Source organism: Giraffa tippelskirchi, chromosome 4 (genome assembly GCF_054371585.1).
Source record: "Giraffa tippelskirchi isolate mGirTip1 chromosome 4, T2T-mGirTip1v1.2.pri, whole genome shotgun sequence".
In the NCBI taxonomy this organism is placed as follows: Eukaryota; Metazoa; Chordata; class Mammalia; order Artiodactyla; family Giraffidae; genus Giraffa; species Giraffa tippelskirchi.
This window is the reverse complement of record NC_137278.1, coordinates 26654607-26797960: the sequence shown is the minus strand read 5'-3', so window position 1 is coordinate 26797960 and position 143354 is coordinate 26654607. Positions and strand designations below refer to the sequence as shown.

Genomic DNA, 143354 nt, shown 5'->3' with positions numbered 1-143354 from the left:
CCACCAGCAATCCAGGAGACACCGGTTCAATTCCTGGGGGAGGAAGATCTCCTGGAGAAGAAAATGGCAACCCACTCCAGTATTCTTGCCTGGGAAATCCCATGGACAGAAGAGCCTGGTGGGCTACATTACAGTTCATGGGGTTGCAAGAATTGGACTTGACTTGGCAACTAAACCACCACCATTGTAGCTAATATTCACTGACGGCTGACCCTGCTGCTGCTGCTGCTGCTAAGTTGCGTCAGTTGTGTCCGACTCTGTGCGACCCCATAGACGGCAGCCCACCAGGCTCCTCCGTCCCTGGGATTCTCCAGGCAAGAACACTGGAATTGGTTGCCATTTCCTTCTCCAATGATGGCTAACCCTAAGCCCTGTTGAAAGGCTTAATGTGAATAAAGTTGTGAAATCCTCACGATATTCCACTAGAAAAGTATTATTATCTTCTCCATTTCATAGTCGAGGGCAGGGTTGGGTCTCCTGGGTCACGGACCAGTACCAGTCTGTGGACTGTTAGGAACAGGGACTCACAGCAGGAGGTGAGTGGCGCACAAGTCAGCGAGTGAAGCTTCATCTCACAAGACTGCCTGAGCTTCGCCTCCTGTCAGACCAGCAGTGGCATTAGAGTCTCATAGGAGCACAAACCCTACTGTGAACTGCAAGTTCAAGGGATCTAGGTTGCACGCTCCTTATGAGAATCTAAAGCCTGATGATCTGAGGTGGAGCTGAGAAGGTGATGCTAGCACTAAGTGACTGCAAATACAGGTTACCATTAGCAAAGAGGTTTGACTGCACAGAGACCATAATAAATCAGATGCTTGCAGACTCATATCAAAACCCTATTAGGGAGTGGCAAGTGACAATTAAGCTGCATCTGGTGGCAGGCTTGACAGTGGAAAGTGAGTTGCTGTACTTCAGTTGTACAGCTACATGTGGTTGGCAGGCTTTAAGTAAGAATCCGACACTTATTTTAGTCCATGTGTGGCTCACCCATTATTTTACTTACCACTTCCATCCATGACTCTTTCCAGCACTGTGTACTTGTCTCAGTTACAGTTTTGGTAAGCCCATAAGCTAACCCTAGCCAAAATGAGTAAAATACAAACATTGCTGGAGAGGTTCTTTGAAAAGGGGGAAAGACCCAATGATGAGACAGCAGAAGAGTATAAGACTGTCAACAACAAAAAAAAAACCCTGCAGTTTAAATGAAAATATCAAGAGTCCTACTTAAATTACGGCTTCTTTGCAACAGGTGATTCACATTCTCCAAGCCCACTTTATACAACATGTGGTGACTGGCTAGCCAATAAAGCCATGAAATCTTCACAACTGCTTTGCCACATGAAGACCAAACATGCTGTATTAGAAGACAAGCCTTTGGAGACTTTCAGAAGAAAAAGGAAAAAAAAAAAGGTGAACATGAAGAACAGAAGCAATTATTGAAGGCCACCACGGTAAAGAATCTACCTGCAATGCAGGAGACCAGGGTTCAAAATCTGGGTTGGGAAGATCCTCTGGAGAAGGGAATGGCAATCCTGTCCAGTATTCTTGCCTGGAGAATCCCATGGACAGAGGAGGGTGGCAGGCTACAGTCAGTGGGGTTGCAAAGAGTTGAACACGACTGAGCAACTGATGCACGCACACACACACACACACACACACCACTTCATCAGATGTGTCTGTATGGAGAGCATCATTCTTAGTGGCGAACCATATGGCTAAAACTAAGAAGCCCTTTACTATTGGTGAAAAGCTAATCCTGCCTGCTTCTAAGGACGTTTGTTGTGAACTTCTGGGAGAGACTGCAGTTCAAAAGGTGACACGTGCTCCTCTTTCGGCTAGCACCAGAGCTTCCCTGGTGGCTTGGATGGTAAAGAATCTGCCTGCAGTGCAGGAGAGCTGGGTTTGATCCCTGGGTGGGGAAGATCCCCTGGAGAAGGGAATGGCAATCTACTCCAGTATTCTTGCCTGGAGAATCCCAGGAACAAAGGAGCCTGGCAAGCTACAGTCCATGGGGTTGCAGAGAGTCGGGCATGACTGAGCGTGGACACATAGCTAGATGAACTGATGAAATAGCAGAGGACATTGAGGCACAGTTGTTGGGATTAACGAGTCATCGTGGTATGGAATCCAGGTTAATGAGTCTACAGGTGTTGATAAGCAGGCAACAATACTTGTTTTTGTGCAACATATTTTTCAAGAGAATGTGCATGAAGACATGTTATGTGGGCTTTTATTGCCACCCAACCCTACAGCTGCAGAACTATTCAAGTCTTTGACTGATTACCTATCAGGAAAACTGCACTGGTCATTTTGTGTTGGAGCAGATGGAGCACTGGCCATGACTGGATGGCTTTCTGGATTCACTACATGCTTCAAAGAGGTCACTTCTGAATGTGAGTGTACACACTGTGTCATCCACAGAGAAATGCTGGGTAGCCGGAAAATGTCACCTGAACTTAACAACTTTTTGCAGGATATGGTTAACATTATCAACCACATTAAAGTAAATGCCCTTGGGCTTCCCTGGTGGCTCAGTGGTAAAGAATCTGCATGCCAATGCAGGAGACATAGGTTCGATCCCTGGTCTGGAAGGATACCACATGCCATGGAGTGACTAAGCCTGTGTACCACAACTTTTGAGCCTGTGCTCTAGAGCCTGGGAATCACAACTACAGAAGCCAGCATGCCCTAGAGTCTGTGCTCCACAACAAGAGAAGCCACTATGATGAGAAGCCAGAGCACCAAAACTAGAGTAGCCCAGGCTTGCTGCAACTAGAGAAAAGCCTGCGCAGCAACAAAGACCCAGCACAGCCAAAAGTAAATAAATAAAATAAATAAAAAAGTACATACCCTTAACTCATGTCTTTTTATGCAGCTTTGTGAAGAGATGGACGCAGAGTACACACGTCTTCTCTGATACAGAGAAGTGAGAGAGCTTTCTAAAGGTAGATCACTGGCCAGAGTTTTTGAGTGACAAAGGATAATCCAGAGATTTCTGTTAGAAAAACAGTCACCACTGGCAGCACATTTCAGTGACACAGAATGGGTTGCAAAAGTTGCTCCCTTGTGTGACATATTCACCCTGCTCAAGAAACTCATTCTGTCACTTCAGGGAGGAGCGACAACTGTGTTCAAACTGGCAGATAAAGTGGCTGCATTCAAAGCCAAGTTGGAATTATGGGGGTGATGAGTGAGCACTGGGATTTTTAACATGTTTCAAACATTAGCAGAGATTTTTGGAAGACACTGAGCCAGGGCCTTCTTTCTCCCAGCTGGTGTATGATCACCTATCACAGCATTCCAAAGAATTGGAGCTTTACTTTTCGGCCACAACAGACCCCTGAACTGGGAAGGAATGTGTCTGTGACCCATTTGTGAATGTCAGGTGAATCGACTTTGTGCTAGAAGAGGATCAACTTTGTAAAACTGCAAATGACAGTGGCCTTAAAAGTATGTTTGAGGCAATTTCAAATCTCCAGACATTCTGGATTCAAGTCAAGGTGGAATATCCTGAGACTGCCACAAAAACGCTGAAAACTTGCTTTCATTTCCAATAGTCTGTTTTTCTGAACCTGGAGAAGGGCATGGCAACCCACTCCAGTATTCTTGCCTGGAGAATTCCAGGGACAGAGGAACCTAGTGGGCTACAGTCCATAGAGTCACACAGAGTTGGACATGACTGAAATGACTTAGTATGCAGGCATGCATCTTTCTGAGCCCGGGTTATCTGCAGTGACAGCAACCAAAACAAGATTATGGAGTAGACAGGACTTGAGCAACACACTTTGGGTGTCACTGTCTCCCATTATCCCCAGATGGGGGCATCTAGTTGCAGGAAAAGAAACTCAGGGCTCCCACTGATGCTGCATTATGGTGAGTTGTACAGTTATGTCATTATATATCACAATGTAACAATAATAGAAGTAAAGTGCACAATAAATATGCACTTGAATCATCCCCAAACCACCCCCTCACCTCTGCCCTATTGGTCTGTGAAAATATTTCCTTCACAAAACCAGTCCCTGGTGCCAAAAAGGTTGAGGACCACTGGTTTTAAGGATGAAATGATTAAAAACAAAGTGATTAAATCCATGCATAGAACACAGTTAGGGTTATGGAATTTTTTTTTTTTTTTGGAGCATGTGTAAGTATTATTAGTCTACTCCCAAGTAAGTGGAGAACTGTCATAATTCATTCTGAGTTAAATTGCTACCGCTGCATTCCATTCTTCACTGTAGCTTGGCTTAACTATTATGGCCTCCCAGAGTTTGAGAGTATTATCCAAGCTAGGATAATTGTCTGCATACAATTCTTTCAGTGTTGCATATGTAAACAAGGCTCTGCTCTTCTAGAATTTATATTTTAGTGAGGGAAATAAATAATCAGTTCAGTTCAGTCGCTCAGTCGTGTCTGACTCTTTGCGACCCCATGAATCGCAACACGCCAGGCCTCCCCGTTCATCACCAACTCCCGGAGTTTACCCAAACCCACGTCCATCGAGTTGGTGATGCCATCCAACCATCTCATCCTCTGTCGTTCCCTTCTCCTCCTGCCCTCAATCCTTCCCAGCTTTAGGGTCTTTTCCAGTGAGTCAACGTTTTACATCAGGTGGCCAAAGTATTGGAGTTTCAGCTTCAACATCAGTCCTTCCAATGAACAACCAGGGCTGATCTCCTTTAGGATGGACTGGTTGGATCTCCTTGCAGTCCAAGGGACCCTCAAGAGTCTTCTCCAACACCACAGTTCAAAAGCATCAATTCCTTGGCGCTCAGCTTTCTTCACTGTCCAACTCTCACATCCATACATGACCACTGGAAAAACCATAGCCTTGACTAGACGGACCTTTGTTGGCAAAATAATGTCTCTGCTTTTAAATATGCTATCTAGGTTGGTCATAACCTTCCTTCCAAGGAGTAAGCGTCTTTTAATTTCACGGTTGCAATCACCATCAGCAGTGATTTTGGAGCCCAAAAAAATAAAGTCTGACACTGTTTCCACTGTTTCCCCATCTATTTCCCATGAAGTGATGGGACCAGATGCCATGATCTTAGTTTTCTGAACGTTGAGCTTTAAGCCAACTTTTTCACTCTCCTCTTTCACTCTCATCAAGAGGCTCTTTAGTTCTTCTTCACTTTCTGCCATAAGGGTGGTGTCATCTGCATATCTGAGGTTATTGATATTTCTCCCGGCAATCTCGATTCCAGCTTGTGTTTCTTCCAGCACAGCGTTTCTCATGATGTACTCTGCATAGAAGTTAAATAAGCAGGGTGACAATATACAGCCTTGACATACTCCTTTTCCTATTTGTCACCAGTCTGTTGTTCCATGTTCAGTTCTAACTGTTGCTTCCTGACCTGCATACAGGTTTCTCAAGAGACAGGTCAGATGGTCTGATATTCCCATCTCTTTCAGAATTTTCCACAGTTTACTGTGATCCACACAGTCAAAGGCTTTGGCATAGTCAATAAAGCAGAGATAGATGTTTTTCTGGAACTCTCTTGCTTTTTCAATGATCCAGCAGATGTTGGCAATTTGATCTCTGGTTCCTCTGCCTTTTCTAAAACCAGCTTGAACATCTGGAAGTTCACGGTTCATGTATTGCTGAAGCTTGGCTTGGAGAATTTTGAGCATTACTTTACTAGAGTGTGAGATGAGTGCAATTGTGCGGTAGTTTGAGCATTCTTTCGCATTGCCTTTCTTTAGGATTGGAATGAAAACTGACCTTTTCCAGTCCTGTGGCCACTGCTGAGTTTTCCAGATTTGCTGGCATATCGAGTGCAGCACTTTCACAGCATCATCTTTGAGGATTTGAAATAGCTCAACTGGAATTCCATCACCTCTACTAGCTTTGTTCGTAGTGATGCTTTCTAAGGCCATGAATCAAGGCAAATTGGAAGTGGTCAAACAGGAGATGGCAAGAGTGAATGTCGACATTCTAGGAATCAGCGAACTAAGATGGACTAGAATGGGTGAATTTAACTCAGATGACCATTATATTTACTACTGTGGGCAGGAATCCCTTAGAAGAAATGGAGTAGCCATCATGGTCAACAAAAGAGTCGGAAATGCAGTACTTGGATGCAATCTCAAAAATGACAGAATGATCTCTGTTCGTTTCCAAGGCAAACCATTCAATATGACGGTAATCCAAGTCTATGCCCCCAACCAGTAACGCTGAAGAAGCTGAACTTGAACGGTTCTATGAAGACCTACAAGACCTTTTAGAACTAACACCCAAAAAAGATGTCTTTTTCATTATCGGGGACTGGAATGCAAAAGCAGGAAGTCAGGAAACACCTGGCGTAACAGGCAAATTTGGCCTTGGAGTCCAGAATGAAGCAGGGCAAAGGCTAATAGAGTTTTGCCAAGAGAACGCGCTGGTCATAGCAAACACCCTCTTCCAACAACACAAGAGAAGACTCTACACATGGACATCACCAGATAGTCAACACCGAAATCAGACTGATTATATTCTTTGCAGCCAAAGATGGAGAAGCTCTATACAGTCAGCAAAAACAAGACCGGGAGCAGACTGTGGCTCAGATCATGAACTCCTTATTGCCAAATTCAGACTTAAATTGAAGAAAGGGGGTAAAACCACTAGACCATTCAGGTATGACCTAAATCAAATCCTTATGAGTATACAGTGGAAGTGACAAATAGATTTAAGGGACTAGATCTGATAGACAGAGTGCCTGATGAACTATGGACAGAGGTTCGTGACATTGTACAGGGGACAGGGATCAAGACCATCCCCATGGAAAAGAAATGCAAAAAAGCAAAATGGCTGTCTGAGGAGGCCTTACAAATAGCTGGGAAAAGAACAGAAGCGAAAAGCAAAGGAGAAAAGGAAAGATATTCCCATCTGAATGCAGAATTCCAAAGAATAGCAAGGAGAGATAAGAAAGCCTTCCTCAGTGATCAATGCCAAGAAATAGAGGAAAACAACAGAATGGGAAAGACTAGAGATCTCTTCAAGAAAATTAGAGATAACAGGGGAACATTTCATGCAAAGATGGGCTCGATAAAGGACAGAAATGGTATGGACCTAACAGAAGCAGAAGATATTAAGAAGAGGTGGCAAGAATACACAGAAGAAGTGTACCAAAAAGATCTTCATGATCCAGATAATCACGATGGTGTGCTCACTCACCTAGAGCCAGACATCCTGGAATGTGAAGTCAAGTGAGCCTTAGAAAGCATCACTACGAACAAAATAATCAACAAATCAATAAATAATTTCAGGCAGTGTTCATTGAAACCTTGCCAATGTAATAAACTTTACACTAAATTCACTGTGGTTTTTGGCTAAGAAAGACAGAGGGGAATGCATTTCTGTTTCCTAAAAGGAAGTGTACTTTCCAAAGAACAAAACATCTTTTCATAAAAAGATAAAAGTCATAAGTCTTATACAGATACAAAATGAACAGTGTAAAAAATTTTATTTACTCATTAATGACAAGACCAGTGAAATCTTATAGAGTTGGTTTAAAGGACAACATAAAGTACCCATTTATATTATTCAAATCAGGATAGGGGAATGAATTTACAAATTCTGCAAAATGGCGTTTTCCAAGGAAGGGGATTCAATATGAAGTTTAAAGGACAAGAGTATTTCCTCTTGCTGTCAGTTAACTACATTTAGAGTTGAACAGATGTTGCTTGAAAAAAATACGCACAACCTAAAAGCTGAGAATTATCTTTTATTTGTTGGACTTAACTGAGGATTTAAGTCCAGGAGACATTCTCTCAGATAGCTCTGAAGGTCTTTTCCAAAGATGCAAACGGAGGAGCCAAGATACACAGAAGTTTTTTTGGGGAAAAAAAAAATCACAGATAGCAGAACACCAAAAGATTACTGCTAGTTAAAGATAGATTAGCTAGTCCAGGCCAATGAATTTAAGTGTTTTTCCATGTATGGGAAGACACAAGAGTCTGGACTTATTAAAACTACTCCCTTGCATCTAGGCCCAGTAGCCTATTTTTCTCCATCCTGAATCCTGCATCACTGGTTGTAGCTGCAAAGGCCACAACTGGTTTGAGGGCCACACTTGACCGCCACAATAGCCTCTGTTTACTTAAATGACAGGTTATGCTCTCTGGTCACACTTGACTGCACAAAAATGGAGCGCTCCCTTAGATTCAGAATACCTGGAAAGGTGAGCCAGACTATGACTCGTTTTTCATGGAAGATACCCAGGAACCTCAGTCCACTTCATTATGTTTCACAATTTCTCTTTATAAAAGTCACTCTATCTGTAAACACCCAGCAGCTAAACAGTTCTGCCTTATGTTTTCCTCAATTCTTTTCTTCTCTGGCAGAGTAGCATGGTATTTTTTGCTCCCAACAAAGAAGTGTCAGAGTGAAACAGAGGGGAAGGTTAACATTTGATCCCTCAGAAGTCTGCAATTTACGCAGCCAGGAGGGCCCCGGAGCAGGGGGTTAGCCCCGCCCCCTTCTCCACGGGCACCGCCCCTGGCCAGCCCCATAATTGAGCTATGACGCAAAGGTCACGTGAGCAGCCGCGGTCCCGTGATGCGTTCGAGCAGTACGTGGCACATTCACTCAGACAAGTCCTCCGTGCCCGGTTTCTGCCACCTACTCCATCTAGGCTTTCTTTTTCCCCATTAAATGCCTCTCACCTCCCCGCGGGGAAGGTGACTACCAGGCTCCCTCTCCAACCCGAACTACCCTAGGCCCAGGAGCCAGCCCTCGCCGTCTAGTAAGAGGAGGGGAATCCGTTAGCGCCGAGGCGAGTTGCGGCTCTGATTGGGTGTGAGATGCTGTCAATCTCCAGGCTTTTCCAATCAAAGCCCGCTTCCGCCTAGCTTCCCCCTCTTCCATTGGCCTGAGTGCGGGGAAGGCGGAGGAAAAGGGTAAACCGAGCTCTCGCGGGAACAGCGCTCTGCCCTGAGTGCGCAGGTGCGAAGGCACTTGGCTTGGGGGCCCGGGCAGGGGGCGGGCTTGAAGACGCGTCGTTTGGTTTGGCCTCAGTGACTGAGCTCTCCGTCTTCAACCACTGGGCGGAAGGCGTTTGTTAGGGGCTCGGCCAAGAAAGAGGCCCTCGAGGTTCCCGATGGTGTCCATGACTTTCAAGCGGAGCCGCAGCGACCGGTTCTACAGCACCCGGTGCTGCGGCTGTTGCCATGTCCGCACCGGGACGATCATCCTGGGGACCTGGTACATGGTAAGGGCGGGCGAGGAGTGAGGGAAGGGGCCATGGTGGGGGGAGGATACGCCGGAGCGGGAAGCGGGAGAGAGCTCATATTCGAACGGGAGGACCCACTGGGAGGGGATGGGACGGGAAGGCCTCGGTGACCTTCTTTTTAGTGGCCTCTTTGGAGGGGGGAGACTTGTGTCTGGGAATCTGGAGTGGGGGTGGGAGGGAACAGGGAAACTTTTTTCTGGCGAGAATTAGAGGAGGAAAGTGGGGGTTGGGGAAGGCATAGGCGTTGCGGCCTGGGGTGGAGGGGGGCTGCTCTCGCTCGACTTTGGTGTGGTCAGTGCTGGAAATGACCAGGCTGCGGGAGCTTTTTGCGTGCTTCCGTGGTCAGAAGGAACTTCCCTCCGTCCCCCCACCGCACCCTCCGTCAGTGCTTCCTGGATTTCTTTTTTACCCCCCTAAGGAAAGAATTAGGAGAGCACCTTCAGAGATGCAGCCTGGTTTTAAACATTATTGTCTTACCTGAAGGGAAGGCAAGAGATCCAGTTTAACACAGTTGTCCCTTTTTTCTGGAGCTTATTTGTTACAGTGTGTTTGGGATGTAGGCAGATAGGTCTCTGTTGTGAGTCTGGAAATTCGCTTGGAGTTAATACTTTTGGCCAGGATTTACTTACTATCTGCCTTTTTCCTAATGCAGTAGGTTTTCTCCTGCCTGCTCGTGAGACGCTTTTCACCACAGACCCATTCAGGGTTTTTAGACCTTTGTCTAGAACCTGCTGTGTTTTGGTAACGTGCTAACGTTCCCGGGGGACGGGGGGGCGGGGGGATGGACAGGATTTGTGTAATTCTGTGTCATAACCAGGTTGACAGTATTACTGATTGGTGGTTCACTAGTAATGCCTTTGTGATTTCTTAGCACCATCTCCACTACTGTCCATTTTCACTGAAGCTCATTTGTGATTTGTAAATACGTGATTCCGTTTAGGTAGTCTGGGGTTATGATGACTTCCCAGAAGTTTTCGCAAACTTCTCATATTGTCGGCTTGGTCATCCTTGCCTATGACTTTGTGATTTTTAAAATTTTTATTTGTTTTTGTTTTGAGAGGTTGTGGCATTAGTGATAATGCAGTTTCTGATAACTCTTTCAACTGCAAAAAAGGAAGAGCTTTATTATAGATTTTTTTTTTTTGCCTTTCTCTGTTCTCATTTCTTCCCAACCCAGAGGTTCCATCGAAATTATTACTGTTTGGTAAACACCAGATGAGAATCATCTTCAGTTAGGTGCCCACACACAGGGGACCTGAACTCCACTTTATTCCTTATTTACATTTTTTTTTTTTTTACCGTCTTGCTTCATTAATGTACATTAAAAACAAAACTTGAATGGGTTGTTCAAGCTTATTTGCTTGTTTCTAAGCTTATTTTAATATTTCCTCTATTTTTATCTTCAGAAACATATTGCCATAATTATATCACTTTTCCCCACAAAGACCCTCACCCTTTTTGTATTTTAACTGATTTGCAATACTGGACATGCATTATATTTCTAATTTTGTTCTTCATTTTTTTAAGGACTGGGTCTTATGTTTCTTTTGTTTGTCCTTAGCTCTGCGTTCCCTAAATGAATAATTCAAATCTTTAGGGTCCTCAAGCCTCTTATTCAACCCTGTTTCCCTCATCCCTGGAAGATGACCTTCCCTTTTACTTAATTGAGAAAGAGTCCAGCAACCTGGGACTCTTCCATGCAAACTTAATCTTCCTGTTTCTTCTCAGATCCTTCCCTCCGTTCACAGAACAAAGGATTTCTAACTCTTTTTCGAAAAGAAAAGAAGCACCATTTTAGTTTTAGCCATCTGAATGTAATTGGCTGTGTTTCTTTCCAAGGCAGATTTTTTTTTTTTTGATGCTGTGGACTCAGTTCATAAAAAAGAAAGGAATAGCAAGCAAAAGTGGGAGTTATAAACCATGAAACTCAAAATACAGAGAAAAGAATTTTAGTAAGGGCATTTATTCTCTCAAAATAGGGAACAGGGAGTTTTACATCTATTTCGCACTGGAAGGACTTGATCTGAAAACATTTTGCATAGAGCTCCGTTTTTCCATGCTTTAGTTTCAAGAAAAGATGCGATAAACTATTCTTTCTTTGCATGGATTTTTCTAGTTCATGGAATATAATATGCTGCTTACATCAGTTCATCTGCTTTAAGAGATCTGTTGCTCATCTACAGTGCAAATTGGCTGTGGTGCACATACGAAAAGAAGTTACAGGGACGTGTGTTATTAATTTTTTGTCTTCCTGTCAGCTGCCACACAGAGGCTCTCAAGTGATTTCTTGTCTTGACCGTGGCATCTGCCCTTAAGATACCGATGGCATTGCAGTGAAGTTTGGAGCAAAGATCTGAAAGCGCAGTGTCAAGGAACGAGAAGCTAATCAGTAATAACAGATTCAAATTAGGTTAAGGATTGGAAAAGGCCATTGGTTTTGTTGATTATAGTATTGCTGGTGACGTTCAAAACTGTGGCTTTGGGATCCTGGCAACGTAAAGACATAATTTCTGCCTAGTTGGGGAGACAACATTTAAAAACCAAGACCACCAAGACACAAAGAGGACTTGTCCAAACAGAGTGCTTTTTTTTTTTGCCAGAAGCTTCCTTACTAAGAGAAATGATATGGGAGTGGGTGAAGTCCAAGTACCTTGTCAGGATACTCTTCCTGTATGGGAGAATATTTATGATTCTCTTTCAGGTTGCCCCGTGCTGTTTGGAACCTGGAGGTGCAGACCTCCCTCCTGTTGGTTGCAGATGCTGTAGCAATAACTTTCTATTGGCTACAGTGTCACTGCTTTCTAGCATCTGCTTCTGCTGATGTCATGTTAGGTGATTGCACACTGTGTACCAAAGGGTTAATTATATGATAGCAAATAGTGCAGAAGACACTGAGAAGCCAGAGGCAGTTACTATATGTACCAGCCCTGAAGTGCTAGCCTTTGGCATTTAGATTTGAAGAAGCATGTCTGGCTTAATACCTAGTTTAAATAATAGGGAGTTTCAGAATGAGTTCCAGTTTAAACTCTTAACGTTCATAAATTGTTTTTTCTATCATTTAGTGAAAAATTTGAAGCCAGCTGATTTTTAAACAACATTTTCTTAGGTTGGAAAAGGCCATTGGTTTTGTTGATTATAGTATTGTTGGTGATGTTCAAAAGTGTGGCTTTGGGATCCTGGCAATCTAAGGAGATACAAGTTCAGATGCTTATTGAATGGTTGAAAAGGAGCTTTAAAGTCTATAGCAGCAGTGTCCTCCTTCGTGGTTGATGGTGTACTACAAGAAGGCCTTTAGAGCACTGGTTAAAATTGTAGTATTGGAAAGGTGTAATAATATATGGCTAATTTTTTATGAGTGTCTTCACCATAAAGAGTCTAAAAATGAGCTGGCTAGGGAAGAAGTGAAGACATGCTCCTCAAGCTGTATTCCTTCCCAGTCTTCACTCCTGACTCCTTTAAATTAGTATGGCTTATTTATATTTCAGAGTTAGTATGTTTCCTCAAGCACTTTTTAAAAACTTCATTGCCAAAATCTCAAATATACAAAGATAGTGAAATAGTATAAAAGTCTCTCATTTACTTATCATACAACTTCAACTACTAACAGCCATTTTGCCAATTCTAGTTAGTTTGTAATAGTTCAGTTGTTTTCTTGGTGAAGCTTCCTTGCTTCCCAGCCAGAAGAAGCTGGTTTCCTCACTGTTTATCTAGAGGTATTACTGCATACCTCTTGTGTGTACTTACGAAAAATACTAATTACACATTTGAATTTTTCTCCCTACAACAGGATATCCTCTTTGAGGGAGAAAAATGCTATGCCTTTCTCTATAAAATGTGTGTTTAATAGCAACTAATAAGGGTGTTTGAAGTATTCATTAGACTATTGTTAAATGAATTGTCTCCTCCAAAAATAGTGGGACTATCTCATTTGTAACCGCACAAAAGGGTAAACAACTGTATGCGTACATTTAACTACATATACATTTAACAGCATTTTTAAAGACAGTCAGTTTTGGTCTTTATCTGATGACAGCTGTCTGCTAACTTGCCTGAGACCCTTATCAAGATGCCCTAAGACATTGTTCTAATTATAGTCTGAGCAGAAGTTGGGTTGTGGCAGAATATGCTATGAGAAAACTAAAGAATAAGGATTAAAAAAAAATAAACGAAAACTAGTCCTTAGGAATCTTCTAGGATGGGTGTGGCTATGAAATGAGAAGCAAAGAGGAATTACTCTCCTGAGGCTGAGTGCTTCTAAGGATCTGATCCTGTTCCTTTGAAACAAATGAAATGTGACACATCTGTTCTTTGTTATTGTTTGTTTACTTATATAAAGTGTGCAAAAGGCTTATAACGCAAACCATATTGTTTATCCCAGTAAATGCAGTACCCCTTCTGCATGGATGTGTCCATTGCCCAGGCTGTTGACGTATGTGCATATTTGCTGTATTCTGTACCTCTCCGTGTGACTAGATTTAGAAGTCAATCATTATTTTAATTACATTTTTGCTAATTTTCTTTCCTGAATGCAGTAAAAGGGAAAAATGAATCAGGAATAAGTATGCTGGAGTTGTTTGTATGTAGTTGCTCTCTTCAGATTTTATATTACAAGATCACAAAGTTAATCTTATGTGTGTTTTGAAAAATGCTGCATGGAACTTAGAAATACCGATGGTAATCAAAAGTAAATAGAATGGAGTCTGTGAGCATAGGATAGGTGCTCAGGGGCGAAGATAAGATCACAGGATGAGTTTTCCAGAGGAGTGCTTTAAAATGTTACGTTGAGGTGCTAATGAAATATAATTAATCAGTGAAGAGTTGAAAAATCGTTTGAGCTTGTAATGAAATAGTGCTGAAAATTTTCATTTCTTGCTTCTTTTGATTAGACCTGTGATTTGATTTGTTTAATATTCAGGAGAATGACTCACAGTGAAAAGAAACTTGAAGTGTCACTAATACTAGAAGATACTAGTGGGTGAGTCTGTGACTTACCCATGAAAGAGAAGAAAAGATTTTTATAAATCCTACATGTAATGCAAATATTTAAGGAAGGAAAAATAAACTCCTAAATATTTTTGATGTGTCATTTCCTTCATTTAGTAATTGAGTTTGCATGTTATTCTTCACATAAATATTTTTCTTTCCCGTACAGAGCTTTTAAACTATGAGAGTATTGTGCTTAGTAAAGAAGGGTTTGCTGAATTGATTTTGAACTGATTTCCATGCACAGAATATACAGTAGAGATATCTGTTCAGTAGTTAATTCACCTAATTGTATTACCTTATAAACCACCTACCCTGTCCAAAACCCACTGCAATAAAAATGGGCAGTTAAAAAATCAGCCATCAACTGGGGAGTCACCTTGCAAATATGATTGTCTCTTGTAAGATCTTTCAAGTATCGAAGGATGAAATATCTTGCTTTTCAGCAGTGCAAGGAAAAGGCATGTACCTGAATGTATTTAGAGAGTAACAAACATCTTGTAGCCTTAGATAATGGTTTATTTTGGAAAGATCTCAAAACAAGAGTTGCTTAGGAATGGTGATCCTGTAGTAGTAAAAAGGAGGATGTTTTTAAAAGAACCAGATTGGTATCCTAGCTGTGTCCTGTTATCACCTCAGTGAACTTAACACATGGTATTTCGCTTTGCTGAACCTTAGTTTAACCGTCAGCAAATGGGCATAAGTCATACTTACTTCACAAGGTTGTTGTGAAGAATAAAGTCAAATAATATATAAATTTACTTGATTTATAGTGTATCTTCAGAAATACCAATTGATTCCGAATTAGGTATTGTGACGTTTATCTTATTTAAAAAACTTGGGCTGCTTGTTTCGAGAATGTGAAATGCCTTCAGCTGATAAACTTATTGATCATTCAGAGTGGACAGGAGAGAGCTCATGATAGAGATTGTTGAAAACACTATTGATAAAGAAGCTCAGATGTCCCTTGAAAGTACCCCATGTTCACAAAGGGAAGGAAGGCAGATGCTGTGGACTTCAGATAGGGAAGCCTACTCCAGTTCTTAAATCATTAACAGTGTTGTTTTGAGCATTGAAAGGAAGTGGTGCCTCTTGGGATAACTGTGCAATTCACTAACAACTAGAGGCATAAAGAATTTCCTTTTTGAGTTGGAGTTACACCCTGGTAGACTAGGAAAATTCACCATATACCAGTGATGGGATTTCAGCAGGATATTTGTCTCTAGATGTTACTTTGGACCAGATAAAGACTTGATTCGAAAGCTGCTGACCAATGGGAAGAGAAGAGCCTCTATCTGGCAGCTTGTCCTCAGCCCTGTTCTCTTTCTAGTGACTAAGGTGGAGAATCTCATTACATGATAATCATATTTTCAAATGCAGGAAGCTTAGAGAGCATAAATCTATCCATAGGGTGTCAGAATTCAGATGGAGAAAATATTGATAGGCAAGAATGTTATAAGATGAAATTTGATTGCAGATAAAGTATAAAGGCTTATGCTTGGGCCTCTGAATCCAACTCTACAGGTAGATATAGGTGGTAGCTTAGCAGGATCAAGTGTGAAAAAGAATTGGGAGTTTTAGGGAGTCACTCGTGTGATGTTCAAAAGACTTATGCAGCCAGTGCGTAAAAGAACCAGACTTTATTTCAGACGTGTTGATTGAAATTTGTTAGTTAGGATGTGGGAACTGAGATCCTGATGTGCTGTGATCAGATCGATCTTCTCTCATTTTACTAGTTTGTTGAGCAAAGTTGGCTTAAAACTCAACATTCAGAAAACTAAGACCATGGCATCCAGTCCCATCACTTCATGGCAAATAGATGGGGAAACAGTGAGAGGCTTTATTTTGGGGGGCTCCAAAATCACTGCAGATGGTGATTGCAGCCATGAAATTAAAAGACGCTTGCTCCTTGAAAGAAAAGCCATGACCAACCTAGTAGATAGCATATTAAAAAGCAGGGACATTACTTTGCTGATAAACCTCCGTCTAGTCAAAGCTATGGTTTTTGCAGTAGTCATATATGGATGTAAGAGTTGGAATATAAAGAAAGCTGAGCACCAAAGAATTGATGCTTTTGAACTGTGGTGTTGGAGAAAACTCTTGAGAGTCCCTTGGACTGCAGGGAGATCCAACCAGTCCATCCTAAAGGAAGTCAGTCCTGAGTGTTCATTGGAAGGACTGATGGTGAAGCTGAAACTCCAATACTTGGCCACCTGATGTGAAGAACTGACTCATTGGAAAAGACCTGATGCTGGGAAAGATTGAAGACGAGAGGGGAAGGGGACGACAGAGGACAGGATGGTTGGATGGCATCACTGACTCAATGGATGTGAGTTTGAGCAAGCTCTGGGATTTCGTGACGGACAGGGAAGCCTGGCGTGCTGCTGTCCATGGGGTTGCAAAGAGTCGGACACGACTGAGCGGCTGAACTGAACTGAACTGAACTGAGGTGTTAGAGGAGCACTTATTCAGAAAGGGTAACAAATTATCTCAAACCATAGAATTAAGACCAGCAGGTGCAAGTTAAGTGATGTAGTCAAAGTCTTTTGTAAGCGTTTGAGTATAGCTTAAGGGGAAATAATTCTTACCACTGTACAGGAGATACTGTGGAGAGGCCTTAGACTTACCTGATGGATCATTACATACCTAGACATGGAAATTACATTTATCTGATCAGCTTCAAATCCAGAAATTCTGGGAGAGGAATATGAATAAATATGTGACTCAAATGAGCAATTTGTGATCTCTCATTTTTCATTGTTGTGCCTTTTTATTCTGTTTTATTAATATAGGATCAGTCCAACATCTTTTCTCTGAAATGATTAAGTTTATACTTTATGAAATATTTAAAGTATTCTTAAAGTAGTATTGTGTATTTTATCTCACAGGTAGTCCCCATTTTATGTCTTTGTTACTTCAGGGAAGGTGATAGTTAAATAGAGGATGTCTGAAGACTGTGTTGGGGACTGCTTCTGGATTAATAATATAGTTGATAAAATGTTATCTTTCATAGGTGGTCAACCTGTTGATGGCAATTCTGCTGACTGTGGAGGTAACACACCCAAACTCAATGCCAGCTGTCAACATTCAGTATGAAGTCATTGGCAATTACTATTCGTCTGAGAGAATGGCTGGTATGTTTTTAGTTGAAACTTTTGCCTGCTAATCTCACACACACACACACACACACACACACACACTTGTTAGGTAGAGGAGGATTGATTGTTATTATACTTGCTGAGGCACAAAATGCTGGTATGTTTTTAGTTGAAACTTTTGCCTGCTAATCTCACACACACACACACACACACACACACACACACACACACACACACACACACACACACACACACACACACACACACACACACACACACACACACACTTGTTAGGTAGAGGAGGATTGATTGTTATTATACTTGCTGAGGCACAAAATGCATTTGTAGGCTTTTCAGAAATACTCAGAATTAGATCTAGTGGACTGCTAGGAGATTTCTGAGAAATGTGCATTGTCTGCATTGAAATACTGTGGAAAGAGGACAGAGGAGGGGAGAAGAAATTAGAAAAAGACTGAGTCTTTGAGGGTCAGCTGGTAAGTGTAGTAGAGGATGGGAGGTTTGCTCATGGAGCGCAGTCCTACAGTAAAACATAGAACACAAATTGCTTGAATGTTTGGTGGTATCTTTTGCTCAGGGTCTCAGTTCTTAATATATTTTTATTGTTTAGATGAAGATTTGACATTGGACTTAAAAAATAGAGTATTTTTGGAACATTCATGGAAATTACTTTTTAAAAATTATTTATTCCCAATAGTATTTTTATTATTTATCTTTTCTCTAAAATGCAAGTTTAATTTTATGTTAAAAATCATGTTAAAATTTAATATTTGAATAGAAAATTATGCTTCAGACTTTTTAGTGTGAACAGTTTCTTCAGAAAAATGTTCCCAGTTCACATGTGTTTTGTATTTATAATATTATAGGATCTTAATTATCATATTTTTAGGTTAACTTTCGTCATAAAACTCTGCACATTTTTACATTATGATCCTCTCTGATCCATTAATGAAGTGGTTTTTTTTTAAAAAAAAAAATTGGTTATTAATTCAAATGATTATTGTCCTCAGGCCTAACCTATTTCTTAGAGCAGGTACAGTTTTGTGGCCATCAATAATACATTATAGTATGATGACACTAACAGTTGTTCATATTGTGTTTTTAAAGTGTTTTTGTTTTGTTTTTACATGGGTGTCCTAGTTTTACTTTCAAACATATATAATCTTTTAATTTTGTTGTCAAATTGATACAGAAATACCAAGAATATATGGAAACATTCCCACTGGCATTTGATTTTTTTTTTCTGAATAAATCTGTTTTTAATTAAAAACCAGAATAGAACAATAAATGAAACTTAGGTTCCAATAATGATATTTTTTTGGCATTTATAAACTTTAGGCTGTAAAATTTTACTGAATCTGCTAATGTCAGCATTTTCCTTGGTCATGTATGTTGCTCTTAAAATTGAGGTGTAGAAAGATTTATGGTTACTGAGATTCTCGTAGGTCTGTGCAACTGGCTCTTTAGTCACAAGTTTATTGTGTGTTGCATAACTGTTGTTGCTGCTGCAGAGAAAATCACATTATTCATTATATTTTTGTTGATCATATTCTACTGAAACCCTCAGTTGAGTGCAGTCGCTCAGTCATGTCCGACTCTTTGCAACCCCATGGACTGCAGCACGCCAGGCTTCTCTGTCCATCATCAACTCCCGGAGTTTACTCAAACTCATGTCCATCGAGTTGGTGATGGCATCCAACCATCTCATCCTCTGTCGTCCCCTTTTCCTCCCGCCTTCAATCTTTCCCAACATCAGGGTCTTTCAGATGAGTCAGTTCTTTGTATCAGGTGGCCAAAGTATTGGAGTTTCAGCTTCAGCATGTCCTTCCAATGAATGTAAGCAAATATAAAAATACATAGTTCTTGGTAATACAGTAGTTAGTATTTCTTTGGAAGATAAAATTTGACCTTCTCACAGACCCAGTGTTGCAAAGGTAAGTTAATTTCTGATCACTGGCCTGCTAACCAATTTTTTTAAAAATGAGGTTTGTGATTAATTATTTTTAATCAGCCAACAGGCTATAACACTCAGTTTGTACGAAATACTTCTGCAGCATATGCAAGCTGTTTTTCAAATAGGAATTTATCGTTACTTACACTCACCTGGGAGATGGGTAAACACTTGGGACCTCCCAGAGAAGGTTCTGAATATGGTGCAAATTTGAGGTTCTTCTCTGGGCATTGAGCCCCTCATGTTTTGCTTGCTTTATTGATTCACACCTACTGGAGTATCCCTTGTTCCAGTCATTAAATGTGTTTTGTACCCACCACCCCATCTCTCCTCTGTTTTGCTATTTGTTGCTCCAGTGGAAGACCTTGAGCTTCACTTTAATTATTTCAGTACTTTAAGAAGTCTAAATCAACTCGTAGTCTTCCAGTAACGGATTTTTGAAAGCTAATTGTTTGAATAACACATTTTGCTTTCAAGTTTGTTTATATCTGAATTCTTCCCTTTGAGTGCCATTGTGTGCTGCAGCAGGGAAGTTCTTTAAGTCTTTAATGTTTAGTTGTCCTATATCCTCTAGGAAAATTTAGAGAGAGCTCTTCTTAGTTCAGTGCCAGATACTGATGCTCTTTGTATTGCCAAGTGACACAGTGATACATAACACTTACCCACTAGTGTGAACACTGAGCAGGTAGTCTAATCATTCGTCGTTATTAGTGCCTTTCAGGTTCTTGATATCTAGCCAGAGCCAGAGAATCAACTTTAGACTCTTAAAGTGCTAAGAAGCTCATCAGGTTAAGTGTGGGTGCTTTTTGGTTTGTTTTGTTTGAGATTTACATGAGCACTTCGTGAAAAAGTTTAGTGGACATGGACTAATGTGAGAAAGGCAGCAACCCAAGGAAGGATTGAGGAACAAAGAAGAAAATAGACCTGGATGTAGCAGAGAAGCCACAGTGAAGGGATGTGGAGCAGGGAGTTTGGGTGTTGAGGTGGGAAAGGGGGATCGAGGGAGAACTTTGACTTTCAGGTGATTTATCTTAGGCAAGAGGGGGCATCTGTACAGCTCCGTGTTTAAGCATATACCAGCCTTTTGCTCCAGTTGAACCCTGCTTATCTCACAAGACTCAACTTGTGTTATTTCATTTATATTTTTTCCCTGATGCTAAAGGCAAAACAAATTGTTTTTTGTTTGTGTTGTAGCACTTGCCACATTGCATTATAATTATGTTTGCCCATATTCAAAACTTAGACTCTGGGCAGAGATCTGTCTTTGGCAGAGTACCAGGTTCATGGGCTGTCCTAAATCAGTGGCCATGAGTCGTAGCAATTTAACAAATAAGAAAGAGCAAAGGCGTGAATTTCTTAAGCTTCATTACTTAATAACGTTTTGTCATTGAGTCTTATGCTTTTTGTTATATAAGTAGCTTAATTAGATTTTTGCTTCTGTTTTCATAGATAATGCCTGTGTTCTTTTTGCCGTCTCTGTTCTTATGTTTATAATCAGTTCAATGCTGGTATATGGAGCAATTTCTGTAAGTATTCTATACTTTTCTTTTAGAGTTTTGACTTTTACTGCATGGTACGTAGTCATTTTGTATATGTGATGTGATGTTGTTATTTTTTCCTTCAGTATCAAGTGGGTTGGCTGATTCCGTTCTTCTGTTACCGGCTTTTTGACTTTGTTCTCAGCTGCCTGGTTGCTATCAGTTCTCTGACTTATTTGCCAAGAATCAAAGAATATCTGGATCAGTTAGTAAGTGTGTATGCTAATAAAACTTTTTAAATTTTTTTCATTTGTTGAAAATCAAAGCCAGCTTTTGGGTACTATTTTTATTTAATATACTGTTTTTTTTAAGTGTTTTAAAGTAGTTATCATTACTGCTGTTACCATATTGAAACCAAAAAGATGAAAATAGAATATCTTCTTACATACCATGTGGATAATTAAATATTAAAAATCCCTAAAGATGGATATCATAGAACTTCAGGAGTGGTTCAACTTTTGAGAGTATGAAAAGTAAATAAATAATTGGACTGTGTTGGGCACTCTGGAGTTGTACTCATTGGCACTCATTGGTACTGTCAGAGACAGTACCTTCTGTCTTTGCAAGCATCTGTAGCAAATATGTGAGTGCCTTCACTCTATTCTAGGCAAACGGTTGGTGTATGGTGTATAAACATAACATCCTTCTCTTCAAGGAGCAAACCAGGTATTTGGGGAGTCAAGACATGAAGATCCTATTTGTAATAATAAACTAGGGCTGTCCCATGACAGCAGGAAGTGAGCAGAGGTTAATGCCATGGGATGGAGGGTCAGGGAACACTGTGACCTGAAATAAGGTCTGGTAGATGGAGGTGTAGGGTCCAGATAAATGAAAATTTATTTCAAAAATGCGTCTTTTAAACTAAAATAAATAAATTCATTTAATAAAAAAAAATGCGTCTTTTAGGTATTTTATTGAAACCTACTTTAGAGAGCCCATCTTGCATACTGCAAACTTATTGTTCATTCATTCAAAAAAAATTTGATTGCTTCCTATGTGCAAGGCACTCTGCTTGAGGGCTCTTAAACTCCTTTCTGCTCTGCCTATTTGTCCCTGCCTTTTTTTTTATAGCCTGATTTTCCCTATAAAGATGACCTCCTGGCATTGGACTCCAGCTGCCTCCTGTTCATTGTTCTTGTGTTCTTTGCCTTGTTCATCATTTTTAAGGTGAGTTGCTGACTAAGTATTTGGTGGGGAAGGGGGCGCATTTGGACTGTGAGAGTGTCCATCCAGACCTTCTTGTTGCGTGTCTCCTCACAGCTCTCCTTACTGTAATGTGGTAGAGATAGCTCCCAGGGAATGTCTTCTCTCCTTTTCAGGCAGTGGTTGGAGATAACCAGGATTCTTCCTGTTTAGGAACATCATTATGTTTTTGGACATGGTTCACGGTTGGGAAAATCTCTTAAAATTCCGAAAGTTCAGAAGTAGAATTCCTTCTGCAGCATAGTGGTTGTCACACGTGAATTGGAATCCCAGACTCGGGTTTCTGTGTAAAACACTGGTGATAAAAGCTTGTGACATCTAAGTGAGGCCACACAGGGAAGCTCCTGGCCTGTACTTGGTCCAAGTGGATGCCGGTTCCCTTCTCTGTGGAGGAAATGTGGGGAGAGCATTATAAGACTCCTTAATTTTAGAGCAGGTAAATTTAAATTAAAATTAAACTTATAAGTTAAAAATAAGTTAGTTGCTCAGTTGTGTCTGACTCTATTCAACCCTATGGACTATAGCCCGCCAGCCTCCTCTGTCCGTGGAATTTTCCAGACAAGAATACTGGAGTGGGTTGCCATTTCCTTCTCCAGGGGATCGTCCCAACCCAGGGATCGAACCTGCATCTCTTATATCTCCTGCACTGGCAGGCTGGTTCTATACCAGTAGAGCCACCTGGGAAGCTCTAAAAGGAAAAAAAAGGCAATCACCGCCAGTGGCTTCACGGTGCAGCCACATTAAAACTGTATAATTTTACATATAGTTGAGTTTTGAGTATATGTAAATTTTGTTTCTATTCTTTTAGGCTTATCTGATTAACTGTGTTTGGAACTGTTATAAATACATCAACAACAGAAATATGCCAGAGATTGCTGTGTACCCAGCCTTTGAGGCACCTCCACAGGTGAAGGATCTTTTATGATATTAAAGCTTCACTAGCCATTATTGAGAATTCCCAAAAGAAGAGTCTGAACCTTGACTTTCTCTTCAATGCCGTAACTATGGTTTAGAGCACGAATAGCTTAAAGCTACAAGTTTCAGCATTTCCCAGTTGGAATCCCGGGTATGTGGGCTGGAGACACCCTGCACTGCTCATCTCATTCCACCCTGCCAATGATAATCAGTCTACAAGTGTTGCATTTTGAGAGGGAGACCAGTCAGCAGACAGCAGTCTGAGTGATGCCAGGCTCTTGGCTTCTGGAACTTTTGAGGATAGGGTACCATCAGCTGAAGCTTGTGGTGTTTTCCAAAAATATCCATAGGCTCCAAAGGGGAAGCTGACTTTCCTGTAGGGAGAAGAATGCAGTAGGTTCCGTGAGTCTTTTGGAAGGCCTCCTTCTCAGACCCTCTAGTTGCTGCTGTACTGTCTTCCAGGCTTCCAGCTGTAGAGTATATATGGCGCATGTAGTGTCAGCCTGTCACGTTGGAGTCACTTAGCTTAAAAATGCCGCTCTTTACCTAGGTATGCCCTTCACCTTAGAGCAGGCGATACAAGTGCTTGATGCTTTGACTATAGATTCTGATAAAAGACAGCCTCGTATTGGAGGGTTCCTGTAGCAGGGTTCTGCCGGCCCTTTGCTGAGATCCTCCATTCCTGAGGTGGCTTGGCCTGGCTGCTTTATCAGTCACAGTGGAGCGAGGGGAGGGCAGTACATACTGCCTATCAGGGTGTCCTGGTGGCCTCAGGGTCTGCACAGAAGCAAAATTGTCTCTGCCTCTCTTACCTTCCTCTTCCCTTAGCCTCTCTAGTGATCTTGGATCAGACATCTCCCCTGCATATGAAGTCCAGGTTATTAGTTATCTCTACTCCCAAGAACTGTGGTTGACCCTTGGACACCATGGCTTTTAACTAGAGAGTCTACTAATACGTAGACGTTTCTCAGTAGTAAATACTACAGTACTACTCAGTCTGCGTTCAGTCCATAGATGTGGAACCACAGATATGGAGGGCTGACTGTGTGCAGTGTTGGCACCCCTAATGCTCTCATTGCTCAAGGGTCAGGTGTCCTGAAGAGTCAGGTGTACTTAGCTAACAGTTTCTTTAGCTCTCCTCTGTGGGTTGGTATACCCCTATTTAAGGTATTAAATCTGAAAACTGAATTATTAAGATAGAAATTTAAAAGAGAATTAAGTCCAATATAATTTTTTCTTGTCTCTCTTCAGTATGTTTTGCCAACCTATGAAATGGCAGTGAAGATGCCTGAGAAAGAACCACCACCTCCTTACATACCTGCCTGAAGAAATTCTGCCTTTGTCAATAAACCCTATACCAGCCTTTTGTCTTGTTCATTTTGCAGAATGCTGCAACACAGGGCTCATCATACTTGTTTGATACAAAGTACATTTTCCTTTGTTTAAGCATTTATTTTCAAACACTAACAAGCTTTTTGGATACGTATTAAAAGTCAGATTTTGTTGTTGTTGTTAAGTATATTACATTTTAGTAGTTTTTGAAGACAATCTAGGTTAAGCAAGAGCAAAGTGCCATTTGCCTTTGATTGGGGGTGGGTGGGAAGGGTGTATTCTCTACACATATTCTTTTTTAACTTTGCACTTTCTTTATATAATAGTTTGCATTTTGGTTATTTGCTGCCCTGGATACTTTTGGGAAGAATGAATTAAATATTCAGGGTGAATGAGTTCCATTTAAGATCTGAAGTTTTCAGCTATGAAAATAGGAAAAATATATAACATTTTAACCTGACTGTGGAAGATGATGGTTGCATGTTTCTAATTTGTATGTGTTTCCATCTTTGAGATAAGATGCTTTAATAAATCTCTTAAATATTTATTGTTGTTGTTTTTAATCTATTACCCTTTTTTTGTTGAAATCCAACATTTTCCATTATAAGCAACTCAGACTGCAACAGATTTTTGGTACTTGGAGAACAGCCATAGCCAAGCTTGGTGGACCCAGCCTGGCATTGTTTTTCTCCTTGGAATGGGAATGGTGGACCATTATGGCCTGTGATCACTACTTCATTCAAGGCACATTTGTCTTCTGAGAAAGGACAGGCCTTAGACTTTTTGTAGAGAACAGTCATAATATTAATCCTAATTATTGCCCCCAGGAAGGGGAAAACTATTATGGGGTCATTTTCCAGTAGAGGGAAATCTGTTGTTACCTAACAGGTTAAATATCCTAGTAAATATGCCAAAACTGTTTTCCTTTAAAAGTTAATTTTTTTCCCCCTCTGCTAGTTCTAGAGAAGAATTTTAGTAGATTACTTAGTATGTTTGACTCTAAAATTCAGATAGAGATAACTGAAAGATAAATGTTTAGCCCTGTTTTTTAAAATAGGAAGCAACTTTGGGACTTCCTTGCTAGTCCAGAGCATAAGACTCTTGAGCTCCCCAGTACAGGGTATCCAGGTTTGATCCATGGGAATCAAGGTACTGGGAAACTAGGTCCTGCATGTCACAGTGAAGATCTGAGAGCTGCAACTAAAAAAGCCAAAGTATAAAGAGTAAAAAAAAAAAAAAACCACTTTCATTGTGAGTAGTTCATACATTTTCACCATTTTGACCCCTAAGTTTGACACTCCCTTCTCATTCCCATAAGAATGTCTCATGAGATACTGATGCCCTCCTAACTGACAAGAGTTTTATTATCCTAACTTCAGTTTTTGTTTTTTATCATTGAGCATTATCAACTACCCAACCTTCAAAGTCTGTCTTCTGTTTGGCCTTCAAAATATTTTATTAAGGTTTTCTATCTTTTTAAAATCTCTTCAGTTTCCCTCTCTAGCTCTCTACACCTACATCTGCGTTCCTCCATGCCACTATTGTGGTTTTTGGCCATCTTGCTTCACTTTTCAGTTTATCACTGTGAATATAGCTGCAAAAGCTCTGTAAAGTTGCAAGTGTTTCCAAGGTCTGTGAACTCAGGAGTCCTGTGAGATCCTTGTTCCAAAGATTGAGCTCACCAGAATATACATTCTCTGTGCATTGTAAGCACATTTGCTGTAATGGAAAGAGCATGGACTGGAGCATACCAGGATCCTCTGCTCATGGAATTCTCTAGGCGCTCCACTGGAGAGGATAGTCATTCCTTCCTCCAGGGAATTGAACCCAACCCAGGGATTGAACCCTGGTCTTACACACTGCAGGCAGATTCTTTACCATATGAAAGAAGGTAAAGAAGCCCAGGGAAGCCCATAGAAGATTTACGTGGACAATTCTGTGAATTGGCCATTCTCTGATCATCTGACAAACCAACTTTCCAGTGAACTGGCTTTGGAGAATGACTGGTTGAGTTGGCCTGCCTCCTTTCCTCGAGTACTTAACCTCCATTACAGCTCATGTTAAGTGTATCTGAGTCTCTGTTGGAGAACAACTTGGAAATAAGATCTTTTTTTTGTTCCATCTATAGCACTTAGTTCAATGACCTACACAAACCGGAGGTGTAGGGGGTAGGGTGCAGCGGGATGTGAACTGAATGAAACAATTTGTCTCCACAAAATTTTCACTGGTAATAGATTATTTTTAGTATACATTTCAGTTCAGTTGCTCAGTTGTGTCTGACTCTTTGTGACCCCATGGACTGCAGCACGCCAGGCCTCCCTGTCCATCACCAACTCCCAGTGTTTACTCAAACTCATCTCCATTGAGTCGGTGATGCCATCCAGCCATCTCATCTGTCATCCCCTTCTCCTCCCACCTTCAATCTTTGCCAGCATCAGGGTCTTTTCAAATGAGTCAGTTCTTCGAATCAGGTGGCCAGAGTATTGGGGTTTCAGCTTCAGCATCAGTCCTTCCAGTGAATATTCAGGACTGATTTCCTTCAGGATGGACTGGTTGGATCTCCTTGCAGTCCAAGGGACTCTCAAGAGTCTTCTCCAACACCAGAGTTGAAAAGCATCAGTTCTTCGGTGCTCCGCTTTCTTTATAGTCCAACTCTCACATCCATACATGACTACTGGAAAAACCATAACCTTGACTAGATAGACCTTTGTTGGCAAAGTAATGTCTCTGCTTTTTAATATGCTGTTTAGGTTGGTCATAACTTTTCTTCCAGGGAGCAAGCATCCTTTAACTAAATGGCTATAAATTTGGTATCATCTAAATGTGGGCCACACCACACTTACATTTAATTAATTTTTTAAAAGATTATTTCTTTTGGTCTGTGCTGGGTCTTTGTTGTTGCTCACAGGCTTTCTCTTGTTTCGGCAAGCTGGGACTACTCTTCATTGTGGTGCTCAAGTTTCTTATTGCAGTGGCTTCTCTTGCAGAGCACCAGCTCTAGGGCTTTCGTAGTTGCAGCCCACAGGCCTAGCAGTTGTGGCTTGCAGGCTCTAGAGCTTGGAGCTCAGTAGATGGGGCACATGGGCTTAGCTGTTCCAAGGCATGTGGGATCTTCTCTGACCAGGGATTGAACCCCTGCCCCCTGCATTGCAAGGCAGATTCTTAACCACTGAACCACCAAGGAAGCCCCCATGCCTACATTTAAAGCGTCTTAAAAATGAGACCGAGAAACTTCCCATTGATAAACTGTACACTTTATTCCTTCTGTTTGATGGTGTACCAATCGCCCTGTTTTCCAATCTGTGAGTAATTTGTTTGGTCATCATGGAACTTTGTTTGTTCTAAGTCTAATCGTTCCAATGTTCCTTGTAGGCAAACGCTAAGTGTGCCGTTTTCAGGTCTCCTTTTGCTGAGAGGACTATGTTATAAATAAGCCCAAGGGTTGACTGAAAGAAAAAGTTGTAATTTTGCTTTTCTGAGGTTGCTTTGTTTTTTTTTCAGTAAAGTCATGACTTTTAAGTATGAGAAAATAATTTAAGAGCAAGAGAATGTTGCCACCTAACATGGAATAAGAACACGTGAGAGGCAGAATGGTGGAATGAGCACAGGATCTGGAGTCAAAAGGTTGAAATTCAATTCCTCGTTTCACCAAGCTATTAACTCTCTCATCTTGGGAAATTTAACTGGGATCTGAGCTTCAGTTTCTGCATCTGTCAAATCAAGAAAATGCAAATTCCTAGCCTACAGACTTCTTGGAGTTGTTCTTAGGATCAAGTGAGGTAACAGACATGGAAAGGTTGGCAGTTATAAAGCACTGTGCAAATATTATCATGAGGGGCTGTGTTGAGCAAGGAATGGGTAAAGGAAGGCCTGAAGAGGAAGAAGTATTTGATCTGGAAACCAGAAAAAGAGTAACTGTTTTCTGGTCTGTTAGAAAGGAGTTTTGTATCTGTCATCATTCAGTTAGGTAGCTCAAAATCCAAACAAGGCATCAGAAAGCTGATTTATATTCCTGGCCCTCCCATCATTTGAATGAAATTAGTAAATAACTCTGCAAACAAGTGACTGCCCAGATTCCTTCTTCCTCTGACCTTCTATGACTATGTTGTTTTTTGTTGTTGTTGTTAAACAGTTAATTATCTTTTAAAGAGAAAAATAACTTTAAAACTTCCATATATACCCATTTAGGTATCATTTCTAGTGCTCTTCATTCGTTCATAGGTACACGTTTCCATCTGTTATCATTCTTCAGCCAGAGGACATGTGTTACTTTTTTCTGTTTTTTTTTTCCCCAGCACGGTTCTGCTGCTGCTGAATTCTTTTGGCTTTTGCATGTCTGAAAATGTCTTTAATTTACTTTTGTTTTCAAAAGCTATTTTGCCAGGGTATGGAATTCTAGGATGTCAGGTTTTTTTTTTCACTTGGGACTTTAAAGATGTGGCTGCACTGTCTTTCTGGACACATAGTTTCCACTGAGAAAATTGCTGTCTTCCTTAATTTTGTTCTTCTGTATAGAAGGTAATTAGAAGTTTTTCTCTATCACTGATTTTGAGCAATTTGTTTATGATGTTCCTTGATTGTACTTTTTTTTACATTATGTACATTTTTTATGTTGTGTGTGTTTTTTTTAAACTTTTGATTTTGTATTGGGGTATAGCTAGTCAGCAATGTTGTGGTAGTTTCAGGTGGACAGTGAAGGGACTCAGCCATACATATACATGGATATACATGTATCCATTCTCCCCCAAACCCCACTCCCATCCAAGCTGGCACATAACATTGAGCAGAATTCCATGTGCTATACAATAGGTCTTTGTTGGTTATCCGTTTTAAATATAGCAGTGTGTACATGACCTTTCCAAAATCCCTAACTATCCCTTGTTGTGTGTGTTTCTTGTGGTTAGGGTTCATTGACCTTGGATCTGTGGCTTTATAGGTTTCATCCAGTTTGGAAATTTTTTCAGCCATTATTTCTTCAAATATTTCTTCTTGTCTTCCCCTCTCTCTCCTTTGAGGATCATATCTGGTTGGAAAGATAAGAATAGACTTCCTATAATGATGTGATTTGTGATAATCCTTGAGAATTAGACAGATCTGAACCGGTGAAGATGTGGGGTAGATGACTTGATAACTTAATACAAAAAGCTCAAGAGGGGGAAGTGGACACCAAACCTTCATGTCTGTGTGGTTGGAAGGATCACAGTATCACTAGCAGAAATGAGGAGAATAAAGGAGAGGAAGTTCATTAAGCAGGAAAGGATAAGTTCACTCTTGGAAATGCTTGAGCTTGGGGTACTTTTGTGATCTGTGACTAGAGAGTACCACAGGCAGGGTAATTGATGGAGTTCTACTTCCCAGGAGCAGGATTAGGACAAGAGACCCAGATTTTGGAACTTCCCTGGTGGCTCAGATGGTAAAGAATCTGCCTGCAATTGGGAGACCTGGGTTGGGAAGATCCCCTGCAGGAGGGCATAGCTACTCATTCCAGTATTCTTGCCTGGAGAATCCCCATGGACAGAAGAGCCTTGTGGGCTACAGACCATGGGGTTGCAAGGAGTTGGACACGACTGAATGACTAAGCACAGCACCAGAGGAGTGGTAGCTGAAACCACATCAGATGAAATTCCTGACATAGACGGTACACAACCAAAGAAGCCCTGGTCAGTCAGTCTTTCCACCCCAGCAGTTTATTCTAGGGAAAGAACAATAAATCATCACAGATCTGTCATCTGGCTCTTCCATCTCTCCTTTTTCCCCTTTATCTCAAGACCAGCATATTCCAGATTGAGGCTGCCCCTTAAGTCTGAGTGCCGACTTGAGTCTGAGTCTGAGTCTAGTCACAGTAGATCTATGAAAGACACATAACAGAGCACGAAGTAAATTTTTGTTGCTAGAAGACCCTGAGGTTTTGGAGTCGTTTGTTACCAGAGCATAACCGAGCTAGAGCGGAGTGATAAAGAAGCAGTCTCTTAGAACTGTAAAAACAAGAGAGCAGTAGTAAAGTGAGTTTTTAAAGGAAGCTACCCATAATTTACTCCCTAACTTGGCCAAATAGGTTTACTCTCTACATATGCCTACCTGCAAATGTGCTAAAACAGACCATTACAGTTCATGTTGCTTCTCCCCCTGCATTTCTTCAGAGAAGGAGCCTGTGGTGGAGGAACACCAACTCCCCCGCTAGAGGAGGCCAGAGGAAGGGCCTGTCTGCAGAGCCCTTGCCCAGCACAGAGCCGCTCTTGTCAGGCAGTGGAGTGAAATGGAGCGAAGCCATTTCCTCAGCATCCTTTGACTCTTGGAAAAAGTAATGCCAGGTTATTTCTTCTCCAACAAATAATCTATCATGCCTATTTACTATCCTGCCAAGGTAGGGCTAAATATCAGCCCTGTTCGTGAACTTTTATTAATATTTCCTGAAATTCTGGTCCCACTGTAGACTGTAAACCTGCACATAGTGAGGGAGAATGTACAGCAATTCAGCAGTGAGCAATGCGGGCATCAGCTCTGTGCTCCCAGAGCCTACAGTGGGGCGGGGTAAAGAAATAAATGCACTATATATACATATATCAGAGAAGGCAATGGCAACCCACTCCAGTACTCTTGCCTGGAAAATCCCATGGACGGAGGAGCCTGGAAGGCTGCAGTCCATGGGGTCACGAAGAGTCAGACACGACGGAGCGACTTCACTTTCACTTTTCACTCATGCATTGGAGAAGGAAATGGCAACCCACTCCAGTGTTCTTGCCTGGAGAATCCCAGGGACGGAACAGCCTGGTGGGCTGCTGTCTATGGGGTCGCACAGGGTCGGACACGACTGAAGCGGCTTAACAGCAACAGCAGCAGCATATACATATATATATATATATATACAGTACACTTTATATATATGTGAAACACACAGATATTGATACTGTATATATGTATATATACATGAAACACAGGTATTGATACCATAATAAATTGGAAAGGAAGAAAGAGTAGGAAAGAATCTAATTAAAACAGAGTTTTTCAAACTGCTGACTGGGAAACAGTGAATCATGAACTCTGTTTAGATGTTTATGATCAGATCTTTTTTTAAAAAAATGAAACAGAGCTGAATGGACATGAATAAAGCAGACTAATTAAAGTGTGTCACATGTGGTAAGGGTAAATACTGTTTCAGGAAACTACTATTTCTGTTGTACATAACCCTACTAGGTATTTATATCGCTCTCAGTTTATGATATAAAATGTAGCTGTTACAGTGGATAGTTGGGCTTCCCTGGTGGCTCAGTTGATAAAGAATCCTCCTGCAATGCAGGACAGGGGTTCGATCCTTGGGTCAGGAAGATCCCCTGGAGAAGGAAATGGCAACCCACAGTCCATGGGGTCGCAAGAGTGAGACACAATGTGGTGACTAAACCACCACCAACACAGTGGATAGTGGTAAAAATAAGTTTGAAAAAACTAAGATATAGGGCTGTCCCAGTGCCAAGGCCACAAGGTGGGAACAAGCTTGGCGTCCTCCAGGACAAGGGGAAAGCCTAGTGTGGTTGATGCATGGAGAGAAGAGGACAGTTTCAGATGCTGTCAGTGTGGTAGAGGAGGTGGCCACTCAAAGTAGTTTGGAGTTTACTGGAAGTGAAGTTGCAAGGTTTAAGAAGTGATCTTAAGGTTACTATGTGGAGTGTAGATATTAAAAGGCAATAGTCTGAAAGTAGGAAGACCACAAGGATCTGTTGGGACTCACGTTCATTGTCGTGTTTTAGCATCCAGCTCAGCAGTGACCCGCTTTTGGAAGCCTTCCTGGTTTCTTCAGGCAGAGCCAGTCGTTCCTTGACCTCAGTATATTTCCTTAGACAGGTACACCATTGATGCTTCTTTCTCTACCCATGGGCTACGAGTTCCTGGAGGGTCCCCTGGGTGGCCTCCAGCCCTGTGCTGCCATCACCATCACCCCTGGGGGAGGAAGTGGGATGGAGGGAGAGCCTTTGAAGCCTGTGGTACAGGCTGTCCTTCCAGCTCACAGAGGGCTCTCTGGGGAACCTATGTTTGACTTTCTATTCCTAGTACTATAAGTTCAAATGTTTAGGATGTTTGAAGTTAGGATGAAAGTATTTCTATTCACGCTACTAGAATCTGTGAGTTTTTTTTTTTTAATTAGGAGAGCCCACAGCAAAACTTGGGGTCCCTGGCTAGGGAAAAAAAATGTAGTTGTGAGGAGGGAGGGGAAACTCTGCGGTGGGCAAACCTGGATGGAGCTGGACCGTAAAGCCTGGGCCTCCTGAACTGGGATCCTGGGGGTCAGGAGGGCGAGTTGGGGGTCGACCAGGCCCCAGGTGTACGGCCAGGCAGAAATTTCGAGAGGGGCAGAACCCGGCCAGGAGGCAGCGGGCCGAGCCCACCCAGACGAGACCGGAGCGGCGGCGGGCCGGGGTCGGGCACCGCGCCGCTGGCCGACGGGCCCCAGACATTCCAGGTCCGCCGCGGGAATGCACTGGACCAGGCGGTCCGCTGCCCTGGACCAGGCGGCTAACTGCTCTGGACGGGTTCGCGGGCGGGGCCTACGGCCGAGGGGCGGGACCCCAGGCTGCAGGGGCGGGGCCCACGGACGCGGGACCTTTAAATTGGCCGCCCGGGCGCCGGGCACCCGCCCGACACTGACACATCCACCGAGCGACGACACGCCGACGGACACGGGCAGCAGCGCGGAGCCCACCATGCCGCGCCACCTCCCGGGACTGCTTCTCCTGTTCTGGCCGCTGCTGCTGCTGCCGCCGCCCCCCGCTGCCCCCAGCCCCATGGCCCGCCCGGGCTTACGCAGGTTGGGGACCCGCGGCCCAGGGGGCAGCCCCGGACGCCGCCCCGCTCCGGCTGCCCCCGCCAGCGTGCCCTACTCTGGGGCCGGCCAGCCCGGCGGGGCCCGCGGCGCAGGTACATGGTCTGGGAGGGAACGGGAGAGGGATCCCAGACCGAGAGGGACAGGAGAGGGTCCCAGGGAAGGACACCCGCCTGGAGCGAGGGAGATCCTGGACCAGGGCCCGGCCGGCTGGATGGGTGGGCAGGCGAATCTGGAGTCAAATAAGGAAGAGCCTTGGTCACCCACCAAGTATTCCTTTCACCCCATCACCCCAGCCCAAGCCAGACGTGGTGCAGGAGAAAGATCCCCTCCCCTGCGGGACAAATCCTATAGGGAAACTGAGGTCCAGAGAAGGGAAAGGAGATGCTCAAGGTCCCTCATAGCCAGGGCTAGACTTCCCTTCTGAAGCTCAGACTCGAGCAACTGCCCCCTGAGACTTGGGCAGAGAGGATGGGGCAGCTGTGGGTACAGCTGGGGGCGCCTCACAGCTCTTTGTCCCAGACCCCACTTCTTGTTCAGATCAGTAAATCTTCCCTGAAATTCTGCTTTCAGTTCTCTGGCTGATTGTGCCCCAACCCCAACCTGTGCTCTCTTACATGCTCAAACACCCAGGATACTTTGGGTCTTTGGCGAACAATCGCAATTCACTTTTGGGTCAGTAGTTGGTTCCTGGGGCGGAGGAAACCTAGAGAGGAGAGTTGGAAGGTGATCCAACACAGCCCCTGACAGCACATACAGGGGAGCTGAGCCTCGTCAAGATGAGAGAATCCAGCAAATCAGGGTCAGAGCTAGGAATAAAGCTCGGGGCTTGGATATCCCAAGTGTGGGTCTTTCCACTGCTTCAGGCTACCAAGCTCTTAATATGGATTTTTATCTTTATTACCAAAAAGTCCAGCATCAGAGTTGTTAAAGTCTGGCTTTAAAGAGAGGTGGCATCAAACCATTTTCTGGATGTCCAGTCTCATCTGGCCAGTGATGATGCTTCATGCCCCTGGTTGATTTGTGTTGTCCACCCCTAATGCACCTTTTGAGTAATGTTGAGGAAAAACACAAAGGATTCTTTCCTGCATCAGCTCCAATGGGCTGGATTTGCTATGGCAAGAGCATTGTCATCGAGACAGGGAGTGCCAGGGTTCACAATGGTTAAATACAGCCCTACCAGTGGGTTGCTTCAGGTCAAGAATGAGGATAGGGAAGAAGTCTCTCCCAGAGGTTATTTTACCTCTGGTCCTGATCCACATTCCTTGGGGAAGGGACTAGAAAGAGAAGGAAGGATCTCTCATGGAGTGGTCAGTGTTCCCCTGAGCAGCACTGATCCTTTATTACTTGAAATCAAAACCAATATTAAATGATACTTCTTTAATAAGCACCACATTCCACTCTTTTTCAAATTCTCTTTTTGCCTCCAGAAATTGCTAGGCTTTGCTTTGTTATTTCTAGAGGAGTTCTCAGAAATTCACAGTTATTGTGAGTAAGGAAACATTTTCGGAAATTCAGATTCTCATTTTCTTGATTTCTAAGAATCAAAGAGCGTTATCTAGAAAAGGGGACTGAGATTCAAAAACTATGAATGTAAAGGGGGTCTGAATCAGGAAGTAAGCAGATGCTCACAGAACGTCCTGCCATGCCCCCTGTATTTTCTATTCCTGCTGTAATAAATTACCATGAATATAGTGGCTTAAAACAGCACACATTTACTGTCTAAGAGTTCTGTAGATCAGAAGTCTGACACTAGTCTCTCTGAACTGACCTTAAGGTATCAGCAGGGCTGCTTTCCTTTTGGAAAGATCTTAGAGGAGAATACATTTCTTTGCCTTTTCACCATATAGAGGTGACCCTCATTCCTTGGCTCATGACATTTTCCCTCCATTTTCAAAGCCACCAAAGGCAGGATGAGTCCTCACATGTCATCTCCCAGATCTCCTCTTCTGCCTCCCTATTCCACTTTTAGGAGCCTTTGTAATTATATTGGATCCACCAGGATAACCGCCCCATCTCAAATCTTCAACTTAATCACGCTTGCAGAGTCTTATTTACCTTGTAAATAAACATACTTACAGGTTCTGGGAATTAGGTCATGGACATCTGTGAGGGGAGGGCATTATCTTATCCTGCCTGCTACACCCCTGTAACCTCCCATAGATGATTCCCTGTGAAAAATCAAGTGAAGAAGGAAAGGAATCCTGCACGTTTACTTGCAAGAACATAACCTCAACATGAGTAAGGACACCATTGGGGTGTTAGAGACAACGCTGTCAGATACAGGGTTCATATCATATGTAGTTTTCCTTTTATTCAAATTATGCAAATATAGCCAGATCCATCTCCTGGAAAGATTTTCTTCTTTGCTCTCAATGCATGGTAATCAGGGATGAAATGAAATTCTGGAGTTATTATTTTTTTTTAAAGGATTAACTCCTTTTGACTTAGCTAAATATATGATGTATAACATATTCAGCCTGATGGCTCAAAGTCACCAAGTAAGATGTTTACTAGGTACTTGAGATAATGTTAATTTTGGTGGCAGAAAATGTTGCCTCAGAGAGGCAATCATGCAATGGGCTGGGAGTCTGGAAACCTGGAGTCCAATCTATATTCTACCACTTTCTAGCTCTACACCTCCCTGAGTCTCAGGTACCTCACCTGTACAAGGGTAGAAAAGCAACTCTAACTTGCATCTCTAACTTCACAAGGTTGTTGGGTTGAAATCCTGTGATATCTAAAGTGTTATTGAAAGTAGGATTTATTTATTGTCTTAATTAATACCTCTAGGAATCAGGCTAAAAGCAAGAGGATACTTACCAGTTTTTTTTTTTTTTTTTGAACTATACAGAGGCATAATTCCTATTGCAGGCAGGGCTTTTTCTGTCATCAACTGCTTAGCTAGGAATTTAATTTTGAATAAATAAATACCTACACCTTTCCCCCTTACACACTGAGTAAATTGCTCTCTTAGAGTTTCATCAGTTTCCAGGCAGCCTCCTATTAGGAAAGGAAAGAACCCTGAGTGACATTTCATGCCAAAGGATCTCATTTTGATTCAGGGCTTGGGTGTGTGTGTGGGGTGTGTGTGTGTGTGTGTGTGTGTGTGTGTGTGTGTGTTTTGGGAAAGAAGGAGGAATGATTTCTCTCTTGGATTTGATTTGAGTGACTAGGAGAGGGAGGAGTATAGAATGAGATTAGAGGGGGAAAGGATAAGAAAGATGTGCTGAAAACAAAACTGTATTGTGTCTCTACAATGTGCCAGGTCCTTTTGTGTGGGAACGATACATGCTCCTTGAGGGCAGGTAATCTGGCTTATTATTATTATTATTTTTGTAGCCCCTTGGCTTAATACACGGTGAAAGTGAAATTGCTCAGTCGTGTCCGATTCTTTGCACCCCATGGCTCCTCAGTCCATGGAATTTTCCAAGCAAGAGTACTGGAGTGGGTTGCCATTTGCTTCTCCAGGGGATCTTTCCAACCCAGGGGTCAAACCCAGGTCTCCCTCATTGCAGGCAGATGCTTTACCATAAAAAAAAATATTTGGAGAATGAAAAAACGAGAGAGGTGACTAAGAGAATTTGGTGGGGGCTGTAGGATAGATACCAGGTCAAAATCTCTGCTTCTTGAAACAAGACATGCTGACGAAGATGGACCTCAACGTGGACCAGATGAAGTGGTCACCCTTCTTTCCACTTTTCGAGGTTTAAACTCAGGGCTGTTTGGACCTCAGAGTTCACTAAACATGAGTGAATGACCAGATGGAGGGAGAATTTAGGGCTGCTCTGGAGCAGGTTTCTCCACCTTGAAAGTGGAGAAAAAGAAGGAAGTCACCAGGAGAGCACCGGCGTGCCTCGCCTCACACTCTGCCATTGTCTGAGGGGCTGTGAGGCTTGAGCAGGCAGTGGAGGGGGCACTGAGGCTGCCCTGAGTTCAGTTCAGACAGGGTTCAGGGATGGCCAAGGTGCCCAAGAGAGGCCTGGAGTCCATTCATTCCTGGGCATCAAGAGGAACCTTTGAAAAAAACTTTAAGCAGAAGGATGAAAACTTTCCAAGTGAAAAGTTCAGGACATTCAAATAGGGGAGCTCTTTGAGGAAATGTCAGACCTCTATGTGAATTCTCACTGGGGAATCCTGAAAGGCCTCAGTGCTTTCAGTGTCCAAAGGGAGGGTGGTCTTGAGGAAGACAGCAGAGAGTGGGGTATCTGGGCCCAAGGATGCTGGTCACAGCATTCCCCTTCTGACTGTGGTCCGCTCACCGATTAGCCATGTACTGTTGCCCATGCCCTTCTTTGCAGGTGTTTGCAAGAGCAGGCCCTTAGACTTGGTGTTTATCATCGATAGTTCTCGTAGTGTACGGCCCCTGGAGTTCACCAAAGTGAAAACCTTTGTCTCGAAAATAATCGACACTCTGGACATCGGGCCGGCAGACACGCGGGTGGCAGTGGTGAACTACGCCAGCACCGTGAAGATCGAGTTCCATCTCCAGACCCACTCGGATAAGCAGTCCCTGAAACGAGCGGTGGCGCGGATCACGCCCTTGTCTACGGGCACCATGTCAGGCCTGGCCATCCAGACGGCGATGGACGAAGCCTTCACAGTGGAGGCAGGAGCTCGAGGGCCTACTTCCAACATCCCCAAGGTGGCCATCATCGTGACCGACGGGCGGCCCCAGGACCAGGTGAATGAGGTGGCCGCGCGGGCCCGGGCGTCTGGTATTGAGCTGTACGCCGTGGGCGTGGACCGGGCAGACATGGAGTCCCTCAAGATGATGGCCAGCGAACCCCTGGACGAGCACGTTTTCTACGTGGAGACCTATGGGGTCATTGAGAAACTTTCCTCTAGATTCCAGGAGACCTTTTGTGGTAAGTCTTTGCTTCTAGTTAGAAAAGATGTTATAGTTAGACAGCATGTGTTCGAAGAAAAAGAGATTTATTCTTTTTTTTTTTTTTTTGGTGGAAATTTTATGGAAAACTTAAATATAAGCAACGTTTTTTTGGTATGTGATTTTTTTTTTTCTAAACTTAAGCATACTTTGTTGGCTTAGGAATATAGAGCTGCCTTATATATAAGTTGGTTTGCTCATAAAATCTTCCTGTTTGCATTAGAAATGTGAAGTTCTGGAAACATCCAGGGTAAATGATCCTGCTGTTCCCTGATGGGGTCAGAAAAAAATACAAACAAAAAACCAGACACCTCTCTTCTCCCCTCTGCCCACCGCATTTTTTCCAGATATTTTCTTTAGTTTTACCATCTCTAGATTTAACAGAACTCTGCTTGTTTTTTTCTCAGAAGACAGGGACTGCATCTGTCCCTGGAAGGATTGGCTGGCTTCTTGTCCAGCATAACTGTCCATCAGAGTGTATACTTAGCAAATACTCTAGTTTTCAGATTCAGCTCATTCTCTGATTATTCCTTTGGAGGGACAGGATTAAGAACCAGGGAGACTAGGATTTCAGCTCACTTTTGAGATAGCAAGATGTAGGCTATTTTTTGGTTCTTTGTTTTAATGTTTTAAGTTTTTAATTATTCTGCTACTGTCCTCCCTCTTCTTTCTTCCTGCTGATTTAATTAGAATTTTTAGCATGAATCAGCCAAACCCATGAATATGAATCCATTCAAGGCTCAGGTTTATCTTTAGTCACTGATAAGAATTATGAATTTGTGGGACTCAAACGTTTTAATTTTTACTTTTAAATTTATTTATTATTATTTTTTTAAATTTCATCTTCCTTTGTTTCTTTCTATCTATATTCATTTTTTAAAATCATTTGGAGATAATCTTTCAAAACTCTGTAGAATTATCCAAGCAGGTGTGGACAAATTTCTAGTTCAGGTGAATTTTGAAGTGTAGATAACTTTTGCTGTATAATTTATTCTGCATTTGTTTTCTCAATATGTGTTTATCGATCACTGATGATACAAAGATAAAGGTAATCCCTGCCTACCATCAAGCAAAAGTCTAGGGCTGGAGCTGAGACAAGCAAGTGAATCAATAATTACAGTTGTCAATTTCAAGGAGACTTTATACATAAATGAAAGTGAAACTCAGTAATCAACAGTTTGTCAGGAAATGGGAGATGAAGTCTGGGTCTGGAGCAAATTCCGATCTCATCTCAGCCAGAGCTGGCAGGGGGCCTCTTGTGTTTCCTGCCTTAGGACACTGGGTCTTCTCAAGCTGTCCTTGGCTTTGGTGGCATCAACTCGGCAGTCATCGGTTCCCAAAAGAAAATAGCTTTCTTTCTCCCAGGAAACCCCCCCTGTATTTGTGGGTGAGAACTTTTCCATGAAGATGCTGTTCTGTGGCAAGGTTGGGCCTCAAAGCTAGCACCTGGGGTTGGGCTTGAAGGACATAAAGTAACAAGTGGTGAGTGGCCACCTTTTCATCCTGGTACAAGAGACCTGCTTGTTCTGGGGGGAAAATGTCCTGTCTTTGGAAAAAAGACTGAGGGGCAGCTGTTGTAGTCAACCGACTGGAAAGATTATTCCATGAAAAGGCCCTTCTTGGAAAAATATTAGCCTTGTCCTGTTGCCAGAACTGTGGGGGCTGGGTGAACTGCCACAGGGGTGCCAGCCTCCTCCAACATGCCTCCTTGGTTTCTCAGAAATGACCAAATTCATGATTCTTTTATCAAAACATGTCGCTTGGGAAAAAAGTCTGACATAAAAATGGCTCCAGGAGCAAAAAGATGAGGATGCCATTTAGCTAATGTGTTGTGTTCTTCTTTTTCTTTTACCGATTCGTGTATAGCAGATGGGGCTTCCCTGGTGGCACAGATGGTAAAGAATCTGCCTGCAATGCAGGAAACCTGGGTTTGATCCCTGGGTTGGGAAGATCCCCTAGAGAGGAGAATGGCCACCAACTCCAATATTCTTGCCTGGAGAATCCCATGGACAGAGAAACCTGGAGGGCTATAGTCCATGGGGTCGCAAAGAGTCAGACACAACTGAGTGACTAACACTGTCACTTTCTTTTTCACTTTTCATACAACATATGAGTTTAGACTCCTTGAAGATATGAGAGTCACGTGCAGATACATTTGGGCTCAGGAACCCGTACCATATATTTAAAAGGCAGTTACCTGCATTGCCCTCCACCATTTGCATGTTCAAACGTGTATTGCTGCCCAAAGAGTGAGTGGGTGCAATTCCTGGGGATGAATTCTGTTTAGACTCACACTATAAAACCCCTGGAAACTGGCTTCTGGTTGCAGTGGAACAACTAGCTTGTAGAACTTCAGGAAGTACAATATTGTTTTCTTCTTGCTGTTGGAGAGCAAAAGTCTTTTTCTCTGTCCAGGTGGATACATTGGATAAAACACTGAATTGCCTGATTCATGTAACTGTTTGGTTTCAGCTCCAAATTCAAAAATCCCTTTCTCCTTTGAGAAACTCAACCACAAGATCTATAATTTTAAATTAGTAACATTCCTAGTTACTAATTTAAACATTACTAAGAGTGGGGCAGAAATAATCCAGGGGCAGAAAACAAATCGTAAATTTTTAGAGTGAACTAAAGATAGAATTGGAGAGGAATGTGCAGAGTGATTTTTTTTTTTGACAAGAGAGGAAGAATCTGAAATGCTTCTTATGTATTGACACTGACTGTTGTAAATTTCCTTTGCACAGCTCTAGACCTGTGTGCACTGGGCACACATCAGTGCCAGCACGTGTGTATCAGTGACGGGGAAGGCAGGCACCACTGTGAATGCAGCCAAGGATATTTCTTGAATGCTGATAAGAAGACGTGTTCAGGTGAGACCTGCTTAAGGGACAATGGCTGACAGGAACATATTTGGGGACTCACTCCTCAAGACTTTGGACTGGCCTTATGCTTTTCTCCTAACTGCCTTGTGGCAGATTTACTGTTATCAACAACTTTCCTTGAAAAGGAACATCAGGAGGAAAGTGAGGTAGTACCTAAAACAGCCTATTACAGTAGTTATGGCTTGTTTTAGAGAGAAAGGTTAGTAGGGAGAAGGACAAAACTCTTGGTCTTTTGAGGTTTTGGAATTTTTCCTGGATTTTATTTAATTAAATACAAGCCACTTTTACCTTTCTGTAACCCTAGGTGCTCATGGAATCTAGAAATGGAAGAAAACTTAGGGAGGTTCTCACTTGTCTGCTGTATGAATATTCATATACTGTCAATGAAGAGAACAAATTAGGTCCATTTTGTTAGATCCTAGAAAATAGTTGTTGAGAGGGAGAAAACGAGATAATTTAACTCAACCTGATCATTTTATAGAAAATGAAATTGAGATCCGTCCCCGCTGCCCCAAGAAGGGAGAAGACTTACCCTTGTCATAGGTCTGTTAGTGAAAGAACCAAGATCAGGAAGCGAGTTCCAACCCTCCCATCCAGTAGGCATCCTCTTGTGTCAGACTGACCCATTTCATTAGCATTGTGTGTGTGTGTATATGTGTGTGTGTGTGCGTGGATGTGTGTGGTATGGCCCATAGTTATTTGCTTACCATGTTTTCCATGTGTTGACGTTTGTCCTGGTCGTCTTTTGATAGCTATTGATAAGTGTGCTCTTAACACTCATGGCTGTGAACACATCTGTGTGAACGACAGAACTGGCTCTTATCATTGTGAGTGCTACGAAGGTTACACCTTAAATGAAGACAGGAAAACGTGTTCAGGTAAGTGGGGGCAGGGGCTTTACTATTGCCTCTCTGTCTACCTACCTCCCCAAGCCAGTGTTGGGGGGCAGTCATCTCAACAGGGAACTTGATATCTTTTTGTCTGTTGCCATCTTTGGCTTTTCCCATTTCTTATGAGGAAAGTTGAAAATGGCAGTATGTAGTCTCGTGACCTACCTGTGTGAGTGTGTTGTTCATTTCCTTCTCTGTCCCCAGCCCTAATTGTCCTCTCCAGATGCTGAAGACAATTTAGTTAAAATCAAATAACAGCCCACCAGATACTTGTTATTTAAAAAAAGAAAAGCAGTAACTCCACAGTGGAGAGACCTGGCAGACACCACTTCCACTAAGTCATCAGAGTTGATGTCACCGGCAGTGACACAGTGATGTCATGCTTCTCCTGTCATCACATGACACACAGTGATGTCATACTTCTTCCATAATCATGTTCTCGGGGCACAACAGTACTTCTGTAGTTTTCTTGCTAAAAATTTAAGATCATGAGGAAACCTCAGACAAACCCAAACTGAGAGACATTCCAAAATGAGAGACATTCCATGAACTAATTTTTCAGTAATTTTCAAAAGTGTCACAGTCATGAAAGGCAAAGAAAGACTGAGGAAATGTCCCAGATTGGAGGCAACTAAGGAGATATGATAGCTTAAAGCAATGTGTGAGCCTGGATTGGATCCTGGGCCACAAAAAGGGCATTTGTGGTAGAAACACTGGCAGACTTTGAATAAGGTCTTTGGTTAGTTAAGGGCATTGTATCAATGGTTAGTTTCCTGGTTTTGGTCGTTACATTGTGCTTATATAGGATGTTTACATTTGGGGAAATGGGATGAAGTGTAGGACTTTTCAAAATGAAAAGTTCAAAAAGATAAACAATAGTTTAAAAATATGTCAGTAGAGAGAGAAGTGCACAAAAGTGCAGTTTGGGTCTTGAGTTCTGATGCTGTTCTGAGTCAGTTGATCTCCTTTGGACTCGGTTTCCTCATTTATTACAGGAGAGGACTGAGCTACAGTTTCTTCAGACGCGGATTCTGTGTCTTTCTGAATCTAGTATAATTAGTTCCACAACGGTTGGAATCCCTCTGATTCAGCGTAAATACAGCAAATCTAAAAGGAACGCTTTAGAAAGTACTTATGAGATACTTAGATTATAAAAGCTCAGTATAGGGGACTTCCCTGGCAGTCCAGTGGTTAAGACCCCATGCTTCCAATGCAGTGGCTGTGGGTTCAATCCTTGGTCAGGAAACTAAGATCCCATATGCCACATGGTGAGGCCAAACAAACAAACCAAAAAAAAAAAAAAAACCCAACAATATAAACTCAGCATAGATTATGAAAAGGAGTAGGGGAAAATAGAAGACTAAGTATTGTGTGTAAAGGAGTTTGTTTTACTCAATTAATTTCTAGTAAGAGCACATATTACTGATGGCTTTGAGTGGTTTCTAGTAAGTTCTCCTTTTTTACATTGCTAGCTGCAAATAGGATTTCTACATATGGGTAATAAAAGACCTCTCCACATTTAATTTCCTTTCTTCTGGACTTTGCTTGGCAGCTCAAGATCAGTGTGCTTTGGGCACGCATGGCTGTCAGCACATTTGTGTGAATGACAGAGCTGGGTCCCACCACTGTGAGTGCTACAAGGGCTACACTCTGAATGAAGATAAAAAAACGTGTTCAGGTAAGGTCCGCTCAGTAAATTCTTTCATACAGGGCCCTTTCTACTGCAGTGAAACCAACTTTCAGTTCACCATGAGAGAGATTCTTAAAGGTAAGGTAAGCAGTTGGACTTCAGACCTTCTACCATGTTTACAGACTAAGGCACACACTGTTAGGGGGGCAATGAGCTCACTAGGTTTTGCAAACATAGCTCACTTCAGAAAATTACTGGGTAATGGGCAGGGAGTGGGGGATATAAGAAAAGCTAATTGGATGTACAGTCCAGGAAAATTTTATATCTCTGAAAAGCAAATAGGAAACTTTGGAGGAAGTCAGTGGGACAGTAACTATTTGGTGTGATAGGCTGAATTGATCTTTTTCCAATTAAAACTAGGCCTGGAACTTTTCTGTAGTGTTTGACTTAAAGCTGGATCATTTTTAGTAAAGGAGACTTTGTAAATGACTGAATTAGACCCACACAGGTCTTCCAGTAAGTTTGAAGCAAGTCCTTCCCTGACAATTTCTAGATGATCAATCTTGGGTGAATCTGAGGCTTATGACTTGGCGAGGGAGCTCGTGCCAGAACTGCTAATCCTCATTAATTTGATTTAAACTCACTGGCAGAACAGAGTGGCATTTATAATGTAAAAGCAGTCCTCTGAGAAATTCCTAGCTCTCAAGGTGGTGTTTATTTTTGGCATATTCAGTATTTTTTTTTTTTTTTTTTTTAGATTTTGTGTATACTCTCCTCTTCCTTGAGGAGGTGTAATATGTGACCTTTTCAAGAGAGATTAGAGGAAGTGGCACATCACCAATTCGCCCTTAAAAAAAGTGAGATCAATAAAACAGTACTGAGCCCCTATTTTGTTCCCAGGACTGTGCTTAGCCTTGTGGGCATGTAAGGAAGCATCAACTTCTGCCTCTGAGTTATGACAGGCTGGGTGCAAACTGAAAAACTGTCATTTTTTTTTTTTTTAAACATTAGAGGACAATTGCTTTACAATGTTGTGTTAGTTTCTGCTGTACAACAACGTGAATCAGCCATAAGGATACATATATCACCTCCCTCTTGAGCCTCCCTCCCACTCACCTCCATCCCACTCCTTTAAGTCATCACAGAGCACTGATCTGGGCTCCCTGTGTTATATAGCAGCTCCCCACTAGCTATCTGTTTTACACATGGTGGTGTATATATGCAAACGCTACTGTTTTGATTACTCCTGAACCCAGTACCTTAAGAAAGCAGCGACTGGTAGCGAGAGTCCATAACTAGGGAGAGGCTGGGGGTGGCCAGAGGGCTGGGAGTGGAGGAGTGGAGGGGGCATGGGCAAGGGGAGGGGCTTGTGTCAATTTGTTGAGGTGGGTGGGACTAAGTCCCCCCTCCCCCCGGTGGAGAGGATTCAAGGCTGCTCTTCTCAAACCATTGGTATCCCTGTTGATACTCTAAGTGGGTCCTTTAAACTGAAGACCTGCGGAAAGGAAACAAAGTGCATTTACATGTAAACTAACAGACATTATGGAATAAAATCAACCACTTTATTAAAAAGAAGAAATCAAAGGAGATTTTCAGTTCAGACAGACTTCAGTTAAGGCAGCACTTCCAGGTAACAGTTCACCTGCATTCTTCCGTGTCTGCTGGGTGCCACGCGCTGTTCCAGGTGTTTTAGCAACAGTCACACGTATACTGCTCACAGCAAATTGACTCATAGCCACTGAGTAACTTGCCGGTGGTCACTTGGCTAGTGAGTAGCAGAGCCGGGATTTGAACCCCGGCACTTGATCTGGTGGTTCGTATGTTCTCAAACACTGAGCTACACTGTCTCACGGTGCAAAGCACATGACAGCAAAAGGAGATAGAAAAAGAAAGATGCGATGGTGGGAAATCAGTATTTATAGATCTTACAGCAATAATGGATGCCATGCTAAAACTGGGGTACACAACGTGGGGCAGATCCCCTCTACTGGCCTGCCTTCCCCTCGCTGGGCAGTGGGAAAGCTAGTAAATTAACCGTGGGGCCCCAGATCAGGGGCCGGGGGCTGGAGGCATGTCCCCTTGTTATCTCTGGAGTCGCTGCTAAGCTGGGCTGAGGGGAAAAAGAAACGCTCTGCTAGTTGGCATTTTGCTGGAAACATCTGAACTGTAGTAGTGAAGGGAATATCAGTGTGAAGGTTGGAAAGACGTTGTGGTTAGATTATCTAGGGCCTTGTGTGCCATGGAAAGCTCTTTTATAGGCAGTAGTGAGCTACAGATGAAGGTGAAAGAGGAGAGTGAAAAAGCTGGCTTAAAATTTGACATTCAAAAAATCTTAGATCATGGCATCTGGACCCATCACTTCATGGTAAATAGGTGGGGAAACAATAGAAACAGTGATAAAATAAGCAGACTTGAAGAAAATCAACCCCGAATATACATTGGAAGGATTGATGCCGAGGCTGAAGCTCCAATACTTTGGCCACCTGATGCAAAGAACTGACTCATTGGAAAAGACCCTGATGCTGGGAAAGACTCAAGGCTGGAGGAGAAGGGGACGACAGAGGATGAGATGGTTGGATGGCATCACTGATTCAATGGACGTGAGTTTGAGCAAGCTTTGGGAGATGGTGAAGAACAGGAAAGCCTGGCATGCTGCAGTCCATGGAGTTGCAAAGAGTCGGACACAGCTGAGTGACTGAACAACAATAGTGAGCCATGGAAAGTTTGGAAGCATGGAATGACACTTAAGAGGACATTTTCTACTGCTACTGCTAAGTCGCTTCAGTCGTGTCCGACTCTGTGCGACCCCATAGATGGCAGCCCACCAGGCTCCGCCATCCCTGGGATTCTCTAGGCAAGAATACTGGAGTGGGTTGCCATTTCCTTCTCCAGTTCATGAAAGGGAAAAGTGAAAGTGAAGTCACTCAGTCGTGTCCGACTCTTAGCGACCCCATGGACCGTAGCCTACCAGGCTCCTCTGTCCATGGGATTTTCCAAGCAAGAGTACTGGAGTGGGGTGCCATTGCCTTCTCCGAAGAGGACATTTAGAGGGAAACAAATAGTTTGACTCCTGTAATGGCTGAGAAGGACCTGTGTCCCCCAGGAAGTCTTTGCTCCTTGTAATGTATTTGTGACAGATAAAAAATACATTCTTATCCAACCATACACATCATCAGCACCATCATCATCATTATTATTTTTCTCTCTCTGTGTGCATGAGCTCATAGGCCATTATTTTCTGTACCACTTTAAGCATCAAAGACAGGCCCTCGGTCAATACAGTCTTTTTTGTGCAGCATCAAAGTTAACTCCATGTGTGAGTAGGTCCCTAATAATTTATTTTTGGTAATGGTGAAGATGAGCCATATATAGCTGGAGAGCTTGGAGGTGTTGTGGAAAGGCCAGAGGTAAGTTCTGGAATAGAATTAAGATGCAGTGCAGCCCTCCAGGACTGTGGACAGCGAAAAAAAGAGAGGCAGAACCCAAAATATTTGCAAGAAATAGCAAGGAATGGGCTGTGGGGGAGGGATCAGGAAGAGGCTCCCTCCTTCTGAAACATGGGAGACTCTGATGACTGAAGGATTCTTATGTCCCTACGTTGGGACCAAACCAAAGCTTCTTTCTCCCAGAAGTCTGTGTCGTTTCCGATTGTAATTTGTGAATATTCTCTCTCTTGCCCCAATCCTGGCCAGTTCTTAACCAGTGTGCCCTGGGCTCTCACGGTTGCCAGCACATCTGTGTGTATGATGGCAATGCCTCTTACCACTGCGACTGTGACACTGGCTACACCTTGAATGAAGACAAGAAGACATGTTCAGGTAAAGATGGTCCCTTTAAGCCGCATCCGTGCACTTGGACAGGAGTGAGCTTTCCTGTCTCCAAGTCTGAAGTACAGTTTTGAGTCTTGCCTCTTGGTCGGAATCCTCCAGTGGTTTCCAGATGTCTTCAGGATGGAATGTTTCTACTTTTCCACCAGGCATCCTTCCCGCCATTGGTTTTTAAAGGAATCTCCACCCTGTTCTCCTTACTGAACATTTTCATTTCCTAATGAAGACACACTATCGCAAGGAGATGGTCTTTATCTCTGCATTCTTGGCTTCTCCCTACATCGTGTTAAAACATTTTAACTTTGTATCATGGAGAATTTCTGATCATCACAAAAGCATTGAGAACAGTAGAACGCTTATATAACCATCACCTAGCTTTGACAATTGTAAACCTTTCCTCAACATCTGTTTCTTCTTTGACACATCCCACAGTATTTCCTCCTCTTTGTGTATGCTCTTACATCCTCTTATCTCCTAGAAAATGCACGTAGCTTAAGTCTTAAAAATGAAAGTATTGAATCGTTGGTTTCCCGATTTCCTATGATTTCTGACTCGCTGTAACGTTCTGTGTACTGTCACTGCCTCCAGCCATTGAAGAAGTGCGAAGACTCATCTCCACAGAAGATGCTTGTGCATGTGAAGCCACGCTGGCATTCCAGGATAAGGTCAGCTCATATCTGCAGAGACTGAACTCAAAACATATCCTTTTTGGAAGGATTTCTGCTTCTGCTTGAAGCCAACCTAGGTCTTACAATGGACATTTGAGGACATTTCACAGGATAAGGGCCTTATTCATTAAGTTTTAAGATGAACAGTAGAAATACACAGCCTTAATTTTTTAAGAGTTCTTTTTAAATATTTTAGGAGACTGTTATACCCATTTTTATTTGCAGGTGAAAGCGGTGTAGTCATCTTTCTAGTGCTTTTCCACAGCAGTATAAGCTCCTAATTGAGCTCTATTTAACCAGGGCTATCATCCTGATTCCTTAATAGGACTTTCTTACTCAGAATCTGTACATGTACAAGACAAGTCAGCTGATGAATGGAGTGTGATAACTCAGATGATACACAGTTGTGCATTTTGTTTAGCCAGGTTGTCAAAGAGCAGGTTTCAAAATGTAACATGGTACCACCTCAGAAACTTTCAAAAGCAGTTCTTTAGCCAAAGGAGTAATTCAGGAAGAGTACTTTTTCTTAGTCCAGCTGAAGTTAACAACACTGTTCCCAGGGATCTTCGAGGAGTATTAAAACTGTGATACTTACCGAAAGAGTGTGTGCTTGCTGCTCAAAAGTCAGTAAACAGGCCAGGTTGGTGGAAAGTCTGCTTTATTTCAGATGCAGGCAACTGGGGGTGGTCAGGGGGTGAGAGTTTTTATAGACGGGGGGTGGAGGACTACATGCAGAAACAGAACAGTCATCTCTAACAGTCATCTTCAGATCAGTCCTCAGTGGTTTGACCAGCATCATCTTGGTTGATTTAGGTACACTTAATCTTCTCTTCCGAGGTCCATCTGTTCTCTTTTCTTTGCGGCCAGTTCTCTGAATTGTGGCAGCTTCTGTCTTGCCTACAGTCTGGTCATCAGGTAGTTAACTTCTTCCACCTAGTGTTTTAGTATCGATGAGTCAGTTCACAGGATATGGCTCAAGGGTATTATCTATAGCCCTTGAGAAAGAACTGAAGGTCCCTGACTATGCTTAATGACTGTATTATTTAGTCTTTGACTGTCTTCGTTTCCAAATTTCTCACTTCTCTGATTAAGCTTATTCTTTGACTAAAGTTTTCCACAGACAAAAGGCAGGCAGAGAACATGGTAAGGGGGCAAGGACCATAGGGTTCAGCTCTGTTTCAGTAGGGCTACCTCGGAGCTTGCAGAGACATTCAAGGGATATGAGGGGACACAGAACATTTTAAAGGAATCTGTTTCCAAATCCTTCACTTCCTTAAATTGATCTGCTTACAGTGCAACTTGGGGTCAGCTGGCAGTCTCTTTTCCCATCTCTCACTTCAGTGCCACCAATCTCCTAACTTTACACAAGAAAGGGATATCTCTTGCTTACCTTGAATTTTAATAAGGTGAATTTCTTGGAAAGGTAAAATCTCCAGAAAGCCAAATAAAAGGACAATTCAAGTTTTTTTTTTAAAAAGTTATTTATTTTTGGCCATGCTGGGTCTTTGTTGCTGTGCACAGGCTCTCTCTAGTTGCATTGAGAGGGGGCTGTTCTTCTTTGTCGCGCACGGGCATCTCATTGCGGTGTCATCTCTTGTTGGGGAGCCTGGGCTTTAGGGTGCACAGGCTTCAGTAGTTGTGGCTGGGAGGATCTAGAGTGCGGGCTCAGTAGTTACGGTGGGCAGGCTTAGATGCTCTGTAGTATGTGGAATCTTCCCAGACTGGGGATCAAAACCCATGTCCCCTGCATTGGTGGTGGATTCTCAACCACTGTACCAGCAGGGAAGTCCCTCAACAGTTTTTTAAATTAAGGTTTCATAAGCACATCTCTCCCCATTCATTCCATTAAGAAATACCTTTCTAATTAAAATTTACCTTTTATTTTTAAATGATTTTATCTCAAAATTTGTAATTTACTTGTTGTTTGGATCAACTGTGTGCCCATCATAGTTGTAATGATAACTCAACCAAGGTGATTAAAAAAAATTAGAGCCTATGGTCAAAGAAAATTAATTTAAAGGTAATCTAGATGTAAACGTGTATGTGCTTGTTGTCTGTATAAAGTTTACGTCAGAAAGTGTAATAGAGTGATCAAAAACAGATTTTCAAGATTCAAGTAGAATAAAATTCTGTGGAAGCAGCAGAAAGGAAATACAGATTTAAGGAGATATTTTATTTTAGAAGAACAATAGTAGTAATAGTTCAGTATGTTATTAATATTACATAGGATACATTTAAAAGACTGGTTTAAATTTTAAAGCATCAATATTTATAATACAGCAAAATCGCATACTTTGTTACATAAAAGTTATGAAAACTTTCATATAATTTAAATATGCACAAGGTATTACTTGTCAAAATTATTTTAGGGGCCATATGAACAAAAATGCTTGAAGACCACCACTTTATATTCTGCTCTCTAAAGAACAGAATATCTAAGTTTTAGACAGATTAGATTTTTGGTGAGAAAATTTCACTCTTTTTGTTCCAATGAGAACTTACATTTTTCTTTTACCTTGTATTGAAGTGTCTGAAAGTGTGTTTACCTTTCCTAATGTCTAAAAATATATGGTTTTGGCCTTAACGACTAGTCACTCGATGACATTTTGGAGAAGTTGCAAGCAAATGAATATGGACAAGTACATCGTTAAACTTCTCAAATGTTTTACCTGGAAATAATGAGCATTTGGTGTAGTAAATACTTCGGCATACTCGAATGTTCCTGCTAGTAATCTGCCATTACAGATGCTTGAATGCTACTAGATCTTCTGGTGAACCAGTATCATTTTTCTAAGGAAATAAATGTCCCTGATTAAGTGCAAATTTTAGTGTCTCTAAGCTACGACTGTGAAATAGTTGGTAGAAAATAGAAGGCAAGGTTTCATAATTTTTTTACTTCTTTACTAATTGAGCTATTTAATTTTTAAATGTTTGTATTAGTAAGATAACCATACTTAAAATGCAAACTTTTGATCTATTTTTTTTTTCTTGATATAGTATAAACCAGTCTTGTCACTTTAGAGTGTAACTTGTAGAGGGTATTTACACATAAAAGTTCATATAGTTAAATTGAGATGAATATAATTTGGACCTATATCACTAACACTTTTTGTTTTTTCTCATTTTTGCCAGTGTATTGTTGAAGCTGTGATCAGGGGATTGTAATACATATATCTAAATATAGTTAACACAGATTAAGTGAGCTGTTACATACCATTTTAAATTCACTCTGATGTTAGAAAGAGACACACAACTACAGACTTTAGTTGTGAGTTAAGTGTTAAACTATTTACCAAGAACAAAAAATTCTAAATTTACTTGTTTTACTTTAGAATCCAATCAATAAAATTATATATTTATAAATATGCCTATAGCAACATAACCTAATGTTTTTTTAAATGTTAATGATAAGCCTGTTTTTTCCACTGATAAAATGTTTTTTTCAGCTTTAAAGCTTATAACTTTTAGAAGAAAATAGTTCTTTAAATTATAGACATTTCATTCTTTTTTGGTTTATGTTGTGTTTACTATAATAAAAACATCAATATCTATATATTATTGTCATGATTTTTTTGACTTATATCAACTTTGTCTGTTCATGTATTTTCTTAAATTAAGCTGAATTACAATTATTTTGAAAATGAAACATTTTCTTGTCAATGAAACAATGTCAGTCACAACAGTGTTATGACTCATCCTATAATTTAATCTCATGCTCTCAAAGTTAAAAACTTAAGTTCACGTTAAATAGAAAGGTTTTGATCAAGAATATTGTGGGAGAGGGAATAAAACACAATTACATAAATTCAGATTAAATAATGATGAAGGTACATTAAAATAAACACCTGAAAAGAAACCCAGAAACAATAAAAAAAAAAACCAAAAAAATAAAACTGTCAAGGGAAGAAATGAAAAACGAACACATCAAAGGCAATAAATATATGAAACATATGTTATTTCTCAACATTTTTGAAAGGACCTGACATACAGCAAGTGCTATCTTCCAAACTTATTTGAGTGCACAATCAGTTATATTAATATATCACAAAGAAATGGTATTATGGGGGAATAAATGAGAGCTTATGTACAAGAACTATGGAAAGGTATTTAGAGACAAATTTTTAAGGATGTGACCATCAGTAGCTTCAACTAAACATGCCTTAAACATAACCAGTTGATTAGAATCCCCCCAGCTTAGAAAACTGATTTTTTTTTCCTGAGTCCAGTATAGGAAGCCTGAGATCAGGTGCCAGAAAACATATAGGGATGTAATCTGGTGCTGAAAAAGATACACATACATTTGAAAACAAATATGTATTATCTGAATGTATTAAGTTTAGTAAGGATTTCTCAGGGAGACCTATTTTGTGCATTTGGCTAGGCACAATTGGCCAAAAGGAACATCACAGGATATATAAAAATGGCCTTGGAAGCAGACAGGAATGTTGGGATGAAAAAAGCATATTGGCTCGCTTAAAGTGTGCGTACCGAAGTAAAACAATTTAAGGCTGAAGGAAGATCTGATTTTAGCTCCAGTTTAGATCTGACAGGAAAGGCACTAGGATTTATTGTCAATTTCCCAGTATGCTGAGTGAGACAACAGACTCAGGTCAAAGGATTTGAACATTATTTGCTGGGGATGGGGAAAGAATTCAGGTGGGGAAATTAGATAAATTGGAAGGACTGATGCTGAAGCTGAAGCTCCAATACTTTGGCCACCTGATGTGAAGAACTGACTCACTGGAAAAGACCCTGATACTGGGAAAGATAGAAGGTGGGAGAAGGGGACGACAGAGGATGAGATGGTTGGATGGCATCACTGACTTGATGGACATGAGTTTGAGTAAGCTCCGGGAGTTGGTGATGGACAGGGAAGCCTGGTGTGCTGCATTCCATGGGGTCGCAGAGAATACTGGAGCAGGTTGCCACTTGCTACTCCAGGGTATCTTCCCAATGGAGGGATTGAACTGAGTCTCTTGCATCTCCTTCACTGGCAGGCGAATTCTTTAGCACTGGGCTACCTGGAAGCCCCAAAGTATAAAGTACACACTCCTGCTGCTGCTGCTGCTAAGTCGCTTCAGTCGTGTCCGACTCTGTGCGACCCCAGAGATGGGAGCCTACCAGGCTCCTCCATCTCTGGGATTCTCCAGGCAAGAGTACTGGAGTGGGTTGCCACTGCCTTCTCCGAAAGTACATACTAGATTATACAAATCAACAGTGGTTTCCGCATATATGTTAAAAGGTAAAACCAGAGATAAAAAATTGATTGAGATTAAATAATTCCATGGCAGTTTCTGCCCTATGTCTAAAATTGTGGTGGTTCTGTAACTCTTTCAAATGTTCAGAAAGGACAAGAATTGAAGAAAGAAATAGGGTAGAAAAAGAATACAGAACAGTTGACCCTTAGCAAGAAAATACCAACACCTCAATTACTTAAAAATGGGAGGCTATGACTCAATGGCGATTGTATGCTGTAATAACCAAAGCTCACACAATTTTTTTTTTTAATTGAAGTATAGCAATTCACAGTGTTCTGTTAGTTTCAAGTGTACACATGTTATTTATAAGTACCTTTAGGCTGCAATTACGGCTTAAATGCGCTTCCCTGGTGGCTCAGACGGTGAAGAATTCGCCTGCAACGCGGGAGACCTGGGTTTGATCCCTGGGTTGGGAAGATCCCCTGGAGAACGGAAAAGTTACCCACTCCAGTATTATTACCTGGAGAATTCCATGGACAGAGGAGCCTGGCAGGCTACAGTCCATGGGGTCGCAAACCGCTTAAATGAATTGTTTAAAAGTTCTAAAACAAACAGAATTAACAAAATCTCTCCTACCCTGAAATTGCTCCAGGGGTCTCCAATCCCCAAAGGCACGAAGGAAGGTTTGCAAGGTCTGAAAAATGTGTCTGTACCTTCGTCTGACCAACGGGCGACAGCCTACCAAATCCTGTAAAGTACTTTTCCTTTTCACAATGTTGGGACTTTGGGGCTTACACAACACCCCATCCTTACGACCTCATTTGAATGGGCGCCCTTACTGAGCTGGTACTGAAACCTCGGTCGAGTTCCACCGCGACCGTCCGAGGTCATGGCCGGTCCTGGAGCCCGTCCGGACCGAGGACAGATGAGGCTACGAGGCAGGGAACTGACAGTCGCGGCGCCGGCCGGGTCCCTGGGCAGGAAAGCCCAAAAGCAAATCCACCAGGTCCAACTCCGGTTTGGACCCGCGACAACAGCTCTACCAGCGACCCCGACGTCCGCGCAGGCGTACGACGCCCAGCGGTGCGAGGGCGACGCCGGAAGTGTCCCTTCGGCGCCCCGGATGCGACCGGGAGGCGGCGGTTGCCAGGGCGACGAGAGCTTCCAAGAGCCGCTGGTACTCGCGATCTGCAGCTTAGAAGAAGTTTCCCGTGGCGGGCTTTGACTGCTGGGGTCGTCCTCTCGGGGTTTCCAGGATGTTCTTTTACTTGAGCAAGAAAGTGAGTTTCCCAGGGTTCGCCCTCGCTCCTCCTCAGGTTTCTCAACCTGCAGGCGATTCCGGCATTCTGCCCGAGAGGCTACGCGTAGTGATCCAGGCTCCGCCATCCCTTCTTCCACCTTCCTGCGCGGTCCAGCCTCGGACTTCCTCTTGCCGGTCCCTGAGCCCACACAGTCCTTAGCAGAGCCAGCTGCTCTCTCGCAAGATCGTTCCCATTTCTGCCCCTGGTTAGGTCCTTATTTGGGGGGGGGGGGTGCTCAGGGCAGATCACTGTGTGCGTCCCTATCTTTCTCTACTTCACCTGTTGCTCATCAGATTATTTAAACTCTTTGGATGATCACGGGCCGCTGGGCAGGAGAAAAGTAATAAAAAGGTAGCCAAAGTGTGTGTGGAAAGGGAATAAGTATTGGAGGTAGAGATTTATACCTCCGTTACCTCCCCTGCCTTTTAAAAATCCATCAGGTCACCCTCGGTTTTTTTTTTTTTTTTTTGCAGTCACTGCCCTTCTTCTGTGGGCAGTTCTTTGTCTCTTTCCCAAATGGGCCCCAGGCAGTTCAAGGGACTATGCTCATTTTCATAACGGTTCACATTTCTGCAAGACCGTTTCTTCTGCAGCCTTCATCTCCCGTAGACTCACTACCAATCCCTTCGTGAAAAGTTGTGAGTGGCTATGGTTGCTTTTCAGGTTGCCATGCCCAATAACGTGAAGCTGAAATGTGTATCTTGGAACAAGGACCAAGGATTCATAGCATGTGGTGGTGACGATGGATTACTGAAAGTTTTGAAATTGGAGACACAGACAGGTAACTGAATGCAAGCCCAGATGTTTGAACATAAGGGAAAATCATTTGTTCTGAGAGATTTGCTTATGGTATTTGTCAGTATGCAATTCTAATTCTTTCAAAAAGAAAAAAATCTCCAGCATTTTGGGGTGTTCTAGAATATTTTTGTAAGAAGTTCAGAAAATATCGAATGTAAACCACAAGTGGCTTTTGCTGAAATTATCGATGGCAAATGAAAATGAATGAAGAATGAAAACTAAGTTATTATATTGTCTTGTGCTATGTGTGTTGATTGTGCTGTATTATTAGGAGTCTAATAAAAATGACCTGAGTCACCTTTTCAGTAAGGTCACAAAAATCTCACATTTTGGCAGCTTATTTACAGGCCTGTGTTGTCCTTTCTGCTTTTCAGATATGTTAATAATTATGCACCTAGTTCTCAAGAATAGAAGATGAGATTTAAAAAAATGTTTTATTAAGAATCTCTTGTGTTTTACAGCTTGATTTCTCTTTTTCTAGTTCTGTGGAATCATAGCACACAGTTTCACATTTCTTTATTATCTAGTGTTGCTCTAGGTTGGAGAGCTAGACAATCCCTGATCTATATAGGAGATCTGGATAAGGAGATTGGAATTGGAACCTCGGCTCTGCCATAAGACTTCTGAATATATTTCAGCAAGTTTCTGAATATCTTTGATTTTAGTCCAGTCTTTTGTAAAATGAAGGGTTGAACTAAGTTACAGTTTGGATTTCTTACCAGCATTGCTTCTCAAGCTTTATCAGGTATAGGAATCATCTGCAGAGGTTGTTAAAATGGATTTCTGGACTTATCCCCAGAGTAGAACTGGAATGGGGTCTGAGAATTTGCATTTGTAGTGATACTGGTATTGCTGGTTCTCAGACCACACTTTGAGTAACACTGTTTTACAGCTTTGAAGTGATAGTTGTAAATATTATTGAGCACTTTCTATGTCTTGGGTGTTTAACCTTCACTGTCTAATTTGACCTCACAGTAATCTTGAGAAGTAGGTATTTCAGATGAGACAACTGAGGTGCTGATCAATGAATAACCTGCCCAAGGTCACACGGGAAATAAGTGACACAGCTGAGATTTTAATAAAAGGAATAGAAAAGAATTTTACTTCAGCCAAATGGAGAACTGTAGCTCGGGAGGCAGCCTCTCAGATGATTCGGAGAAACTCTTCCAAAGAAGATGGTTTTTAGCATGGTTTTATCTCTTGTCTGAACAAAGAATATCAAACATAACAGGAAGGGTGCATTCTTTTGAGGAATTTATTTGCTTCCTATGCAGTGAGTCAGTGTGGCTTTGGCTTCTGGGAAGGGAGCCTCATCATTGAAGGAGTACTAGCATTGATATCCCAGGAAGGGCGACATGGATCTCTGTCTTTAGAATGGACATTCTTTACTTCTGGACAATGCACACTTTTCTTTGATGGTTAAAGAAGATATATAAGATATGTTTGATAGCCTAAAAAGCAGACTGTTCTAGTTAGCTTGAAGTTTAAGTTAAATAATATATAAACCATTTTGACTTTCCCATACCGCAATATGTGAAAATTTCTTCCGTCAGAACTTAGTTTGTCTCAATTTCAAGCCTCATTTTTAACCACTACATGGAGGGCTCATGGACAGCCTAAGCAAAGAGAGAATAGTTGTTTTGATGTGCTAGATTAATTATATGAAATAAAAAGCAGATTTGGAAGATAGAGACTTATGTACCAATTTGAGTTTGTCTTCTGTTGCCTAGTAATTTAATCTCACAATGCTTTAGTTTTCTTAACTGTCTTAAAGGAAAATAACTTTTGTCTCTGTTACATTTCTCAATTACTTATAAGTATATGCATATATGTGCATGTATATATACATATTTTTATTTTGCCTAAAATATGTAGGAAGTTTTAGTTACATTAATAAATAGGTTTATTATGCTTAATATTGAAGGCTTGTCAAGAAACAATTACTTCTTTTCCTTTTATACACTTCTGATGAAATGTGGTTAGAATATTCTTTGAAATTTGTGAGCAAGATGAAAAACAGATTCTTGAATGGCTTGGAATATGGAGTTAATTATTTGTTTTAAAATTTCATAATGAGTGTAAATCATGTTGAAAGAGAGAAATATGGCTGGATGAGTCTTAAAAGGTCAGTCTAAAAAAAAAAGTCAGTCTATTGTATCACAACTATTATTATTAAATACGATAGTAATGAAGTTACTATTACTCTAGTAATCATCACCAGATATTGATTGCTGAGTACATTTGAAGCACTGTGATATGCTAAAGATGTGGCTTTGTAAGTGCCATTTTGGTGCTTAGCTACAGAATAGCTAAATTATTATCATTCTTCCATATAGTATAACAGTCCTCTACATCAGTAAAATACCTACTATAGCATTATTTTAATGGCTGTTTAGTATTCCATTTTGTTGATATATGTAATGATTTATATATCCAGTTCTAGTGTTGGATATTTAGATGTATCCACATAAGTTGTTTCCAACAATATCTTCGTATCTAAAGATATTTGCTAAAGATGTTTCTTTGCATGAACCTTTTATTACTTTCTAGTATACAGTTCTAGAGGTGGAATTTACTGGATCAAAGGTCATGTAGGTTTATAAAGGTCCTTCATATGTTTAGCCAGTTTACCTTCTAGAAAGCTGTCCTTGCTTTGCATTCCCTGTAGTGGTATTCCCAGTTTTCATTCTCTTGCTTCAGAAGGAAAGGAACTATTAGAACTGAGAGAACCAGTGTTTGCCCCCAGCTTTTTACCTCAGGTTAAGATGGGGAGGTGGGTAGTCTTCTGTCACAGGCCACCTCCTCGCACCTTCTCAGGGCCCTTATTCCTTTTTTATTCTCTCTCTCTCTCCTTTGAGTATCAGTCTGCTTTCTCCCTCTTTTCTCTCCCTTGCCAGCCACTTTCATGTTACAAATCTAATGGGCAGTTTTTTTTTTTGGTCCTTATGCACATTTGACTGGTTCTTGAACTGTTGTTTTTTTCAAGACAAAGAGAGAATTGCAATGTTTTAAATTATTGTTATATTTATACATATTGCTATCCCCTCCTTTATTTTCTTATAAGTTCTTAGTCTCTTTTAGCAGATTCTCCTCTAACTGTTGGAATTCCTGAGAACTTGCTTCTGGGCTCTTTTCATTTCACAGTCTCTTTAGACTTATTCTTTCATTCCCATGGCTTTAAATGCCCTCTGTGGAATGACGATTCCTAAATATATCTCTCCAGCCCAGTCCTGATTTATCAGACTTGGACATCTCCTCAAGAATCTTTCACAGGCATCTCATACTGAACTCTTGACCTTCTCCTATATATCTTCTCTCACTTGTCTCCTTTTCAGTAAATATCTTAAATTTCACCCATTTGCTCAAGCTAGAAGCCCACTTCTTCCCGCCTTTAACATCACCTTCATCAACAACCTTATGCTTCTGTCTCCAGAGTATCGAATCCATCCTTTCCTTTTGTCCCCTTCTGCCTCTCTAGTCCCAGCCACTATCATCTCTCACCTCAACTGGTTGAGAATCAGCTTCATGGTTGCTTGCCTCTTTCTCATGTGATCTTAAAAAAAACAACAACAAAAAGAACCAGGTCATGTCATTTCCTTTCTAACAATCTTTAAAGGGACGCCAGCCTGGGCCAGGGTTGCTTGTGGTGGAATATGAGGAGAAGGGCCCTGACTGGAGATGGCATCTCTTGCTTTTCCTGCCACTGCTGCAGAGGGCGCAGTCTACTCATCTTCATGAGAGGATATATTGCTGGAAAGCAGGCATTTGGGTCAGAGAAGAAGTGTTCCAAGACCATCCAAACCACCTGTGTAGCCATCTGCACAGCCCTTCAGGAACTGCAGGCAGTGGGAGTATCAGCTTTCTGACGTGCCCATGCAGTGAGATTGACACTCAAAGCTTCCTGCCTTTGTTCTAGGGATGTTCATAATCCAGACCAACTCCATACCTAAATAATGTTCTGCGAACCCAGGCTCCAGAAACAACAGGTCAGGGGCCCATAGCTGTACCCATGGATGTGTACATAGTCACTTGTAGCCAGTAATGCAGAGAAGCCAGGTAGCCAAGCAATCCTGCCCGCGAGTCTGTAGAGCCTATAGCAGCTTCTTCTTGGAATCCCACCATCTCTTCAAGCGTTGCAAAGATGTCTTCCTCACATTTTGATCCTGCTTGTCAAACTCACTGTGCAACACATAACACAAATTTCTCTTGCAATTGGGCTGCTGACCACTTTTATGAATGCAAAATGCAAAAACTGATGTTTATGAACGTCAGCCAGGTTTTCCCAAGATGAAAGTGCTCAGAGACTTAGTGTGCTTGGTTCCTCGTGTCCTGAGCAGGGTCTTCTGTTTTCCTCTGTTCTCTCTCTCATTCTCAGTGACTTTATTACCATTAACCTTTGTAAATCCTTTGGATTTTTTGAGCTTGTGGGAGATACTTTGGATGGTTGGAATTGCTGATTTCATCCCGAAACTTCCCTTCATGGGTTTCAAATGCCTCCTTTTATTGGTGCCTCCTTTCATCATGCTTTTCAAATCCAAGGGTTATTGATGCTTTGAGAAGAATTCTGTCAGTATTACCAGATGCTTGTTCCCATGCCAGTTTGGTTTGCTTATTGGCTGTGGGGAGTTTAGTAATGTAACTCAGTGGAGTCTTGAAATCTTGGTGGCTTTACTTGACCTCACTGAAAACTTTTGAGTTTATTTCTTTTGGATATCTGAGCTTTCAGATAGATTTTGCAAATATCTTCTGCATAATAAAGTTCTGGAGTTACTGCTAGCAAAAGACAATATTCAGATGTGGAAGCTATTTATTCATCGTGTAAAGGAGAATTTAAAAAACTTATTCTCGTGTGTCAAAATATGTTTTGTGAAGAGTCTACACTTCATGGTTTAACAAATAGAAAACATGCGCACTATGCAGAATTTTGAATTCAGACCATGTAAGCCAATGGAAGGATGAAACTGCTTCATCAAACTTTCAAATATGTTGGGTCCTGCAAACCCTTAGAATCATGTATCACTAATTTTACTTGATTATAGTGACTGTGACTATAGGCGTTAGAATGGATTTTCAGTTCCAAAAGTTAAGTAATATGTTTTTATGAAACGTTTTTAGAACTAGAATAAGGCTTAAGTGTGTAGTACATTTTTAAAGAGATTCAATGAGTGAGAGAACCCACTGTTAAAAAAACAAGGTTCAACCTGATGTGTACATTAACAACATTTATTCTATCCTAATTGTTTGAGAGATGATTGTGAAGTTATATATGTGTATTCTTGTTCATGTTACCAAGGCAGTAACTGGATAGTTAGAACCAATGGTTTTAAAGGAACTCAGATATTTTTTCCCTCTGAGATTGTTTTCAGAATAAAGAATATATTTCATAGTAATTTTAAGATACATGTTATCTGAAAGGAGAATTTTCTTCAGCATCAACTTATAAAAACTCCCACTCTCACAAATTCTTAAGATTTTCGTAAATTAGTATTTTTAAATGAATGTTTCAAATGGTATATTTTACATGTGACTATCAGATTTTCTGGGAGAAGGAAATGGCAACCCACTCCAGTACTCTTGCCTGGAAAATTCCATGGATGGAGGAACCTGATTGGCTATAGTCCATGGGGTTGCCAAGATTCAGACACGACTGAGTGACTTTACTTTCTTTCTTTGTATAGTTTCTTTTGGAGGAGGAAATGGCAACCCACTCCAGTGTTCTTGCTTAGAGAATCCCATGTACGGAGGGGCCTGGTGGGCTACAGTCTATGGGGTTGCAAAGAGTCGGACACGACTAAGCAACCAACACACACACACACACATCAGATTTTCTAAGTGAAGATTAATTTACTGAGAAGACATTTTATATTACTATATTCTTCTCTGTAGTATGATTAGTAATTCAAGAGAAAAAGTCACTTCAAATAATAAACAGCCTTTAAAGGCTTACATTGCACATTGGATAACAAAAACTTTTCATTGCTTCTTGCAAAGACTTCAGATTTTTTCCTGTGCCTATCACTGCTGCCTCATCTTATGCCATTCTTCCCTTATTCAACCATATAGGCCTTCTTTTAGTTTGCTAAAGGCTCTAAAATTCTACCCAGGGGCTATTGCATTTGCTGCATCCTAGCCTGAAATACTTTCCCCCTTTCCATAACTGGCTTGGCTTTTTCCAGTTTATCCCTTGGTCTCAGTTTAGATACCATTTCTTCAGATCTCCTTCCCTGGTTCTCCCTCCCTCCAATCTAAATTAACTCCCCTTCTGTTTCCTGTCTTTTTATTATGCTTTCATTTTTCCCAGTTTATAATTTTATATATGATGATGGTTTAGTTGCTAAGTCGTGTCTGACTCTTGCGAACCCATGGACTGTAGCCTGCCAGGCTCCTCTGTCCATGGAATTCTCAAGGCAAGAATACAGAAGTGGGTTGCCATTTCCTTCTCCAGGGGATCTTCCTGACCCAGGAATCGAACCCTGGTTTCCTGCATTGTAGGCAGATTCTTTACCAACTGAGCTACAAAGGAGGCCTGATTTTATATATATGCATATGTATTTATGTGGGTGTGTGAGTGTCTATTTAATATCTGTCCCCTCAGTAGACTATAAGCTCTTTAGGGGGAAAGCCCTTTTTTTCATCATTTTGTATTCAGAACCTTCCACAGTGCATAGCAGAGTGTAGACATTCAACAAATGTTTGTTGAATGAATGAATGAATGAATATAAGATTCTGCAAAATCCAATAAAAACTAGTTTCCCAAATCTTTGCTTTTTTGATCTCTCATGTTTTAAATCTAAAATCATAAATACTTCTTTTTTATTGTCTTTTGGGAAGGAATAAGTAGCAATAATAATTACTAATTATATTTAATATGCTAAATAAACAGTGTTCTTTTATACTTTTTGCTTTATTTCACCAGAATAATATCTTGCAAGGGGGTACGTGTTTGTCCATGTTTTCACTATGAGAAAAATGGGTCAGAATAAGGCATTCTTTAAAAAATTATTCTAAAATTATCTAGGAATAGGAACTCCTTTTTTAAAAAAGAAAGAAATGTCAAAATCTTATAATCTGTCACTTTTATATATTTGCCATAGTATGTTTTGTTTTTGTGTTTTCAGATGATACAAAATTGAGGGGTCTTGCAGCCCCTAGTAACCTTTCTATGAATCAGACTCTCGAAGGTCACAGTGGTGAGTCATGTAAATTTTAAAATCGTATTTGAATAGTATTATTTTTAGGTATTTAGAACGACTTGTGTGTGTATGCTTAGTCACTCAGCCGTGTCTGACTCTTTACAGCCCCATGGATTGGAGCCTGTCAGGTTCCTCTGTCCATGTGATTTTTCAGGCAGGAATACTAGGGTGGTGCCATTTTCTTCACCAGGGAATCTTCCCAACGTTGGGATCCAACCAGAGTCTCCTGGAGCCAAGGGGTCCAATCCACATTGCAGGTGGTTTCTGTACCTGCTGAGCCATCGGGGAAGCCTTAGAAATGACTTGTGTGTGTGTGCTAAGTTGCTTCAGTCACGTCTGACTCTACAACCCCATGGACGGTAGCCCACCAGGCTCCTCTGTCCATGGGATTCTCCAGGCAAGAATACTGGAGTGGGTTGCCATGCCCTTCTAAGAAATGACTTACTTAATGCAAAAATATCATTGTTTAAATGATGGTCTTATTTAATCATTTCTGCTTAGCCATAATTATGCAAAAATGTCATTGTTTTAAACGATGGTCTTATTTAAAGTAATAATTTCTGTTTAGCCATAATTTACATGGCCTAGAGTCATTCAACAACTTTCACATGATTAAATAGCAACTTCAATAGGTATGAAAAAAGTAGCTATTATTTCATATATTAAAAATACTATCTGTCTATGGATAGGATATCATCGTTTTTAAGAGTCGGTTTTATGGTCCCAGATTAATGTAGTCTGAAGAGACATGACACCTGAATGTACTGGATGATGCTAGACTGGATCTTGAAATGAGAAAAACAACTATCTATCAAAGACATTATTTGGACACTGGATAAAACTTAAATGTGGACTGTGGGTTGGAGATAATAGTGTATGTGTTAAAATTTCTAATTTGTAAAACGGTTTTGAAAGAGAATGCCCTTGTTCTTAGGAAATATACAATAAAGTATTGAGGGATTAAAAAACAAAAAAAACCATATTTGTTCATATAACCCAGAGGTTTAAGATATGCTCAAGAGTGTGTTACTAATAGAACAGAAAACAAGGTGTGGCGCAGGGGGAGAGAGCCAGAGAGGTATCTTTGACAAATACCACCCCCTCAAAAGGAAAAGACAGGTACTTAGTATGATGTCCTTGGGGCATAATAGTCCTTGGGAGTCAGGTAAATTGGGTAAACCTTACTTACATTTGTTTCTGTCATCAGATCTATGGCAGCTCTTATATCTGTTCCTAATTGGTCCCTTAGCTGGCATAAAATAGGGATAAACATGAAAATTAGTATTAGGCATTGTTGTAGAAACAAGTGATAATGGTAACCGTGTTCCATGAACATTTTTGAGTAACATTAGACTGGTTAGTTGCCCAGAAACAGTATTAATTTTAACATACTCTGAGTATTTATTATAAAAATATAAATTTGAAAAATATATATATACAAATTTGAAATTAATTGTAGCTTTTTTTGGTTTTTTAGTTTCTAAACTGTTTTTATAAATTTTTAGGTTCTGTTCAAGTTGTAACATGGAATGAACAATATCAGAAGTTGACTACCAGTGACCAAAATGGGCTTATCATTGTTTGGATGTTATATAAAGGTATATTAGACAGCTTATTTAATCTTCCACAGATTGGAGTTTGGATTACAGTAGTTGAATGGAGAAATAACATCTTTGAAATAGATCCTTTTTAACCAGCAGTAGGAGTTCACAGGGGTGATATTTCCAGATTTATGGATTCCTACTTTTCCCTTTAACCTTATTTCTTCTAAACTGTGACTGTACATTAAGAAAGTGAATTATGTGACTGTTGGTTATCTTCAAACTGAGCCTAGACTCTTGGCAGAATAGTTTCTGCTTGAGATAGCTCTTTTTTCAAGTTTCCAATAAGAATTCATTTCTCTGTGGTCAGTGGCTGGAGTTAGTTTAGTAGATAAAAACACATTTATGAAGAAGTCAAAAGCAATAATTCATTTCCTTTAATGAGTCAGTTAGCTTCCTTTTCCTTCATGGATATAGATTTTTATCTCAGCTCTGACTGCTGGGTCACCATTTGTGCCTTTTGCCCAGAGTTGAAAGAGTCAGAGAAAGATTAATTTAGGTGTATTACTGTTACCAGAAAAATAACTCATAATACATGTTCTCTTGAGGCCTGTAGGCATCATCTTTGAATGAAAAGGGTACCTTAGCTCATGTGTGTGGTTTTAAAAATGCTTAGGGTATATACCTTTAAAAAATTCTTAATTAAAATGTGCTGTAGTACACAAACTCATCTATTTATTTTTAAAGTTTATGTCTGTGTATGTATACGTAGGGAGTAGAATGTGAAAGTACACGAGATTAGAGTAGGCTTCTCTGAGCCTCACTCAGTCTTGATGGGTAATACCCTGTTCTGACTAGTTTTTCCATGTTACTTAACTACTTGCTTGGCTTTAGGCCAGAATTGTATGTATGGGAATGTAATAAAGCCTTTTACAGAACAAAAAGAAAACAAAATAGCCTTGTGATATGCCTTACACCTTGAGACAAGTCACATCTCACTTCAACCCCATGTAAATAAATACAAGAACGTTTTTGTCACTCAGGTTTAGTGATGTGATATCACTAATGTGATGTGAATTTAAAATTTTTTTCAGTCTTCTAGTTTTTACATAATATGCTTATATTTAACATGCCTACAATTAATCATTGGAGAGTTTAGGCGTATTTATGAAGTAATTGTGGTTATTCTGTTTTTTCCTTGGTTATTATCTGAGGTGCACTCAAGTGGGAAAAATCAGTCTTTGAGAAAAATCATTCATTTTGGCCCTTTGGAAGCAAATGAAGTTTTATTTTTTAATTGATAGAAAAAAAGAAAGAGAAGAAGGATAGGCATTTATTGTGTTTTCTGTGCTAATCTTTGAAGCATGAATTATTAGTCAAGGCATGAGTTATATTTTTCATCTTGTTCTGTTGGATTTGAAGATTTTGTAGTTTAATGTCTTAGGTTGTGGAAAACTTTGCAGTTATTTGTCCCATAGTCTATTTTACGGAAAGTTTTCAACTCTGACATACCATTTATCAGATGTGACAGTTTTTACTTGCCATTTGTTTTCCTTTGTGAGTACAGGCTCTTGGTATGAGGAGATGATCAACAACAGAAATAAATCCGTGGTTCGAAGCATGAGCTGGAATGCTGACGGACAGAAGATCTGCATCGTATACGAGGATGGGGCTGTAATAGTTGGTTCAGTGGATGGTAATGCATTTTGCACCTGGAGCTAAGGTCAAGATTTAGCTGAAGTTTTGATATTTAGAGGTTTAAAAGTTATTATATGTTAGCATTCTGACGGAAAAATAAATACGAAAAGAGAAAATAGTTGCTGTACAATTTGATGACATTTAAGAATCACTGATTTTAAGTCTTGTTGTTCGGTCAGTAAGTCGTGTCTGACTCTTTTGCGACCCCATGGACTGTAGCTCACCAGGCTCCTTTGTCCATGGCATTTCCTAGACAAGAATATTGGAGTGGGTTGCCATTTCCTTCTCCAGGGGATCTTCCTGGCCCAGGGACTGAACCTGTGTCTCCTGCACTGGCGGTCAGAGGGACTAGATCAGAGAGTAGGTAGAGGGATTCACTTTAGATTGGTGTCTGGTTGGGGACATACCTCTTCTGTTGTATTAGGGGGCAAAGCAGAAAGAATAAGTGTGGATTCACTTATGTTCTGAATGTTTGAAAGTGGGAATGGGTGTTTTTTTTTTTGAAAGCTTTTATTTTCTTTCCAAAGTAAAAGGTGAATTCTTCTGCTAATTTGGAGTAAGGTCCTGAGTCAGAATTTAGAAGAGAAGGGAGAGAGTTGGAAACAGCTGCTATTTCAAATGCTTAGTAGGGTGATTGGCACATAGTAGGTGCTCAGTAAGTATCTAATGACTGAATAAATTAAGCAACTGAATGCTGTGAAGAATATGAGAGCCCTTTAGGGAAACAAAGATTTCTAGAGCAGTTGTTAGAGAATCGTGACCTTGAAATTTTAATAATTATGTTTTATGTTTGTTTTAGGGAATCGCATTTGGGGAAAAGACCTGAAGGGTGTGCAGTTATGCCATGTAGCATGGTCCGCAGATAGTAAAGCCTTACTTTTTGGAATGGCCAATGGAGAGATACACATTTATGATAATCAAGGGAATTTTATGGTAAGTGTATATATACTTTTATTTTTACAACTTTGTATGCTTATTTTATATATCATTTTTATATGTATACACACATTTATTTATTATGATAATTTGTGTAATCAAGATCGTTTTTAATTCAGGTGTTTTTTTTTTTCCTGAATTTGTTTTATTAAGAAAACATTCTGTGTTGCTTCAAGGTAAATTAGTGCTTTTAGTTCTGGTTTTCTGGTAGCTGGAAAGGACAAAACTGCAGTGTGTTGAAACTGGAGACTGATGGGTAGGATGACGTGACGTTAACCTTTGTGTCTTCTAATACCCAAAGCCGAAGTTTACATGAGATACCAAGGATATTTTTTGTAGCAAGGTATTAAAGCTTGTGAAAAGGATGGCGGGCTTATACAGTAAGGGACAAAAATCAGGTCCTGGAAAGAAGGCAAAATAGAATAGGCTAGGATAGAATCTCAAGGAAAGCTCTGGCTTTGTGAGCTATGGTAGATCTCTGACCTTACTTTTGGGGCGATTTGCTTTTAGTCAGGGTCAAGACATCACATGAATCCGCTCGGTGGAAGTGATAATAACCAATATCTACATGACACTTTGCTATTTTCAAAGCACTTTTGTATACCTTTGATCATTTGAGTCTCACAAAACTCTATGAACTTTTTTTCACTGTTTTGTTTCTTTAAATCCTCATTTTACAAATCAGGAAAACTGAAACTCAGGTGAAGTGATTTGTCCATGGCTGGTGAATCAGTAAGTGATGGAGCTTGCATTCAAAAACAGATTTTCATATTTCAGTTTTCCTTCTATAATAATACTCTATTCACACTAATCATACTACTTTTTTCAAATATAAAATACTAGCTCATTGATTTTATTTAGATGAAAATGAAGCTGAATTGTTTAGTGAACGTCACTGGAGCAGTCAGCATTGCTGGAATTCATTGGTACCATGGCACAGAGGGTTACGTGGAGCCAGATTGCCCCTGCCTCGCCATCTGTTTTGACAATGGGAGATGCCAAATAATGAGACATGAGAATGACCAAAGTATGTAATTTTTATTTTTTTTAAATGTGGAGAATTAAAAAAATATTAAAAAAAACTGTTCTTAAGATTGTAAAAAGTTCTCTCGGCTAAATATTTTACCATAATTCTTTTTTTTTTGGACTAGATCCTGTTTTAATTGATACTGGCATGTATGTAGTAAGTATCCAATGGAACCACACTGGCAGCGTCTTAGCAGTGGCAGGCTCCCAGAAAGTCATCACTCAGGATAAAGATGTAAACACTGTGCAATTTTATACTCCATTTGGTGAGGTAAATGTCTCATTAAAGATTTTGTCTTTCTTTCTTTCCATTTAAATATGCAGTGAATAAGGTAGGGGAAAAAAGAATGGAGGAAGGGGTATACACTTGTCACTTTTCTTTGAAAGGGACATTTTAAATAAAAATGATCAACTATCAGGTGCATTTCTTTGATTAATATCCTCATAAGCCTTCATTTTATCGTGGAATTTATTTTATAATCTTTACATTTAGAAAACCAGATGTTTCATGTAAGAAATCACTGGGGAATAGTTATTGAGAATATTGTCTCTGTAATATGCATATGCATCTTTTTCATAGGTTGTTGTTGAGTTGTTTTTAGTGTAATTTAGTTGTTTCAGATTAATTTTAGGGGGTTTTAGTATGATATGTGAAATGTGGATAGGTATTAAATATACATGTCAGTCCGTCCTTCTCCCAAACTTCTAACTGTTTCAATTTGTTGTGAAATAATTGCTTATTTTAAGAAAATCTATCTTAAGAATGAATCTTAGGTGTTACTACATTAAAAATAAATGCATTAAAAAATAAATACTATCCTTCTCAGTATTATTATTAATACATTTAATTTTCAAAGAGAGTTTGCTTAAAGCAGTAGTAAATATCAAATAGAATTAATATGTTATACATTTTAAATAATTTAGAAAGTGAGAACTTAGTAACTAATATTAATAAGTTTTTACCTATTTTATTTTCTAATCTTAGACTACATTTGGTTTCTTTTGGATATCCTGTTGGTTTTTATAAATTCACCACAAACTTCAATAATTTCTATTTTTGGCTATACCAAAGTCTGTACCAGTTGTTTTTACTATGTTAGTATTTTTTTTTTTTCTGTATTTTAATAATTTCTGTCGGGGTAAACAGTGGTGTCAGATGATGCTGAAAGTTACTTAGTAGAATGTTCTCTAGAGAGTAGGTGGTCTCTGTTCATTATCAGCTAAAAATATTTCTGGTAGATACTAAAAGTTAAGGAAAAACAAAAGCACAGTTCTCAAGGTTCCTAAATAATTAAAAATCTGAATTCTAGTTATCTCAATGTTTATAGCTTTCTTTTAAATTCATGTTCTTTGTTGGTTATTTCTATCTGTTGCCATTGGCTTATTTATCACTGTATTATTTTATCAGCTTTTTTTTGTTAGTTCAGTCTTCTGTAGGTATGATAACATGCATTCAAAGGCCCATATGCTTTATCTTGCAAATCACCGTGTTATGTGTTAAACTGAAAACTGTAAGTGGCTTTTGGTATAGTTGTAATTAAAAATATCTAGCCTAGTCCTCGGGGTATTTGGTCACTTAATATTTTTTGAATAAGTGAATATATGAGGTATTTATTTTTGGATCTATGTTATTGGGAAGAACTTGGAAGGAACTTAACTAGAGATGTCAACTTAAGGAAAACCTCAGGGAAGAATTCACTTTTGATTCTGAGGGCTAGGATCTTCTGGTCTTTTCAGTGTGGTCTTAGCTATGGGAGGGGATAACAGAGCGTGGGGTTTGTAGTCTGGCCTGGCTTTGGCTTTGAACTCTGTTTCTACAGTGCTGTTACACTCAAAGAAGTTACTTAACCTCTAAGACTCAGCTAACTTATTTCCTCAAGACTCTACTGTAAACATTAAAGGAGGGAGCAGTGGGAAAACGCTTACCGCAGTGCTCGCTGAGTGCTCACTAAAAGTCAGTTGTTTCGTCCTTGCTGCTGCCACCACCTGCCATGTTTGCAGAGTGAGATGGTAGCCTTCTTCTCACAGTGTGGGTGTCAGTACCAAGAGTCGTGTTGTGAGAGCCTGCCTGTTTGCTCTGGCTTCATACAGGCCGCAGGACAGATAGAGTGCACGCTCCTATGTTAAAACTCCCCACCCCTCCCACCCACCCATTGGATGCCATGGCAAAATGGAGCTTAATATATTAAATTTGATTTTAGAACATATCTGCTTAAGAATGAGGGATACCAGTATAATTTATTAAAATTCTGGGGAGTATACTGTTTTGTGAAATACACGTAGATTAAAAATGTTTTCTTTCTATGGCCACAATAAAAAGATCTTTGTATTCATCTATTCATTTGTTAATTTAACCTTTAAATATACTGTCAGTATATAAAGAAATTCATTTGATTACATTATACATTTATTTACTTGATAGATTTTTTTTTTTTATACTTGTTTACCAAAGAATCTATTAAGGGATAGGGAAATAAAAGTGAATATGAACAAGTTAGTGCTGTCAAGTAGCTCACTGTCTAAATCTCTGGAACCACAGAAGGAGGCAAGAAGGCAGGAAGTAATATTAAAGATGTATCTTAAAGGGTGAATAGGAGCACTCCAGGAGGACAAGGAATAGTTGGATGGGGGAGACTTGAGGGAAAGGATTTCAGGCAGAAGAGAGATTATATGGGCCAAAGGAATGGAGGCAGAGTAGTTCCCTCATGAGGAGAACACGGTAACTATGGTTAACATAGTAGTTAACTATGGTAGTTAACATATGGTTAACTATGGTTAACTAGTAGGGTGTTGAGGCACAGAGTTTTGGGCAAATGGGGGAAAGGCGATGTATACTATTCCAGAGAACGTGATGGTAGGTAGCTCCTGATTTTGAAAAAGTATTAAACATTTTTAAAAGCAGACTAGGATATGATTGGATTGATGTTCCAGAATGATAATCATGGTAGCAGGGATTGAATTGAAAGGGTGGGAATGAAAGAAGAGACAAAAGGTAAAACTTGTAGTTAGGAGGCTACTAGATAGTTCAGTCAAGAAAGAAGGCAGTTGTAATGAAGGAAAGGAGTGAAAGCAAAAGGCTGGGCATCTGGTTGGCTGTTGAGGGTGGGTGGGGGCTGAATAAGAGGCAGGACTTAAGGACTGAGTTTACTACCCCAATATTTCATTGCATCTAAGAAGCACAGTTCTTTCCAACTCTAAATTGGGATGCATCTTAAAATGAAAGTTGTCCTATTTTAACTTGCAGCAATGTGTTTTTCTTTCCTAAGCTGGACATAAAGATGCGTATTTAAATCTCTGGCATCTTAGATATGATGAAATTTGATACTGAATTCTTTGGCTATAGTTTGTTAATTTCTCCTATCATACATTTGTTTTTCATTATAAAAATGGAAGGAAAATGATTTGAAGTATGTAGCAACCTTTCATAAAATAATTTTTGTACCGCTTTTGATCTCTGTGAAGTGATAGGTGGAATTTTATTTAATTGTGATACTTTAGGTTAAATATAATAATTTTTTTCAGCACCTGGGTACTTTGAAGGTTCCTGGAAAGCATATGTCTGCACTATCTTGGGAAGGAAGTGGACTGAAAATTGCACTGACTGTTGATTCTTTTATATATTTTGCAAATATTCGACCTGATTATAAGGTGAGTATTAAGAGCAGTTGTAAAAAAAAAGATGTTTTTTATTATATAATTTTATTATAGTTGAAAGTATAGTCTCTATATTTTGTATATATTCATAGCCACTTTGTTTTAGATTTTTATTATATAATTTTATTATAGTTGAAAGTATAGTCTCTATATTTTGTATATATTCATAGCCACTTTGTTTTAGAAAGCAGCTGAAAGGAGGCTTTTCAGTGTGAACACTGTAGAATTAGTAAACTAGTAAACTTTTCTGGAATACTATATATAAAGAGTACCAAGAGTGTCATTGTGAAGTGTGCCCCCCGAAACAATAGTAAACACAATGCTAATGATGTTGACACTGAATATCAACTTATCCAAAATTATGTATAAATTTGTCGGGAGAGGGAAAGCTCTAAGTTCTATAATCAATACACATATGATATGGAAATCAAAACCAAAACAGCTAAAAGCTGTTTACAGCTAAAAGAGTTGTAAATGGCTACCCCAAGGAGGAAATTAGGCAGAGGGGGTCCTGCATTTTGTTTTTGTGTTGAATAAACCATGTAGAATTATTTGACTATAAACTATGTGCATATGCTACTCTGATAAAAAACTAATATAAAAAATGTGGATGGGAGAAAAAAGGCAAAGCAACTGTCTTTGAGTTTTGGCTTCAGGACTTGGAATTGAACTTCAGAAGGGATCACTCTTGCTGTTGTCCCCCACACGGCTATTATTGACTATTGAAAAATCTGAAATTTTCACCACTGAAGCTTAAATCTTACAAATTAAAGTGAGGAAAGTTAAGCCCAATTTGTTTTTGCAGTGCTTTTTTTTTTTTTTTTTTTAAACTGTGTATATTACTTTTAGATTTGTTATTTTAGTGAGAAGAGATATGAAGCTGAATATTCAGTCCCTCTCTTTTCTATTTCTAAAGGATTACTTTTGTCAGCACTGATAAACCACATACCTGCAATATTTCTAGAGGAAAAAAAATATAATAATGTGACTTTCCCAACATTAATTGCCGTTTCTCTCATCCTTTCTCTTCCCTCCCAACTTCGCTCCTTCTGTTCCCTCCCTTTCTTCCTTCCTTTCTTCCTAGTGGGGTTATTGCTCAAACACCGTAGTTTATGCTTATACCAGACCTGATCGTCCCGAGTACTGTGTTACCTTTTGGGATACAAAAAACAATGACAAATATGTTAAGTATGTGAAGAGTCTCATTTCTATTACTACTTGTGGAGACTTCTGCATTTTGGCAACAAAAGCTGATGAAAATCACCCTCAGGTAGGTGTTCCTTGATACCTTAAAACTTAGATAGGTTTAACTACTTGACTGAATTGGGCCCTAGTTATATATCTTTTCAAGCATAGCCTTTCTACTGGCCATGTCTGTCTAGACCTCTGTTTGGAGAGTTCTGTGGCTCCATTGGTTCTCTGTCCCCTGATTTTTTTCCTGATCAGTTAATCCATTGGCAGTTTATACTGACTGGTACTGAAGCTTTTTGTCTCTGAAATATATTTAAAATACCACAGTCCTTTTCCAATTTAAAATTCCATAAGTAAAAATGAAAAACCAGATGTCTAGTACAAAGGCTCAAGAAATTATGTAACAATGGCCATTTATAATAATTTGGGTAGTTTTGACATTCAGAAATGTACTTTTATGTGGAGTTATATTGCTTTAAAAGTCAATGTCTCATAACATAAAATAAATAATATAAATAATGCCCTTTAAAAAAGTCTGCTAGCTATTTAAATATTTGCAGAAGTATGAAAATTTTTCAAAAAAGGACTACCAGTATCTCTGATAAATTATTTTATCCCATTAAAAAGCATAGAATTTTTAGTTGAAGGCAGCCATTTGAACAATCGCATTTGGCTCTGTTCTCTCCTGAAACCCACTGAAACAAAGGGAAAGGTATTTTTTAAAAAGCCACAAGCCTATAGGGACCAGAGAGGGTGAGGAAACAGCAACATAATTTTGGAGTTTAGAGGGTAGAGGGATTTGTGGTAATTACCTTAGCAGAGCCAGGAAAGTGGAATCCTCTCTCCATCAGTGGAGAAAGGAAAAAAGCAACCAGTTTGTATCCCAGAATCTCAGAGACACGGGACTTGATGGTGGTCCCTGGTAGGAGAAAGAAATAACAGAAAAGCAATTTGGAAGTATTGGAGATTGTTTACACAGGAGAATACCTTGGGGGAAGATAAAAAGGGTGTGTAAGGAAGCAGATTTCTAGATTCCCTCCCCCTCTGAGCCCCTGAACAGCTGCCCTTCTCACCCCCAGGGAGACTGATTTGCCCTTCAGAGAGGATACAAAGAGCCTCTGCACTGAGGGGCACTAAGCATAGGGAAGGGTAGAGGGACTCTTGCTGAAAACAGGGCAGTTAAATGAATGCTACCCCAGTCTTCTGTTGCCACTTGGTTCCAGAACAGATTTCATGGGATCAGGAATCATAATAGCATTTGATTTGTCAACTTAAATACTTTGGAGACTTACTTTCAAAATTATGAAGAAGAATGTTTTCCTACCTGGAATTCTATACCTTAGGTAAACTATTCATTAAATATGAGGGTGGAATAAAGACATTTTTAGATGTACGAGATCACCAAAAATTTACCTTCTGACCTTCCTTAACTTCGGAAGGGACTTCAGGATATGGGTCACCAAAATGAAAAACCAGGAAAGAGGAAGAAACAAGGTCAGCTGATGACCGTGGTGAGGGTTGGTACCAGCTGACAGTTTTGCACGTGCTGAGAGAGTGGGTCACCAAAGGAGAGCAGGCCACGTGGCTCCAGAAGAAATTCAAGATGAAATTAGTACAATACTTAATGTGGTTGAGCTCCTGAGGGGAGACATACGTAACTGGGAGATTATGGGGGACTTGAGTTAGTAATAAATATAGAGAAAACTAAGCAAAGAGAAAAAAAAATAAAGGCAGTTATCCACAACAGGGAAAGCAAAATATGCTTGAGAGGAAAATAAATCATGTTGTACCTGACTCAGCTGTGAACAGCATTTATGGAGTCAAAATAATGTAGCCACTGAATTTTTTAAAAATTAAAGTTATTTAAAAATTGAGCTGTAGTAACACTGTAAGCCCTAAGTTCTGATATAACAAAGTTATGGTGGAAAGATGGAGGGGTGAGAATGTGAGATGGGAGGCTGGGCAAGAAGGGTGAAAGAGGGTCGCATGCTTAGCTTTCCCAGCGGGTGGTGGTGCATGATGTCGCAGGTTGAAACAAAATGAAGCAAGAAGCAGCACTGTAGACACGTCACTTACACTTGTGGAGGTAAATATTGAAAGAGTGAATTACAGGAGCTGAAAGTAATTACTCTTGGGGGCAAGAAATGGGAAGTTGGGGGGATTTTGTAAGAAGTCTTATTTGGTTCTTTAAACTATGAGCTGAGCATGTGAATGATAAGCATGTAAGACACTTGTATTTTGTGGCAGTAAATAAGTTTAAGCAGTGGAAGAGTAAATCATGATATTTTAGTATAATTTTTACCATTTAGTTTATGTTTATGAAATTAAACAAGTTTTGAGACACTGAGAAAAGAAAACATCTGTGCATAAATAGAACATTGAGAATGGGCTTGTTTGAAAATATTATTCTAATCAGGAATACATCTGTATAAAATAGTATTCTTAGTACTAGATATGGAGAAGATGACTAACAGCAAAAAATGAAATTATCATTAAAATTATCTTATGTAAAGTGTACATTATGCTATTATTTTTCCTAATAGGAATCATTGATAATTATTTATGTATATGTTAATCATTAGTATTTTAAGTTATTTTCACTGGGTTAGATTATGTTTTTTTCCCTGAATTAACTGAATTTTTCTGAATTTCTCATGTCATTTATATATTGCTTCAAAGGAGGAGAACGAGATGGAAACATTTGGTGCAATGGTAACAAATTCAGTTAGCCTTTGTATAGCTGGTTATAGGATAAAAATGAGTTTTGAAGTTATAGCTGATCAGCAATTTTAGAAATATAAATAATGAAATGTAGTCAATGTATTTGTGTTTCTTAAATGATCTCTTAAAAACTAGTGTTCCACTATATGTAGAAATCAGCCTTAGTTTAATTTCAGCCTTAGTTATATTTCCTTACTTTTGTGCTGTAGATTATCTTTGCTATTCTTTGTATTTCATTTTTTATCAGTTCTTTCTATGTTAGTGATACTTGAAAAAGAGTTAAACATGGTTTGTTAAGCATTATTTCTTTTATTGTGCATAAGCAGGGGTTTTGATACTTCCTGTTTTATTTGTTCACAGTTTGTGCTAGTTCTGTGTAATTCTATTGGCACACCTCTGGATCCCAAATACATTGATCTTGGTAAGGAAATGTAAATATTTACTCCATCTTTATTCAAGTCTTATTTGTAAGCTAATTTTAAAATGTAACAGTGGTATTATTAACTAGGATGTTATTCTCTAAAACAAGGATAGGCATACTTCCTGGTGTGCTCAGTTCAGGTTCAGTACCAGTCTATGCCTGTTGTCATAGTAAAATCTTTAGTAATGTCCCATTTCACTCTCAGAAAGATCCTGCTTAGTACAATAATTATAAGTTTACTCCAGAATTTACAATAATCTCATGACTGCTATACTGCCATTATTTGCTTTTAATGGGAAATATAATTGTATGAGGATTGGTATCCAATGTGATGATTAGTATGTAATAAACTGAGGATTATGGAAAGAATTTTGCCATGAAACCACTCTTATTACTAATAAACTGCTTGTAAATACCTCTTTTCCATAAAGAACACTTTAGCTGCTTGTGGAAGAGTTTTCCCTGTCCAGATTTTTCTGATGAAATCAGTCTATTAATAGAAACAACATAAAAAATATTCCTGACTTGTTGTTTTCAGAAGACATTTGTTGCTTTAGAGCTATCATTCCCTCTAATAGCTCCAAAAGTAACCATAAAAGTTTCCAAATCTTATTCTTAGTATTTTGTCAAAAGTTGTTACCAAATATTTTGTTTCCATTTCACTATAACTTCCAAAATAATGTTTTTTAAGAGTATGCTAATATATTGGATATGGTGTTAGAAAAAATAGTAGGTTTCAAAAATTGAAAACCCATTGAATTATTGAATTATTTTCTCAATCTGAGAACTAGTCTCTTTTTTTTTTTTTTAGAGTTCACATTGCACCTTAACAATTAAATGTTAAACTCTGCCTACTAGGTATTTTGCTAGGACTTTGAGTGATACAAGCAAATGTAAAAAATACTTGGTGGTTGTGTTGCTAAGTCATGTCCTACTCTTGTGACTCCGTGGACTGTAGCCCACCGGCTTCTCTGTCCATGGAATTTTCCAGGCAAGAATACTGGAGTGGGTTGTCATTTCCTTCTCCAGAAGATCTTCCTGATCCAGAAATTGAACTGGGGTCTCCTGCACTGCAAGCAGATTCTTTACTTACTGAGCCACCAGTGAAAAATACTTAGCTGGTCTCAAAGATTTTATACTCTATGTTTAGGGTCTTGGTAGCTCATTTTTAAGCATTGAAACTTTTCAACTTCTTGTCTTATGTTCACTATTAGGTTTGATTATATGTTTCTCCTTTATATTTATATATGTACATTAATGATAGTGTTCTTTGTAAATGTTAATGTTATTTAGCTTAAAATTGTTGCAGACTCTTACCACATGAATATCTTCTATTTATTAAAAATATGAGTCTTAAATGTAAAGGATAAATTGTGTCAATCTTCAGATGATATGTTTTTTCTTTTTAATATCAAAAGTTTTAATATAGAATCATAAGGATGATAGGGTTAGCCTCAAAGTAATTTTAATCACAGGCAGTCTGTGTTTTAATAAAGCCAGATGTAAATCCTTTACCTTCAAAAAATGGCAAATGCTTGAGGGCATGATTATTTGTGTTTTTGAGTCTTGAAACTTTTTAATTTTGCGGTCTTGCTGGCTGAAATTTTAACAAGCAGTTCTTTCACTGGTCTGCAGTAAACTCAGCCAAAGACTCAACATTTTTGTTTCATACATATCCTATAAAATTCCTTTTTAAAGTTTTTATGCCAAATTTTCGTGAGGACTGGAGGCTGAAGCAAAAAAAAGTATATAACTGATATTGTCCTAGAAAGTGTAATTTTTGTCATCTACTCTTCCTGAAAGCCTCTGTAGAAACTTTGAAAAAGAACGTTATATATTATTATATATTATATAAAGTTTAGTTTGTAGGGTTCTGTTGTACTGTACATATAAGAGCCAGATACCATTTGGGGGACCTCTTCTTTTGAGCCCTCAATTCCTTCCGTGTGCTTCTGTCCAAAGTACTTACTCTGTACTGTGGTTATTGATTTTCTTGTCTATTTTCCCTACAAGATTTTGAGCTTCTTAAAGATCTGTCTACATTTTTTCATTTCTGTATCCCCACTGCCTACCACTGTGCTTGCCCAGTAATGAATGTTTATTGAATGTATAAAAACATTTAAAAGAGAATCTATTTATTTAGCAAGCCACCAATGAGCATATACTGTCTCAGGTACTGTACTGGGTACGACGAGTGATAAAAAGTTAATTCTCACATTTCCTGTAGGATGTCTAAGCAGAGAATTAAAATATAGTTCATCTGTTGAACAGTGACTCTTGTTCCCCTGCTATGTGCTGGTATCGTGCAGGGTGCTGGCTGAGTGGATATCCGTGCGTAAGGACATTAGGGACACTTTCTCTACTTAGAGAAGCTTTCATTTGAGCTGAGTTCTGAAGGATGGATATTTCTTCGAGTGACATTTAAAGAAGAGGAAACAGCATTTGCAGAGGAATGAAGGCATGAAAAGTGCCTGAAAAGTACCAGCTGCCTGTGCTGCAGCCATGGTGGGGAGAGCACATAAGAGCTTTCTAATCTTGGCCTGTAGCTCATGCACTGTCTTCTGTATATGCCAGCGAGAGGTAATGACGAAAGTCGTTCAGTGCAGTTTCACTTTACCAGCTTCAAAGGGCTGAGAAATGAATAGGTAGGAAAGTGGGGGAACATTGCGATGCAGACATTTATTTCAGGTCTCAGCATTAAAATATAATGTTACAAGCAGGTTTTACTTATATGTGAATTCCTAGATTGTTTTAAATTACTTTACATCCTTGCTTGGCTAGTAACTACTACCTGTTAGTGTTACAAGGTTCAATTAATGGAAACATAATTACTTTCTTTAACATTTTTTTCCAGTAATCTTTATAGAGATTTCAAATTTTTTCTTTCCAGATATTGAATAGTTGAGAAGGACATGGACTGCTTTTATCCTGGCTGTGTTTTTTTCCTAAAATATTCGATTATAATATGGTCTTCTAACTTTTCCCTAGAGGCTCAGTTCCAGGAAACTTAAGAACTAAACCACCTGGATGGGATAGATAATAAACAGAGATCTAGCATAATTTATGTAGATAGGATTATCTATGCATATGAATTGGCCAAAATTACTGCCATAATGTTTCAAAAGAATACATTTTGTATGTATTTTTGTTTTTTGTTGTATTGACTAGTGAATTTACATAGTTTTATTATAAAAAGCAAAAAATGATAGCAGCCACATCTAACAGTTATTAACGCTTAAGAAGAAGCAGTCTGCCATAGTTCTTAAGAACATAGACTCTGGAGCCAGATTGGCTGTGTTTCGTGTCCCGGCTTCTATTGTTTTCTAGCCATGTGACTTCAGCGAGTCATTTAACCATTCCATCCTTCAGTTTCTTCATCTGCTAAATGGGAATAATGATAGTGCCCACTTTACAGGGTAGGTATGAATTATATATGTGATACATTAATTATACACTAATGTAATTACATAACTATATAATTACATAAAGTACCTGACATAATTTTTAGAAATTCAGTAAATACCGCCATTTAAAATTGCTATTATTATGTATTCTATGCCAGATACTATAACCATGCTTATAATTATTATCTCTCTTAATCCTTAAAGTAGCTCTATAAGGTTGCTAATATTATTATCTTCAATTTACAGTAAGCAGACCGAGGTTCAGGTAGAATAAGTAATTTATCTAAGGCTTCCATGGGGTGGCAGAGTCAGACATAACTGAGCAACTGACCATGTACATAGACATATAACAAGTGCCTGTGATTTGAATCCAAAGTATGACTTGCTTGAGCCACTAACTTTTTAATTTTGAAATCAGCTAATAAAAAACTTGTGATTATTTAGGATGTATCCAAAAACAAGGAAACATGACTATAATTTTTAATTGTAGCTAAACATTTGTTAAAAATGCTTATATATGCTTAGGAAACATTATATTTTATTAGAAAACAGTTATGGTTTGTGAACGTCATATCACACTAAAGGCATAATAGTTACTAGCGTCAGAGTATCCATGGTAGAGTTTACTGAATATTTAGCAGATATCTTATGATTTAGTGCAGATGGGATCAGCGAAAGCTGAGCAAAACCTGGGCCTGGTCTGCTCCTTCGTCCTACTCAGGGCTCCCCCTGAACTGAGACTCTGCCGCCATTCTCAGGACTGCCTTCCAACCAACTGTTCTCTACAGGAAGGCTTCTTGCCCCCTCTAGAGTTTGGTAGCGGTTGGTACACATTTTGAATAGAGAAATCTTGACAATTGTTCGCAAAGAGTCGGACACGACTGAGCGACTTCACTCACTCACTCACTGACAATTGTAGTGAAAAAATTTTTTTAAATATAATTCAACTTACTGAGGTATTTAGCATATAAAAATTCTTGCATTTGAATCGCAACTTGTTTATCTATTCAGTTAACACCATACCATCAGTCTAGTTTCTAATTTTTTGTTCAGTTCCTATGTCTCTTGCTGCTTTAAATGTCCTTTATTTGGACTGTGGCAAGAACTCCCTGGTGGCTCAGACAGTAAAGAATCTGCCTGCAATGCAGGAGGCCTGAGTTCGATCCCTGGGTTTGATCCCTCGGAGAAGGGTACAGCAACCCACTCCAGTAATTCTGGCCTGGAGAATCCCTGATGGACAGAGGAGCCTGGAGGGCTGCAGTCCATGGGCTCACAAAGAGCTGGACACGACTGAGCAACCAAGCACAGCACACGGCATGAGAACTCCGTAAATGGTAGCTGTTATTAGCACTTTCCCTTTATCCTGACCTTGTTAGTGATTACTTTGTACAGTGTTCATGAATTGAAAACTACGTGTTGTACCATTTTAACTATGAATTTAGAAATTAGGTACCAAAATGATCTTTTATGAGTTTTTTGTTTTTCTGTGTTTTGTGTGAATGTGTGTATCTAGTTTCATATTGTTTATTTTGTTTATTTTTGCCTGACTAACTTTGGGCAAGTTATTTTATATCTTTAATTCTCTGTTTCTTTATCTGTTTAGATGGATTTAATGGAGCAAATGAAAAGATGTTTAAGAGAATATGTTCTTAGTGAGAAGGAACTTTGAACAATGTCCTTTTCTAAATTAATGGGTATATACCTAGGAGTGGAATTGCTAGGGCATATGGTAATTATATATTTACCATTCTGAAGAACTACCAAGCAGTTTCTCAAAGTGGATGCACCATTTTACATTCCTACCATTTCTCCACATTTTTGCAAATACTCATTATTGTCTGACATCTTGATTCTAGCCATGCTAGTAGATGTGAAGTATTTTGTGATTTTGATTTGCATTTGCCTTGTGACTAATGATGTTGAGCCTCTTTTCATTTGCTTAGTGCCCATTTGTATATCTTCATTGAAGAAATGTCCATTCAGATGCTTTCCTCAATTTTTAATTGGATAATAATAAATAAATCATCCAATTTATTGTGATATATTATTGTTATAAGTGTTATTTGGACATTCTAGATCTAATTCCCTATCATATATTTGATTTTCAAATATTTTCTTCCTTTTGTGGATTGTCTTCACTTTTCAGATGGTGTCCTTTGGAGCACTAATGTTTTAATTTTGATGAAGTCTGGTTTATCTCCTTTTTTTCTTTTATTGCTTGCATTTTTGGTGTCATATCTAAGAAATCATTGCCTAACCCAATGTCACAAAGATTTACACATAAGTTTTCTTCTAAGAGTTCTGTAGTTAGCTCTTTGATCCCTTTTGAGTTGATATTTTTGAATGGTCCTACAGGCTTTTGACTCTTCTGATTTCTCAGACTGTGTTTGGAATATTCCGTCTGTAAAATAAGGGGTTGGACTCATGATCACTGAAGTCTTTTGCGGCACAAACCTTTTGTGATTCTAATTGTAACCAAATTGTCTTTCTGTTCTTTTTTAATAGTACCATTATTTGTTACAATGACCAAAACCCATGTGATAGCAGCTTCAAAAGAAGCATTTTATATCTGGCAATATCGTGTGGCAAAGAAGCTTACAGCATTGGAAATTAATCAGATCACCCGGTCTCGAAAAGAAGGGCGAGAAAGGTATATCTTTTAATGCACATTTTTTAGTAGCTCAACCATATCACTTTTAAATCAGACATAGCTATTTATAAATTGTCATGCTTGCGAACCGTAACTTGTTTTGATTACTAGAGATAATATTTTTCCATTAATTTGAATATCTTTCAGATTTGTGTGTTTAAATTTTTTAAATTAGTTTTACTTTTGGCTGTACTGGGTCTTTGTTGCTGTACTCGGGCTTTCTCTGTTTGTGGCAAATGGGCTACTTTCTAACTGCAGTGCATGGGTTTCTCATTGCAGTGGCTTCTCTTGTTGTGGAGCACAGGCTCTAGGATGTGCGGACTTAGTAGTTGTGGCTCACGGGCTTAGTTGCCCCCTGGTATGTGGGATCTTCCTGGACAGGGATCAAACTGGTGTCCCCTGTATTGGCAGGTGGGTTCTTAACCACCGGACCACCAGGGAAGCCCTATCTGTTTAAAGAGAAGTAGCATGTGGTGTAATAAAAAAAAGCCTTTAGAGATAAAGACCGGAAGCCTATGTTTTTATAAGGAATGGCTATTCTCACTCATCTACTCTCACCATATTACAGTTGTAATGCTACACTGAAATGTGATTATTCAATTGAAATCTAAATGTCTAACCAAAACTTCATTCCTATGGGTTAGTGGTAGAGGTTTTTCCAGGAAAGTGGGGTGATTCTATTGTCATAATCATCACAGGAGAGGCAGGTCCTTAGTCACAGATATGGAGAAAGTCTGTAGGTGGGCAGAACTGGTCCCTCACCTTCTTTCTCTTGCCCTGGATTCCAGGAGCTTGGGGGTTGGAACTATCTCTTGTAAGTGGGGGGAAAGACGACTCTACCACGTGGAGAAATTAGGAGCCCTGATGGAGGGATTCTTTGTAGCAAGTATTGCGGTGCCTTTACTGTGTTTTGTAAGTTATGTTGTCTCTGTTAGTGATATTCCATGTTTGTTGCTCTTTTGTTGTTATCCTGAGCCTTTAAGCAAAGCATTTGGTTGAGTAATTTTAACCTGATGATTCTTAATGAGGGCACAGGCCTGTGTTGGTGGTGGTGGGCAGCGAGCAGACTTTTCAGAAATCTCAGGTTGCTTTTTTCAAATCATTTTCCTTCAAACATACTTGAGATCTTAATGCAGTCTTCCCTTCCTTTTATGACTCACTTGTGTACTAAGGTAGGCAATATAACCCCAGTAAAAGTATTTTGGATATATGAATTCATGTGGAAGCAGGAAAAAGAAAGAAAAAACAGTTGAAAGAGAGTCTATGTTGTCTTCTCAGCAGTCCTGAGAGATTGAATGCAAATAACTTCTGGCCTCTTTGAGGAGAGCATATGGCAGTCATAGCAGTAATAACAAGAGACCTGCAGCCTGTGGGGAGAAGGTGGATCTTAGGACAAGGTTGGGGAAGAAAAGTCTAGCCTCTCCATGGAGTGAGTGTCCCCCGTGAACAAGCTAAAGCAATTCTGGCTTCTGTTTAAATAAAGAAGGCATCATTTCCTTATATTTCTGTCTGGAATATAATTGCTAGTTTTAATGACTTTGGGCCAGTTGTCTCTGAACGTCAGTTTCATCATCTGTAAAATACAGCTGGCGACGGTGATAAGAGGCAGCATTGACTGAGTACTTCTTGTCAGTACTCATATTATTCCTGTTTCACAGGAAACTGAGACACAGAGGTGCCCAGCAGATAAGCAGAGATGGGACATACTGCCAGGTTTATCTAGCTCTGAGCCCCTTGACTCAAGATTGGCCTTTCTTGTAGCACCCTCCTTGTTTTAATAAAGGGATTTGGGTCAGGTGATCTTTTGAGAGACCTCCTATTCTAATCTTTGACTTTTACTTTGTGAAAACTAAGTAGAATTATTAACTGTATGTATTTAATGGAAATGTATTAAAAAGTAGAAATATGGTTATCTCTAAATTGGTATACCTTCCTGTGTTTCATACAGTTCTGTCACCTGTATTTATTTAATATTTGATCTCCTTATTATATTGATGAAAATACAAATGTAACTTCAATTTAACAATGATAAAATTTAATGATATTTTAAAAGCAGAAAATGGCTTAATTTCCCGTGATTATATTATAGCCACAATGTCTCAAACTCCTTTTTATGGATCAGGCTCTGTACATGTGTGCTTTATAAATATCATTTAATTTACGCCTCTCAAAGGTCCTGCAAAGGGCGAATGGTTAGCCTTCTTTTACAGATAAAGAAATTGAGGCTCAGAGAAGTTAAATAACTTGCACAGGGCCTCAGAGCTACTCAGGGATGAGTCTTCTCTGTTCCTCCATTCATTTTAATGTTTTTTTCAGCAGACATTATAGAGCGCCTGACAGTGTGTGGCAGGCACTAGAGATGTAGTCTTTGCCTCTAGGAAAATCACCGCCTAGTGGGAGATGCAAGTAAACTAGCAGCGATAAGTGTTACAGTAAAGGTATCTGAGAGACAGTACACCTGAAATGGTGCCTCTTCATAACGCAGGAAGCTTAGGGGAAGGTTCTTTACTTCAGAACAAAAATCCCATTAACTAGAGCTTCCCAAGTACACTTGTTTTACTTTTATTAAGCATATCGATAAAAAGGAAATTACGGAGAAACAACAGAGACACTTGGTGCTTTAGAAGTTGTTCCTGACCGATGTTCTTTGGGAGAGTGAGGGAAAATATCTTTTGTGGCTTATTGAAATTCATTGGAAATCTGTGATTCAATGTCCAGATATAGTTTTGGCCCAGCTTTCAGGAACATGGCACTTGCATAACTAGTAAACACGTGGTAGGTAGTTTCTGCCTTTATAAGGTTGAGCTGTGTCAAGAACTTTTTAAAATGATCAGGACATTAATATTAAATAACAGTATTCATTGGTGTCATCCAATCCTTTAATTGTTCTAGAGATCATGGAATAGTATAAACCTTACTTATACTGTCATTGAAATTTGAATTTTTTTTTTTCCAGAATTTATCATGTTGATGATACTTCTTCTGGATCACTGGATGGTGTGCTTGATTATAGTAAAGCCCTTCAAGTAGGTGATTTTATTAGTGCCAGCAAATGTTAATATCCATAGATTTGGAAATACTGTAATTTTATTTTGAGACATGAAAAAATTTGTTTCCAGTGAAGAGCATATTATTCTAGTAATTCTTTTAAAAATTTCTATTCTGATTCAGCTTGTTCTAGATCTACTATGTTCTCTTTTGATTTAAAAATTTTTTTTATTTTGACACAATCTTAGGCTCATAGGAAGTTGCAAAAATAGCACGTAAAACCGCTTTACCCAGCTTCCCACATGGTGACATCTTATGTAATGGTAGTATAATATCAAAATCAGGAAATTAACATTGGTAATGATGCTGCGAAGTAGACTACAACTCAACTCCTTATTCGGTTTTCACTAGTTTTTACGTGTAGTTGTATGTAACTTTATCACCATAAAGGAACTTGCCTCATGCTACTTCTTCATTTTTACACTCACTTTCCACCCCCATCCTTGTCCCCTGGCAGTCACTAATCTGTCTGCATTTCTATAGTTTTGTCACTCTGAGAATGTCTTATGAAGAGAATCATATAGCATGTCACCTTTTGAGAATGGCTTTTTCTTTTCTCTTTTTCTTTTTAAAGATCCATCCAGGTTGTAACAGTGCCATACCATTTACCCTTTCTTTATTTTGGCATATGCTGGTCCTCATGCTAAATGTTCATCTTTTATGACTAAGCTCAAGTGTTTGCCTCTCTTCCCATTTTGGTTTAAGTTTAGGCTCCTCCCACTGTGTTCTCGTAACTCTTGTGTTTACCTCTACTCTGATCACATTGTACTGTTGTTAGGCGCTGGGTTTACTGTCTTCCCCACTAGACTTTTGAGTAATCCCTGAGGGCAAAGATTCCATCCGAGTATCTCCAGCGCTTCAATGTCTGTCACATAGTAGGTGCTCAGTAAGTAAATAGTGGTTAAGTTAATAAATATATAGCTGAAGTATTCTTCTTAGTGAATTGCATACCACCTTATACCAGATCAGTCATTCAGTAAATGTTTGATAAAGAGTAACATTGATTTATTTTAGGGCACAAGGGATCCGATTTGTGCTATAACTGCATCTGATAAGACATTGATTGTGGTAAGTGGTTAAAAAAACTTATTCTATGAACAGTAATCTTGTAAGTGGTGAAAATAGGGCAAAGCAATATGTTTTGGATTTGAATCTCATCTTGTGGGCACCTCAAGTTTTACTAGGTCCAACAACAGAAATAAAGTTTTAAAGATTGCCTCACAAATTGTTAATCATTTGCAAAAAATAACTGTGAAAGTAGTAGACTCGTGGCCAGCTAGGGAGAGTCTGTCACTGGGTTGAATGAGCCCTGTAAAGATTGGCCAGTGTGGAATAGATTGGACGGTGGCAGTAGGTCTTGGAAAGTTTCCTCTCTATGCAGCCTGCTTTTTTTTGTACTGGAGAAAGTTCTTTGGCTCAGCTGTTTTCGTAAGACTTAGAATGAAGAGGTAGTGTGTTTGCTAGCCAATAAAATAAAGAAGTCCGTGGCAAATTTTTGCTGAATTTTTCAAATAAAATCAGTGTATCAATGTTATAATGTCTCTTCTTGAGCTCTGATATTTGAAAATAGTAATTTTAGAAATAAATGCTGAATATAGTAGTGCTGGTAGAGTCATTAAATTGAATTATGTAAATAGATCCTTGAGTGTGTGTATTTCCAGTTCTAGTTACATTCTTTAGACATTAGCTAAGTTAAGGGGGGAAAAAATCTTAAGAACATAGTATTCATTTTTCTCACCAAATGAATTTGCTGTATGTTTTAAGCAGTTTGTCTTTCAGTCAGTTCTGTGGAGAGTCTTTTCTTTTTATATTCTTTGCTACACAGCACGTTTTTTGGTTGTGTTAGTTGTGTTTCTGACATTTGCAGGAAAAAATAAAAAGAAAATGCAAGTCAGATCAACCATAAAAGTGGACTTAATTCCTAAATGAGAGAGTCTCCCTATAAGAAGCACTTAGATAGTTTTAATACTAGCAAAAATTTTAGTGGTAAAGATACCTTCTGCATTAAAAACTTTCCACTGTTGAAATATAAACAGCTTTTAAAACCATGACGTTTTCAAACTCAAAGTCATAGGACCTACTTTTTCAAAAACAAACTCTGATTGCATACTTCAGTATATTAAATCTTTTAAAGCCTGTACCTGCCTTTTGTACATTAAAAAAATACCGCCCTCGTTACCAGTCCCTTGCCCTCCCCACTCTTCCTGAAGGCCCTCTGCAGAAGCATGCTTAGAGGAGAGAGCTGCTTCTGGTAGAAAGGGAGAGGGAATGGTGGGCTGAGGGTAGCCTCCTGTTTTTTTCCATTGCCATGGCCCCAGGCACAGCAGGGTTTCGCTGTCTGTTGCTCTGTTGATTTGTCAGCCTTAAGGCTTGCACAGAGTTGCATGGAAACTTACCTTCTGTTCTGTGTTTAAACACATTGAAATAGTACTCACTGTACTACTGCTTTCTGATCATCGCCCTTTGCCACGAACTGGTATCCTATAGATGGCTACCGGATGACAACACAGACTTTCAGTGACAGCTGTATTCCTATGGTGGTCTTATATTTATTTTTCGTGTGTATGAAATTTAGTTCAGTAGGTGCTGTATATGTTAGCTTTCAGTGTACCCTGAATACTAACCTAGATAACTGTAAATAACCCTAGATATGTCTTCCATGTGATATAAGACTTTGTGTATTAAAAAGAACTAGGTTTCTGACTTTTTCTTCTTGGATATTACATGACAAAAATTAGATCATGTTCAGCCACTTTAAAAAGGTTTTAATTAGGAGGTAAATATGTACTCAGAACATGATCAGTATCAGAACTGAGAATTCACTGTGACACTACCACTTTGGATTTGAAGCAAATGTATGAACATATAGAGAGACCTGTAGTTGTAATTTAATGTTATTATGGTAAATAGGCTTTAGTAATCAAAAATATTTTCTGTAGAGTCGTGAATCTGGCACCTTTCAGAGATACAGTCTTCCTAACGTTGGTTTGATTCAAAAATACTCCCTTAATTGTCAAGCCTACCAGTTATCCTTGAATTGCAACTCTAGGTAAGTCTGAAAACTTTCCATAGGTAGACTGTCATCCACTGGGATTGTTGTATTTATGTAACAAATGCAAAGATGTGTGTTTGTTTTCAACTTGCATAGTTCAGTGTGGTTTTACTATATTATATTTGTATTTAAATATTATATTTATTAGGAATACACACACACACACACACATATACACATATAGATGTTTTTCTCTAATTGGGCAAAATATAGAAATTCTACTGTAATATTTTAGGTTATTTGCATACTAGTTGCTTTAGTCCCTTGGATACTTTTTTCTCTTAAGGAAGCAAAATGGAAAGCACCCCATGTCTTCTATCAAATTTATAAATGTTTGCTTAAAGTTAATTATTTAAAGCCATTTCTACCTTCTTCCTGGGTTCTGATGAACTTATTTTGAAGAATAGTGATAGGTAATTATATTCATGAATGCTAGAGTACTGTTTCTTCCCCTCCTCCAATTTGATTACTTGTAGCCGCCTTGCTGTCATCGACATCTTAGGAGTTCTAACCTTCTTTGACTTGGATGCTCGAGTGACAGACAGCACAGGACAGCAAGTCACTGGCGAGTTGTTAAAATTGGAGCGAAAAGATGTCTGGGATATGAAGTGGGCCAAAGATAATCCTGATTTGTTTGCAGTGATGGAGAAGACAAGAATGTATGTTTTCAGAAACTTGGATCCTGAGGTAAAACCAAGAAATGAGCATTAATGGTACATAAATAATGAGCCAAAAACCAAAACCTGGACATTTCTCCTTTGTTTCTTCAAGAAATTTGTTGGTGTTGGCTGCAGGAATTCTGAAAATAAATAGGAACATTTCTGTGGAACTCAAAAATATTTGGTCTTAAGTGGGATTAATATTTATCTTTTAAATATTCTCTACTTTCACTGAAAGGTACTTTCTAAGCATTTTTCTGTTCTATTTAAAAGATGGAACCATGGTCACTAACTATATAGTCTTTATTTCTTCCCTTGTCAAAATTTAAAAAAAAAGAGAATCTATAGTCTTATTTACCAAAGTTGCTTAAGGTAACCTAACCGAAAAGTGGTTTTGAAATTCCCTTGTCCTTTCATTCTATTTTGCCTGTTCTGTGCTTACCTTTGTCTCATTTATATTTACGTGAACTTCATCAGCCAGTAATCCATGTTCTTTCTCATCCTGATAATCTTGTGGACTATGAGTAATAATCTACTCTCTCTGGTGTGTCAGAATGCTCCTTTCTCACTGATTTTTAAAGTTATACTTTCTATTTTCTACTTGTGACTCACATCAACTGATTTTGAGGCGCTGAACTTTCCTGTCAGTCTGTTCTGTAACTCTTAGCTGTTGTGTTTGGGAATTCAAAATTTGAGCGGTAGCCTAATCAAAACATCATTAAGAAGATAAACCTTTTAAACAATTTTTGAATTATCTGTGGATTTTCAATTTGGAGTTTTCAATACTCCTATTGTACTCCGCTAGTGGAAATAATAAGAGATGACTTGATACGTGCTTTATGGCAGTAACTGATGTTTGTTTGGACCTGTAGTTTCCTTCTTGGGAAGAAATTACATGCTGGGGCCCCTGAGCTACTGAAGATCTTCTGTAGTAATTTATTTAGTGGTAAACTATTTGCCCTTTTAATATCTTAAATTATTTTCAACTTTAATATCCTAAGTTATATCCTTATTTGAGCCCTACTCAGAATCTTTCGGTTGGCCAATGACCTGATGTAAATTGCTCTCAAAGGCTTTGTTAAAGCTTTTAGGTGCCTTATGAAGTCACTCAGTCATGACTGACTTTTTGTGACCCCATGGACTGTAGCCTACCAGCCTCCTCCGTCCATGGGATTTTCCAGGCAAGAGTACTGGAGTGGGTTGCCATTTCCTTCTCCAGGGGATCTTCCCGACCCAGGGATTGAACCCGAGTCTCCCACATTGCAGGTGGATGCTTTACCGTCTAAGCCACCAGGGAAGCCAGGTGTCTTATGGATCTTTGTAATTTTTAGACCCTGAGTTATGGCTTAAAGGGCTTCCCTGGTGGCTCACGGTAAAGAATCGCCTGCAATGCAGGAGACCCAGGTTCAGTCCCTGGGTGCAGAAGATCCCCTGGAGAAGGGAATGGCAACCCACTCCAGTATTCTTGCCTGGAGAATTCCAAGGACAGAGGAGCCAGGCAGGCTACAGTCTATGAGATCACGAAGAGTCGGACACTACTGAGCGGCTACCACCACCAGTGTCTCAAAGGAAGGGCATTTAGGGTGTTGCCTTTAACCTGGATAAGCACAGCTGTCTTTCAAAGGTTTAAAGAAAACTTGACCTTTCCAAAGAAACAAGTGTGGAAATTTAGCAGGTAACCATGGAAAAAACTTGACGATGGAAGTGAAATACTTTTTGAATGTTAGGCTCCTTTATCCATTGTTGGCCCTACTTACACTGATTTTGAAATCATGTGCCTGGAGAAGTGAGAGGATTATGCCTGGCTGTTTATAATGTGTGTGCAGCACACAGGGCAAATCTTTGCTTAGTGGAAAGTGTTTCTTAAGTAGTTTCAAAAGAACAACCTTTTATTTATTTATTTTTGGAGTTTGTTGTCTGGCTTGGCAAATACTTCAGTTTTCTGTTAGATTTAGAGGTAGGTGAATTTCTTAAAAACTTAACCACTGACTGAATTTCTTTATAAACCATGCTAAGCTGTTGTTTTCATTCATGAGAACACTTTCTGGCTGTGGTCCCTGTTTGGTCAGTTACCCTGCTTGCCATGCCTCTAGCACATGAGGACATACTCTTCAAAACTGGACCTACTAGAACTCCTTTAGAACATTGTATTCTGTCCTAAAGGGACAAAGGGTCTTCCTATGCCATCTTGATCCTGCCTGATCACTCTCCTTACCTTTCTGTTTCTCCTTTCCTCTTTGTTTTTGGTATTATTTTTTATCCACAGATCATCTTTTATGACTTTATCTTTTGTCTGTCTTGCTTTGTTGAATTATCTAGCTAGAAATAAAAAATTTTCTAGTGATGAACTTTTTTATACAGGTATACTTGGTTTACATGTAGTACCAAAAGAAAGACTCTAAAAGGCTCCTATAATTTATAAGAAATATTTCACCACGTGTACTTTTTTGTGAGTTAAATTTTGTTCTGATTCTTTCTGTTCATAAAAGCATGCTATTTGCCTTTATGTAATATGATTTGTTGAGGAAGTGTAGGGATTTTATAAAGTTTTCTCATATAATTTTAATCAATTTCTACTTTTTAAAGAAAATGTATATTTTAAAACCTAATGAACATATATAATATGCCCGCAAGAGCCTCATTATTAAACTTAGACATATTAAGTGCAAACTAGATATGATTAGTGTCTTCCTATTATTAGAATTTTTAAGTTTCTATTATATATGAAGCACTAACTTTAAGAGTTATAAATATGATACATTATTGCATTTGGATTTTAGGTTACTTTCTATTTCTTTATGACTTTACACACATATTTTGAAAAATTGCATTCTTGAGTTGTTTTCATTATCAGACATTATCCTATTATTTTTGCAGTGTTCTTGGAGGTATTAAGTATATTGGGAGTTTATTTCTTTTTTATATAATATTTATACCTATTTTTTCCACTAGGGATTTAGGACAGCTACTTTACATTATAATGTGCATTTGCTCTACCTTATTTCTACGAGCCTGTATAGCACTAGGACAAGAAAGATACATATAGCAGGCTCGTGTATTTCCATGTTGGCAAATTAAATCTCATGTAGGAAATGAATCTATCAACAATACCCTCTGGCTAATGTTACAGAGGACATACTTTTCATGGTATGAGACTTCTTTGATATATATATATGTAAAAATATATATATATATACTTAGATACAAATTTCATTAAGAATTAAATTTAATGTTGCATGGAATGAATGAGAATTATCAAACTGTATAAACCACCTTTGGATTAATTCAGAAGCTGATGCTGGATCCCATTAGGGAATGAATACTGATTATGTGAGGTGTGATCATCATCATGTGGCTATGTAAGAGAACATCCTTATGTTTCAGAGATATGTACTGAAATAGGAGTGAAATGTCATGATGTCTCTAGATTTACTTTACTTTAAAATACTTTAGCCAAACAATTGACTGAAGTATATCTCCAAACTGTTAATATTTAGATGATGGGTATGTGGGTGTTAATGACATTCTCTCTACTTTTTTGTTTTGAAAATTTTGATAATAACATTTAAAATCATGATAAGTCAAAGAAGGAAAATTTTGCACTTTTAAACATAACATTTGTTTTTGTCTTTAAAGGAACCCATTCAGACTTCTGGATATATTTGTAACTTTGAGGATTTAGAAATTAAATCTGTTCTTTTGGATGAGATATTAAAGGTAATTCTTACTAAAAAACAGTTACCTTTCTGTGGTTGGCTTGACCGGGCAGTGTGGGGCGCTGGTTAGGAGTGTGCGTTACAGACAGAATCCAGCCCTGCTCTGTCACTCACACAACCTTTAGACAGCTGCCTTCATCTTTTAAAGTCTCATTTTCCTTTCCTGTTTATGAGCCTGTTTTTATCTCTATAAAATGTGGGTAGTAATAGTACCTTTCTTACAGGATTGTTATTTTGTAAGATAATGAGTAGAAAGCAGTTAGTGGAGTGGTAGGACCAAGAGCTCAAAAAGGTTAGTTAGTTATCATTATTTTATGTTAATAACAGAGAACGCTGAAGAAATATTTGATAATTTTCTTTAGTCTTTTTCTTGTTCTAGAATATGTGAGTAGCTTTTTGTTTGGAGGTCCACCTTCCTTCCATTTTTATTTTCAGGTTTTATAAAGTAATCTGTTTCTAAATTCCAGATAAGTTTTGAACTTCTACTTTGACCTTCATCAAACATTCTTTGAGAATTTTTTACTCTGAGAATATATTGCAAGTTTACTTTCATTTTATCCAAAGTGTTTATTTTCCTATGTACTATGTATGTTTTTTGGAATTGGGATAGATTTTAAATTTCCAGAAATGTTCCATTTTATAACATGTTTTCATATTTTAGTTTGATAATGTAAATTGCAACTCTTTTATTGTGATCCAGTCTTTTCTGTATATGATGACCACACAAAAGCAGCAGGAATGGCCCCCACCCCAAATTTTGTTTGCATGTCAAGAGTATTAACACCACAGACACGCCAAAAGTGTGTAAAAAGATCTTACCTACATAGTGAGGTTTTTCAGGGAGAAAGGACAGCTTTCCTAAGCTGGTTCAAAATTGATTTGAGAGCAAAGAAAGGAGACAGGCTAGGGTTTTTTGGGTAATTAGAGGGTGGGGCTAGAGTGAGGGTTCCCATAAGTAGGTAGAGATATGTGTGGTTTGAAACTCCCGTGGCACCAAAAGATGGAGCACTTAATGCTTTCTTATCACCTTGTCCAGATGTGAGGCAGAAGAGGAAGGGGTGGGGGTGAGGCTTAAAAGCTCTCAGCAATCAAACATCAAAAAGGAAGGTCTGAAGTTCTGTTGCAATCCAGATATTTTAACGATTGCATGTTAAATTGCTTCAGTTGTGTCCGCCTCTTTGTGACCCTTTGGACTGTAACCTACCAGGCTCCTCTGTTCATGGGCTTCTCTAGGCAAGAATACTGGAGTTGGTTGCTGTGCCCTCCTCCAGGAGATCTTCCCGATTCAGGGATTGAACCTGTGTCTCTTAGGTCTCCTGCATTGGCAAACTGTAACCAGTATGTGGAAAGATAGATTTGATATGATAGATTAGATAAACAGGAATAATTTTATACAAGTGGCATCATTGTGCAATCTACTTTTTTAGTGTTCAATTTAATTTTAACAATGCGGCAGTGAATCTGAAGGAATTGTGGAACTTCAGATAAGTTTTTTTTTCCACCACAAATGTTGCTGTTTTTCTGGGTTAAGAAAGAAAACTATGAAAAACAAAAGAAACTAGTGAAATTAAAAAAACGACTGCTTTTAAACTACATCTTAACGTTTGATATGATTGATTATGCACTCTCAAAGATGATGTTCTTACATTTTCTCCCTCTTTCCTTTTTTCATTAGGTATATTGCTATTTTTACTTTGTCAAGATTTAGAATGTTTACATTTTGTTTTCTAACCCTGTTTTTCCAGTTGTTTAGTCTTATATTTATTTAAATGAAAGCTACTATCAGCCTTTTTCTATATTTTCTCTGTGCATGAGTTCTAGTTCTTAATTTTGATTGATCTTTTAGTTGGCTGGATTTCATCATTATAGCTTTTTGCAAGAAAGGCTCATAGTTGCTGATTGCCTTGAATTCTGGAATGCTTAAAAATGATTATATTGACACTTATGAAGAATTTTTAAAACACACATTTAAACTGGTTAGATGTACTTTAAAACTCTTGATACACTGGGCACAGTTTGTGTGTATCTTGTACTAGGCTAAAAGAATCACTGCAGTACTATTGCCTGGTTTACTGGTAGGGTTAAACTGAGGGAAACCAGGTTGTCTGTGACAGTTTGGTTCTCTGCCTGACTTACCACATGCAAAGCCATAAAGAAAAGAATCTTTTCATATCTTAGTTCCCTCTGAGGCCTTGTTGACCCAGGAAATATTTATCCGAACTGTGGATTCCTTCAAGCATAGTTTTAAGAAATAACATGAGTGTTGTACACCTAAAAGTAGTAGAATGTTATATGCCAATTATATGTCAATAAGATAGGAAAAAGAAATAACATAAGAACTTTCTTGGAGGAAAGAGTGCAGAAGAAAAAGGAAGGGAATTAACATGCATTAACACCTTTGTATCAGGTGTTTATTTGTCGTTACAACTGTACCCGATAGATATTTAGATCAGGAAGGTTCTTGGTGGATAAAATTATTTACCTAAAGTTCATCTGTTCATGGATTCAGCAAATATTGTTTGGGAACAAGTAAAGACAGATCCTGGCCTCCAGTAGAGAAGTTGGGGAGATGGACAAGAAATTCAGCAAGTAGAAGAGGGTTGAGGGTGCTGTGGTTCAGTCAACAGGTGTATTTCTTCAAAGGTCTGAAGCAAGTGAGTGTCAGGTTGGTTCTGAGATTGAATAAGGTGAATAACACAGCTGGGCATTGTGCTCAGTGTTCAATATGGTATTATCTCATCTAATCCTCACAATGCTAGAAGGTAAATTTGATTACCATCCCATTTTTTTAGATGAAGAATTTGAGGCCTGGAGAAATCAGCTGGCTTGCTAGTGATACCCAGTTAGCAGTAGGCACATGCATGATTTGACTCCAGGCTCTCTAGCTTCAGAGTTGGTGTGTGTAACTGGAATGCTGGATTATGGGTATTTTCCAGAAAATTCAAAAGATCCACACATGGGAATTTCTTTTCTTCCCAGTTTTGCTCATAATATGATGTAGTTGTTCGTTTGCTTTTTTTTTTTTTTTAACTGTAAGAAAGAAATACATACTCTAAAGGCAACTATTTGAATTTCTCTCTTTTCATCTTTACTTTTAGACTCCAGAATATCCAAACAAGGATTATATCATTAACTTTGAGATCAGGTCCCTGCGAGATAGTCGAGCACTGATCGAGAAGGTTGGAATAGAGGATGCATCTCAGTTCATCGAGGATAATCCACACCCCCGACTTTGGTATTTAAAAATAAATAAATGAAACCTCATAAAAGATCAAGTGTAAAATCTCAGCTGTTGTCCACTACCCTGATACTAGACTCCTGGTGGGAATAACTTTCATTCTTGCTCTTCTTTTTAAAATACAGAAATTTAGAGATGGAAATATTCAACATAAGCATAATATTAGGACTTCCCTGGTGGTCCAGTGGTTAAGACTCCGCATTTCCACTGCAAGGGCCATAGGTTTGATTCTTGGTCAGGGAAGTTCTGTGTGCAGCCCAGTGCAGCAAAAAAAAAAAAAAAGAAAAAAAGAAAACATTTATAAATTTGTTAAAATAATCACTCCCTACTCTGTTTCACTAGAAGCAATAGGTGTAGTAATTGAATTCTGATTCAAGACTGGTTTATCTATAGTTCACCATAGGCTTTTTCTGTTTTTCTTTTTAATATAGGCGCCTGCTGGCTGAAGCAGCTCTTCAGAAACTGGATTTGCACACTGCAGAGCAAGCGTTTGTGCGTTGCAAAGATTACCAGGGCATTAAGTTCGTGAAGCGCCTGGGCAACCTGCAGAGCGAGCCCATGAAGCAGGCAGAGGTGGCTGCCTACTTCAGCCGGTTCGAGGAGGCGGAAAGGATGTATCTGGATATGGACAGAAGGTAAGTGCTGAAGGTGCAGGCATCTGGACTGCTCCCGGAATCTGCATTTTTTTTTTTTTTTTTTAACAAATGAGGATTGTAAAATAGACTAAATACATAAATACATCACACCATTTCTTTTAAAAAAATAACTTCAGTTTGGATTCCAACTCAGACATTCAACATGACCTTAATTTATGGTTTGTAATTCAGGGGCAGCTTTCTTCTCTGACTAAGATCATGGCATCTAGTCCCATCACTTCATGGGAAATAGATGGGGAAACAGTGTCAGACTTTATTTTTTTGGTCTCCAAAATCACTGCTGATGGTGATTGCAGCCATGAAATTAAAAGACGTTTACTCCTTGGAAGGAAGGTTATGACCAACCTAGATAGCATATTTGAAAGCAGAGACATTACTCTGCCAACAAAGGTCTGTCTAGTCAAGGCTATGGTTTTTCCAGTGGTCATGTATGGATGTGAGAGTTGGACTGTGAAGAAAGCTGAGTGCCGAAGAATTGATGCTTTTGAACTGTGGTGTTGGAGAAGACTCTTGAGAGTCCCTTGGACTGCAAGAAGATCCAACCAGTCCATCCTAAAGGAGATCAGTCTTGGGTGTTCATTGGAAGGACTGATGTTGAAGCTGAAACTCCAATACTTTGGCCACCTCATGCGAAGAGTTGACTCATTGGAAAAGACCCTAATGCTAGGAAGGATTGGGGGCAGGAGGAGAAGGGGATGACAGAGGATAATATGGTTGGATGGCATCACCGACTCAATGGACATGGGTTTGGGTAAACTCCGGGAGTTGGTGATGGACAGGGAGGCCTGGCGTGCTGCGATTCATGGGGTTGCAAAGAGTCGGACACGACTGAGCGACTGAACTGAACTGAACTGAATGACTGGCCATGGGAGATTTCTTTTCATTTGGTAGGGAAAAAGCCCATGTAACTACAGAGACTGGGGGCTTTATCGTTTATTGTACCACTCATTATTTAGGTTCTCTGTTTTGGTTTAGGTCATTATTTAATTTTCTGTTGTCAAGGAGCATGAAATGAAATTCCAAGGTATTTAGGGATTGAATTTTATTCTTTATATTTCATTTTTCTTTATATAGACTACTGTAAAACTTCATTTCAGCTGTGAACATTGTATCTAGTTTTTATTATTTGTACTTTCAGGAGATTGCTAATACAACTTAAGCTTTGAAAAGAAATATAAAACCAAACATGTAAACATGAAATTAGCCTGATCCTGTCTAAGAAACTGATGAAAAGAAATGATTATTATTTAAGGGATTATTTTGCCAAGTAAATTGAAAGCCTAGGAGAATAAGAGGCAGAAAAGTGTTTCTTTTTTCCTGTTGCAGGTTCTCCGCATTGCCTCTTCCCTGGTCAGGCTAAATTTTTAAAATGTTTAGAGAGTTACCTTATCTGTCTCTTCATTGCTGTGTATTCTCAGTATCTGAGAATTGCACCTAGAATATAGCAGGTACTTGCTAAATGCTTGTTGAATGAATGAATGTCTTTTTTTTTTTTTGTAGAGATCTGGCTATTGGCCTCCGGCTGAAGTTGGGAGATTGGTTTCGAGTACTCCAGCTTCTGAAAACTGGATCAGGTGACGCGGATGACAGTCTCCTTGAGCAAGCCCACAATGCCATCGGAGACTACTTTGCTGATCGACAAAAGAGGTAGGTCACTTATCTGGACCCCCCCACCCATTCATTCCGCACTTTAAATTGTAGCTGCCTGTGTAGAGTACTTCCCTATGAAATAATGCCAGGGAAATGAAGACCATCCTCCCAGATCCCAGAATTCACATAGCCCTAGTTACCATGGAGGAGCAAGGGATCCTTCCAGTTGTCAGGTGAGCATTGTAAGACTTTGGAGTTTCAAAACTCAGAAGATGTATACTTTAGCACCAGGTAGCTTTCTACTGTTTGCTTGTTTTATTATAATAGCTTATTTTCGGAAATCATTGGCTTTTACGCTGAAGTTATCATTTTGATCAGTATGCTTACTTATTTATGTCAGTGTTTGGAACTACAACTGTGTATCAGAGTAAAGCAGTATTTCTTAAGAATATTCAGAGAATATTGTAACTCAAATATGGTATGCAGTCTTTTTTTGGTTTTTCAATTTATGTGCTTCAAAGATATTTTATAACTAAAGATGATGATTAGAGTAATATTATACTAGTGTTGCCATTCTAATGAAAGAACTTTTTTGGTGAAAGTGCGTGTTTATCAGGAGATTCACATTAGTTTAAAAGTTTTTCTTTTCTTTCTGTAGGTTGAATGCTATACAATATTATGTACAAGGCCGGAACCAGGAACGCTTAGCTGAATGTTATTACATGTTAGAAGATTATGTGGGATTGGAGAATCTTGCCGATTCACTTCCAGAAAACCACAAGTTGCTTCCAGTAGGATATTATACATTTCAGTTTTGGGAGTTGTTAGGTTACTTTATAAAGCTTTTCTATTATAGTGAGGAAATGTACTTTGCAATATGGAAAATTAAAAATTATAACTTCACAGTTTCTAAGATGTGGAATGATGCTTTAGTTATTTTTATTTTTATTTTTTTGCTTTTTTAGTTATTAAAACAATTTTCAGTATTACAGAATGCTTCAAAATGAAGAAGGAAAAAATCAATCATATTCCTACTATTTTAACATGATTACAGTCTTGTGTGGATCTTGTCAGTTTCATAACATTGCTTTAAAAATTAGCTGAACATATGAAATATTTACAGATGAAATAATATGTTGTCAGAGATTCTTTTCAGAGTGATTTGAGGTGGGTGTGGGGAGTAGTGCGTGTGTATGTATGTTTGAAATTTACTATAAGAAAAGTTTAAAAAGATAGCTCGACTTTAGTAGGTTTTATTAACAACAAAGGATTTAACGTTGAAAAAAAGAGTGAAACTAAAGGCAGAGTTCTCTAACTTTTTTCTAAATTTTCTTCTTTGGGCTCTTTAAATTAACTGTTGCATAATTAATGGGGAGAGAAAAACTCTGACCATTTAGATATTGAGAAAGAAAAAAAAAAAACCAGATAGTCTGAAAATTGGCAAGTACAACCCAATGGGTGTAATCATTTTTGTTGTGGTTCCCCTCTTCCATTTGTGGCCTAGTTTCCTGAACTGATGAATAGCCAACTTGTCTGGGACGTTGCTTAATAGAGGTATTTGAGAGCCCTGTGAGTGTGAGATTTCCGTTAAGCCTCTAGTTAAAGATTAACACTGAGTATCACATCAATCCTTTAAAGGTATTTTTTACCCACTAGCTTGGGGTTTGTTTTGGGCCTTGGCATTTCTGTAAAGTAGCTACTGAACTGAAAGAAGACAAGAGTTCAGCATCTTCAGAACCTGGTTGAAAATCAGATTTGTGCTGTGAGCCAGTGAAGCACAGATTTTATAAAAGATGATGCCTTAGCATCCGTTCTAGTTTGTAGCCTCTGCCTCTATGTCTGGTTAAAAGAAACATTACTATGCTGTTTGCTGTACAGTCACTAAGTTGTGTTCTACTCTTTGCGACCCCATGGACTGTAGCCCGCCAGGCTCCTCTGTCCATGGGATTCCCCAGGTAAGAATACTGGAGTGGGTTGTCATTTCCTTCTCCAGGGTATCTTTCTCAGCAGATGCCTTAGTATCCTTTTCGGTTTGTAGCTTCTGCCCCATGTCCATTTAAAAGAAAAAATACTGTTGCCACCAGTAATTATAATATTCCTGTGGAGTTTTTTAAGTTAAAAGGTAAGTGATTTCCTTGTTCTGTGAAATCCGATGGTATTGTTTTGTCCACAGGAAATAGCACAGATGTTTGTGAGAGTTGGAATGTGTGAACAAGCAGTGACTGCATTTTTGAAATGTAATCAGCCGAAGGCGGCAGTGGATACCTGTGTTCATCTCAACCAAGTAAGGAGTTGAAAGTCACCAGAGTGATGCTGTAAAGACCAGGACATGGGTTGGAAAGCTTGAGACAGATTTTGTGAAAGGAGCTAGATATTTGTTTACTTGGTTGAGGACTGAGAAAATGTCAGAATTTGCGCTTACCTCTTGAAGTGCTACCATTAAGGGTGACCCCCTCATAACTAACTCAGTATGGGAACCTGAAAAAACCCTGTGCTTTTAGTCTGGCAAGTTTTTGTCTGGAAGTCACTTCATAATCTTCTGCATTTTATTAGGGTTGTGTTTTGTTTCCGAAGAAGGACCAATTAATGGTGATTGCAAGAAGAAGGAATTGAGTTACTTTATCAGTATTTATTTTGGCAAATCTATTTTCTTTTCCTTATAGAAAACATATATTTGATGTTTTTAAGAGCTGGAATTTGACTAAAATGAAAATGTAGAATTGTTGAAATTGTTCACTATCAATGTATTCTTTTAAGCATTTCCTTCAAGTATGTTATAAAGCTCCATTTGCTTTATCAAAATAACTTAAATGGTAAATCTGATAGAATATTTTCTTAACTGAAATTCCATATTTTTTTTACTATAAACAAATGTATCTTTTTCTCCCTCATAGTTCGTGCAAAATTAGAATTATAAGATTAATATGACTGTAAACTTTGATGCTTTCTTTTTCAGATGTGCTCCTTAAGCACATCAGTCTTAGATCATTTGATTATTTCGACACGTTTGACTTCTAAAATTTTTAATTCCTCTGATTTAAAAAAAATTATATACCAGTTTTTAATTTTGATATAGTGTTATTTATAAACTTAAAGTGTTATTGTATGTATTTTTAGATGTATCTGACTGTAAATGCTTGGGTAATTGTATGTTGTATATATTTTTCCCAAGTGGAACAAAGCTGTTGAATTGGCTAAAAGTCATAATATGAAAGAAATTGGTTCCCTGTTAGCAAGGTATGCATCTCATTTATTGGAAAAGAATAAAACTCTTGATGCCATAGAACTCTATCGGAAAGCCAATTACTTTTATGATGCTGCCAAGCTGATGTTTAAGGTAATGTAATAATCTTGGTGAGTATTTGATTTGTTTTAGTTACCAATGTTTTATTATATACTAAAGAATACATTTTCCATTCTTTGGAAACATTTATTTGTTATAGCAAATTCCCTCTCATTTTGTTACTATCATAGTATAACTATGTGTTATATCTTAGTAGTATTACCTTTTACTAAAAAGGTTGTTTACTATTTTTAGCACCTTACTGATTCCTGAACAACTGTATATTTACTTAATACTGAAGTTAACAATCAGAGAATTTTCAGCTACTATAAAGTACAAGTTCCTGTAACTGGAAATTAAATCCTGTTGATAATAAATTTTCAAGTCCTTTTAAATATGCAAGTTTTAAAGATGTTACACTTTTCATAGTATGCATTTGGAGGGAACATGACTAGTACGGAATTAACATAAGCAAATTTTACATTCTGTTCTATTCTTTTACCATTTGATTTAATGACAAAGGAAAAATTTCCTTCTGAATCATTTAAACAGATTTAAATTTCTGGAGATGTACCGTGGTAAAGCCATCTTATTTCTAGGTACTTGAAAATTATTTTAAAAATCTGTCATATAAAATACTACCCTTTCAATGAAAGCTTTCTTCACTCTGACTTAATTATTTATCAGCATCTGTTATTTTCTAAAATTGTTTTGCATTCTAAGTCCAATGGCTAAATACGAAGGAAATAACGAATTACTTATCAGTACTAAGGAAAAGAAAATGTGTTTTAAAATATTTGTCATAAACGGATGGTACTTATATTCCACCAACTGACTTTCCTCCTCTTTTTAGAGAATCAGATTTCAGAAATGAGAACATTTGTACAAACATAGATTAAGAAATATCTTCCCCCAACTCTTTCTTTAAATATTTAAAGATTGCAGATGAAGAGGCAAAGAAAAGAACTAAACCTTTACGTGTGAAGAAGCTCTATGTACTATCAGCTTTACTTATAGAGCAGTACCACGAACAAATGAAAAATGCCCAACGAGGCAAAGTTAAAGGAAAGAGCTCAGAGGTAAGGTGGAACATTAAGTAATGTAAGTCATGTGAAGCATTTAAGGGAAAAAAAAATCAAAATGATCAAACTTCTCTTTATGGATAGACCATTTAATGTACTTATCTGTTTGCATTTATTTTCTTAAATGATATGAGGAAGAAGAATAAATGATTTGGAATTAGTACTCACATTTAGACATCTCAACTTGGAAATATTGAAAATGATTATTTTTACTAATCTGTAATCTTTGCTTAATTCCTTTCTTGGTAAATCCTTTCTAATCAGTGAGTTTTAAAAGCTTCCCTAGAAATATGTGTATTTTTTAAATTGTAAATGAGTGTTGTATTAACATAAAGTTTAATCAATTCTGTTTAAAAATTTGATCATTCCTCGGGGAGGAGAATCCTTTCACAATATATCCGTATATAAAAGCACCACAATCTACACTTTAAATATCTTACAATTTGATTCGTTGATTATACCTCAGTAAAACTGAAGAAAAAATTTGATCATGTCAGTTTAACAAAGTATGAATTATAATAGAGAAGTCTGTGGTGACAGTTCTGTAATGATGAAATACGCTAATTTATTTATTTATTATTATTTATTTTGGCTGTGCTGGGTCTTCATTGTGGTACAGTGCACAGTTCAGTTCAGTCGCTCAGTTGTGTCCGACTCTTTGCGACCCCATGAATTGCAGCACGCCAGGCCTCTCTGTCCATCACCAACTCCCGGAGTCTACCCAAACCCATGTCCATCGAGTCGGTTATGCCATCCAACCATCTCATCCTCTTGTCGTCCCCTTCTCCTCCCGCCCCCAATCCTACCCAGCATTAAGGTCTTTTCCAATGAATCAACCCTTCGCATGAGGTGGCCAAAGTATTGGAGTTTCAGCTTCAATATCAGACCTTCCAATGAACACCCAGGACTGATCTCCTTTAGGATGGACTGGTTGGATCTTCTTGCAGTCCAAGGGACTCTCAAGAGTCTTCTCCAACACCACAGTTCAAAAGCATCAATTCTTCGGCGCTCAGCTTTCTTCACAGTCCAACTCTCACATCCATACATGACCACTGGAAAAACCATAGCCTTGACTAGACGTACTTTTGTTGGCAAAGTAACGTCTCTGCTTTTAAATATGCTGTCTAGGTTGGCCATAACCTTCCTTCCAAGGAGTAAGCGCACAGGCTCAGTAGTTATGATTTGTGGACTTAGTTGACGATTCGTGGACCTAGTTGTGGTATGCAAGATCTTAGTTCCTCTACCAGGGATCAAACCTGGGCCCCCTGCATTGGGAGCACGGAGTCTTTTCCCCTGGACCACCAGGGAAGTCCCCTTCCCTAGATATTTTAATGTATAACAGTTTCAGAAATCATCTCTATTGGAAGGACTGTTGTTAGGTTTGTGCTGACAGCAGATGTGGGTCTGCTTTACTTGTAGGCCACCTCTGCTTTGGCTGGTTTGCTGGAAGAAGAAGTTCTGTCGACAAGCAGTCGCTTCACTGATAATGCTTGGAGAGGGGCTGAGGCTTACCACTTCTTCATACTGGCACAAAGACAGCTCTACGAGGGCTATGTTGACACTGCACTGAAGACAGGTGGGTGTATTAACTCATACATGCAACATGTCTAAAAAATCATAAATTGAATATGAAGGGCAAACTCCTTCAAGTTACTCTTATTTTAACTTCAGTAACACTTTTTTTTTTTCTTGGCCATGCCCTGCAGCCTGTGAAAATAAGATATGGTAATCAAAATAAATTATCTGAGCTAATAACTTAGAGACTCAGTTTCACTTCCTGTTTTCTAAGTTCTATTTTTTCAATAAGACAGACTGAAAAGCGATAATCTGTTCAAAGAAACACAAAGAGAATACATATGATTTCATACTTTGCTTTTTAAAAGAAAAAACAAAAAGAAACATGATATTGTTTTGAGACCACAGAAATTTCTAACATATTTGTATGTTTATAAAACATAAAAAATTATAATTATATAGTTATAATATATTTATATATTTATGGTTATATCTGCAGGGTATTTTGACACTAATAATTTTTGGTATATTTCTAAGTGGTGCAGCCATGTGCATCATTTGGTGGTGGTAATTTTTATAGGCCCTGAGCTGTTGGCTGGCGTTACAGAATGTGGTGGTTATGTAGCCTACTTCCCCTACTAGTTCTCTGATCATCTACCATTGTTTTCATTAACTTTGCTAACATTCACGTAGGTTGAACTGAGCCAGCCTAACATTCTTCCCCATGCATGTTCCTGATGGCGTGATTGTGTTACACAATCCCATTGCCTTCTCTTTCCTAGCCCTTCACCTGAGAGACTATGAAGACATCATCCCTGCAGCTGAGATCTACTCTCTGTTAGCGCTCTGTGCTTGTGCCAGTAGAGCTTTCGGTACTTGTTCAAAGGCTTTTATTAAACTTGAATCTTTAGAGACCCTCAGTTCGGAACAGAAGCAGCAATATGAAGATCTTGCTCTAGAAATCTTCACCAAATACTCTCCGAAAGATAACAGAAAATCCGAATTGGACAGCCTTCTTGAAGGGTAGGGCCAATTGTAACTAGTAGATGTCATTTTTATGTAGATTTTTATATCTAAATAGTGTAGTATAATGATGAAATCACTAAATTTTAAAGTCTCATACCTTAACTCCCTGGTGGCTAAGCAGCAAAGAATCCACCTGCAGTGCAGGAAATGGGTGATCAATTCATGGGTTGGGAAGATACCCTGGAGAAAAGAAATGGCAACCCATTCCAGTATTCTTGCTTGGAAAATCCCACGAACAGAGGAACCTGGTGGACTACAGATCATAGGGTCACAAAGATTCTGACACCACTAAACGACTAAACAACAAGCCACCTTAACATTATACTCAAAGCCTATTTTCTTTAGTCTTAATAGTAATGATTTATTTTCTCATTGCAAGAAAAGTTTTTATTTGAAATTTACCTTGAAATGTTTTACATTCTTCAGTTTTTTTTTAGTGTAATAAATAAGGTTTTAAATGATTAGACATTTTAAAGTGTAATTCTTTCTCCTCTTATTTTTACAGAGGGGAGGGGAAACTGCCGACGTGTGTTGCCACAGGAAGCCCAATTACTGAATATCAATTCTGGATGTGCAGCGTGTGTAAGCACTGTGTCCTGGCTCAGGAAATAAATAACTACAACTTCTGTCCCTTATGCCATAGTGCAGTGGGATGAAGAACTGACAAACTGCATATACCGGGACAGTTTATATAATAAGGTTGATTCCATACAGTTTATGTAAAAAGCAGCATCATTTCAGAGTTGTATTTTTATACAAATATGTATATATATATATAACAGAAACTGGTTACACCTCAGTGTCTTCTGAACTTTGGGTCAGCTGCTGAGAAATCCACGGTTGAGACAGAATGAGTAAAGAGAAGGTCACCTGCATATGGTGGGCAACTCTGTTAGGCCGTTCTTTTGGATTTTCATAAATGGTAAAATAAATATTAAGCTGTGAGATGTGAAAAAACCAGACTGGCTTTCTTCCTATATCAGGAAATATAGCATCTTACTATCTCCACCATTAGGAAGGGACTACCACTCTTAATTCAAGTTTGAAATGAAGGGGAAAAAAATTGCTAAATGGCCAGTATGGGATCAGTGCCCATCCCTAGGACAATCCCAGCGTCCAAGAGGAAGGGCAGGGTGTACCACAGATGTCTACTCTTGTATCACTAATGGTATAGGAAGTGAGACCTGGGTCTGGAAGAGCAGTAGTCTTATAAGGCTATTCTCTGGAAGTTGGAAGGACTGAAGTTGACCTCTGTACAAGACAGAGATCAGGAAGGGAAGAAAAAAAACAAAACTCAATAGTATATACACATAGACATGTTATGTATATATATAATTTTGTGTAAAAATACAACTATGAAATAATGATGCTGAGTTTCATATAAAATATATAGAAATCGACTATATTATCTGTCTGTCTTTCTATCTCTATTTTGTGGCTGGTTATAATGATACTATGTAAATATTCCAAATAAGAAAAAAAATTTCTCACAGTGTCAAGGTTACGAATTCATTAAATATTTCTGATGGAGAGGGATGGGGAAGTGTGAGAATGGAGCAAAGTTGAATTTAGGGAATTGACATCACCTGTATTAGGAGGTTGTGTGCGTGCGTGCTCAGTCACTCAGTTGTGCCTGACTCCTTGTGACCCCATGGACTGTAGCCTGCCAGGCTCCTCTGTCCATGGGATTCTCCAGGCAAAAATACTGGAAGTGGGTTGCCATGCCCTCTTCCAAGGGATCTTCCCGACCCCCGGATCGAACCCATATCTCCTGCACTGGCAGGCGGATTCTTTATCACCAGCACCACCTGGAAAGCCCAGAGGGAGATTAAACAATTGTAATACTGAAATGAGCTCTATTTCTAGTTGTGTTTAATTAAATAAGCATTGAAAGTGTTCTCTGTTTTACTTTCAGAAGAGATAAAGAGGCATTTAAAGACTTTATTTTTTTTACAATTTGAGTTGTTTCTAATAACTTTTTAAAAATTTATTTTTAATTTTCATAGCTGTGCTGGGTCATTGTTGCTGCATCTATGCTTTCTCTAGTTGTGGAAAGTGGGGGCTCCTCTCTAGTTGTGGTGCGCAGGCTTCTCATTGCGGCGCCTTCTTTCATTGCAGAGTGCAGGCGCTAGGGCTTGCAGGCTTCAGTAGTTGCTGCATGTGAGCTCAGTAGTTGTGGCTCACGACCTCCAGCATGCAGGCTCGGTACACAGGCTTAGTTGCTCCGCAGCATGTGGGATCTTCCTGGACCAGGGATCGAACTGGTGTCCCCTGCATTGCAGGACAGATTCTTAACCACTGGACCATCAGGGAAACCCTAATAGCTTATTTTTGATATCTTTTCCTTTTTACCCACTTTCTTAGTTTCATCTAAGAGATGGCAATTGGCATGTACTCTTCATAATATTGTGCAGAACACTTGACTCTATTTATAATGATGTAAATTTATAGAAAACATCCCGTTTGTAGTTAGTTGAAACATTGTCACCAAGCTGGACCTTTTATCTAAACAACTCTTGGGTTTGGGGAGTGATTCTCAATAAGTACCTGTTTTGATTCACTGTCATTAATTTTAAAAAGAAAAACTGTAATCAGTCATGTGTAATTTCTTACCTGTTTTAGATAGCTAATAATGTTCTCTATTTCCCATGAGCTTACATCCTTTTATTCTGTGGCTGCAAACCAGACTTTAGCACTATTTTATCAAGATTATTTGCTGAAGTTTGACTGACATTTAGTAGAGGCAATAAAGAGAAATATACAACATTGTCATTGCAGCTTCAGGACTTAGGTTAGTTAATCCAAATGTGTTATGTTTTTGGTCCTTTAGAGACAAGTTAGGCCTATAGCAGATAGAGAGTAGTGAGTTATGAGAAGAGGTTTAGAGCTTAAATGAGTTCATGTAGATAGTGGGTTGCTGTGCCTAGTTAAAATGAGAAGACCAGAAGTCTTCTAAGCCTCTGTATTCATGTGCCTTGGGGGAAGTTACCTTGATATAATGGTAGCCTCCAAATACACTACCAGGCAAGGCATTCCAGAGGTCATGGAACACAAAGGATTACATACCAAAAAACGTTGCTTAAGTCACGTGGTTTACTGAATCAACTTAACGTACACAGTAAGGGACAAGGAGAAAGTGATGGGAGAGATTAACACTGTTAGTGAAGGATGCCAGTCAGGTACTCAGATTCCAGTTCCCGATTCCTGAGTTATGTACTGTTCTATGTGCTCACTCTATCTCTTCCTCACGAGCTCCCCCCTAATGATGTGACCAGGAAGAGGACTACAGTTGAGATTGGGGGACTCAATCAAGTAGAATGTGCCTGAGGCCAGTGAGGCACACTTGCTCTAAGGAGGAGACAGGTTTCCCTGGTCCCAGCTGTAGGTGCTACTGAGACTGCTGAGCAGTCATGGATTCAGTTGTATTTCCTGGGTAGAGGACAAGTGTCATCAGTGAGTAACTGAATCAAGACCTCACACATATTGAGCATGTTCTAAGCCTCATGCATACCCAATGTGCCGCGGATACTTAGTGCCTTGGTTACCTTTTGTATCTTTAGCGCCTCATCAATATTAGGTATGCTGTGCTGTGCTTAGTCGCTCAGTCGTGTCCGACTCTTTGAAAACCCATGGACTGTAACCCGCCAGGCTCTTCTGTCCATGGGGATTCTCCAGGCAAGAATACTGGAGTGGGTGCCATGTCCTCCTCCAGGGGATCTTCCCAACCCAGGGATCGAACCCATGTCTCCTGCATTGCAGGCAGATTCTTTGTCATCTGAGCCACCTGGGAAGCTCAATATTAGGTATAGTCACACAAATATGCTGGATTTACTTTGTGTAACATGTCTCATAAGTTTCTAACTTATCTAATTTTAACATAGTGTGTTTCATCAATCTCATTTGTTTTCTTCTATAACAGAATATAGTATTCCCCCAAATCAGAAAATAACATCTTAGAAAGACAAATATCATATGATATTGCTTATATGTAGAACCTAGAAAAATGATACAAATGAACTTACTTATAAAACAGACTCACAGACTTAGAGAACAAACTTATGGTTATCCGGGGGAAGGGAGGGGGAGGTGAGAGATAGATTGGAAGTTTGAGATTGATACATACACACTGCTATATTTAAAACAGATAACCAACAAGGACCTATGTATAGCACAGGAAACTCTGCTTAATATTCTATAATATCTAAATGGGGAAAAGTGAAAGTGAAAGTCACTCAGTTGGGTCCAACTCTTTGTGACCCCATGGTCTTTAGTCCATGGAATTCTCCAGGCCAGAATACTGGAGTGGGTAGCCTTTCCCTTCTCCAGGGGATCTTCCCAACCCAGGGATCGAACCCAGGTCTCCTGCATTGCAGGCGGATTCTTTACCAGATGAGCCACAAAGGAAGCCCTAAATGGAGAAAAGAATTTAAAAAAAGAATAAATGTAATATGTATAACTGAATCACTTTGCTGTATACCTGAAACTTATACAACATTGTTAATCAATTACATATAGAATAAATTTTTTTAAGAAAGCAAATCTTCCCTAGGTTAAAAAAAAGAAAATAGCATCCTAACAAAGACATCGGCCCTAGAGGATGTATCTTCTGTTGAAGGTAACTACATCTTCCCACAAAATTTTCTCTTTTCAGGAATGAAACTATACTTTATCAATGAGAGAGAAATTTTCAGAGATGTAGGTTTAAGGATTCCTTCAGGACTACATGTTCAGAGTTGTGATTTTTGGTCCTTGGTCCTAATGCCTGAATATCTCTTTTTTCCCTTTCTCATCCCAGAAATCGGCTGAGAACTCTAAGTTAGGTTGTCGTTCTCCAGTCCTTCCTGTGACCTGTTGATTACATTCCCATTTGCTTCAATTCCAAATAAGCTGTTGCTTCCTCAGACTTTTCCTAACATTTCTTTTGGGAAGTTTCTTTTGGAGCTTTTTCATTTACTACTAATTTCTTGCTACCTGAGCCCTAAAATTTTCCTTCCAACTAGTTATTTCAGACAGATTCTGAGTTATTGTCACTACTTCTTGGTCTGTTTAACACAGAATCCAAAACCTTTAAAAACAACATCTCCTAGCTTGTACACATAATTATCACATATGTATATGTGTGTCTTTATATATACTCATACATGTACATATACCCACATGCTTCACATTCATATATATATGCTGACAGACATACCTGTTTTAAGAGCTTATGACTGTTTGGGATTTATATCTGTGAATGTTTTAGTGATCTGTCATAATGTCTTGGGGACAGATAGATCTTTGTCCTGCTTGAAAATGGTGCTAGAGAAAGACTCCCAGTATGAATTGACTCAATTGGTTTTAAATATTTAACATGGAGGAAATTTCCAGATAACTCTCCTCTGATGAAAGGGGCAAAGAGAAGCAAAATTGTCATATATAACAAATATGTGGAGGGAATTTGTATAGACAGAATGAGGCATTATAATGAATGTTCTCTTTTTATAATAAACACAAACTGACTCCCTTTAAGTAATGCTTCTTTTTATCACAAAATTTGGCCTGAACGTTACGTTAAGTTTCAAAGTAGCAAGGTAGGCCAAAGTATTGAGATAATGGACCTGACTGACAAAGCTTATACAAATAAGTTCAGTCGCTCATTCGCGTCCAGCTCTTTGTGACCCCATGAACCGCAGCACGCCAGGCCTCCCTGTCCATCACCCACTTCCGGAGTCCACCCAAACCCATGTCCATCAAGTCGGTGATGCCATGCAACCATCTCATCCTCTGTCATCCCCTTCTCCTCCTGTCCTCAATCTTTCCCAGCATCAGGGTCTTTTCCAGTGAGTCAGCTCTTCGCACCAGGTGGCCGAAGTATTGGAGTTTCAGCTTCAACATCAGTCCTTCCAATGAACACCCAGAACTGATCTCCTTTAGGATGGACTGGTTGGATCTTGCAGTCCAAGGGACTCTCAAGAGGCTTCTCCAACATCACAGTTCAAAAGCATCAATTCTTCGGCGCTCAGCTTTCTTCACCGTCCGACTCTCACATCCATACATGGCCAGTGGAAAAACCATAGCCCTGACTAGACAGCCCTTTGTTGGCAAAGTAATGTCTCTGCTTTTTAATATGCTGTCTAGGTTGGTCATAACTTTCCTTCCAAGGAGTAAGCGTCTTTTAATTTCATTGCTGCAATCATTATCTGCAGTGATTTTTGGAGCCCAGAAAAATAAAGTCAGCCACTGTTTTCCACTGTTTGCCCATCTATCTTCCATGAACATAGCATTATTGTCCTGCTATCATGCACAAATGCTAACTATATATATATATATATACATGTTTCTGCTAACATAATTTGCAATCATCTTTTTGTATTCTAAGAGCTGAGATCTTAGATTTTATATGGCATTCAGTGAATAATATAAGAATAAATGCTGAGGTAAAATTGTATTTATCCTGTTTTATCTGTAATTTATGATGACATGATTATTTGTCTTCTTTTGATTTAAGTATTTTGGTGGGGGTTGGGATGATGGGCATTGGGCTCCACAGTGGACAAAGGGAGAAAGAGACAGGAGGTACAATGAAAGGTGTACAATATCACCTTTGCTACCAATAGGAAAACAACTTAGGCAAATGTCTGATGACTGGAGATTGCAGCAAATAACTCCTTAAGAGGTCATCTCGAGTCCACATTTAGAAATGGAGGAAAAATTGTTACCAGACTTTTAATGAAAAATCAAGAGTTCCTAATTTGATGTTATAGCTCCAAAGTATTACTACTGTGCTTCTAAAATGAAAATAGCAGTATTATGTTGCCCCCTACTGTTTATTCTTACCATTTTCTCAGTTCATTTTAAAAAAAGAACACAATGGTTTTTGAGTATAAAACTAACATGTTCATGGTAGAAAACTTCAAAAGCACATAAAGAGTATAGATGAGAAAGTAAAAACAGTAAAAACTTTTTTTAAAAGACATTAATTTATATTTTAATTGAATTTAGAAGAAGAAAAAACGGGGGTGAAACAAACTGTGTTCTGTAAGTTTTCTTCATAATCTCGTTTTTAAGATTTTTCTAAAATTAAAAGAAAAAGACATTAAAACACTTAGAGTTACTACTTTATCTACTCATTTATTTGGTAATTCTACTCACAATTTTAGTTAGTAAAATTTAGAGGAAAACGTCGGTATCTCTACACACCCACCATAATAGCTAGGATCGAAACTGACAAATGTTGGTGAAGATACGGAGTAACTGAAAGGCCAATGCATCGCTGGTGGAAATTCAAAGTAGTACACCCACTCTGGAAAAATTGAAGTTTAGAAATTCTCTGTATATTCTGGAAATATACATGTACAGTGTGTGTGTATGTCCAACCCGTCCCCCCCGCCCGCCCGCCCGCCCTATTCGATGTAACGAAGGGCAAGCTGCTTGCATCATCTGACCACGGCCTTAGAAACCAGTCTGGGACTACCGAGCTACTGCTTTTCTGGAGATCAGGCAAGTGGGACCAGCAGCTACAGCAGAAGCGCACTAGCCAAGGCTCCGTCTGCCCAAGTTTTCCTGAAGCACCTGAGCCTACCACCAGGAGCGCCACCGCTCTCGCGAGACGACGGGTCCTCGGAGGACGCAAAATTCCCCGGCTGCTAGGGCCGAGGATTTTTGCCGAGTTCAATTCCAAGGTGCGGAAGTAGCTGAGGGTTGTCGCCTCTAATCGCTCAGAAGTCATCCCCCCGTTCCACACGGAAAGCTAGGTCTCCGACCGCCATGGACGGGCAGCAAGGGCAGGAAAGTCCCGCAGCCCTAGAACTAGCTCAGGCTCATTTCAAGAAAGGTGAATACGCGGAGGCCGAGGCGCTGTACTCCGCTTACATCCGCCAGTGCGCCTGTGCAGCCTCGGAGGGAGCAGCGCGCCGGAGGTAACTATCGCGAGAAGTGGGGACAGCGGGGTCTCCGGAAGGTGGGCGGCAAGGGTCCCGCTTTACTCGTCTTCTGACCCTCACCCGCCCAGCGGGTGGACGTTTGTTCTTCACAGAAAGGCGGCGAAGGAGCGTGCTTGTAGCGCAGGCTTCCGCACGTTGCTCCGGGTTTCCGAGAACGGTGTCCTGACTCCATTGTTAACTCTGACCCGGAGTCTTAGAGCGGATAGGGCTTTTCCCACCTGTCATTTTAACAAGACCTGGTGAGGGCGAGGTGCCGCGAGGGTGCCACGTGAGCGCACAGCGTCGCGACTCGAACCGCGCGACATCGCAGCAGGTGCTCTGAGTTTTCACGTGTGAAAAGAAATTTTAATATGTGGAAATAGTATAATGAACCTCCAGGTGACCATCCCTGGGCTTAAACATTGTCACTTCACCCGGGGATCAGGTTATTCACCCAGGGATGTCTCAGAATACATTTCTAGGCGTTAAAGGATTTAAAAAGACGCAACCACAATATCATTATTCCTAACGTCATTATTCCAATGTCATTATTTGGAATTTTCCTGTTTGATCAATAAAAGTTGTTTTGTTTGTTTGGCCGGTTGGTGTTTTCGCGGTTGGTTCAAGTCAGGATGCACATCAAATCTCTCAGCCTTTAAGGCTCTCCTTCATTTTCTCCCCTTGCAGTTTATTTGGTGAGGAGGATATCTTCACCAAAAGATATCCAGTCCTGTGTCCTGAGAGTTTCCCATATTTTGGATCTTCTGGATTCAAGCCCCCCCCCCCATGTCATTTAACACAGTCCTCTGTCTTATGCATCGCTTGTGAGTTGGTAGTTAAATCTTGAGGTTTGATCGAATTGAGATCCAAAATTATGGTGAGAATACTCTTACAGGTGTTGTGTACTTTTGTCAGAGAGCATGTAATGTCTTTCTTTTTGTGATATTAGCAACCTTGATACTGACCAGGGTTCCTTGCCTTCTCTAAACAAGAGAAATTGATGAGAGGCCAGACAAGGAATTCAGGCAAACTTTATTGAGGTCTCTGCTGCAGCAGGGCAGAGCGGAAAACAAGTAAGTTTCACTTGCTTGCTCCGAGCAAGGGGTGAAGTTGGGATTGTGTCCAGGGGTCTAGAAGGCTGGTGGGGTGGCTTAGGTGGTTTGCCCACCTCTTTGGACCAAGGTTTTGAATGCAGGGAACATGTGAAGTACCCCGTTTCTGCTCCTGGCACCCCGGTTTTGCTTCTAGCACTTCAGAAGTGGCAGTTAGGATTTTGTTTGGTTTGTATCTTGTCCATAACTGGCTCCACCTGCAAATGCACTCAATTATTTTTAGTTCCTTATAGTTTTTATATTTTGTTGCTGGAGAAGACATTTGTCTAGGTGCAAACACTGCAGCAAATGGTCCTAAGTCCCAGCTCTCAGCCTGTCTCAGCCTCACCTGCTAATACTTACTCTCACAAAGCGTCTTATATTTACGCCTGAATGCGAAGCATTTGTTGTACTCCAAGATTTGCCTTTGTTGTTCTTGTTAACAGTTCTTGTTGTTAGTGGTCCATGAGAAAAGAAAGAACAGAAAGGGGATAATGAGCAGTGTTTTTCTTGACAGTTTGAATTGTCTGCCCTGTCACCCTCCTCTCCTTTCAAGGATTTGATTTTTTTTGACCGGATGCCAGCTTGTCTTTTGTGTATGAGGCTCAAGATTCTTCTCCTGTTTGTTAAACTCACATGGAATTAAATCAGAAAAATTAAGTGGCTTTCTCATTTCAATAATACACCAGAATAATAGTTAATAGTTTTGAACAAGAATAAGATGATACCACACCTTTCCCCCCAAATTAGTAAACAGAAAATTTAGTTTTCTATTCTTGTTTCAAGCTGGAAGAATAGACTTATCTAGTAGGTTAAAACACTTTTTTATTTTTAAATTTTTATTGAAGTATAGTTGCTGCTATACAATATGTTAGCTGGACTGTGCTAAGTCGCTTCAGTCATGTCTGACTCTTTGCAACCCCGTGGACCGCAGGCTGCCAGGTCCTCTGTCCATTGGATTCTCCAGGCAAGAATACTGGAGTGGGTTGCCAGGTCCTTCTCCAGTATAATATGTTACAGTTGTACAGTATAGTGATTTATAATTTTTAAAGGTTATACTTCATTTATAACTATTATAAAATACGGGCTATATTCCTGTGTTGTACAGTATACTTTTGTAGCTTATTTTATATGCAATGTTTTGTACCTCTTAGTCCCTTGTCCTTGCTTTGCCCTTCCCCCTTCTGTCTGTCCACCGGTAACCACTAGTTTGTTCTCTATGAGTCTGCTTCTTTTTTGTTATATTTAAAAGTTTGCTATATTTTTAAAACTTATCTAGTAAGTTTCAAAAAGGATTTATCAGCAATAAGCCTACTGATGCCATCTAGTATTGTTACTGCTCCTCCCTGGTGCATCTCAGCCTGAGAGCACAGATTTATTGTGTGGCAAATGTAATTTATGCCCCTTACCAGCATAAGAAAGAAAATCTGCAATGGTTTAGTAGAAGATTGCTCAGCATGCCTGCATGAACCTTCAAATTTTCTTATAGTTTTGAAATTCTTCTAGGAGCTCCTGGTTAAACAGAATTCTATCATTTCAACTTTCTTCTTTAAATATATCTTTTAGAGTTCGTTTATTTTTAAATAATGAGTCACTGAATCATTTTGAAACAGTATTCGCAATCTTTGCATGCCTGCTGCTCTGAATGGTTTATAACATTTTCTTTTAATATCCAAAAGTGCAACCTTAGCCATCAACTTTATTTCCAAATATTTTTTCTTTGCTAAAGTTAGCAAGTGCAAAAAAAAAAATCTACGTTTGGGTTAGGTAACTTGGTTATATTCCATTAAAATAAACACTATCATTACAAAAATCTCAATGTTAAAAAAATTTGGCTTTAACTGTTAGCCTATATATTTCAAATATGAAACAATTTCCATATGGAGGATAGGCTTTTAGAATTTGTTATAATGAGGTCTAATTCTAAATCAAACATCTAATGATCCTTTGATAATAAGACATCTATAACAAAGTTTTGAAGCTTAGAAATTTAATGACTAAAACCTTACTGAGTCCCGAGGCTGTATTTTACTTAAAACTCTTTACTGGGCAGCAGTTCAGCTAGTGTCATAACAGAGATCGGTGACTGGAATGTCCCCCTTGTTCTCTAGGATTTCATGGTGGTGCTTGTGGCATCCAGAAGTGTCTTTGTACCCAGTCTCTCAGTCCTAGTTCACAGAAACAGGTGTTTTCTAAATTGCAGTGGTTCCTCTGCACTGGTAGGAAACTTCAACTTGAAGGAGACCCCCTAGGCTGTGAGTACCCCTCCTGGCAGCAGTAGTTACAGTGCCTGAGATTGCAAGGATTAAGGTGTTGAGAGAAGTAACTTCGTAACACTAACCGCAGTCACAAATATTTTCTGAGAACTAGATTTTGCGCTGTGGAGCTTAATGAAGACTGATGTATGAGTTTAGCCTGCATTTTCCCTGTTTGGGTCAAACTTGAGAGTCCCCTTTGCCAAAAAGAAACGAAAACAGGATCTTTCTGCAGGGCCCATTGAAGTTCTCTGTGTAGATGTTTGCCCCTCTACAAGTAGCGTGTGGGGCTGTGTGGGGGTGTGTCCTGTTGAGCTGGTGGTTGGTCAGAGCTGCCTGGATGTCTAACCCCTCACAGGAAAGGCTGCCTGCTCACAGCTCCCTGGGCAGCCTCCAGAACCCTCAGATGCAGAGCCAGTTCTGCACACAGGAGTCCCAGTGTGGACCTGAGCCGTGATGTCTTTCTAGCAGGAAGCCAGTCTGGCCTCCGGAGGATGTCTGCTGAGGCTGGAGGGAGGGCGGGTCATCCTCAGACAGCACACCTGGGAATCAGTATCTTGCATTTTCACTCAGGGCTGACTTCTTGTTCTTTACAGGTGGAAAATGATTTCAAATCTCACTGTTTGAAGATCATTTAAAAATTTAAGGATAAAACTGATGATTCATTTTACGACATGTCCATAGCGAACTAGAACTTTGGGCGGGCTTTCTCCCCTTGCTCGGTTCGATTCTGAGTTATCATCTTTGCCCCACTGGCATGTGCTTTAAACAATCATTTTAATATTACATTCAGCAAAACAAGGTGACAATGAACAGGAGCTTTGTCCACAGTAAAATGAACGCGCTTTTTAGATTGACATTGTAGTGCTAAACAACCCTGCAAAAGTAGACAGCAGAATTAAACAGAAACTGACTCCGTGGCTTTGTTTTCCTCACACTCTGTTTCTTCCGCTTGGTTTTGCAGTGTCGACACTGCATGTTATAGGCTGTGAAGTTTGACAATACCCAAAAGAGAGTGAAAGTGGAAACGAAGGGTAACACTGTGTTTTTAATGTGAACTTTTCGTTTAAAGCAAATGCAGCCCTGAGGATTTGGCTACTGCATTTAACAACAGGGGGCAAATCAAGTACTTCAGGGTTGATTTTTACGAAGCCATGGACGACTACACATCTGCTATAGAAGTCCAACCCAGTTTTGAAGTTCCGTATTACAACAGAGGCTTGATATTGTATAGGCTGGGTAAGAATTTCTTTCTTCCCCCTTTTGTCCTTGACAGTATTCTGTACCTGAATTGATTGTAGGCTTTCGATGGGTATTAGAGACCGCAGCGGGGCACTGGGGTGGGAATTGCACCCAGGCACGGGAGTGAGAGCCATCCCATTCCTTTGTGCTGGAAATGAGGGTAATGCTCCTGATCCACTGTACAGCTTTTCTGAGTTAAACCTTTGAAGGCACTCGTGCTGCGCTTGTGCTTAGTTGCTCAGTTGTGTCCCGGCTCTTTGTGTCCGACTCTTTGGGACCCCATGGACTGCAGCCCGCCACGCTCCTCTGTCCATGGGATTCTCCAGGCAAGAATACCGGAATGGGTTGCCATGCCCTCCTCCAGGGGATTTTCCCAACCCAGGGATCGAACCCAGGTCTCCCTCATTGCAGGCAGATTCTTTACCAGCTGAGCCACCAGGGAAACCCAAGAATCCTGGAGTGGGTAACCTATCCCGCCTCCAAGGGATCTTCCCTACCCAGGAATCAAACCAGGGTCTTCCGCATTGCAGGTGGATTCTTTACCAGCTGAGCTACCAGGGAACCCCACTTGAGACAATATATAGTAAAGGGATTTTAGATTTTGGGACTACGGGGACTGTGAGGACTGTTTCTCATTTAAAGGATTAAAAAGAATATTCATTTCCTGTTTCTTAATTTTACTGTGATTACATTAAATAGGGAATATTTTATTGAAAGTTTGTGTCGATTTAAGGTATTTACCTGTTAAATCCCCGTAGATAGCCCATAACTAATTTTAAGTATATTGTTCTATAAGGGTGTGCAAAGTTACTGTGGTATACACATCCGTATATTATTATCAAGAGGAAATAAATTCCTTTAGTAGGAGTGGTTGAAAGCTTGTAAATGTAAAAGCAGGAGTATGTGTATCCAAACTTTACTATGAATGATGTATAGAAATACTCAGCTTGTTTTTTTTTTTTTTCTGTTTTTCATTTTTTTTTCCCCCTGTGGGTTCTTGTACAGGATACTTTGATGATGCTTTGGAAGATTTCAAGAAAGTATTAGACTTAAATCCTGGATTTCAAGATGCTGTTTTGAGCTTAAAACAGACTATCCTAGACAAAGAAGAAAAGCAAAGAAGAAATTATTGAAAATTTTAACTTAATTGAAATATTAACTCATTATCCTAATGGCTGGCATCTCCTTGTCTCTAATTGAAAGCTGGTGTTAAACTATTTTGATTTATATTTAAGACAAAGAGATTCATGCATCAGCACTGAAAGTTAAATGCTATACTTGGGGTAATTGATTTTAGGTTGAGTAACTATGTTGAGTAGGTATGCTTTTATAAAGTGTAAATAATTATAAGAATGTATAATTGTATCTTATTACAGTAAAATATCTAAAGAAATGTGTGGTATTTTCTTCAGGAAAACTGTTTTGCTATTTTTTATTTCCAACTTTTTATTTAAAAATTTTTACCTCCACAGAAAATTAGAAGTATGGTACAAAAAACACTTTTAAACTTTTCACTGAGATTCACCAGTTGTTAGCATTGTGTCACATTTGCTTATTCTCTGTATTTAAATATATAACTTTTTTGCTGAACTGTTTGAAAATAAGTTGCAGATATCACCATACTTTACCCTTAAATATTTCAGTGTGCATTGTCTAAGAATAGAGAAAGCCTTCTTTATAGCCACAACACCATTATAATGCCTAATAAAACTAATAATTCTATAATACCATCCATGCCCAGCCCATATTTGAATTCTCCAATTGTTTCCAGAATGTCTTGTGTAGATTTTTATTTCTGGGATCTGGAGTCAATCAAGTTAACACTGTGTTCTGTTGTTAAGTCTCTGTGTTTTTTAATCGACAATAGTTGCCTCCTCATTTTCTCCCCATGGCATCTACTTTGAGAGTAAAGCTCTTTTATTTTATAAAGCTAGGCTAGTGAGACATAATATTTGGGCTTAACAATAAACATCTTTCATGAGAGCCATTTGAAAGAATGCAACTTACATTTTTTTTTTTTTCCTTTAGTAATCATCGATAAGGTAGTTAAGGTTTAAATATCAAGCATAGTTTTCTGTCTCTGGATAATGACAGTAATGTTCACCATCATCAACATTTGCTGAATACTCAGTATAAGCCAAGCACTGTTCAAACTCTGAATAATAAATTCTGAGTGGAATGGGGGTGGTTAGAGAGGTGAAAAACTGATGAAAAGCACTTAGTAAATAGAAGGCTTTTTAAAAATCGGTTTTATTTGGGTGCTGCCAGGGAACGATTAGGCTATGATGAAGCTTTCATGAGCTGGGAAGAATTTGAAGGGAAAACAAGCCAGAGTCAGCCATGTCTCACCTACGTTTGTGTGAGTGTGAGTCTTATTGTTGAAGTTTTGGCTTTCAGAAATTCAGATCCTGCATCTGGGGATCTCCCAAACTAGTTTATTATTGCTATGGAAAAATGGTTCTGGGGTGGAAATGGCCCTAATTGAGAGAAAAGAGTATGTTTGCCCAGTGTCCCCAGAGGAGGGTCAGAACTACTAAGTCATAACTACTATGACTTTCTCAGATGCCATCACCATCGTCAGCCTTCAAAGGGTTTTATTTTTTGTGGGTTTTTTTTTTTTTAATTTAAGTGATCTCATAAAGCAGAGGACGTATTGTCTCGTTTGTAGTTCATAAATACTATCTGGCCAAATACATGAAGAATCTGGGCTGCAGGTAAATGAATATTAAACGGAAATGAAATTAGAAAGGAAACAAAAAGTCCCTTTCTGGGATGATTCACATTTTCCAATATGACTTATCTTTCTATTTGTTGGAAATGTCTTTTAAAGAATTTATAAAATTGCATTAAAATATAGAAAAATTCCTCTTAAGAAAACTTGTTTTATAAACATATTTTAAAACTTATTTTAAAAAAAGCAAAGTCCATAGAACTTGGGAGAGTTTAAAGCCAGTCTACCTAGAAAATCAAATACTAGAAAAATGCTTCAGTAACTTTATTTTTTCTTGGCTTATATTCTCTTTTCTCTTGACTGGGATTAGATATAATATGAAAAAAAAAAACTTGTTAAAAATTTGGCTTGGTTTGTAGGGTTTTATTATTTGACATTTCTTCATCATTTATCAGAAAAAAAGTCACTGAAGTTCAGAATCAGCTCTTGCTTATTTGGAACCCAAGCACTTATTTTCCTCAGGTTACTGGAAATAACTGATTTCCAGTTATTTTCCTTAAATTTTCTTCATTTATTTATTTCCTTGTTTATTTTCTTTAAAACTTTAGACCTCACACATTCAGATTCTAAATTTCTGATTGAGTGAATAATACCTTTGTTATGTGCCTTTTAAAAAAGATTCTGTTTTATGTTTGCTATTATTTATATTTCCCACATTTCAGTATCTTTTGAGCTCTTTTTTTTTTCTTTTAACCAGAAAAGTACCCAAACTATGCTGTTTTCCAGTTTTTCTCTTTGAAAACAAGGCAGAAAATTGTAGATTGTTAGAGTTTGTTCTTTACAAAGTAAGGTAAGAGAGAATAAGTGGGTATATATTGCTCTTGAGCTTAGAAAATTACTTTTAACTCTTCAAAGCATGGAGCTGTGGGACTTCTCTGGTGGTCCAAAGGACTGGACTCCATTCTCCCAATGCAGGGGCCCCAGGTTTGATCCCTGGTCAGGGACCTAGACCCTATACGCTGTTACTAAGAAGATCCTGCATGTTGCAACTAAGACCCAATTAAACAGATAAATATTAGAGAAAATAACATGGAGCTATTTGTTTCTTTCCTGAAATCTGGAACTGAATGAAGCATGTGAATTTCCTTTATGATAGCAAATCATAACCTACCTGCCGGATGAGCAAACAAAATTTCCAAGTCAGCTTTTAGTCATTTTCTGTTTGCCCATTTCCAGATTTTTCCTGTTTTTTTTTCTCTTTCACTGGCCTCTCCCTGCCCCACCCACTACACTATACATAGCCATCTGCCATTTTGCAGACATTAGCCTGTTTCAGTGGACATACTGTATTTCAACCCTGTCATTCAGTGAAAATTAATCCAACATTTACACTGACACTCAGTATTTCCATCTCTGCCAAATCTAATCCCTCTTAAACATTGAACTCTATGTTTCAAGTAAGTAAACCCACATCTTGTTTAACAACTTTAATTTGTCCTTAAAAATACTTCTTTTAAATGAAAAGCCATGAAATGAAAAAAAATTTATGTTAATTTTAGTTGGAAAAATTATGAATTCTATTTTAGCCCAGATACCTAAATGCTTTTTGCAGATAGAAAAATACATCCATTGAGTGGTAAAGACAAGTTTATATAAGTTTTAATTTGAAATTGCATAATTACATTTACAACAGTTACATAAACTATAATGTTTCCTATACTCATTCCCCTCCGCCCCCATGTCATTAAAAAAAATCCCTTTATTGAGATACAAAGTGTACACTTCAATGGTTTTTAAGTATATTTGGAGATTCTGCATTGTTCTTACATTTTTCAAGCTTTTTGGGTCTTATGGTATTCTGGCAGGCAAACTGCATTTCATGAAGTTATAACACAGAAAAACACTTTTGGGCAAATTAAAGGCGAAGCATTGAGAGTGTTTCAAAACACCTAACAGGACACACACAAAACAGATGGAAGAGTCTTAAAAACTTCTGTCTCTTCTGATTCCATCCAAATAAGTAGCATGATTCCAATTTGGCTCATGTGGTGTCCTCCGACTGAAACTTGTGTGGAGTAGCCAGGAGGTATGTCTCTGCCTGAAGCTGTGATGTCGAACTTTCACTTCTTATGGCATATTTATTTAATGTGTTTTGGTGAACAGGTTGTTATTTTAAAAAACAAATTACTGACAAACATATGGTATAACCTTCCAAGAGCCAAGTGAAGAGGTAATGAAACAGTTGGTATGTGAGCTAAGTGTGTAATTTTAAAAGCCTCCAGATAAATGCACATTGTCGTGTTTTCTATATTTCTCAAAAATGTGACATTAAATTATGGGAAAGGGATTCCAGTTTAAAATGGTGTTTGAGGAGACCGAGAGAGATTGAGACTTGTTGAATTTCACATTTAATGTTAAGGGGACTTAAAAAAAATACTACCACATCATTTCATTCTTTATGAAAAAGAAGGATGAGAAATACAACCTTTTTTTTTTTTTGAAAAACAATGCAATGGGGAGGGAGGTGGATGGGGGGTCCAGGAAGGGGAACACATGTAAACCCATGGCTGATTCATGTCAATGTATGGCAAAAACTATTACAATATTGTAAAGTAATTAGCCCCCAACTAAAATAAATAAATTTATTAAAAAAAAAAAAAAGTCAGGAGACACTATGAGATGCTAAAAAAAAAAAAAAAGAAAAACAATGCAATTGATAGGATAAAAAAAAACCTAATTGTTATTAAAGTAACAAGAAAATGAAAGGACATGTCCACGTTGTAAAAAACATGATGAAAAAGAAGCCTACAAGGAAGCTGCAAAAGCAGAAATTATGACCTGTGAATATGCATTTAACAGGGTGGAAAGAGCACTACAGTATAATGCCAGCTCTGTGTCTGTCAGCACAAACACACACACGTCGGCGAAGTGACGAAGGTCTCATTTTTTGCAGGAGGAAATTGAGGCTAAGAAATTCAGTAACTTTCCCAAAGTTATGTCCCAAACATGGATGAAATTCAAAACTGCTGTTAATATCAATTAGTGTTTTGTTGCTGGTTTCAACGCGAAACAGATATGTGGATTTGGTCTTTTTTTTTTTTTTGGTCCCGATACAAAATTGAAATTGCTCATAAAATGTTTTAGTATCCATCAAGGTGGGTATCAAGACAGTATTAAAATATACTTAGGTTTTATATAGCATTATTATGATTCTAGAATTGCTTGTTGGTAATTTTCCTGCCTGATTGAAAACAGACACACAAGATGGTGAAAAGCAGATTAATATTAAAAGCACACTCCATTTGGAAAATTGAAAGCCACAGCTGCCAATATGTAAATTTGTATCTTATGTTAAGAAAACGTATCCAACATTTGTAAAGAAAGCAAAAGGAGGATTGCATAGCTTTTCAATATCATACTGAGCACAGTCTAACAAACCCACCCACAGAATATCTAAATTCTCCAGGGCTACGTCTGTCTATTTACTCTTTTTAAAAAAAAAATTGTTTATTTACTTTTACTTTTGGCTGCACTGGGTCTTCGTTGCTGTGCACAGGCTTTCTCTAGTGGGGGCTATTCTTTGTTGCCATGAGTGGGCTTCTCATTGCAGTGTCTCTTCTTGTAGAGCACGGTCCCTAGAGTAGTACACAGACAGGCTCAGGAGTTGCAGCTCACGGGCTTACTTGCTCCAGGGCATGTGGAATCTTCCTGGACCAGGGATTGAATCCATGTCCCCTGCGTTGGCAGACAGATTCTCAGCCACTGAACCACCAGGGAAGTCCTCCTGTTTACTCTTGATTAGGACCCAGACCCTGTCAGGTTACACGTAACTTGAAGATTTTTTTTTTTTTTCCAGAGAAGATGCAAATGATTTCAGTCTGGTAGACATGATAACCCTCAAAGTTATGGCTTTCTGGCCTGGAGGACATTACCTAGGTTTGATTTTAGCCCAGTAACTTTATTCCCAAGTAAAGCTGGGACCTTCCTCATGGACCACTATTCAGTGCCTCAAAGGCTTTCATCCTGGTGGTTCTCTGGTTCTTGAATTAAAGAAACACTTGTCATGTGAGGGTTTGAAAGCACGCACTGGCTCATCACTCACAGAAGAAGCGGAGTTCTCACAAAAGCTCCTTTGAGGAAACATACTTGCCATTTCCTCTGCACCCTCACCCCAAGGCCAGGCCCTCACGACCTTCAGATCTTTGCTTCCTTATCACCTCCTTTGACCACCACATTTAAAATGCGAACCCCTGGACTTCCCTGGCGGTCCAGTAGTTATGCGGTTCCCACCCCTGGTCAGGGAGCAAAGATTCCACATGCATTGGGGCTGAAAAGCCAAATCATAAAACAGAAACAATATTGTAACAAATTCAATAAAGACTTTAAAAATGGTCCACATCAAAAAAGAAAACAAAATCTTGAAGAAAAAGCAAATCCTGATTCTCACCTCACTTTATTTTTCTCTCTCTACCCCATCACGTGTTTTTTTTTTAAGTTTCCTTGTGTTCTTACCCCCTGGAAAAGTAAGCTGCATCAGGGTGGAGATTTTGATCTGTTTTGTTTACTGCAGTATCATCAGCACTAAACAGTGCCTGGCACACAGAAGGGCCTCAAAGATGTTGAATGGATAAGTGAATTAGTGATCATAAACTGTCAATTGACTTGCTGTTTAGATCTTGCAGGTTCATTCCTGGCTGTTAGGTGTGGAGTGAGCAAGTGTTTGACGTCTTATTTCAACACTGATCTTGAGAAAGGGCCTGATTTACAGTTGTTTTCGTTTTATTTAAAACAGCTCATGGTTCTAGTTTAATTTAGAGAAGGAAAGTCTAAAAGACAAGGATAAATTCTGCAAGGACTTTCTGTTTTAATAGGGCTTTATAACAGGGACCTGTTATGGGATGACTTGTGTCTCTCCAGAAGACATGCTGAAGTCTTAATGCATGGTGCTTGAGACTATGACCCTATTTGGGGTTGTTGTGATGTAATTAGTTAATAATATGAGGTCATATGGGAGAGGGGCAGGCCCTTAATCCAGTATGTTGTTGTTCAGTTGCTAAGTCTTATCCAACTCTTTGTGACCCCATGGACTGGGGCACACCAGACGTTCCTGTCCTTTACTATCTCCCGGCGTTTGCTCAGACTCATGTCCATTGAATTGGTGATGCCATGCAGCCATCTCATCCTCTGTCACCCCCTTCTCTTTCTGCCCTCAATCTTTCCCAGCATTGGGGTCTTTTCCAATGAATCAGCTCTTCACATCAGGTGGCCAAAGTACTGGAGCTTCAGCATCAGTCCTTCCAATGAATATTCTGGGTTGATTTCCTTTAAGATCCAGTATGTTTGATGTCCTTATAAGAAGGAGATTTGGATGCAGACAGACATGGAGGAGAAAGCCATGTGAAGACAAGGCAGAGACTGGAGTGATGCTGCCACAAGCCAAGGGTCGTCTGGGACCACCAGAACTGAAAGAGTCAAGGAAGGACCTCCCCAGGAGGCTCTGGAGGGAGTGAAGCCCCACTGACATCTAGATTTCAGATTTTTAGTGTCCAGAACTGTAAGAGAAAAGGTTTCTTATAAGCCACCCAGTTTGTGGCACTTTGTTATGCTTGGCAGCCCTGGGAAAGAAGAGCACACAGTATATATCCAGTTCCATTTCTAAACCTTTTACACATACGCCTTCGTGTTCTTGCACCCGCAAAACCCAGGTCTGTGGGAAGAGGGGTGAGCATTTCATTAGAACAGGGGAGGGGAGGGAAGAGAGGGCTCTTGTTCTCCTGTATGGTCATGACCCTAAAGGGCCCAGGACTAAGCTCCCTACGAAACAGGCTGGTTTGCCCTGGCTGCCTGCAGAGAAGTTCACAACCACCCATGTGCCTTCGAGACACTCAGCTCTTGGAGAACAGAGGCTCCACTGGCTGGAGAATGGAAAAGAAAAGTGGGAGTTCCTTCCGGCTGCCAAACAACAAGCCGTTACAACAAGCCAGGTGAGACGCCATCCAAGTTGGCGGAGCCGGCAGGATTGGGAGCCGTCTGTGGGGCCCGCAGAACAATAATCGTTTCCATTATGAAGACCAGCTGCTGGGAGACTTATTGGAACAGCCATGGCCTCTTGGATGAAGAGGGTGGGCTGGGTGAATGGAGCAAGGTGCCTGCGCATGGAGCCACAAGCCGCCATCTGTCACTAATGCCCGCACGTGACAATGGCCAGGGGCCACATCTCTACTCCACCTCCCTGCCTCTGCTCTGGTGTTCTCTCCTGGAAAGCCCTCTTTCCCGCATTTGTTTAAATCCTGTTTATTCTTCAAGTCCCAACGACTACTGTCAAACCCTCCTCTGCCAAATCAGCCCAAACTCATTATTCTCCATGTTTCCATCATGGCCTCGACAGAGCACCTTCGCCATTGAATGTAGTCCACAGGCCAGCAGGGTGGGCATCACCTGGGAGGTTGTTAGACGTACAGACTCCAGGCCCTAAGCTAGACTTACTGACCCAGAATTTATATCTTCATGAGCTCCCAAGATGCTTCATCTGCACACCAAGGTGTGGGAAGCACTGGCCTGTATCACTGGTTCTCAAGAGTGTGGTTTCTAGACCTGCAGTACCAGAATCACCTAGGAACTTGTCAGAAGGTAACATTTGGACCCACCCTAGACCCTCTGAATCTGACTCCCTGGGAGTGAAGTCGGGGTGGGGCCTACCCTTCTCCAGGGTACTTGACGCACACTCTAATTTGCAAACCACTTGTCTGTATCATTCAGTCCAGCATCTAAGGATGCTATCTCATCTCCTGTGTGTTTGTCCTTCCCTTTCAAGCTGGGGACCCTGAGAACAGGGTCAGTGTTTGTTTACATCTCTCTGGCTCTAAGGCCAGGTCTAGGCATGGGATGCCTGGTGTCCAGAGTAACCGACCAGTGTCTCTATTCAAGCACGTGGCGGCTGAAGAGAAGAGGAAAGGACAAAAGGGGAGATGCAGGGAGATTTCTCATTGTTCTCCTGAGTTTCCTGAGGACTCGAGTTGGGCGTGGGGAGGCTTTATGCTTCTCCTCTCAAATTGGAGACCAAGTGGGTGTCATGGAATTTGGCATAATGACTCAATAGCTCATCAGGGCCTGATTTGATTCAGAATTCTGTTTCCAACAGTTTTATGTGGATTTTCTGCCCTGGAAAAAGTCACTGCCATTGAGCAAGGAAAACAACGCTGGCTGAGTGTGCCTTTCCCTGGATCAATAAGCCCCTCATCTGGGCAAGTGGAAGTGGCTAACTCTTCTGGCGCGTGGTGTCAGCGAGAAGGATTTTCAGACACTGCTGTGTCCAGTTGCCACCAATCACCCCCCCAGCCAGCAGTCCCGTTGGGAGGAGAATGTTCCAGAACGTGGCCTCAAGTGCTCTTCCTCCTCAGCCCGGCTGCTAGCTTTCAGATATTTCTAGACATAATTCCTTTTGAATTGCTTAACGGGCATATAATTTTCATTGGAGTCATATGACACTTGAGCTGGAAAAAATCATCTCCTTTGTTTAGTATTTATTTAAAAGTTTTTATTTTTTGGCCATGCCATTCAGCTTTCGGGATCTTAGTTCCCTGACCAGGGATGGAACCTGGGCCCATAGCAGTGAAAGTCCAAGTCCTAACCACTGGATCACCAGGGAGTTCCCTAAAAGGTGGTATTTTTTTTTTTAGAGAAGTTTTAGGTTTACAACAGAACAGAGAGAAAGTAACAGAGATAGTCTATATGTCTTCTACCCTCACACATGCATAGCCTCCCCATCTAGTACTGTCACTCACTAGAATGGTACATTTTTACCAAGGATAAACCTACATTAATGCATCTCAATCAGCAAAAGCCCACAGTTGATCTTAGGACTCATTCTTGGTAGAACATCCTATGAGTTTAGACAAATGTATGCTAGCATATGGGTTTCCCTGGGGGCTCAGGTGGTGAAGAATCTGCCTGCAATGCAGGGGAGCACAGAGGAATTTTTAGGGCAGTGAAAATAAGGAGTGGGACTACCAGACCACCTTTCCTGCCTCCTGAGAAACCTGTATATAGGACAAGAAGCAACAGTTAGAACCAGACATGGAACAACAGACTGGTTTAAAATTGGGAAGGGAGTACATCAAGGCTGTATATGTCACTCTGCTTATTTAACTTGTATGCAGAGTACCTCAGGTGGAAATGCCAGGCTGGATGAATCACAAGCTGGAGTCAAGATTGTAGGGAGAAATATCAACAGCCTCAGATTTGCAGCTGATACCACCCTAATGGGGGCTTCCCTGGTGGCTCAGACAGTAAAAAAACCTATCTGCACTGTGGGAGACCTGGGTTCGATCCTGGGTTGGGAAGATCCTCTGGAGGATGGCATGGCTACCCAGTATTCTTGCCTGGAGAATTCCAAGGACAGAGGAGCCTGGTGGGCTATAGCCTGGTTCTGCCTCAGTCCAGACTGAGAGGATGACAAACAGAAAGACAAACGCCTCAGCTACTGGGAAGCCAATCCCTGCCAATTCTGCAGGGAAATTTGTTCTTGGGACAAATTTAGGTGCAAGGATCAAAAACTTATTCAGATTCATCTTGAGTCAAAATGAACTTTATTTTAAGGATACAAGTTTCATGGGATCCGAGACTGAGCTTGGGGTGGTGATGGTGGGGAGAGGAAAGCCATTGCTCCCTGCCAGCTGCCCCCAGCCCAACCTCACTGGTGTCCTGAGGAGCCCAGGACAGAGCACTGGGGTTTGAACCGATTGGTAGTGCAGCCAGGCATGTTTAGGGGGAGGCCGGGCCTCTTCAGGAGCACTGGGTTGGAGGATGGCACTTACAGAGAGTGACTTAGAATAAGGACAGTTTGTCTGCCCACTGCTGCTCTGCCACATCGTGGGGGCATGGTGCCGCTGCTGCCTGGGAGGAACCCAGAGGAGCACAGACTCTGAAACCTGGGCTGCTCCCAGAGAGGAAGGAGAGGAAGTGGTCCAGCTACACAATTTCAGTTCTTCATTCCACTTATCAGGGGAGTCCCTCTAACCCAGATTGGGGAGGGATGGGTACTCTGGTGGAGAGATGTCTTTTCTGTTAGAGCTCTACCCACATGGAAGGAGGCATGGATAGGCCGGGTGGGGGAATAGTCTTTCTTCTCCTTCAATAGTCTAGCTGCAACTGCCTTGACTCAGGCCACCATCCATCCTACCAGAATGTTATAGCCTTTGCTCTTTACGTTCAGAGCCCCTTCCCCTTTCAAGAAGCCTCTGAGTTGCTACACCCCTCCTGAAGTCTTTCTCACTCTCCTCAGAGCTACTGTCCCTTTTCTGAATATGTGTGCTCATCAGCTTATACTCACTACCTAGGGCCTTATGCTTTTCAAAGCAATTCAAGTTTCGATCAGTGGTTATAGCAAATCCTGTCTTCTTAGGAGCCCTTTAAGGGTCTCCTTTACATGGGCCAATGCATGTGTATTTACGCGTGCTCAGTTCCTCAGCGTGTCCGACTCTTTGCGACCCCACGGAGTGTAGCCTGCCAGGCTCCTCTGTCCATGGGATTTTCCAGGCGAGAATAGTGAAGTTGGTTGCCATTTGCTCCTCCAGGGGATCTTCCCAACCCAGGGATGGAAACTGCATCTCCTATGTGGGCCAATACTTGCACTTAAACTGTGTTTCCTTTTCTTTGATGTTCTTGGTGTTTCTAAAATCCTGATCATGAATTAGGGGCTGGAGGTCCTCAATGGGGAGAAGCCAGCATCTTGAACCAGCCTCTGAGGCCCAACAGGGGTCCAGCCCCAACAGGGACTCTGCGGCCAGAACTCTTCATCATCAAGGCCAAGAACTACACCTCACTCAGCCCACCCTGGCCCTTACATCTAACCAAACCATGATGTTCAGCTAGGTTAACAGGATGGACCACCCATTTTTATAGTGAAATACATTGTCCCCCTGAGACCGTTACATGGGCTAGGAAGGGAAGACTGGGCCGAGTGGAGCATTTAGTCCATTACAGCATGTTCTGGAAAGGAGACAAGCGCCATAACTGGGCCTGGGGGGAACATTCTTACTGCCTTCCTCAGAGACTGCTGCAGGACTGGCCAGGAAGGGCCCCACAACCATAGGCCTACATCTGAGGCCATTAGATCACACGTGGAGGAAGAAAGGGCCATGCCAAGATGGCCTCCAAAGCCAGACTGTGTTCTGTCAGTTCCCACAGAGGAGTTAATATTGATCCCTGTGGGAGTGAAGATGGTTACCTGGTCATCACTGGAAAACAGTGTCACCTGGAGAGGTGGGCTTCGTACATGTTGCTGTGGAGACCATGACTGTTCCTGACAGGTTAGGACACGTGAGAAAGCGGGGACGGTTCAACTGCAGCTGTTGAAAGCCCTTGTAGAGAACTTAGTTCCTGAGCAGTGTCTTCCTCCATGGAAGGACTCCAGATGCGATGAGTATCCTTGTCGCCAACGTTTCTTCTTTGCCGACTGGAGACTAGACAACAGGGCTGAGGTCATTCGCCTCATGTCATAAACTCTAAGGCAACAGGCTTGGAGGGCCTGGAACCGTGAGAATGCTTCCTGTTTAATAAAGGGGCCAAAATCCCTGAATCGGACCACCACTGACAGGGCAGCAGGGCTGACATGTTCTGGGGTTAAAGGTGTTTGAAATTTGAAATCTGATGTTATTTATGGCATGCCCTACAGGTGGCCCTGGAGAGAGCTAACACAGTGGCCACCAACTGTGACGAAGAAGCAGAGAGCAGGTCAGGGCAGTGGCCAGGACCTTTAGGTGCTGTCCTCTGAGGAGGAAGAAGGCAGGGTCTCAGGGTGGGCAGGGCTCTCAGGTGACAAATGTGTTCTGAAGTTCCCTCTCAGATCTTGACTTTCTGGCTAACAGGCACATAACCCCCATCGTCACTGAACTCAGGCCATATGGTTAAGTATACTTTCCTGGCCCAAGTTCAAGGTGCATGTAGAGGTGGGGAGTCGCTGAGGCAGGAATACTAAGATTTCTTGGCTCATGTGGACTTTCTTCCAGGGCTTCCTTCCTCTAGAAGGATAACCACACTTGTTAAACATCTCATAAAATGCCTGAAAATTAGCATAGCCAGACACTAGACAAGCTTGATGGGTGAGGGCCAGGTGGTTTGGGCCAAAGTCTTTAGAACTCACCCAGATCTGCAGGCAAGGCCTCTTCCTCAGGCTGAGTGAGCAAAATGGGCCCAGCTGAGACAGTGCTGTGATTCACAGAGAGCTGTTCAGAGAACTCAACAGAAAGGCGACTTTGTAGGTTGATCAGGACTTGAGGCAGCTCTCAGAAGGTTGAGCTCATGTTGGGTAACAGAAGGGAAAGATGAAGCTCTTCATGGGAAGAACTTGTTAGGGTCCTTGCTCTGCAACTCAGTAAGGGTTGGTGCTCACCTTCTCTGTTCTCCTCTGCAGGACACTGGTCTGGGCAATGCCTATTATGGTCCAAGTGTAGACAGACTCAGGTCAGGTAGTGTAGGCATGTGTGAGAACAGAAATGAGGAACAGTGGAGACTCCCTAACAGGACATCTATGAGTTAGAGGCTTTACCATCACTTTAAAAGTCTTCAATGACTTCATAGTTCAAGCCCTTATTTTGCAGGAGAACGTAGTGAGGTATAAAAAGGACAAATGACTGGTCCAAGGTCACACGTTATCAACCGGCTAATCAGAGGATGCAACTTAAGCCAGGCTGCTCCTGCCAGAATTCATCTGAGTTACTAGCTACCATTTGTCGGATTTGGCCTGGACGTTGATGCCAAGTCATCAAGCGGTATGTGTCAGCCTGGATCTTTTCTCAAAAACCTAGGAAGTACTCGGGCCTGGGGCTCCCAGGGACTTTGCTCAGTGTCCCCAAGCTGTCCCTGTAACTGGGAGTCATGTTTGGCCCTTTCTGGTTCTCGGAGAGGTCACCTCTTCTGGTACAGATACCGTATGCTTCCCTGTCAGCCTCTTGACCAATGGGGGAGGGCATATATGACTCCCTCACTCTGGGAGACAGGGTAAAAGTCTACCTCCAATAGGTTGCTCTCTTTTCTGCAGCTGTCAGGAAGAATCTGGAGAAAAACAAGGCATGCAGCATTCTGGAGAAAGCTTGCATCTGTCAGTATCTGCCTGCAGCCCATTCTGGACCCTTCTTATACATGAGGAAGCTGGTGTGGGGCTGGAGGAAACTTCTTTGAAGTTGGGGGAAGATCCTGACTGAGAAACTGCACAGAGGGGCTGGAAAATTCAGCAGGTGGGCTCAGGTGACATGAAGATCCACTGGGAGATCAGGTGCCTCATGATAGGGGCCTCCCTCTGGCATGTGAGGTGGCCTTACAGAATATATCGTCTTCATGGACACCTGTCAACAAGTAGGCTTCTTATGTGGCAGGTACACACAGGGGGTGCAAGGTTCAGAGAAGCTCCCCAGCTTCTCATGGGTCCTCCTGGCCCACAGTCATGTGCCACCTCCTCTGCAGGGGCTCCATGGGCCACACACACTCCCAGGACCTGGTCCAGTCAACACCCACACCCAGTTACTTCTGCAGAGCAGGGAATCTGCCCAAAGTTATAGGTCCCTCCGGTGTACTTGTGTGTTAGTTGCCCAGTCGTGTCCGACTCTTTGCAACCCCATGGATTGTAGACTACCAGACTCCCCTGTCCATGGAACTCTCCAAACAAGAATACTGGAGTGGGTAGCCATTCGTTTCTCCAGGGGATCTTCTCAACCCAAGGATTGAACATTGCAGGTGGATTCTTTACCGTCTGAGCCACCAGGGAAGCCCATAGTTCCCTCCTAGGGACCTGGATTCTCCTGAAACATCCTCAGGGCTCAGGACTTAGTTGCAGCACCAGCTTTGACCCCACCTCTGCGCTCCAGGCAATAGCAGGGCACCACCTGACCGTAGTAACGGCATACAGCCAACCAACCTGCAACCCTGTGTTTCTACATCATAAATACCCGATTTTCTGCCTCTAACCTCATTAGAGCTTGCTTCCAGGGAGGGATCTAGTCCATGGCAGATAAGACTTAGGTACTAAGGGACTCCATTCCATGTAAGTACTGAGCTTGGCTCACATTCACAGAGTGAAGAAATGAATGAAGTAGTTTCTGGCCTGGAGATATGCATTCTGACTGGCTTTCCTCCCAATTCCCTGTCCTCATTCACATGTGCTCACCTCCATGTTGGGGGTGGGAAGGCCCACAGATAGAAGGATGGGTGATGCCCAGGGGGAAGGAAGGCAGCTCTGCTGGGAGGACTGGGAGGACCCTCCATGCACTACCTCCCCACCCCCAGCCAGGCCAATCTCACCCTGTGGTCAGGGAGGCTGGGGTGGGGGACAAGAGGTTGCTCTGGGGACATGGGGCCATAAAAAACCCATTAGAGTGCTTCTTCTGTCACCAACAAATTTGGGGTGAGGCTTTGATTTTCAGAAAGTCCAGGCAGCATCCTCCAGGAGATCCTGGGGACAGAGCGGCTCTCCTGAAGCTTGGGAAGACCTGGTGGGGGGTCCCTGAGAAAAGGTGCCCCGCCTCTGCGACCCCTATGGGAGCTCCCTGCGGGCACTTCCATCAGATCCGGTGGTTTGGCTGCTCCCAGGCTGGGCCATGGTGGGGAGGGCTGCAAGGAGAAAGGGGCAGGGGAGCTGGGACCACCTACCTGGGAGCACGGTGACCTGGGAGGGAGAGGAGCACCTACCCAGGAACAGTGACCTGGGTGAGGGAAGTGGGGTGAGAGGGCCGGGCAGGCAGGGTGAACTGGGTGGACTGACCAGGGGGTGGGGGCGGTGGTGGGGTGCAGGGGCCAGGGAATAGAGGGGTGGTGATAGGTGATTGATGGGGGCCCCAAGGAGCAGGTGAGCACTGTGTGCCACCCACCCCTGACCTCCGCACCGCCTGGCTGGAGGTGATGTGGTGGGAGAGGCGGGACCTGGGACCCCAGTGAACGACCCCGGCTCTCAGCGTCTGGCCTCTCATGGGAGGGTGCGGGATACTTCCGGCGAGGCTAAGATGTGTCCTGGTAGTCAGGGACAGAGACTTGCTGGTCATGACATTTTTTATCTCTTGAGACTTAAAATCTAGGGACTTCCTTCTATTCATCCTCAATCAAGACCGTGTGTGTCAATGGCCATGGGCTTCCTGGATGTCCGAAGAAATCGCTGCAGGTTCTCTGTCAGGTTCTGGGAGCCCTTCAAGGCTCTGTCCCAGATGGAGTTCAGCTTCTGGGGCAGTTTGTGTCCTAATGGTTCTTGGATCTACCTCTTAAAAGGAAAGAAGCAACCTATATATCTAACTATCTATCCATCCTAAAATGTGATTTAAGTACAAAAAGTTCTTAAAATTAAGCACAATTATAGAGGACACATCATGCTTTTGATCACCCACAGCTAAAAAGGGGCTTGCATCCTGGAAGCCTACTTCATCCGTCTTAGTGATCCTAATTTATTCACTCAGCTTTATCTGTTTTCCTGGTTTTGAAGTTGCTTTTGTGGCTACAGTGTCCTTGCAAAACTGTTCCCATTCTCTTGAATATGTGTGTTGTTTGCAATATTCAGATCTTGTAAATAATGTAAAGAAACATAAGCACAATTTCCTTAGGATGAATTTTCAGCTGTGCAGTTTTCAGCCACCGGACACCTTTATTTTCAAGGTTCTTGTAATATGTTGCCATGTTTTTTCCCCCATGGAGTTTTGCTGATTTACACACCCACCTGCAATCCAATCCAATCCAGTCCAGTCCAATCCAATTCAATTCAATATAATTTGTTCCTCCCTTTCTCTCCCTGGGAAGAAATGACGGTTCCACATGTAAGTCCCAGTTTCATCACATCTTTGCCAACACTGGGTTTGAGTTTTCTTAGACTAAACACATCTAAGACTAGTCTTAGTTTGCATCTCTCCGACATTGGGAGAGCTGACCATCCATGTATGTTTGCTTACTAATTGGAATATCTTCCAAATTGTATGTAAAAATTGTCTACTTACCTCTTGGGATGTTGATGTTTTTCTTGCCTATCTGGAAGCATTATTTATGTCCTAGAGTAGTTGCTTTTTGACATTTTTGTGTCAGACTTTTAGAACTGAGTGAAACCTGGAGTTTGTTTGGTCCAGATATCCCCTCCCCTTCCTTCAATTATGCCCATGACCTAAGTCTCAGCACCTGTGAATGTGACTGTATTTATAAAAATTTGAAAAACTTTTGGCAGGTGGAATTAAGTTAAGGATCTTGAGATGAAGAGAGCATCCTAGATTATGAACAGCAGAGAGTGGCAGCTGGGTGACCCCCTTTCTGGTCCCTCAGGTCTGTAAGATGGGTAGATTGATCCTACCCGTCTGATTCTCTACAAGTGTAGATTCTTTGGGGCACTGGCTTCTTGCTCTGAAGTTGCTCCGTATTTTCCTTTCTATTCTATGGATACTACTGTTGATGCTCTGACTGTTATTCATATCCATGGATCATCAGGAGGGGCTTGGGATGCACAGCCAGCCCACTAATGTATGAAGGTCAGATTCACTGAGTTCCTGGGCAGAGCTAGAAGGAAAGATACGGATTTCTAGGGGTTATGTCTCTGAGTGTGACCTCATTTAAGAATTACTCAAAGAACCTAGGGGCTTCCCTTGTGGCTCAGCAGGTAAAAAATCTGCCTCAATGTAGGATACACAGGTTCAATCACTGGGTTGGGAAGATCCCCTGGAGAAGGGAATGGCAACCCACTCCAGTACTCTTGCCTGAAGAATTCCATGGACAGAGGAGACTGGAGGGTTACAGTAGATCTGGAGCTATGTTGTCCAACTTGGTAGAATAACATGAGCGGCTACTGAACACCTGAAATGTCAAGGCTGCCACTGAAGAATTGAATTTTTTAAAAAGTTAAAAAAAAATCATTTTTGACTTTGCTGGGTCTTCATTGCTGCTTGCAGGCTTTCTCTAGTTGTGGCAATCGGGGATCACTCTCTGGTTGTATTGTATGTGCTTCTCATTGTGGTGGCTTCTCTTGTTGCAGGTTACAGGCTCTAGGTGTGTGGGCTTCAGTAGTTGTGGCACACTGGCTTAGTTGCCGCATGGCATGTGGAATCTTCCCAGACCAGCAATCAAACCCGTGTCCTTTGCATTGGCATGGGATTTCTTAACCATTGGATGACCAGGGAATGTATTTTTAATTTTCTTTGAATTAAAATAATTAAAATGCTCAGTTCAGTTCTTGAAAAAATTTAAAGGATGTTTGCAACAACAGATTCAGATTTGTAGTACATGAATCTACTTTTCCAACTGCCAAGTTTCTGAAATCTAAATATAGCTCAAGTACTAATCGATGAAAATTTAGTGTCCAAATTGAGATGTTCTGTGTTAAATATATACCAGATTTTAAAAGCTTAGTGCCAATAAAATAATGTAAAATATCTCACAAATTATTTTTCATGTTGACTGTGGGTCAAAAAGATAACATATTTAGATATACTGATAGTGTTAGTCACTCAGTCGTGTCTGACTCTTTGCAACCCGTGGATTGTAGCTCGCCAGGCTCCTCCATCCATGGAATTTTCCAGGCAAGAATACTGGAGTGAGTAGCCATTTCCTCCTCGAGGGGATCTTCCTGAGCCAGGGATTGAACTGGGGTCTCCTGCATTGCAGGCAGATTCTTTATCATCTGAGTCACCAGGGAAGGTTCTTAGATATATTACTTCAAGTAAAATACAATTAAACTTAATAGTACCTGCTTCTGCCACTTATTGGACTTCCCCAGTGGCTCAGCTGGTAAACATCCCATCTGCTGACACAGGAGACACAAGAGATGCAGGTTCAGTCCTTGGATCGGGAAGATTTCCTGGAGAAGGAAATGGCTACCTACTCCAGTATTCCTGCCTGGAAAATTCCATGACAGAGGAGCCTGGTGGGCTACAGTTTATGGAGTCGCAAAGAGCTGGACACAGCTGAGCACACACACTGCCACTTGCTGGTTCTGTGGCTCTAGCTGACTGTTTTCTTCTGTTTTCCTTTATCTGAGATTACTGAGTTGATACCCTCTAGATTCATCCCAGGCTGCAACCAACTTTGAGGCTGGAGGGTTGATGCTGACGTTGGTGGGAGGGTGGTCTCTAGTCACATGGGGAGACTGGGCTTTGGGCAGGGTTGAAGCCCCCAGCCTCTTTTCCCCATCCCCTGCAGAAGGAGGTTCCTGGATGGAATGCTGGGCCATACAACGTGGACTTGACCCTTGGGCAGCTTGTGTGGAGAGTGATCAGGGCTGGGTGGGGTCCCAGGTTGAGAGTCGCTATGGAAGGGCAGAGGAAGTATGATTACTTTATTCCATACTGAGCTGTCTTCCACATGTGCAATAGAGCTAAAGCTAAAAGAGGAACCCTCGTTTTATTTTTAAAAATAACTGTTTTTTCTTTTTTTTAAAATTTATTTTTAATTGGAGGATAATTGCTTTACAGTGTTGTGTTGGTTTCTGCTGCAGAACAACGTGAATCAGCCATAAGTATACACATGCCTCCTCCCTCTTGAACCTCCCTCCACCCCTCTAGGTCCTCACAGAGCACTGAGCTGAGCTCCCTGTGTTATATAGCAACTTGCCACTAGCGATCTATTTTACACATGGGAATGTTTATGTTTCAATGCTACTCTCTCAGTTTGTCCCACCCTCTCCTTTCCCTGCTGTGTCCACAAGTCTGCTCAGTTCAGTTCAGTCGCTCTGTCACGTCCGACTCTTTGTAACCCCATGAACCGCAGCACGCCAGGCCTCCCTGTCCATCACCAACTCCCTGAGTCCACCCAAACCCATGTCCATCAAGTCAGTGATGCCATCCAGCCATCTCTTCCTCTGTCATCCCCTTCTCCTCCTGCCCTCAATCTTTCCCAGCATCAGAGTCTTTTCCAATGAGTCAGCTCTTCGCATCAGATGGCCAAAGTATTGGAGTTTCAGCTTCAACATCAGTCCTTCCAATGAACACCCAGGACTGATCTCCTTTAGGATGGACTGGCTGGATCTTCTTGCAGTCCAAGGGACTCTCAAGAGTCTTCTCCAAAACCATAGTTCAAAAGCATCAGTTCTTCAGCGCTCAGCTTTCTTCATAGCATCATCTTGGTAACCCTGTGAGATAAGTTCCTTTCAAGCCTGTTTTTGCTGTTCAATTGCGCAGTCGTGTCCAGCTCTTTGAGGTCCCATGGACTGCAGCACGCCAGCCTATTTTAGACAAGAGGAAATGGGCTTATAGGAATTAAGTGAATTGTTCAAGACCACAGAGCTGGTTAAGGGCAGAGGCAGGATTTGAACCCAGCACTGCCTAAGGCCAAGGCTCAGGGTCTTGGAAGGAAGTTGCTCACAATGCCCCAGAGGGCATCTGGGCTACAAAATGCCCTCAGAAGTGCTTTGTTATAATCCCACTGCCCCCCACCTCAGGGATGGGGCCCATGAGTCCTGGTGGGGTTGTTGGCTTGTCTGGGTCCTGGTGGAGAGCCAGGCCTGGAGCTCAATCACTGCTGAGTACCCTCTGCTCCCTGATACCAGGCATGCTGGGTGTGTCCCTGGGGAACAGAACCCTGTTAGAGGGTCACCCTGACTGTCCACAGCCAGCATGGTCTGAATGAGGCTCAGCTGCCCCACTCTCGTGCCTGGTATTATTCCTTTAAATATTTATGTAAGCGGTCAGATGGCCCTGCGAAAGTGAAGGAAGCCTTGGTGTCCTTCCTAGGGCCTGGCATCTTGGAGTCCAGAGGATGTGGGATGAAAATCTGATACAGCCACTTAGGTAAACATGATGAGAGGAGACTTCCTGCTCTGTCTAGCCTTTGGGCCTGAGACTGTAATCTTATAAATGACCATTGGGTGTCGCCCTCGCTCCACAAGTGGGTCTTCTTAACGCTAAGGCTTGCGCTGGCCTTAGGGTCCAGGAGGTGTGTTCCATTATCTGGCTTTGCTCTGAAGGCAGTGGGCCTGCCTTGGCCAGAGATAGCACCGGGGAGCGCAAACTGTTTGTAGGCAACGTCAAGAATTTACTGGGATTGCTCATAGAACACTTTTCTGTGGAAGTCTCCACTGTGTGGGCCCCGAGGGTTATCCAATTAAGAAGTCTCCAGGCTCTTGCTGTCAAGGCCATGTTTTTGCACCTGCAATGTCCCAGCTTCCTCATCTCAGGGGCTTGGAAATGTTGGACACTAGGTCCTTGACCTTACTTGAGGGATGGAAGGGCCTGGAAGATCCAGGCAGACGAGGTGCTGCTGAGAGCTTGACATTGCCCTGGTCCCCGCAGAACATAGGCCTGTCCTCATGGACTCTCTCACCATGCTGCGGGCAGGTGGGAGGGACCCACCACCTCCATGCCAAGACTGAGGGTCAGATGAGGGAGTGCCTTGTTCAAGATCACTCAGCTGGTCGGGGCTGAATTCCCTCCTGCCACAATTCCATCCAGAAAAACATGCCCCTTATGGGTTGAACCGTGTGCCCCCAAACTCACGTGCTGAAGTCCTGACACCCAGAACCTCAGAATGTGACCTTATTTAAAAATACACATTTGCAGATGAGGCCATACTGGACTGGAGTGAGCCCCAATCCAGGACGGTGGCGTCTTTTATAAAAGGGGGAAATTTGGACACCTCTCTTCCCTGGTGGCTCAGATGGTAAAGAATCTGTCTGCAATGCAGGAGACCTGGGTTTGATCCCTGAGTTGGGAAGAGCCCCTGGAGAAGAGAATGGCAACTCACTCCAATATTCTCTTACCTGGAGAATCCCATGGACAGAGGACCCTGGTGGGGGTCAAAGTCCATGGGGTCAAAAAGAATCGGACTGGGCAACTAACACACTTGGACACAGATGGCATCCAGGGAGAAGGCCATGTGAAGGTGAAGGCAGAGGTCAGGATGATGCCTCCACATGCCAATGACACCAAAGATGCCCAGCAAACCACCAGAGGCTCCCAGAGGCTCCCCCACAGCCCCTACAGGCCCTGGCCTCCAGAGCTGGGAGATGATAAACTTCTGTGACTTAAGCCTCAGAGTGTGTGGCCTTTGGTCACAGCTGCCCCAGTGCACTAGTGCAGTGCCCAGGTCTGAGAAGCTGTTTCAGATCCTCGATTCTTCCCTCTGGGCCTCTGACTGGTCACTGGCTCTTATCTCCTTACTGGACAGTCTGACTGATCAAGTCCTCTTTCTCTCCTCTGCTTCTCCCCAGCCTCATATTGTGGACTTTGCTCCAAAATGACCAGCCTGTATCAGTCCTCCCCTGAATTCATTCTTTCAGGAAGGTGAATTCTATCAGAGGCAGCAGACTCATACTAAGGTGTGAGTGACTAACACCTCAGTGGTATGATTTGCGGCGAGGCCTCCCTTAGCTCTTCCAGAGGAACATCTGTGTTGGAGAAAGTTTAATTCTCTAAGAGGTCCCTTTATTGAATGCAGAATAATTTTGTCATGTGAATGTTTGACCTGTCAGTAATCCATGACATGTGTTGTCTTCCTTAGGACAGGGGTGGCATCCTGGAGCCTGTGTTAGTGCTGCGGACCCAGGACAGGTTCTGGCTTCTTTGCATCTGGGGCCCCGGGAGCGGGCCCATCCCACACTCAGGCAGGAGAGGCCCAGGCCGCCTCCCACTTTCCTCCTCAGTGGGGAGGACTGAGATCAGACCTCCTCCAGCCCTTCTGCTTCTTCTCCCCACACCCCCACCCTCCCACCCCCCCACCAGCTCATAAAAGCGGGATTGCTCACGGGGGTGAGGGTGTTTTCAGCTGCTCCAAGCAGACATGTTGCCCCTGGCGTGGGCGGTGCTGGCCGGCAGGCCTGCTTGACCTCCCAGGAGTCGAGCTGGCTGGATGCAATGGGGCCCAGGAAGTGCTGGTACCAGACAGGCCGCACAGCCTGGCTTTAATGAGTGGTGACCTACGGTCTTCGGCTGTGGCGGGCTGGTAGGGTGGGGGCATCGGGGTTACTAGGGGAGGCGCGGAAGGCAGGGTGGCCCCCTGAACTGGGTGCAGTTGTCTCTTTCTGCAGGAGCCTTGATGTCCTGGTTTCTGGGTGGAGGACTGGGAAGGCTAACAGAGTCCCTGGTGGATGGGGAAGCGGGGAGGGGCTGCACTGGCTGGATCACCCTCTCACAAGCCAGTCTCCCTCAGGACCGGCAGGTCCCTCTCTGCAGTCCAGTGTGCCTGGCTTGGGTTAAGCCATGCCGTGGGGGCAGCGCATGGTGTAGGAAGTGGCCCTTTTTCCTGAAGAGCGCTGTCCACTGTGGTGATACTGCGAACCCTGAAATGCTTACTCTGTCTGGTGATGGCCCTGAGCTGATGGCTGGGTCGGGCAGAACAGACTGTGTCCAGTAGAAATAGGAGCAGGAGAGGAAGAAGGGCGTTGTTGCCTGTTGAGGGATTCAGGGAAAGCTTCCTGGAGGAGGTGGGGTTTGAGCAGGGCCTCGAGGGATGCATGGGTTTATCCTGGGGGGGGGGGCAGGGAGGCCATCCTGGCTGAGGAGACCCTGCAGACAGAACATCCAGGAAGGAACGGGTGTGGGACACGTAGGCATCAGGCAGCTGCTCCAGGCTGTTCCAGGGCCTCTTAGCAGGGGAGCATCACCATGGAGCCCTCCGCCTCTCTCTTTTCTTTTCCAGCATATTTTATTATTACATATTTTATTTATTTTTCTTAACTCATTTCTTAACTCAAATGACTCATTGGAAAAGACCCTGATGCTGGGAAAGATTGAAGGCGGGAGGAGAAGTGGATGACAAAGGATGAGATGGACAGGGAAGCCTGGTGTGCTGCAGTCCATGGGGTCACAAAGAATCGGACACAACTGAGTGACTGAACTGAACTGAAGGAATAATATCTCTTTTCTTTTATGGGCTTCCCTTGTGGCTCTGCTGGTAAAGAATCCACCTGCAATGTGGGAGACCTGACTCATTTGAAAAGACCTTGATGCTGGGAAAGATTGAAGGCAAGAGGAGAAGGGGACGACAGAGGATGAGATGGCTGGATGGCATCACAGACTCGATGAACATGAGTTTGGGTAAACTCCGGGAGTTGCTGATGGACAGGGAGGCCTGGCGTGCTGCGGTCCATGACGTCGCAGAGTCGGACATGACTGAGCGACTGAACTGAACTGAACTCAAGTGCATTAGCGAGTAACTTCAGTACAATGTTGATCAATTAATAATAGTATAATAAAATTAAGTATCATTTATGATTATTACTAAAAAATCCCTTAGCATATAAGGAATATAGCAAAACTTCCTTAATCTTAAAATGCCATCTTTTGGCTGTTACCAGGGGTCTCTTTATCCTAACTGCTGTGTCCTCCATTCCCTTCTCTTCTCAAAACGCTCACCATGGTGACCTTGCCTCTCTTCCCTCCACACCCCTGGCCCTGCCCTTCCGCTTTGCCCTGAATGCCCTCCGTCTTGTCTGTTTTCTGGCCTTCGTTGCTGGTATCCTACAATCATGTCCAGACCCAGTCCCTCCTTCTGTGTTGAGCTTCCCCGGCTTCTCTCAGACCTCCCTCCACACCAGGCACCACTCCCTCTTTGCCTCCCTGAAATCATTTTCAAATCTCCCTATGTTATCATTCTGTGAACACTGGTCGGGCCTCCATCTTGCTGCATATAATCAGAAAGTTGTGTCCCCAGCCTGCAGAAAGTCACAGCCCCGGGGGCAGGCTGACACACCAACCCTTCCCTGAGCCATGAGGCCAGGGCTGGTTCATAACAGGGTGCAGACCTGGTGTCTGAGAAACGTCCTAGCTGAAGCCCCAGCTGCCTCTCCAGGCATCTCTGAAGTGTGGTTCCCTTCCTATTGTACCCGGGCAGCGGCCGGGGCTCCTGGGTCCCCGGTGCAGTGAACAGGCCCTCTTGCTTGGGTGTGACATTGCTTGCCTTGCTTGCTTGTCTTTTCCTGGTATTAGTTTGCTCAGGGTTTAGCAGGGCCCTTATTTGGAGAGCCCGGCTTCCTGGGATGAAGTGGAAAGCTGAGCAGACTCAGACCTGCTGGCCTCGTGGCAGTGCCGTCAGAAACCAGATCATGTTTCTGTTTCCCCACCAGCGCTGGGAATTGAACTATGTGCGGAAATACAATTCATAAATCGATGGACTTTATTTCCACTGTTCCCAGGCTTTAATTTCCAGAAACAAAATGTCAGTGTTATGGCTGAAATTCTCTTAGTTTTAGGAAACCCATCATAACCCAGAAATGTTTATGCATAGTTCATATATTATATGACAAGAAGGGTTTGGAGAGTAATGGAGGGTCACGGGATTGTGGTTGCACAGAAACAAGATGATCTGAATGTGGTGGTCCATTATTTATATTATCCAGAGCCTCGTCCTGCCCTCACAGCCCCTCCCCAGGAATATACCCAGGGAGTTGTGGTGCTTCTGGAAGACGAGGCTGCGGGTAACCTGCCGCCTCCAGACATGCCAGGGTCTATCACTCGGAGAGCTTGCACATAATGTGTGTGCTGGTGGGTGTGTGAGTGTGAGCAGGTGTGAGAGATGCTGTGAGTGAGTGTATGTGTGTGTGTGGGTGTGAGTGCCATGGGCTGTGTGTATGTGTGTGAATGAGTGTGTGTGAGGGTGTGGGTGTGAGTGGTGAGGGCTGTGTGTGTGTGTATGTGTGTGAATGAGTATGTGTGAGTGGTGAGGGCTGTGTGGGTGTATGTGTGTGAATGAGTGTGTGTGAGGGCATGGATGTGAGTGCTGAGGGCTCTGTGTGTGTGTGTGTGTGCGAATGAGTGTGTGAGAGTGTGGTGTGAGTGCTGAGGGCTCTGTGTGTGTGTGTGTGT

General features: G+C 40.6%; 4 protein-coding genes, 1 long non-coding RNA gene and 1 pseudogene across 9 annotated transcripts; 5 read left to right on the top strand and 1 right to left on the bottom strand.

The window, feature by feature from the left end:
• The first annotated feature begins 8533 nt into the window (after positions 1 to 8533).
• On the top strand, positions 8534 to 24792 carry LAPTM4A (lysosomal protein transmembrane 4 alpha). 3 transcript variants are annotated; one of them, XR_014083635.1, is made up of 8 exons: positions 8962 to 9188; positions 17206 to 17326; positions 20709 to 20785; positions 20884 to 21006; positions 21405 to 21463; positions 21869 to 21964; positions 22809 to 22907; positions 24167 to 24792. XR_014083635.1 is itself a non-coding variant. In XM_081596131.1 (7 exons), exons 2-7 carry the CDS (start codon positions 17221 to 17223, stop codon positions 24239 to 24241), a joined length of 576 nt encoding a protein of 191 aa, XP_081452257.1. In that variant the 5' UTR covers positions 8534 to 8923; positions 17206 to 17220; the 3' UTR covers positions 24242 to 24792. The 3 variants fall into 3 exon arrangements, 2 of the variants coding, with proteins under 2 accessions (XP_081452257.1, XP_081452255.1); XM_081596131.1 differs by lacking the exons at positions 8962 to 9188; positions 21405 to 21463 and adding an exon at positions 8534 to 8923; XM_081596129.1 differs by lacking the exon at positions 21405 to 21463.
• An 8089-nt stretch (positions 24793 to 32881) lies between these two features.
• MATN3 (matrilin 3) lies at positions 32882 to 50498 on the top strand. The gene is made up of 8 exons (XM_081596128.1): positions 32882 to 33157; positions 37364 to 37930; positions 40695 to 40820; positions 41585 to 41710; positions 43275 to 43400; positions 47045 to 47170; positions 47768 to 47878; positions 50443 to 50498. Exons 1-8 carry the CDS (start codon positions 32944 to 32946, stop codon positions 50496 to 50498), a joined length of 1452 nt encoding a protein of 483 aa, XP_081452254.1. The 5' UTR covers positions 32882 to 32943.
• A 3674-nt stretch (positions 50499 to 54172) lies between these two features.
• On the top strand, positions 54173 to 105943 carry WDR35 (WD repeat domain 35). Of its 3 annotated transcripts, XM_081596125.1 has the most exons (28): positions 54173 to 54325; positions 55010 to 55127; positions 62263 to 62334; positions 63843 to 63935; positions 65446 to 65574; positions 66376 to 66509; positions 67374 to 67539; positions 67664 to 67809; positions 71061 to 71186; positions 72277 to 72462; positions 75063 to 75095; positions 75465 to 75525; positions 81435 to 81579; positions 84536 to 84605; positions 85642 to 85695; positions 87567 to 87676; positions 88156 to 88366; positions 91975 to 92055; positions 95153 to 95289; positions 95724 to 95927; positions 97449 to 97595; positions 98197 to 98329; positions 99712 to 99822; positions 100711 to 100875; positions 101760 to 101900; positions 103323 to 103479; positions 104201 to 104441; positions 104950 to 105943. In XM_081596125.1, the coding sequence occupies exons 1-28, from the start codon at positions 54302 to 54304 to the stop codon at positions 105098 to 105100; spliced, it is 3546 nt and encodes a 1181-aa protein (XP_081452251.1). In that variant the 5' UTR covers positions 54173 to 54301; the 3' UTR covers positions 105101 to 105943. The 3 variants fall into 3 exon arrangements, with proteins under 3 accessions (XP_081452251.1, XP_081452252.1, XP_081452253.1); XM_081596126.1 differs by lacking the exon at positions 75063 to 75095; XM_081596127.1 differs by lacking the exons at positions 75063 to 75095; positions 104201 to 104441.
• Positions 59400 to 60167, top strand: LOC145544482 (E3 ubiquitin-protein ligase RNFT1 pseudogene; annotated as a pseudogene).
• Positions 105944 to 111387: 5444 nt separating the features above from the next.
• On the bottom strand, positions 111388 to 111990 carry LOC145547197 (uncharacterized). The gene is made up of 3 exons (XR_014083634.1): positions 111901 to 111990; positions 111631 to 111729; positions 111388 to 111500 (listed from the first exon to the last, which is right to left on the bottom strand). It is a non-coding gene; the product is annotated as an uncharacterized LOC145547197 (long non-coding RNA).
• Positions 111991 to 112076: 86 nt separating this feature from the next.
• Positions 112077 to 118919, top strand: TTC32 (tetratricopeptide repeat domain 32). Its single transcript, XM_081596124.1, has 3 exons — positions 112077 to 112345; positions 116767 to 116933; positions 117942 to 118919. The coding sequence occupies exons 1-3, from the start codon at positions 112194 to 112196 to the stop codon at positions 118067 to 118069; spliced, it is 447 nt and encodes a 148-aa protein (XP_081452250.1). The 5' UTR covers positions 112077 to 112193; the 3' UTR covers positions 118070 to 118919.
• The last annotated feature ends 24435 nt before the right edge of the window (positions 118920 to 143354 follow it).

Coding starts and splice junctions, on each gene's coding strand:
- LAPTM4A (XM_081596129.1), top strand. CDS start 9,078: ATGGTGTCCATGACTTTCAAGCGGAGCCGCAGCGACCGGTTCTACAGC. Junction 9,189..17,205: donor TCCTGGGGACCTGGTACATG/GTAAGGGCGGGC, acceptor TATCTTTCATAG/GTGGTCAACCTGTTGATGGC. Junction 17,327..20,708: donor TTCGTCTGAGAGAATGGCTG/GTATGTTTTTAG, acceptor CTGTTTTCATAG/ATAATGCCTGTGTTCTTTTT.
- WDR35 (XM_081596125.1), top strand. CDS start 54,302: ATGTTCTTTTACTTGAGCAAGAAA. Junction 63,936..65,445: donor TGTTTGGATGTTATATAAAG/GTATATTAGACA, acceptor TTGTGAGTACAG/GCTCTTGGTATGAGGAGATG. Junction 81,580..84,535: donor CGAAAAGAAGGGCGAGAAAG/GTATATCTTTTA, acceptor TTTTTTTTCCAG/AATTTATCATGTTGATGATA.
- TTC32 (XM_081596124.1), top strand. CDS start 112,194: ATGGACGGGCAGCAAGGGCAGGAAAGTCCCGCAGCCCTAGAACTAGCT. Junction 112,346..116,766: donor GAGGGAGCAGCGCGCCGGAG/GTAACTATCGCG, acceptor TTTCGTTTAAAG/CAAATGCAGCCCTGAGGATT. Junction 116,934..117,941: donor CTTGATATTGTATAGGCTGG/GTAAGAATTTCT, acceptor GTTCTTGTACAG/GATACTTTGATGATGCTTTG.
- MATN3 (XM_081596128.1), top strand. CDS start 32,944: ATGCCGCGCCACCTCCCGGGACTGCTTCTCCTGTTCTGGCCGCTGCTG. Junction 41,711..43,274: donor AGACAGGAAAACGTGTTCAG/GTAAGTGGGGGC, acceptor TTTGCTTGGCAG/CTCAAGATCAGTGTGCTTTG. Junction 47,879..50,442: donor GCAGAGACTGAACTCAAAAC/ATATCCTTTTTG, acceptor ACGACTAGTCAC/TCGATGACATTTTGGAGAAG.